This window comes from Scardinius erythrophthalmus (assembly GCF_964197995.2).
Source record: "Scardinius erythrophthalmus genome assembly, chromosome: 2".
In the NCBI taxonomy this organism is placed as follows: domain Eukaryota; kingdom Metazoa; phylum Chordata; class Actinopteri; order Cypriniformes; family Leuciscidae; genus Scardinius; species Scardinius erythrophthalmus.
Window position 1 is genome coordinate 10,615,606 of NC_138222.1, and position 103,143 is coordinate 10,718,748.

A 103,143-nucleotide genomic window follows, 5' to 3' on the forward strand; every position below is an offset into this window, starting at 1 on the left:
ATTTTTTAGTTTGCCATCAATGTTTGTCTGTATTGAACAGTTCACTTTAACCATATTTCACCATAAGAGAATAGAAGTAATTCTGAAAGTATAGACATAAGATGTACTTAAGTAACTGGGTCCTCAACTATAATGCATTTTCTTTTAATTGCACTTAATGCTGTCCGAAAACATTACATTCCGTTTGCACTGAAATATATCCTTGTGAAGTATATTATTAACTCATCATAACTATTAAAGTGCACTTTTTTTCACAAGGGATCACTAAAGCTCATCTTTTTAAGCTGTTTTTGTAATGTAAATCTAGCCTGGCAAGCCAGACCTACATCAAGATGTTAGGTCTGGAAACTCACCATAGTCACGGCTCAATCCGAGGGGCGGGATAAACGGCTGTCTTTCAAATTCCCTCTGCACGCAATAGGACAGCGCTTCAACCAACCAGAGCGTTTTCCCAACAGCGGAGCTTAGTTGATAGATTCAATTTTTGCCATATCTGGCCGGCAAAACGACGAACACATCTTCCTAATGCACCATAATGCTGGTTGCCACCCGCCATTAAACGTTACAAAGAAGAAGAAGAACACATCTTCCTTTTTTTAAGAATGACTTAAGTGCCGTTCTTTGCTCTTTTCTCAAAGAAAAAATTAACTCCAAGTCCTCCAGAGTCGCGCCCAAAGCCGATTCGAAAGACCGTTGTTCTCCATCCGCAGCCGCCATTCTTTGTTTTCAAGTAGCAGCAGCCAGGTAACCGTCGCAACCATAGACATATGGTCGCAACCAAAGAGAATAGAAGTAACAAGAGGCGAAACTCAATAGAACGTTCCATTGCAACAAACTCCCCCATGCGCAGAGCTGCAGCTCCGCCATCTTGGACTGAACGCAACACAGCTGTCATAGAATTGAACGATACCGGGTTTAAATTCAAAATAGGTTAAATGAACTAAAAAGTAGTTTCTAGTTTTTAAAATCTCTAGAGCAGACATCCCATGTCTCCCAGAAGATCCGGGAGTCTCCCGCATATTGATAGCGGCTCCCTGATGCCCGCAAATTAGCTAAAACCACCCGGAATCTAGAGCGAGCGAGCAAGGGCGCGCAGCTCCAAACCGTGTAACGTTAGAGCACACGGCAGAAAGGGTGAGGGAGCGAGATATCAACATATCAACCTAAAATGTGGAACACAACTTGTTCAGATTTTTTGCTTTCATTTTCTTGCAGTTCTAGAGTAAAATATATTTTGTAATATATAAATTTTATATAAAATATAAATAATTATATATTTTAAATTTGTACATTTTAATAAACTCAAACTTATATAACTTTTTTTCTGTTTCACTTTGATAATTTATTTCACTTCAACAATAATCTGACAAATTAAAACAAGACCAACCATAGGTCTAAATTCCAAAGCATTCTTGAATTACAACCATTTAAGTTTGGATAGTGATTTTCATGTTTATGCGAAAAAAAGGTGACAGTTAAAGGGTTAATTTAGTGATGAATTAATAAAGCGGTCATTTGCCAGGTTAGGTGTTCATATATCTCTGAAAGTATGCGATTTAAAAAGCCCATTTCGAGTCTTGACAATTTCGACCAAATACATAACATTAGCAAACTGTTACTGCGTTTATGGGATAGCTTCATAGACTGTAAAAAATATCTATAAAAATAATAAAATATCCGCTTGGATAGCTTACATTAACCAGGGTTTTTCCTGACTCAAAATGAGGCGGAGGTGGTAAAATCCTAATAATGTACTTAATAATAAGATAATTAAATGTGTATTTTTTGTAGATCTTCATATAGCCTAATGTGTTTTCCACAGTATTTTTGTGTGTGGTGCTTGGTACCTCTAGGGGGGTCCGGGGGCATGCCCCCCCGTAAGAAAATTTTGTACATTTTAAAGATAAATTCATTAATCTGGTGCACTTTGAGTCACCCGAATCCACTGTTAAAAATAAATAATCCACCCGCAAACCACCCATATTCTCTGATTTAGATATCTGCATCTGATCACATTAGAATTATTCAAATTCTTAAGGTGATGATACACAGGGAAACTTTTTGAGCAATGTTGTTGGGCAATCTTGCAGAGCGATTGTTTCTTGGGAACTTTGCCATTGAAAATGGGCAATACATTTCTATCTGGATAATTTAGATTGGTCGTGGGCCCTGTGTCTCATCTGGTTGCCCGTTGATGGCAACATTGCTCAAAAACTTGCCCTGTGTATCATCACCTTTAGTGTTAAGCATGATAATATGTTAACATATCACACTGAAGTAGGCTGATTTAAAATGAACATTTATTTAAAATAAAAGTTCTTCTTTTGGCAAAATTACATTTCCTTAATAGCCTAAACAGAGGCTTTACTCCCTTCAAGCTTAAATTGTCAATGTTTTATTACTTCGCTGTTTGAAAACACAAATGTTTTGTACCTTTATAAAGGGCATTTTCCCCTAATTTTATTAAATGTATGCTCCATCTTTCATTTCAAATTCTTAAATTTGATCAATATATTCAATTAAAATAATAAGACACTAGGCTGTTACCAATCCAATTAAATAATTTACAATGAAAAAGTATAACTGTATTAAATTGGATTATTTTAAATATTTTTAAATATACAAATAAGGAATGTTAAAAGGAATGATACTTTATGAAACTAAACCGCCAGTAGGAGGCGGCAGGCGACCGTCTTAATGAGCGAGTCATTGAGTCATTCATTCAAACGATTCGTTCAAACGGCTGATTCATTCAGAATGAGGCAGTTTATGAATGGGTAATTGAATCTTTGACTCAACCGATTCGTTCAAAACGCTGAATCATTCAGTAATGAAACAAGAGTTGCTGTGAGATGCGCTTCTGCTGTGATCTTTGTTTGGAACTATTTTCGCTGCTGAAACAGAACAAAAACAGTCATTGCGTCTCAAATGTAAGTGACTTAATTTTAACTATTTGTTTCTTGAACTGTTATGAAATCAGTCTCGGTTTCAATCTTGATGGCATTCAGGAAAACATCACTCTGATCGTTTGTAGCCTAGGCTATATATTGTTTCTTAACTATAATATGTTATAAATAACTGCGCGAGTCTCAACAGCGCAACTTTGTTACCATCAGTAGGCCTACATTAATTAATGTTTAATTGACGGAGGCGGCCACCTCATAATTCTCTATGCAGGAAAAACCCTGTTAACGTTCCAGCACCTGTTCGTTGACGTTAGCTCACTTTAAAGTTAATAAAACCTTTTTCTACTTTACCTCTCTGGATCTTTGAGGAATCTATGAAATGCTAGTTGATTGGTTGTACACTGGTAGTTGTTGCAGTTGATGGCAGAACACTGTTTTCTTTGTTTCCAATTATTTCCAGACATAATGTTAATGCTGTACTGTGCTAACGGTAAAGTCGTTAGTTCAGTCCAAAATGGCGGCCGCGCTACCGAAGCGCCACCTAGTGGCTGTTGTCAAAACTGCAACGGAGTTTCGCCTCTTGTTACTTCTATACTCTTTGGTCGCAACTCTGTCGTGCATGTTAAGCCCGCCCCCGCCTACTCTATACACAACGTGATTGGCCTGACCCAATCTGTGTTTTTGCAGCGAGAAGGTTTATTGAGAGTTGCTAGACGTACCTGGCTGCGAAATACATTTTGCTGCCGCTAGGGTGCGTCTAGATTTCTAGGCTAATGTAAATCAGTACTATAACCGTGATCTTTTTTCACGGACGGTGGACACTGAGAGACTATTCTAAATACGAGGGACACTCGTGTCTTTTGCATCATAAAAATGTGATCGGCAAGTGAGAGACCTTGTATCGAGGTAAAGGATGTGATGATCAGCTAGTTTTGATAAGTGTTCAATCATTTGAAGTATTCCTATAAACTACCTATGACAAGGTGTGACCTCAAACAGGGGTCAAACACCCTATAGGTGAACATTTTCACAAACAAGGACTTTTTTTTTCTTTGTGTCATGTATTCTCTTCATGTGCTCACTGCAATTTTGCTTCTAAGTGACTGAGACATTCTGAGAGAAAATGTATTCTTGACCTCCATAGGGGCACGTCAAATAGTGTTTGGAACCAAGAGGCGTCTGATGTGTTGGATTCTGTCAGCTGAAAGAGCTCCATGGGGTTGGAGGTCAACAGCAGTGACAAGCCTGTCTCGCTGAGAGGCATTCTGGGACATTTGCCCTTCTGCATAGTGAGAAAGAACCCCTGTTGCCACTGTGGGTAGATACACACTCACAAGTCACACACATCTCAGTCGCAACACAAATTTAATAAAGGTCTCCTTGTCATCTTCATTTCTCCAAAAACTGCACACACATATAGACGATGTACACTTTACCCAATGCAGGCGTTTAAAACATTTACAGTTTACACTCGGAATCTGTAAAATACTGATAATTCAAAAATAATAAGAGGGATCAGAAGTTTCATATTGTTTTTTTTATGTAGGACTTCCCGGAAAAAGCTATTTCACATTACAATTAACATATAACCCACACAACCAAAAATAACTGAATGTACAAAAATTCTTTTCAAACTATTTTTATTGTGTTCTTTTGCTCTTTAATCTGTTTGATATCTGTTATATTGTGTATTGCTTTATTGTATTTAAATGTTCATGGTTATTTGAAAAATGTTTGTGAAAAAGAAGTTGAATGTGCACTTCAAATCCTAATGTACTTAATAATATTAATAAAATATAAGACACAACAAGTGTATTGGTGAGAACACTCGTTTAAACAACACACATTTGACTGCACATCACATTTTTGACATTATTGATACCATATATATACAGTATATATATATATGTATGATTGATACTGCTTTTAATCATAATGAAATGGAACGGTCTACAGGATATTAATATTGCTTGTTGATATTTCAGGAGTTAATTGTTTTATGGTATTATTTTATTCACATTGTGCTATCTTACAACCCTAACTGACATCGAAATGGAAAATATTATCAATTCTTTTAATGAAAAGGGGAAGCAGACACAAAAAGCCTGTCCTCATTAATAAGGGTTATTTCAGGTGGAAGTGTCAAGCAATGGATTTCAGTCATGCATCAATGATTGTGAAGTGTGTGTATTTTCTTCTGCTGTCAATCATGTCGACAGCATATTTATTTATTTGTTTATTTCAATTAAACTTGCAATTCCATGTCCACTTGTCTCCACATCAATTGACAGAATGTCAGGTCTTAGAAACACAAACATTTACTTTTCACTTTCGCATTGCTTTGTTTATTGTTTTTGAGAATATGGGCATGATGGCATTTGCCAACTTACAGGATCCTGCCCTAAAACAATAATTCCACTCTTCTGGATTTATTTAGGTTCATAGAAAAAAAAAAAAAGGACATGTATAGTGACTATAGATAACATTAAGTTACAAATAATTTATTAGCCCAGTGAATTTCTGAAGATGATTTAAAAAGATTTTAATAATGGAAGAGATGCTTGTTAAATATATCATCATGCACGGCTCATGGGGAATGTGGATGAACCTTATGAATGGGCTTTGGTCACAATTCAAAAATGCCCAAAAACAAAATAGGAAAGATAGCGAATGCATTTGTTCCCCTAGTACATTTTTTGTTTCCCCAATATCAAATAAATGATTAGAAACCAATTTAATAAAAAGGTCACTTTCAAAATACGGTGACAAACCTGTACCTTGACTTTTGAGTCATGACAAACTCAAAAAATCAAGAAACGTCATCATTTTATAATATGAAATAGATTGAAATGATTTTGCACATAAAAAAAAAAAAACACTTCAACTGCTTGAAACAAAAACCTTGTCTCTTTCGTTATGTACTGCCTCTATATTTCCATTTAGTTTTAGTTCTTTAATCGTTTTATTCTAAAATTTATTTATAAAATGTAGACTAGTGTCAGTGTAATGTGTACTTTGTAAATTTACCCAGTTTATTTCATTCTCAATTTCAACATAATTTGTTTTTACACTTGACCATTTGTTTTATGCCTATTTTTCTAATATTTAATACCATTTATTTAGGCTGTTTAAAAAAAAAAACGAGAGATTGTAATCAAGGAACCTGCTAAAATAAAAGTGAATTCATTTATCAAAAATATTTATAATTCAATCAAATTTAAGGCATTCTTTACTCTAAAATGTACCATAAAATGTCATAGCCGGTATAACTTAATCAAGACTGGTGTAATAAGACTGAGTACGAAAAGAACTAAATAGTGGAAACAATATTGAAACATCCAGCACAAAAATGATTACATGGTGTTTTCACATAAAGTTTATTGGCAAAGTTTTACAGTTAACATTTTGATCCATAATTTCTGCAACCATCATGAGACAATGAAAGTCAAACAGTTAGCGCATAAAGGGCAGGTCCATTTGTTAAACTCAAAAAACTATTTTTTTTAATATATTTTCTTAAAATACCATAACATTTCTGACACACATACTTAAAAATGTTTCTAAAAACAGACAAATTATTGGAAGGCCAAGTACAATCCCAACTCCTGGCCAGACCAGGCTCGCAGAAAGGAAAAATCCTTATTGTGGAGCCCCATAACGAATTGCTAAAATGTATGTTGTAAAATACTGACAGTACTCTTTGCATACATTTTTATACAAAAATATTGTTGTTTCTGCTTGGTATAAAATACACAATTCAGATGAAAACACAATTGTACTGCATTTTCCATGTATATAATACAAACTTTCTTATACTAGTTTCTTGTATTCTTGTAAAATAAAGTCCATGATCTACTGTGTAAGTGTTTGGGATGTCCTGGCCGGATCCTCGGCCCTCTCTCTGGTAAAATAGCTGCTGTGCTGGAACTTGATGACTTCGTTTCCCCAGCTGGTCCAGTCACACTGGAGACTTCGGGCAAACAACTCTAAACACTTGGGCTTGTGGCTGATGTACGGCTTGAGCACAGCTGTGGTACAAAAGAGAAAGAATTAGCACGAAAGCTTGAAATCAAGGAAGTTTGCAGACCCGGACTCTCAACATCAGCAGGACAAAACATCCCATAGATACGCAGAAGATACACTTGTGTGAAAAAGAAGTGCGCTTAATTGTATTGAATGTGCACTTGTACAATCAAATCTTCAAAGAATATTGTTAAGAAACTGTACTTGCAGATAATATAACAGTAATGAAATAAAAGGCCACTTAAAAGAGTATTTAAAGAGAGTACACTTTCATCACTGATTCACTCTGTTTCTTAAACTTAAGTACACTTAAAACATGCAGTTTGTAAGAATGTCAAATTAAAAGTTAGGTCATGTTTTGATAATCCTTTGTCATGCTTTAAAAAAGAAGTGTTGTCTTACAAAGCCTACTAAAGCGCATGTAAAGTACCTTATTATAATTTCAACTTTAATAAATGTTAATAAATATTATTTTTTGTAAGTGAAAGCGACTTGCACTGACAGATCTTAAAATATGTTAATGTAATTATTTGTCTCAAGATGCACATGTTTATAAAAGCATTTATTTGTCCCAATTGAACTAAAGCCTAATCCTGGCTTAATCTAAGCCCTGTCTGTGAAACAAGGCCTATATGTACTAAAATGCAAGTTCATTACAAAAGTGTAATTACAATTATGTTTAAATACACAACATGTATTTGTACATTCATCAGTATACATATTTAAATAACAATACAATTAATTATAAAATTACATATCAAAATGTACTCAAGTCCTACTTTACTTAAAGGTATAGCGGAGGATCTTTCCAAATTTTAGATAAGACCCGCCCTCTCCACTTTTGAAAAGTTTGATTGATTCACCAGAATGATTGACAATTAGGAGGACCAATAGTTTAGGTTACCCACCAGGAAGTAAAACATCCTCCGCTATACCTTTAAGGTCAAAAAGCACTTTGAAGTTCAGCTAACATTTTATTAATTTGAAATATAATTCATTTCCATTTGATTGCAATTAACATGCAGATCAACTGAGTCTCTAAAAACATTACGTTTTTTAAAGTGCATTATCTTCGTGAGTACAAAAAGTGCTACCTTTTCAAAAGGATAGGCAGGCAGAGACCAAAATGAAGTATAATCTGATATCTGAACCACAAATGAGCTTATATTGCAAAGCACAGATTTGTTTTAAGCGTGTGCACCTGACAACGAAGGCTTGTGTGAGTGCAGCACTGAGGGGACGCTGATCAGAAGCCGTTGCTCTGGAAGCTCATCCACTGCTAAAGACCTGGAACACACAATTTTGGAAGCTTTGGAGATTACAATACAAAGAGATGGAAGGAAAGAAAACTCCAATGTGAAACATACACACATTACCTGACTGTGTGGTCAGTGCAAGAGCGATACCTGCCAAGCACCAGCACTTCATAAGGCTTCTTGTGCTGCGAATCCAGAGGAAACACAAACTCCCCTGTTCGGGTCACCTGGAGATTCAGCCAAAATGTCATCACAAGCTGAGCAGTGTTGGTGTGTTACATTACATTATTGCAGTCCTCCTTAAATCAAGTAATTAATTATGAAGTTTTGTTGTTACTTTATGAAAACCCATTAGTTACTTCAGAAGGCTTTATGAACCTTTTTGAAGCGTCAACATTTTGAATGAACTTTCTATGGATGGATAGAAATCTCTCAGGTTATTAAAAATAACAGATTTGTGTTTTGAAGATGAACAAATGTGATACAGGTTTGGAATAACATGAGAATGAGTAAATTATGACAGAATTTTGGGTGAACTGTCCCTTTAACCATCTGGTGGTCTTCAATCATGTTAAACAAAAAAAAAAGTTTTTTTTTTTTTTTTTACTTCATCAGAATGGTTTGAAACTTTCAGATTTTTTGGCAATTGCTATATGAACGTAGCCTGGTAATACCAGACTCTGCTACTTCGCTTTGCTTCGTAGAGAGAGTCTGGAGTTCCGTAATAGAAAAGCGTTTTCTTTACCGCCTGGGGGCGCTAGTCTGAAGCTTAAAATCATTGGTTACCCGTAAGCCAATCACATAACGTTTGGTTATGGCGTGTGTTATGCGCATGCTCAGCCGCATCTAACTTCCACTGTAAACACATGTATGATGCGAAAACAAAACCATCGAGCGAAATACCGGAGTGAACATGGCTGTGAACGACTTTTGCAGATTATGTGAAGTAAATCTACGCATCCACGGTACAATCAGCGTCTACGTCACGGCTCTCAGCCCGCCCTCTGTTCGTTGATTGGCCGGCTGTTTTCAGACGCGGTCTCAGACTGAGTACAGAAGCGAAATGAAATTGAGCGGAAGTACGAAGTCTGACGTAGTCAGGCTAATATGAACGCGCGTGTGTGTGGAAATGATTAGAAAAGGTGAAATGGTCCACAAAGATGCAAAATCTAATAAAAAATAGTTATGTCTGAAAATACTATTAAAAGCAACAAAGGAATACACATCCCTTTATATATATATATATATATATATATATATATATATATATATATATATATAATATTATATTATATATTAAATATCTATGTTATATTTTTAACTTAATCACTGAATTAATTGAAAATATTGCAACATATTTGTAATATTTATTTTATATAGATATACATTGTGCATCATTTAGGGGTGAATGTTGTCGAGTACAACAAAATTCCCTTCAAAATACAAAATAATTAAAGAAAAAATATTATTGAAACATTCATTTAATTAAAAAAATTCTTTTTCCTAAATATGATTATTGTCTTCAGTCTATTTTGAGCTCAGGGTTATCATAAGTGTGACCCCTAAGTGGGTAATGGTGTTTCTTTCTCCTAATTAGTGTTTTAGGGGACTTTTCCTCTTCTTGTGCAGTTGTGTTCTGTGTGTACCTTGACCCAGAGCCACTCTGCTAGCACTTCAACTGCCCAGAATGGGTAGAGCTCCTCTTTGACGAAACGCAGATGCTTTGCCCGGTTAGTTACCCACGTAACCACCAAACATTCTGGAGCAGCCAGTGCTGGCACAGGAAGCTGCTTGAGCTGAGAAGACGGCAGAGAACTGTATCTGTCAATCATACCATGATATGATTTCAGGCCAGAGCAGTTTCTTATTGCAGGAAGAGAATGAATAATTTCATAACCATATGAACAGATATGCATGCATGTCTATGTGGAGTCACGTTACCTGTTGCTTCTTTTGACAGATTTGTTTTCCCATGGCGGATCAAGGATGATAAGGTCAAACTTGTCTCCACCTGTAGTCAAAATGTAGGAATATGCAAAACTCACTAAACAAAATGATGCAAAATTGGAAGCATCTAAAGTAGTATAACAAAATGACTATTAGATTAATATTTTATGTTCCAATTAGTTACTTTGGTTAATGCATTAAGCAAGGGATAATGAACATCCAGCCGGTGGTTCTCTCAAAATAACCCCTGACAGGGTGATGAGGACCCCGACGTGAAGCGGAGGTAAGCAGGTACTTGCCATGAAATATTGATCTGAGTTGAAATATTTTATTAGGCATTAAACGCAAAGCTTCCGCAGAAAGCAGTTGCTTGCCTGGAAAGTTCAAACTAGACGGACATTTAAGGGATACAATATACAGTCATACCACTTATTACACAGCATTTCACCACATAAATAATTATGGGGATAAGATATATTGATTTCAGATTAAACTGTTTTAAATTCGTAACTGTTAGTATCTCATAATCCAACAGTGTACAAAACAAGTCACAAAATGGCAGCAGCTGTGTTTGTATGAAACGAGAGAGTGAGTCCATAATTAAATAACTGTACACAAAATATTGATTCGACTGAGTTTTAATACTTTATTAACTCACCAAATACAAAACTTCCACAAAGAAAAATCGTTCCTAGCAGGCGTATAGCGCTGCTGACTTCAGTGACCCGGATGAGCCGGTGTTATCTGTTTTGATCGGTTGTTATTTGGGAATAATTTACCGCTGAATGGCACTATTGACCAATCAGAATCAAGTATTCCACAGAGCCATCAGCCATGTAATAACTAAGATTACACCATGGTCTGGGTGAATACTCGATTCTGATTGGCTGCAGGGTGTCCATTAAAAAGTGATAGAGGACACCTAGGAAAGGAGTTCTGGTGAAACTGACTGTTTACCGTTCGAAATTAATAAATAAATGCGCTGGCTACATCAGCTGTGAGTAACCATAGCAACAGGCAGTCAAAGTATCTATACGGACTATAAATCGAGCGGACTATAAATATCTCCGGTTGCTAAATAAACCGTCAGGCGTAACCAGGGAAACCAAGTTATTGTTTGTAAAAACTTTCAATTTTGATTGTAAAACTAATTAAAAAATAAACTAATGTTTTAAAAATGTGTTATTTGGCAAGTGACCATGGTATAAGCGGGTTAATGCCCGACGAGGTGTCCATTGTCAGGTATTAATGGACTTCGCTGCGCGTCGGACGGTTCACGTCTCGCCGTCGTCCATTAATACCTGACAATGGACACCTCGTCGGGCATTAACCCTTACATAAGTAACAATATGTTACAGTATTAAATAATCTTTGTTAATGTTACTTTACAAAAATACAACTGTTTGTCAATTCATGTTAGCTCAGGTCCATTAAATAATAACAACAGATACTTTTGATTCTAGTAATATACTGTGTATTAGTAAATGTTAAATTAAATTTTACCTAAGATTAATAAATGCTTTAGAATTTTTATTTTATTTTATGTTAACTAATGTAATTAACTAACGTTAACCAATGGAACCTTATTTTTACCCTACAATTATTCAAATTAAACCGTAACATAAAAATAAAAACTAATTCAAAATATGAATAAATACTTTTTGCTATCGCGATGGAACCTTTAGCGATAAGTATAAGAAATCATCCGCATATTTCTCCTGTTATGATGGGGGGTGTAAAACACCAGATCTCATTATATGCGGATGATGTTCTTCTTTTTCTTTCAGATCCAGAGAGATCTCTGCCTTTCTTGTTCGACCTAATCAGGGAGTTTGGTACCCTCTCTGGATACACAATTAACTGGCAGAAAAGTGAGTTTATGCCATTATATGAAACAATGGATCCAGTTTTTGTTAATAACCTCCCCTTTAGAACTGTAAGTGAATTAAAATATCTTGGTATCACTGTTCCTAGACATTTCAAAAGTTTATATGAAACAAATCATAAGGTTATGATAGACAAACTGAAGAGTGATGTAGAGACTTGGCGAGTACTTCCTTTAACAATGATTGGTCGCGTCAACGCAATCAAAATGGTTACCTTACCCAGGTTTCTCTATTTGTTTCAAAATGTCCCAATATTTCTAACCCAATCATTCTTTAAGACACTTGATTCGGTGATCATGCCATTTATTTGGGGGTATAAAGCCCATCGTATATCTAAAGCCCATATCTGTAAAGCGAGAGATGTAGGAGGCTTAGGCCTTCCCTGTTTTCAACACTACTATTGGGCAGCCAATTTAAGGGCCTTAATGTATTGGCGTAGTGCATATCCCGGGGTATTGACTACTACCATTCCTGCATGGCTCGTTATTGAGCGGGATATTCAGGACTCCTCCCTCCCTGCTTTACTCTTTGCAGAAAATAAACCTATTAGAAAACTTAAGAACTGTAACCCTATAATTGTAAATTCTTTAAAGGTGTGGTATCAGCTTAGGAAGGTCTTTAAACTCCCTCAAACTTGTTCTCTTACTCCTATAGCCTATAACCATGCATTTCCTCCCTCGCAGACGGATACAACTTTTTTATCATGGAAAGAAAAAGGAATTGTATTGATAGGTGATTTCTACATTAACAATGTATTTGCGTCTTTTGCTCAGCTCAGACAAAAGTTTGAACTACCCCCCTCTCATTTTTTCAGGTATTTACAAGTACGAAACTATGTTAAAAGTAATATACCTAATTTTGAAACCTATAAATCCCCTGAGCATCTTTATTATTGTATGACCTCTGAACTTGACATGAAGGGTCTGGTTTCTAAATTTGTTGAATGCTTAAATAACTCCAGAGTTCCCCGTACACAATATTTAAAGATATCCTGGGAAAAAGACCTGGGTATAGATATCTCAGAAGATTCCTGGGCCGAGGCCCTCCGAGGTGTTAGATCTTGCTCCATCAGCTCTAATTTTCAACTGATACAATATAAAGTTGTACATAGGCTGCATTACTCTCGTACAAAATTACACTCTATATATCCCTCTGTCTCACCTTTGTGTATTAAATGCAAGTCTAATGAAGGTACATTGGCTCATTTATTCTGGTTCTGTCCAAAAATATGTAAATTCTGGTCTGAGGTTTTTTGTTTTTACTCAAAGGTACTTAAAACTGATTTTCCTCATGATCCCCTTGTTGCAATATTAGGCTGGGCCCCTTCTTTAGAGATCTATAACCTCAATCAAATCCAGTTGATACAATATGGGATGACAATAGCGAAGAAGACAATCTTGCTGACGTGGAACAAAGAGTTTGTACCTAAATTTGAGTTGTGGCTTACAGAGTTTAGCAGTGTACTACATATGGAAAAGATCAGATATGAAATTGCTGGTAAACCAAAGAAATTCTTCCAGATTTGGAAGTCCTTTATGGAATTTCTGGAAGGGGATCATGGAATTTAACAGACTGGACATATATTATAATAGGCGTGGTACTGTAGATTATATAGCATCTTGCAGGGTGCAATCATTCTTTTTTTCTTCATAATTGGGTAAACATTTGTATTGGCATTTTCTTTTAAGTATCTTTTAATGTATGTATAGAGGTTTGCAATGTGTGTATGTATGCATGTATGTGTGGATATTGTATGTTTCTGTGTGTATGCACTTTTGACAGGCATTTATCATTATTGATTTTTCCTTTTTTTATTTATTTTTTATTTTTGCTGGCATGGGGTGGGGGGTTGTTCTGTAAAAAATGTGAAAAGCTTTAAATAAAATATGGTAAAAAAAAAAAAATATGAATAAATACTATAATAGTATATAAATAATACTAAAATAACACTGGTCTTGAAAGCTTTAAGCCATTTAGCTGCTCTACATAACATAGAAAATACTCTATTATGTAATAGAATAGAAAATTAAAACTCACTGTTGACAAGTGGATGCATACGTGTGATGTCAGACAACAGGAATCGGCTGCGGGGGGGCAATAGATACTTCTCCCTCATCAACGTGACCTCATAAGCACAGTCGAATGGGTTTTCTGTGATGTATGAGAATAGGTCAAGCGGTGGATCCAGACCATCTCCGTTCAGCGTCTGCACTGGTGCCACAGACTCGTCTGTTAATGGGAGCTGTTTGGCCATGTCACATAAAGCAGCAAGCTGACACTCGTGTGTTGGCAGGGATTCAGAGGGTGGTGTGTTCAAAGCTTCGGTCAAGTATCCACGCTGACGTCCGGCTTCCAGAAGAGCCTGAGAGCCCTCCAGAACCACTGACCTGACCTGAGAAAAAAAAAAATCAAAACAACGCATGCACAAAAAGAGAGTGTGTGTGAGAGAAAATCTGTATGCTAGAACGGCAAGCAAAAACCGAATCCTAAAGGATCCATTTTAGTATGCACTGATAAAAGATTTACAGCATTTATGAAACAAGACAAGCAATATGGCGAAGATGAAAAAATGAGGACCTGATGAGGTGGTTAATATGAGCAAGGAAAACTGAGCAAGGAATCAAATGTCATTTAAATGTTAGTTTCAAAAAGTCACATTTTTAGGTCATTAATGCAGTTGGTTATGAAAGTAAGTGAGGTCGAATGAAATTCTGAAAGCTCACCAAAAACAGAAAAAAAAAAATCTGTCATTAATTACTCACCCTAATGTCATTCCAAACCCATAAGACTTTCGTTCATCTTTGATCTCATAATTTAGCACTTTATTTACAAAATATTAATCTCCAACATGCAAATCACCCGCGTCACTTCATAAAACTGAGGTTTAACCACTTTAGTCTCATTTTAAAGGGTTAGTTCACCCAAAAATGAAAATTATGTCATTAATGACTCACCCTCATGTCTTTCCAAGCCCGTAAGACCTCCGTTCAGCTTCGGGACACAGTTTAAGATATTTTAGATTTAGTCCGAGAGCTTTCTGTTCCTCCATTGAAAGTCAATGGACGGCATACTGTCCATGTCCAGAAAGGCAACACAGACGCGCTACGCAAAAACACTACGTGAACTCACTCGAGGCACAGAGAGAAGGAAATGAATAGTGGAATAAAGTCGTTATTTTTGTTTACTTTTTGCGCACAAAAAGTATTCTCGTCGCTTGATAAACTTAAGATTGAGCCACTGATGTCACATGGACTACTTTGATGATGTCTGTATTGCCTTTCTGGACGTGAACAGTATGCCGTCCATTGACTTTCAATGGAGGAACAGAAAACTCTCGGACTAAATCTAAAATATCTTAAACTGTGTTCCGAAGATGAACGGAGGTCTTACGGGCTTGGAACGACATGAGGGTGAGTCATTAATGACATAATTTTCATTTTTGGGTGAACTAACCCTTTAATGATGCCTTCACTACCTTTCTGGGGCTTGGAAGTGGTAGATGCATAGTTGTCAATGAAGAGACAAAAAGCCCTCAGATTTCATTAAAAAGATATTCGTACAGTGCGTACAGTTTCCGTACATAATAAAATATACTTTTATGGCAAAAAACTTGGAAATAATTTTAAATTTTAATTGTCTACTACATTTATTTGCTAGGTGAGTGTCGTTGTGGGTTTTGGTTATTTTGCAGTTGTTTTAGTCTGGAAGGACCTTTGAAAAAACTGAAATCATTTAGCTAAGTGATATGGAACTGTAATGCGGTCGAAACCTGCCTGCAAACTACTTTAGCTGTGTGTTTAACTAAAAATAATGGCACACAAATATAAGACAGCATCCAAAAGAACTCTTAAAAAATATATAATAAGAAACAAGATTGCCAAATTTGATCTAATTTGTTCCCATTAAGTTTCAAATGATGACCTTTTATGAAAATGATTTTCCTTTTAAGTTTAGTTGACACGGGGTATTTAAGAAATAAATAAAGCATGTCACCTTTCCATGATAAATATGGGCATCTAACTCCCCTGCATTGAGATCACGCTGCTTTCTTTTTCGTTTCTGCAAATAAAAAAACAAACTGTTAAGAGTCATACAGCAATCTCCAAAGACCCTATAATCGAGTACAGTATATCAACTAAAATAATGACAGCAACAATAAATATGCTGCTGTCTTGCTTTTTTCCGTTGTATACCTTTCGTGTTTGAAGATCAATCTTTGCAAGTTCATCACTAGTGCTATTTTTTGCCGTGTGTAACGGACTGCTGCTTGTCAAGATACCTGTGTTTTGTCGAATTTGAACGTGGGGCTTCAAAATATTAAAATATTCCCTCTTGAAAGAGTTTTTGAAGTATGTCGGCTTTTCAAGCCCAGCACTATTATAACAAACACAGCGCTGCAAACCCTCATCTGTGTGAGTGCAAGAGTCCACCAGCCAGCCCCACGAGTTCCCACACACAATAGACATTTACACAATACTAGTATAATGACTGTCAAATTATTCCAACGGTTTCATTCATATACTACAATATATAAAAAAGGTTTCATCTCATTTCAGAATACATAAATGCTGCTGCTGCTTCTTCTTTTAATGTTTAATTGCGGTTGGCAAGCTTGCTTTTGGCGCATTACTGCCACCGACTGGACTAGTGTGGACAATCAACGTCAAGCCAGAATGGGGGAAATCATGCTTTTGTAAATCTCAATTATAAAAAGTAATAATTATGAGATTAAAAGTATGACATATTAAGTCATAATTATGAGATTAAAAAGTCTAAGTTACGACATGCCGAAATTATGAGTCATGACAGACATTTTAAAGTAAAACTATTAGAGTCAAAATTACGATAATAATTTTGACCTTGCATGTCATAATTACAGACATAATTTTCACACAAAAATTTTAAGACATAATAAAAAATTTTATGCCATAATTATGACTTTAAATTTTAATTTCCATCTCATAATTATTAGTGTGTCATAATTATGAGTTTTATATTTTATATTAATTTTATATGTCATAATTATATTTTTAAAAAGCATGATTTTAGGCAACTCCCCAAGTGAACCTCACGAGCAGAAGTCCACAACAGGTCCAGTACATTTGGCCATTATGTTTAATATTGGAAACAAATTCATTAAATATCTTACCTTTACACTTAAGACACATTGGATGCTATATTCCAACTATAAGAGGTCATTTACAAGGATTTTTTCGAACAATCTTAAGACAAAAAAAAAAAAAAACTTTCTTAAAAAATGAATTTTGGGAATGCAAAATATTCTTAACTTTATTCTTAAGTTATAAAATTAGAAGAAAATAGCAATTAAGAATAATTTTATTCGTTATAAGTGTTTGCATATGTATTATTATTATTGTATAAATATAAAATAATTGTGTAAAAATAACATCAACATTCTTCTTTTTCTTCACACTCCATCCCGGTAGGAGGCGGTAATGCATCAAAAGCTTTTTGCTAATCGCCATAATAAAGTGCTAGAGAAGAAGTAACGAAGGATGCTGCACACGAACTAGAGGAATTTGGGTGATGTTCCTGGCGCGAAATCTTTAAGTTTATATCCTCCATCAAATTACCTCGTTCCACGTGAATATTCGCATATATATTAGCCCGGTGAACGACAGAACAAATCTAAACCTCAAGATAAACATGTCAGCGAGGAAGCGATGAGTTTCTGTTTGTTTCTGGATCAGAGGTTGCTGGCTACGCAGTAACGTGTGACGAAACGAACATGACCGAGGCCGGAGCGGAGAGAGACCGGGGGAAAAAGCTCTCGAAATCGGTGTGTGTTTATGACTGTCGCCCGGACAGCAGCGCAGCGCCGGGGAGGACGCTAGACGTCGCGAACAACGATTACAATGGCTTTCTTCAGGCTCTGAGACAGGTAAATCAGCTGCTCTGTTTACCAGGGTAAATTACCCGCACGCAGTGTCATCTCATACATCTTGTTAACACAGGTACATTTAGCAGTGACTGGGTTCTCTTTTCATTTTAGGAGTTTTCACTGTCGACAAACGAGACTTTCGTTATCAGCACGACTGACCGAAAAGAGATTGACGAACAACTTTACAGTAAGAGTCATTGGTTGCAGTTTTTTTATGTATATATTTTTGCGTGTCAAACCGGTAAATAGTGTTGTATTTACATATGTTAACAGTAAGAGCTTTCAACGTTTTTAAATAAATATATTTATTTTCATTTTCATATAATTTCTATTTTATTTCAAAACTGTAAAGTTGACTGTGAGTCAAGAAAATATTTGATGCTTTTAAGTTAAATATTGTATTTTACTCATTTTCAAGGTTTTCAGTGTAGTTTTAGTTTTATTTAAAAAATGTAAAAGTAAATAAAGTGTTTTTTATTTACATATGTACATTTTTTTTAGGGCTGCAACTAACGATTATTTTGATAATCGATTAATCGGACGATTATTTTTTCGATTAATCGGATAGGTTTTTTTAAAAATTCAATTTGATTTTTGTTTATAACTAAATAAAACCCTAAATCAGGGTATTTATGTGTAAAAGTGTACTTTAAAAAGTGCAAAAGCCACACATTGAGTTTTACTAATATAATCTTTAATTTTTACATTTTAAACCCCAAACACAAAAGTTTGTCCAGTTTTTAAACAGTAAAACTTCTTTAAATATCCAAAATATATATAAACAAAATAAAATATTGAGTTGCGCTGCTCATATAAACTTCACATTATGAAATTAGGACACAAACATGTTTGTAATAAGATATTAAGCAGCAGATTTTGAATTCCAATGTAGAATGCGATCTGTTATTTCTTGATAACAGACCGCTGCGAAGTATAACACACCAGAAAAACAGAGCGTTGCTATGGACGCAGGATTCTAACCGTAGAGACGGAACAGACTATTTTCTTTAGCGGAAGCAATACAATCATTTTTAAATCAATAAACTCCTTTTTAAATCAATATTTTGTGTAAAATAATTGATTTATTTGGTGGGTAGCCATGTAATAAGCGGGATTATCCCTTACATAGTAGACAAATGCTATAAAAAAGAGAGCGGAATGGAGGTACGCAGCTGACAACAGGCTTGGTTAAAAGTACAGGAAAAATGATGTATTACTGCACAAGCATTCGCTGAAAACCACAGTGACTAAAAAACAATATTTTACTGCTGCTGTTATTTAACTGCCTTTATATTTAGTGCTTCACTTTGTAAACACCATTTAATTTAACCTATTTCTGCAGTTGCGCTATTTTAATCCATCACTTATGTTGCGAGCGAACTGATTGCGCAACCTGATGCTCGATACAAAATAGATCCAGTGTGACTGTCCCGAAGTTAGTAAACAAAGCTGTTTACACAGTAGCATTGAATTCAACTAGACTATACCATTTTCACATCTTCATATAATGAGAATATACAGTTTTTGCTTGCCGTGCTGATGTTTCTCTCCGATTACTCTCTGCCATTTCGCGTGACTGCGTTGTCATGAAAGTGACGTTATCAGCAACGCTCCCCGTGACGTGAGCAGACCAACTAATCGACAATGACATTCGTTGACAACGATTTTCATAATCGATTATTATCGATTTTATCGATTAGTTGTTGCAGCCCTAATTTTTTAATGTATTTTTTTTAACTATACAGTATATTTTTCAAACATGTATTACAAAAATAAAAATGTACATTTAAAATTATTATTGCATTTTTTAATTTAGTTGTTTTATTTATAAAAATGTAAAAATAGTTGTTTTTAAAAAATGACTTTTTCATGTACTGATATGGATTTGTTTGTGTTTTGATGTAACAGAGCAGCTGGTTGATGGGCAAACCTTGCAACTGTTAAAGTCTGTGAATCAGGAGCTGCCTACGGCGTTTCAAGAGCGGATTGAGTTTCTGCCGCACTACCATACTCTAGTGCAATGTGGCATGTATGAGTACTACGCTAGTGAAGGACAGAAAGCGTTGCGTAAGTTTGCACACTCACCTCTGCCATGCTGGCATACATATACACATATACATCCTCATAGTCATATCATCCTATCGTTAGTGTGTGAGATCGCCGAAACACAATATTATCGTGGGGTGTGTGTGGGGGGGCTTTTTTTACTTTTCTGCTCTTTTATTCTAGCCTTAATTTACTTTTTTATTTATTAATATATTTGATTATTTGCTTTTATTATCACAGGAAATGACACACACAAAATGTGAATAATTTTCCATCAATTTGCGAACTAAAAAAGATAAAGTTGATGATAAAGAAAAATTTCATGTCACAATATTGGAAACATTTCAGTTTTAAACCATGAAGCGAGCCAGTGGATATCACTCAAGCAATGTGCAAATCTATGTGAGAGTTATGCCGGTAAAGAAGTCTCAAACCATAGTCAAGTATTCATTACAGAAGTAAAAGTAACAAATGACTAAGCGTTCGGCTGCTCATGCTGCATTAACCGCACATATTCTCTCAGAGACGACGAGAGATGAATCTATTTTTTAAAGGGGTGGTTGATTATGATTTCACTTTTCTAACTTTAGTTAGTGTGTAATGTTGCTGTTTGAGCCTAAACCACATCTGCAAAGTTACAACGCTCAAAGTTCAAAGCAAAGGAAGATATTTGCTTTTAAAGAAAAGGACTACAGCAAACGGCTGGTAGAGACTGCACGACATTCCTCCCTGGTTAGTGACATCACCAACCCTAAAATTTACATAAAACCCGCCCCCAGGAACATGCAGTCCATGTTGAGAAGAGGAAAAGTTGTTGTATAAGAGTACATTTGTGAGTCAGCTCAAACTTTAGCATCCATCTTTTCACATGCAAATAGAAAGTCACTCTGTGTGCATCTCACAACAGTTCCTATACGAGCGATTTATAGATTACCATGACAGAATATGCTAATTGAAGATAGTTAACTCCACATCAGCAACATAAATTCATCAACTAATCATTCAGAGACGTCCTGTTGCATTCTACATGTTGTCACTTCTTCTTGAGTCTCTCCATCTTTGTCTGACTCAGTTTGAACATTAAAGGCAGAACAGTTTCTGTCATTCTGTCATGAGGTAATTGCAGCTGCTAACACACAGCTCTTGAAACCCCGCCCTCTGCAGCAGCTCATTTGCATTTAAAGGGCCAGGCACAAACCGGTGCAAAACTTTAACATGCTATATAAAAATATCTGTTGGGTATTTTGTGCTAAAACTTCAAACACACTCTCTGGGGACATCAGAGATATATTTTACATCTTGTGAAAAGGGCATTTTGTTTGTTTCCAGTTTTTCAGATCATTTTAATATGGGCATTTAATGTCAACTGTGCATCAAAAATAATGCCTAGATTGTGCACTTGAAACAATTGAGATACTGAATTGAATCAGTTAATAAATTGAAATTAAGTTTATGCAGAGCCATCTGCATTCTAACAAGTAGACTTTCAGTTTTTGACTCATTGAGTTTAAGAGAATTTTCTTGCATCCAAGCTTTTATTTCATCCAAACAATTTGTGAAAAGTGTAATTGTAGAGGTAAGGTCAGGGTGCGTAACTGACATAAATCTGTGTATCGTCAGCATAATGACACCCCAGAATAAACTTTCGAATGAAAATAATCTCATTTAATACAGTTATAATTTTTCAATGTAAATTATTTAATTTGATTGGTAACAGCCTAGTGTCTTATTATTTTAATTGAATATATTGATCAAATTTAAGAAATTGAAATGAAAGATGGAGCATACATTTAATAAAATCAGGGGAAAATGCCCTTTAAAGGTACAAAAAAAATATTTGAAAGTGTTTTCAAACAGTGATGTAATGAAACATTGACAATTTAAGTTTGAAGGGAGTAAAGCCTCTGTTTAGGCTATTAAGGAAAAGTTATTTTGCCAAAAGAAGAACTTTTATTTTAAATAAAAGTTCATTTTAAATCAGCCTACTTCAGTGTGATATGTTACCATATCATCATGCTTAACACTGTGAATTTGAATAATTGTAATGTGATGATCAGATGCAGATATCGAAATCAAAGAATATGGGCGGTTTGCGGGTGGATTATTTATTTTAACAGTGGATTTGGGTGACTCAAAGTGCACCAGATTAATGAATTTATCTTTAAAATGTACAAAATTTTCTTTACCCCCCTAGAGGTACCGAGCTCCACCCACAAAAATAATGTGGGAAACACATTAGGCTATATGATGATCTACGAAAAATACTAATTTAATTACCTCATTATTAAATTAATGGTAAAATTATTAGGATTTTACCACCTCTGCCTCATTTTGAGCCAGGAAAAACCCTGAATCAAACACAACACCGGAGATGCCTATCCACCCACGCATCCACCCACGCAGGATGTAATGACATACAGTATCAAATGCAGCGCTAAAGTCTAACAAAACTAAAATTCTTCAAGCACCTGTGTCAGGCCAGATAAGGTGAGAAGGTCATTCGGACAGGAGCGGTTCTGTGTCCTGATCTAAATCCAGACTGAAATTGCTCTAAAAGATTATTTGTGGACTGATATTTCTGTAACTGACCAACCACAATCTGTTTGAACACCTTTGCCAGAAAAGGTAGATTCGCTTCAGGCCTATAGTTGCGTAAGTATCAGCATCACACCCAGGTTTTTTAGGAACTGGTGTGATTGGCGCTGTCTTAAGGGTCAATGGATCCTGCCCAGTCATTAGAGAATTAATTATGATTACAGTAATGGAAGCTAATCTATCTAAGCTTTTATTATCCTTGCAGAGCGTGTATGCTGTGATTTCCTGTGAAATTATGGCACGACAAATGAATTCTAATAATAATTTTGATAATAATAGTAGCCTAATAATAATAATTTAATACATTAATTGGAAATGCCTAATCCTCTCGATATTGCCTATAGCTGATGCTTTTGATGATATCTCTGGCTGTCGTCGATACACTATATTATTGTCTATATCAGCATGATATGTACACTGTGCCAGTTTAATGTGTGCTGTGTTTCTCTTTTTGTTGTGTTGCAGCCTATGCTTTTGCTGAGCTCATTGATAACGCGCTGTCAGCCACAGGAAAAAACACGGGAATCAGGAGAATTGAAATCAGATTGGTGAGAATTCAACACTGACCCTCACTCTTTATTACAAACCCTAGTGAACTGTCTCAGTGTCAGTGGCATACGTTATAAAGGTGTGACTGGATTCATTTTCAGTAAGACATTTCTGAAAAAAACTAAACAAAACAAACACACCCGTAACCAACAGAAACACACCCTTCCCTTCATTTTTCATTTATGGATGAATCCGCTGTTATTCAACAACAGCATATCTTGGTTCTGTGAAACTAGCAAAACTAATGTTACTCACATATCGAACAGAAACAAAGCAACCTCGGCATCCATTTTCAGACCTTTCTATCATCTTATTAATATATTTATTTTTTTGTGCTGGAAAGAATTTAGAATTTCTTTTTTTAGCCAAAACAAACAAGACCTCTTATAAAGGAGTGTAACTTTTCTGCCTGTTGTTTAGAATTTTTTTTTTTTTGCTATTTATATTAAATATTTATTTTAAAACAGCCATGCTGATGGTCATGCTAATACATTTGCCTGCATTTCTCTGCAGTACCACATTCAAATATCAGATATTACACATTTTATTGTTATCTGAGAAAAATAGTATTCAGTTCATTCAGTGAATTATGCAGTAATCTACTTTTTGTGGCACTTATTGCACATTGACCTACTATTAGTTTCCATGATCCAGATGTTTTGTTCTCTGTGTGTTTTTCAGCTTTTCGATGAGTCTCAGGGAGGACCTGCTGTTGTGGTGATAGATAATGGATGTGGAATGACATCTAAACAGCTGAACAACTGGGCCGTTTACCGTCTGTCAAAGTTTATACGAGAAAATGATATGTGAGCTACTCCAAAACTACTCATAATTCTATTCATGCTGGTACTTATAATGTTAAAACAAGGATATTTGCATCCAAAATGCCCTCTTCATATTTTTGAAATAATATCCAGCTGACCTGTGATCATTGTATGACGCCTATTAAAGGCCACATTTACACTGCAGGTCTTAAAGCCCAATTCCGATTTTTTGACTAAATCATTTTTTTTTTGATTACCAGCTTACATGTTCTTTTAAAAGTGACCCAAATTCGATATCTGCATTTACACTATTCACTTGGCTAAACAACCAAAGCTAGGCGAATGAAGCAATGATCACTGCTGTAATCGCCGTGGTTTGCGTCCACCTGAATTGACGTCATTCGCCACCATTGGTTATCCGATCTGTCCGCTTACATGGCAGACGCAAATCCGTGTATCCGATTCAGATCAGATTTATTTCCCCATATGAATAAGGCCTGAAACCAATCTGAGAATCTCGGAATCCATGTGCTTTTTTTCCTGCTTACATGTTCATGGGTCATATCCGATCTATGCCACAGTGGCGGAAAAAATCGGAATTGGGTCACTGAGCCATGCAATGTAAATGCAGACATAGATTCAATTACTAATTGTCATATAAAGCTTGCCTTGATAACCATCAGCGTTTTTTCTCTTTGTTGTGGACATAGCGAAAAACCTGGTTATGTGCGACCAAGTCCAGTTCCACGCAGTCTGAACAGTGACATCTCATATTTTGGAGTCGGAGGCAAACAGGCTGTGTTTTACATCGGCCAGTCTGTCAGAGTATGTTTGCATGCATTTTTTTCAACAAGTATCATACTTTCAAACTAATACAGTAGATTTGTTACATCCCTTTTCAATAAAGCAGAACAGATGTGTCCATTAAGGAATGGCAAATTAAAGACTTTTGTTAAAATGATCCATAAACCAGGTTGGATCAAGCGGTCTGATCCACATATGTGTGTCATGTTTTCAAGTTTTGTTTAGCTCAAGCCCACTGACTGTCCACGCTTGAGTTTTGCATTATCGTGAATGCTTCAGTTAAAATCAACCAGACAAAGTTACAGTGAAAAATAAGAGTTTTATTTTGCAGTGTTTGTGAGAGTTTGCATGGACAGTCAGTAAGCTCACACTGAACTTGGACAAACCATGGGGTGTTTAAGGTAGTGATTTTACAAATGATTGGTTAATTGTTTTTTTATAGTTTACATGGTTTATTTAAGGAATAGTTGACCTCATTATTTACCCGCCCTCATATTAGTCTCTAAGCACTTATGCATTTCTTTACATAAAAAAAAAAATGTTCACAGTGCCTCCTATGGCTGTCAACCTCCAAAAAGGGGAGAAACACCAAAAAAGGGCTCTATAAAAGTTGCATAGTAGTTTTAAGTAGACTCGTCATTGATTTCCAGGCCTTTGTAAACCATACAATGGCTTTGTGGCAGAGGTAAAGATTTTGAGTTAATAACCCTTTTTAAAAAATTTTAAAGATATATTCTTGTAATGTGTGTTTCAGATGATCAGTAAACCTGCAGGCTCTCCAGATGTTCATGAATTTGTCATGTCTAAAGACGACTTTGAGCGCAAGGAGTTAAAAAAGGAAGATATTTACTCTGGCTTCATTAGAAACAGGAAGGTGAGGGAAATACAAGTCATCTCATGTCATTGTTGGCTCCTGGATTTTGTTTTTAAATGTATGTGTGTGTGTGTGTGTGTTTTGTTTTCTTTTGCAGCCTGGGGATTGCTCGCATGTGAATGTCAGCAATGAGCAGTTTCTGCAGTCTATTGTGATTGAAGAAGATGGAAAGGAGAGTTTCACTGCAGTTGTCATCACTGGAATCCTTCCAGAACACGTCACCTACCTCAAACAGTATTTCACTCTGTGGACCAGAGAGTTAGCGTACGTCCCAAAAACTCATACACAAACTCCTCCTTTAGGGGGCATTTAAACCACATCATTATCAATTAAAAACTTTAAACTTTTTATCCGTTCTGGCCATTCATTTACACGAGAGTGGTGTTTTGGGGGCCTGAAAATGCAAGTTTTTAAAAATGACTCTCTTGGAATCTGCAAACAAATAACTGTTCTGAGCCAATTATTTTTAATGAATTAGTCTCAAACTCATTCATTTGTGTGCAAAAAACTAACGACTACTATATTAATAATAATAGTACATAGTTGATGTGTCCTTAAGAACTGTGAGATGTGCATCAGTTCTGTATTAAAAGTGATGTACACATAACAGTATGCACTACTCAGTCGTCTGCAGATGGCAATACATGGTGCTTCTATAGCTAGCATTTATTTTTATTTATTTCGTAACACTTTACAACAAGGTCCAATTAGTTAATGTTAGTTAAGGCATTAGTTAACGTTATCTAGCAATGAGTAATGCATTTGTTACTCTTTGTTAAGATTAGTTAATTAAAATACAGCTGTTCATGTTAGTTCAAGATACAACTTTTGATTTTATTAATGTATTAGTAAATGTTGAAATTTAAATAATATTCAATTGAAATTGAGCTAATATTAATACAGTGTTTTCATTGTTAGTTCATGTAATTTATGTAGTTAACTAATGTCAACAAATGGAACCATATTGTAAATTAACAATTTTTGATTTTTTTTGTTTTGTTCATTTTGTGCTTTGGGATTTCTGTGTCTGTTGTTGTTTGATTAACATTAAAACAGACTGTAGCTGGTTTATTAGGCAGCTGTCACTTTAAGAGCTGCACGGATCCAGTATACTGTTACACAACTCTTTTTATTTCTCAACTGTTTACGCTCATTTAGGACATACATTTACAAGGATACTTGGCAATATGGCCATTTTGACATTATTTTGTGTGAAAATGTCCTTTTAAGTGCAACAAGATTTGAAAGAGAACTCGAGTCCTCTTGCTCTTTAAAACCAATGCAAATGATAAACTTTCATGACGATGCACAGCACTGGCCCGATCGGGCAAGTGAAAATTCCGTCAACTGTCCCTAGCGTCGTTTATGCGGGCCCCTGGGCTTCAGGCAGTCATTATTGTCAAGCCCTGATAAAAGCTACAATTTATTTTGAAGGCAAGCCATGGGCCATTTAATACTGTTTGTTTTATTTCAGGCATACTTACCATTATTATATACACGGAGCTGATGGAAATGACACGAGAGAAAATAGTAAAACTGACCATTCCTCCAACATTGACATTCAGGTATAGATGCTTATGTATTTCTGGCACCAAATGCATTGATCATTCAGTTTTTGAGTTCCTTTTATGCATCAGAAAGCTCTTTTTTCTGAAGCTCTCTCTTTCTGTTTTCTCAGATCAGTTTGTTTGAGCGTTCCACTCGAGTTCCCCGTGTGGTGAATCTGAGGGAGGTTAATAATGACATGCAGACTCTGTATGTCAGCTCCAGTGCTTCTACTTTTGAGTTTAAAGCCACCGGCGCTAGAGATTCCTTAGTGGAGGGATTGATCCGATATCACCCGTTCCTCTACGATCAAGAAACATACCCAATGGATCCATATGCTGCCTCAGCAGGTATTGTAAATCAGTGACATTAATTAAATTTAAAGGGTTAGTTCACCAAAATGTTTACTTCAGTCATTAATTACTCACCCTCAGGTCGTTCCAAACCCGAAAGACCTTCGTTCATCTTCGGACCACAAATTAAGATATTTTTAATGAAATCCGAGAGCTTTCTGATCCCTCCATAGACAATAATTTAATTATCACTTTCAAGCCCCAGAAAGGTACTAAAGACATTGTTAAAGTAGTCCATGTTACTCCAGTGGGTCAACCTTAATTTTTTGAAGCGGCGAGAATACTTTTTGTGCGCAAAATCAAAACAAAATAACAACTTTATTCAACAATTTCTTCTCTTCCATGCTTGTCTCCTACTCTACTCACGTAGTTTTAGTTTCTGCAAGTCCCACCCACTGATCTGTAATAGGTCTGTAGCGTGAGTGTTTGTAGTCTCAACCCCTCTACAAAGATATGGGACTTCCTGCTCAGATTGACGCAAAATGACGATTTTTACATCATTATAAGCAGGAACTGCAACACTGAAATCCGTATTTCTCCCGTCTCAGGGGAAAATGAGGGAATAATACACGACCATTCAAAAATATGACTGGGTTTCAAACGATACAAAGCTTGATGCAAATGCATTTTTTTTTTTACTAAAGAATAGTTTGCAGATTCATCAGCAAAAGTCAGCTTTAACACTCAGCAAGGAGTTCGTAGGCTGCTCTGCGTACACACTCAGTACAGCAGCAATTATACTCTTAACACAGACCACTAAACTATGTCATCGCTTCAGGTTGAATGATTGTGATTGGTTAAGAAATAGATCAACTTAGAAAATATCCACATATGGGCTTATAGAAAGCATATGCTTCATGTCAGAAGCATATCCTTTGATTTTCCGGATGACAACCAAGTTCCCGGTTTAGACACAAAGTGGCCCACTGAGGTCATGAATCTGAGTTTCTAGGCTCCAGTTTGTCTGTCACATTGTGTCTGTACTCGCACGCACACACAGACACAGATACACAGCGTCTTCAGTTGGAGTTGGTCGAGCTTTAGCCCTGATCAGGAAACTTTACAAAAACATATTGACAAGATATACTTTCTCTCAGTTAGAGGTTCAGACAGTTTTAGTTATTTATTCTCTAGTGATTAAAGTTGAGAAGTAAAGTAAGAATTGGTCACGTAGGAGACAGGGCTGAGTGACCCCAGTGACCTAGGCTGTCAGGGCCAGCTGGAAGAGTAAATATATGTTTTAACATGTGTTGGGTGCTTCTCCCACAAAAAAAGAGCGAGCACGCTGTTTCAGTGAATAGACATGTAATATATTTCAGAATCCACCCCTTCAAAACCTATTCTAATAGACCCCAAAAACAAAATCAAGTCTTTGTAAAAGGGCATAATATGGCCTCTTTAAATAGTTTCTGGTTATTTGGGACAGCAAGTTTTCATTTACACTTTCAATGTCTAGATTAATAGAGGAACAGCCATAAAAATGTGCGGTCATTGTAATGTTGGAGTAACATACGCATAAACATTTTGTCTTTGTTTAAATTGTAACTCCTGTTGTTTCAAAAAGTATTAGCACACCTCTTCAATGAACAGTTTACTGGTGCGCTTATATAGACTTACTCTGTAATGCGTACCATAGAAAAATGACAATAATAATGCAGTAATTATAAACTGTCTATTTATTCCACACTAATGGCAGTGATGAAAGAGATGATATAATAATAGCTGATTCCAGTTTGACTGCTAAGATAGTGTGCATACCAAGATATTTCTTTCTATATCGGTCTGTGTGGTTGTATTTTAGGTCCTTCAGAGGATGAAGATGAAGATTGTGTAGTTTTGAATCCCGAAGGCCGTGGCAAACGACCAATCTTTGAGTGCTTTTGGAATGGTCGGCTCATTCCCTACACTTCTGTCTCGGAGTAAGTTTTTTTTCTTTCTTTCTTATTCTTTAATCTTAAATTCAATGGTCACATTTTAACTTAAATTTCTGGATTGCTAAATACTTCTTATGGCCGTTTCATAATTTTTGTGTCAGTTTCATCTCTCTCTTTTTGGCCCATTTTACTTATAATTATGCACATCTGAATATAAGGCATTTTTCACTTTGGTTTGGAATTGGTCAAATGTGCATGGGAAAAATATAGATAAAATTAAGGATCATGTAATAAAAAAAGATTTGCCATGACAAGAATAAATTACATTTTTTATAATATATTCATTCAAATAGAAAAGTTATTTTAAATTGTAAAGAAATTGCACAATATTACTGTTTTTACTATGTTTTTGATCAATTAAATGCAGCCTAGGTGAGCATACAGTATGAGATTTATGGATGTAAGGGGCACTTATTGATGGGGCTTTTGGAGTGATTGGGAAATGCTGCTTTACGGTACATTCACACAGGACATGTTCTTATGTTCAAAAACAGTTGGATGGGGTGGAATGTAACAGAGCAGAGCATTTAACTTGAACATCTTTGTACATATAGACCAATAATAATAAAAAAAATAGTGCTGAAGGCAAACAAGAACACGTTCTTTACAGAAATATCTGACATCGAAATGCTAGAAAAAAGCTATCAGAAAGATAACAATATTTTGAACAATTATCCTTTTTTATGTTCAATTTCACCTAACATGAATAACAATTTGTATGTGTGTCAGGTTTGAGTGGTGTAAAAGGCCTAAGAAAACAGGTGCGGTGCCTTTTGAGTGTTATAACCGGATTTCAGGAGTTCTCTTCGCCAATGACCGATTCCAAGTCAGCACCAACAAACTTACCTTTATGGACCTGGAGCTTCAACTCCGTGACAAAGAGACCATTTTTACCAGAGTGAACAATGGCCAGGTACAGACACACACTCCTGAACTCTGAAAGACACATGGTTTAACACTACTTGTATGCACATGATTATACACATTCTGTATCTGTTTTATCCAGGAGCAGCGAGTGAAGATTGAGAGGGAGTTTACTCTCTGGTTAAAAGATTGTCATGAGCGTTTTGATAAGCAGGTATGTGTCTGCTAGTGTGAGGCCAAGTATGAAAAGTATGCAAAGAAAAAGCAGATGTAACTGCTCGATCAGTGCTTTATGTATGGTTCCATTGAACATGCTTAAAGGGTTAGTTCACCCAAAAATGAAAATTATGTCATTAATGACTCACCCTCATGTCGTTCCAAGCCCGTAAGACCTCCGTTCATCTTCGGAACACAGTTTAAGATATTTTAGATTTTGTTCGAGAGTTTTCTGTTCCTCCATTGAAAGTCAATGGACATGTCACTGTTCACGTCCAGAAAGGCAATACAGACATCATCAAAGTAGTCCACGTGACATCAGTGGCTCAATCTTAAGTTTATCAAGCGACGAGAATACTTTTTGTGCGCAAAAAGTAAACAAAAATAACGACTTTATGCCACTATTCATTTCCTTCTCTCTGTGCCTCGAGTGAGTTCGCGTAGTGTAATAGTGTAGCGCGTCTGTGTTGTACGTCACACGCATCACACATGATCAGCGTCGGCCAATAGTGAACCTACGTGTGACGTACAACACAGACGCGCTGCGCTATTACACTACGCGATCTCACTCGAGGCACAGAGAGAAGGAAATGAATAGTGGCATAAAGTCGTTATTTTTGTTTACTTTTTGCGCACAAAAAGTATTCTCGTCGCTTGATAAACTTAAGATTGAGCCACTGATGTCACATGGACTACTTTGATGATGTCTGTATTGCCTTTCTGGACGTGAACAGTGACATGTCCATTGACTTTCAATGGAGGAACAGAAAGCTCTCGAACAAAATCTAAAATATCTTAAACTGTGTTCCGAAGATGAACGGAGGTCTTACGGGCTTGGAACGACATGAGGGTGAGTCATTAATGACATAATTTTCATTTTTGGGTGAACTAACCCTTTAATGTGCTTTTGCATTATAAATATTAAATATTTGGTGAGAAAATCACCCAAATCAAAGGCATTATATTTATTGTGACAGATGAAATCTTTAAATACAAGACATTTAAAAAAGTGGTTTTAGAAGTCATTTTATATTGTTTTTTATTATTGTTATTATCATATGGAACATAAGCCTATGTTCTCAGTAAATACAGATACAATTTTTTTTAAGTTTCCATAGTTGTAACAAAAAATAATTATACTCACTTACTCCCTTCATGTGTTTAATTTAACTTTAGTAATTATAATAATATTCAGTGTGAAAATATAAAATTTAAGCCCAAATACAAGGTTTGTGTCACTGTTTTGTCCTCACATTTAGATGGCAACAATTGATTGTCTCTTTGTGTGTCTGTGTTTTTGTGTGTCTTTGTTTCTGTGTGTGTGTGTGTGTGTGTGTGCGCAGGTGATGTTTCAAGGATTTCAGGGTGTGATGACACGTGAGGATGTCCCGAAACGGCTTCAGTCACCCTGGGCTCAATTCAAAGCCATTAAATGGGACGGCAAGACTTACAAAAAAGGACAATTAGTGAGATCTAGTAGTTTTTACATTTTCACACAGTCATATACAACACCAGTGTAGGGGAGTGACACTTTTAAAAAGTAATATGTTACAATGTTACATTACTCCCTAAAAAGTAAAGTTATGTCACATTACTTTTAGGGCTGGGGTGAAAGTATTGATTTCTGGAAATCGATTCTCATTTTTATTCTTAAATCCCAAGAATCGATGCGTGATTCCATGTTGTGTGTTAATTTAATTTAAAGTCCCCCTGTGGTGAAAATCACTTTTAAATGTTGTTTATATGTCTATGTGGTGTTTTTAATATGATTTAAGACAAACCATGTGCAAATTCATAAGTCAACAACTGTAGTGAATCAAAGACAGTTTGAAAAAAATCACAGTTTGAAATTGCTGGTGTTTCACGTCTTGATTGGTTGATTTTGGGCTTTAGCATGTAATTAACTATGTTACGAAGCAGGTGAGTCGCAAAGGTTATCCCGGTATATTTTTGATATGAAAAATCGGGTAGGCTACATTTAGCAATATAGCGGGTGAATTATATATATGATGTATACTTGAGTGTTATGATGAACTATATGCCTTTCTCCACTGACGTTCTGAGTTGTTCAAAGCGTTTCTAAGGATGCTGATTTTTTGAAGGCAGCTGTCTGACTCTCGGAAAGCCAGATTGTTCAGCTACTTAAAAAAGCGTTTTGTGTCATTTCTGTTATGTTTATTCGCTATGAAGTAAAAAAGCTGAATGAACACCCTTTAAGAGTCAGGGCTTGTAAGACATCATACTGTTTATAAGTGTGTAGTTACTATCTTTGGTAACGCTTTACAATTAGGATTCATTTGTTAACAACATTAGTTAACTACTTTAGTTAACATGAACTATCAATGAACAACACTTCTAAGGCATTTATTAATCTTAGTTAATGTTAAATTCAACTTTTACTGATACATTATTAAAATCAAAAATTGTATTTGTTAACATTAGTTAATGCACTGTGTACTAAAATAATGAACAAACAATGAAGTACTGTATTTTTATTAACTAACATTAACACAGATTAATAAAAACTAACAAATGTATTGCTCATTATTAGTACATGTTAGTTATAATACATTAACTAATGTTAACAAATGAGACCTTTTTGTAAAGTGTTACCGCAGCTTTAGTAGTGTCAGTAAACAATAAATAACATGAAAATATATGTATTAGTCAGGCCATTTTTTTTATTTTTATGAATCAGGTTGTATTTCTAGTGTTCTCAAATGTGTTACTTTCTCATTTTCAGGTGAAATCAGTGAAAACTCAGCCCATCTTCTATGGCTCTATAGTTCAGTTCTTGCTTCATGGACACGTTGAAGGTGATGTGTACGCCACTGGAGGACATGCCCAAATTGCACTGGTGAGGAAGGATATTAATTAATTTATTCACTTTTAGGAAGATTTCGTTCATTCATCCATTCACCCTCATGTCCATTCAAACCTGTATTTTTTTTCTTCCTTGGACCACAAAAGCAGATGTTAGGCAGAATCTCTCATTTGTAAAGGAGAATTGTAACCCCAACATTAACAAAGTACCATTTATTAATCCTCAGGAGTGAATTGAGTAAAACAGATTTCATAGGCCATCATTTTGTTTCGTCTGTCCAATGGATGTCTCATCCAGAACTTCACTTGCTTGTATCGGTCACAGGAACATCAAGCAATTTGGATATGGTCTTGTAAATGGTTGACGGTGCTTTGGTAACCTTCATTCTTAGATCCTGTGATCAGCATTTTAATAATAATTTTTGCAGTTAAAAGACATCCTAAAATGGCCTAGACAATATTATTGCAGTTCTTGTCAATTTTGATTTTTGTTTCCGATTCCGAATGAATGTATGAGAAAAGAGTTAGTCGTGACTCATGACTAAACACTGCAGGACAGAGTTGTTCTCATTTGGTGTATACTGTATGCATCCGTTTCTCCAGTTGGACAATTATTCAAAGCTGCACATAGCCAGCAAAGTTTAGACCCTTGTTTTAGCGCAGTGGTTAATTGACAGGTGAGTAGGAGATCCTTCAATGCTGTTCAAACTCATCCGTCCACATGAATGTTTGTACTATGTGTTTTGTACTTGTAAACAAGCTCAGAACATCTTTTGTGGCTTTTTTGCTTTTGTATAAGTCTCTGTGATGTGTTTCTGTAGGAACCGAAGGAGTTGTATGATGAGCAAAGAATCATTCCCATCTTTAAGATCGACAGACAGGCTGAAGCAGCAGACATTAAGAAACACATTGATAATGAGCTCACAAAGTAAGACTCGCCATTTATTCTGTATTTCACCTTAACAGTAAAGAAGAATAAATTATTAGTTATAGAATATAGAATAGAATTATTGTTGAATAAATTATAATAATATATATTTTTTTTACCATAAATTATTTGGTGTTATTCATAGTTATTAATTATTTATAGTTTTTACTTCCAAAAACAATTAATTGGACAGGTTTTTACAGAAAAATTACATAAAATGCAATGTTAAATCATTTACAATTTTTTTTTTTCCACCACATATGGTAAGGTAACAGGAAACGCTTAATGCTTCAAAAGCGTGGACACCGTTATTTTTGCGGCTGACCTTTTTGCATATGCATTTGTAGGAGTTTCCCTTTCAGATGCAAAATTCAGGAGAGAGTATTTAAATAAATCACCCAACATCAATTTACTGGTATTTGCACCTTTATTTAACGCCCCAAAAAAGCATGTCTTAACCGATTTTGCGCTTGTCATGCTACGATAGTTGCTGTCGGAGGAATCGCAGAGAACAGAGAGTGTTCGAGAAGGGAGAGAATTTCTCCTCTTGTGTTCGTTTATTTGGAATGCTAGAGGAAGACGTTATTTGGAGATATCGTTTGCCAAGCCATGTTATTTTTAATTTGCTGCGCCTGTGGTGTTTGTAGATCACCCGCATTTTCATAGGCTCTGCTTGTTTGCGACCCTACGCTAATTTGCGCTGCTCTTGATAGATTGCCCTGTTTAGTAAATCTGGCTCTTTGTTTGTGATTTAATTACTTTTTCTTATCATCAGACTTCCAGACCAGTTGAGGGTTACATGGCCTGAGGGAAACGCTTGGGCTGAGAAAGATGCTCGTCCAGCTGGGACACCCATGGGTAAACAAACTCACACACATGCAAACACTTTGCAGTGCTAAACTTACATTATATACTGTAGATTAGCCACAGGTAATAACCTTTACTTCATAAAACTCAAAATATACTCTCACAAGCCCATGCCCTTATCTTTTACCAACAAAGTTTTTAGTATAAATCTGTTCTTGTCCAGGTCCAATTAAAGTGGAGATATTGAACAAAAATGGAGAATCGATGTCTCGACTGCCTGTGGCCGGCAATTCTAAGAAACTGAAAGTTGAACTGAAAGTCATCTGGCACTGTGAGTCACATTTATTATTTTTTATTATTGTTAGGAAACTGCAGGAAAAGTAATAGAGTGCCGATATATGATCTCCATCTGCTGTTAGTCGGCTGACCAGCAGGTGGAGCAAGCGCATGTTGACGAAGACTAGAGCAACGGGTAGAGATTCATTCATTCATAAAAATGGATTTACTGAAATGGAGCAAGCAATAAGTATTTGTGATGATTATCAGGGCCTGTATATATGGAAAAGCTGATAAAGACACAAAAGCTGTGTTTACATTTAAAGGTGCTCTAAGCGATGTCACACGTTTTTTTAGGCCGAAACATTTTTGTCACATACAGTAAACATCTCCTCACTTTCTGCTAGCTGCCTGTCCCCTGAACACACTGTAAAAAAAACGTGGTCTCTGTAGACAGCCCAGGCTCCACAAACAGCAACAAAAACAAACTGGCCCAGCCTGGACCACGAAACATAACAAACAGTGTTCCAGCCAATAACCGCCAAGAATGATTTGGGGGTGGGGGTTGGGGGGTTAGTGCCACATGAAGTGGGGTGTGGGGAGTGGAGGAGAGAGAAGCATGAAGAGGGAAGTTAGCTAAAGGAGAGATGTCCTAGACAACGATTAACGTTAGAATTATATTCTCTTAAATTTTGATATGGCCGACACACGACCAAAGAGACGTTCCGATGAACAAATAGCAAAGAAGAGGGAAAAGGAGAAGGAATGTGCAAATCCCAAATTTACATCGGAAAAGCCTGTTTCAGGAAGGAGGGAGAGGGAGGGAGAGGGAGGGGGAGGGAGGGGGAGGGAGGGGGAGGGGACGGTATACACCATCCAGTACGCAATTGAAATCACCCCCTAAAAATCCCATACTCTTACGAAGTTGGTTAAACTTTAGGACCACATGTGACAAAATTAGGACAGTCATTATTAGGAGCATATACATTCCCAATAGTAATGTTTCTACCAAGGATGAAGCCAGAGATCAGCACAAATCTTCCTTCAGAATCATACACAGCGTGCTCGAGAATGAATGGGGTGTTTTTATTAATAAGAATTGCAGTTCCCCTACTATTTGATGTAAAAGAAGAAAAGTAAATTGGTCAGACAGTCTCTTTTTAGCTTATTGTGTTCTGTATTGGACAGATGAGCTGCTTGTAATAGTGCTATAGATATATGCTCTTTTTTTGAGAAATGTTAGAATTTTCTTTGTCTTAATTACAAGACCTATGCCCTTCACATTTCAAGTTACTAATTTAAGAGCATTATGCATAGAAGAAATCAAGATGATGTCAAATCAAAAGAATAAAAGCATACAGAAAAATACAAGTTGTGCCAATATTAGATACCAAATACAAACAGAGAAGTACCACAAATAAAACATACAACGAACCTAAAATACAGACCACGAGATTCTAGAGCTTTGCTCACTTCCCCGAACTCACAACATTTCTGCAACAAGCCAGCTGACAAATCCGAATAGAAACGAAGCTCTGTACCGTTATGAGTAATCATCATCTTCAGGGCCGCTTTTAGGATTGCTTTTTTGTCAGCGAACCGTAGAAAACGAACTAAAAGAGTATTTTTTTACATCTGGATACAGGTCACATGTTAATGCCGCTTGTAAACGCAGCCATAGTCTCATAGCGTACCTGCAGAATGCCGCTTAATTGATCACATAAAAGCACATTAATTTTTAAATTTTTTTAAGACTGCATCATTATATTTTATATAACTATGGGAATCCAATGAAATGTAAATTGTTGTTATTCTTTTGTATTGTTCATGTAGAATATGCTACTGAAAAAAAAAATAATAATAATGGGCTTGCATCCTTTTCTTCCTTTAGCTCCTAAAGGAGATGTCGAGACTAACACGTACACTGGTGTGCATTCACCCAAATGGGAATACTGGTTCAAGACCATGGGTAAAAATCTGTGAATCATCGCATGTTCAGTCACGTGACTTTTTCCACTCCTCTAAATTTATGACCATGTGCATGTTATTGTATTTTTACTAAGAAAGATGAATAAATATGGCAACAAATGAATTCCTCATTGTCAGTTAATATTAGTTAATGCATTAAGGGAGTGTTTTTTTCTTCCAGAGAATCTCAGTAAGCTTGGGATGTACACACTGCATCTGCAGACTATTCTGAGTGACAGCCAATCCGAAGAATGGGCTGGAAAAAGACTACCCAATTACACCCTGAATTTCTCGATTAAAGGTAAAACACACATTGGCCCTGTTTACACTTGGTTTTAAAATCGGTCCTGGGTTTAAAGAGGGATCATTTTTTGTTGTTAGGAGAAATTTATATAAATGAAAATTTTCCGAAGATTTTTTTGTTTATCATGAGGACTATGAACTGTTGTTTTATGGAAAATAGCTGTTTTTAAAAAAAATTATGAAAAGAAAAGTTCTTAATGATGTGGTTAACGATAAATGAATTTTCATTTTTGATCATTATTTAAATAGCTAAATTATAAAATATTCTGTTATATGAGTGAAGCATGGTTATTGTAGTTAACTACAACGTAAAATCATAAAAACATTTTTGTTTCTAGTAATAAAATAAACATGAACTGAATAAAATAAAATGTAAAAAGACTTTTTTTCAGTTAGTTATCAAGGAAACATTTCTCATTTTCATTTGAACTTGATGTACTAAAATAACAAACTCAAACTGAAGGAAAATTTTATAAAAACTATATAGACATTTTTTTTGTTAAATATTTTGAATGAAAATACAATAGTATCCAAATTATAATTAAAATAACACTGGAATGAAGTAAAAAAAAAAAAATTCCTGTCAGATTCCATGTTTAATCTTTGTCTCTTGTCTCTGTGTTTCTCCAACAGAAGGTGAAGCAGTATCTTTTAAGCTAGGCATCGTTTCTTCTCCTGTCCACGTAGGAGTTCCCTTCAGTATTCCTCTAGACTTTAAGGATGAGTTTGAATATCCCACTCAGCCACCCTGTAACATTAAACCCCAGCTGGAATGTAGGTAGGTCAAAGTAGATACACACGTGCTAGAGTACATACTTTAGAAATGTCCTTGTAACAATGTTCATAGTTCAGGAAAAGAGGAGGCGGGAACCGACAAATGATCAATGGAACTTTAATTCACAAAATTATAGGGGTGTAGCGATACATACTCGCGATACAGAGTTAGTTTTAAGAATCAGCTTATTGTATTTAAAAAGTATACTTCACCCAAAAATGTAAATTGTCATTATGTACTCACCCTCATGTAATTTCAAAATTTTCGTTTATCTTCCAAACACAAGTGAAGGCATTTTTTATGAAATCTGAGAGATTTCTGTCCCTCCGTTTTAAGTCAATTCTCCTAAATCTTAAAAGATCTAAAACAAGATCATAAAGGCATCGTAAAAATAATCAATCGAGTGGTCTAATCTAACCCTACCTAACCCTAACCCAAACATGGATGTTCAAATGCGTGCATAATGCGCAAAAACAACATGAGAGGGAGTAAATGAAGAGAGAATTGTAATTTTTAGATGAACTAACCATTTATTTTACAGTTTTGAAATAGGTATTTTGACACGCTTTCTTGCGATTAGAACTGTCATTGATCATCTGAAGCTAATACGCGCTGGAGCGGAGTAAAAGCAAACCCCGAACATTTCCTCCTGCATAATCTGTTTTTCTTTTTCTCCTTTTTGCTGCAAATCAGCGCACAGACAATTTGGATCGCAATCATTTTGAATGACAATTCAGCGAGAACTCCTGTCTCACGCACGCGTGATTTTGCGTTATTTCCTTATCACTTCTCGCGTGTGTTTGGTTGTGAAACGTAGTTTGTGGACCAGACAGAAGTTGTCGGCGATTCTTCTCATTGTAAATTCACGCAGTGTGAAACCTCCTGTCGTCGAACCATCGTGCAGTGAGCACACACCAGCAACTGAATGCTACCCCAGATAGTCGTGCAGTGTGAAAATATCTGTGACTTGACTACTTTGAACTCGGCATTAGGAGAAGTCACACTGCAGGACTGTGAGTCAAATCTTATGACACTGCCAGAATTTCGTCTTATCCCAACGGTCAGTAATCGGCTGTCTGTGAACATGTCAAACTAACGCTCAAAAACTTTAGATTTTAGGATCAGAGGATTCTTCTAGGATTTGCTAAATTTGTCTCAGATGGCCAAATCGCGGCCAAAATCGCACAGTGTGCACCCGGCTTAAATGTGTGTTTGTAGGTGGCTACAGATCATTTTCGGTCTTGAAATTGACATTTCCCTGTGTTTTTCTGATGATAAAATGTCTCTTTCTGTTTAGTTCACTAAACTTGAGTTATGAAGGGATCGCATTCGGGACCACTTCTGTCATAAAAAATGTGAGGGTCATGGGAAAGATCAGTTGTCAAAGCAAGGTAAGCAGTGTTTTACATAATTTTATCAGTCTGGGTAAAGTTTACTCTGTTAGAGATTCACGACCAATTTGGCATTGAAATATTGACTCAACCAATATTATCTGTTTGTATGAAGTGTTTTAGTTAAAGTGAGTTTGCTATTTTTAGCCTGCATTGTAACATTTGCAATGTTGGTAGTATATGTAAATGAACAATATTTACTCTTTCTTTGTGTTACCTGGACCGAGAAATTCAAGTTTAAGTGCATAGGTGCACGCATAGGTGGTCGACACATGACGTTGTTCTGGCAGCTTGGTTTCAATAAATACTGTTGTACTAACTAGGAAGTTTTAAGTTTTGAAACTTACAGGATATTTTTTCTCAGAGTAGCCCTTCTCTGAGTCCAGACAGCTCGGTTCCAGCTTAACACTTGTATATTAGGCTGCTGTTTCTGTCAAGTAAGCCATAAGTGACTGTTTACGAGGATACTCACCAAGACGTGACATTTTGACATAATTTTGCATGTGTCCATTCAAGTACAAATAGTTGAGAAAGAGAACAGAATTCAGTGTTCGCGTGCTGTCTGTGCTGCTCTCTGTGTGTGCACAGAAAACAGCGTACGAGTTCAGAATTGAGTTCTCTATCGTGTCTTCATGTGCTCAAATGGTTTAAAATCGCTTGAATGTTTAAACTGACAGGACCTAAATCAAGCATAGTCAATGTGAATATAGCCTTTTATGTTAAGTTATTCTACTATTGTGTCATGTAATTGACTGTGTGTGTTTGAAAAGACTTGTAAGAGAAAGAAATGTGCACACATATGGTGACCTGCTAAAATGTATGGTGAGCTGAGGCCTTTATTATAAATAGGTTGAGGCCTAAACAGACTAAAAAGTAGTGGCATGTATGAAATGTGCGCCTTGGGGGAGAGCTTATGGAAAACCATATGAAAGAGAAGACAGACTTTATAATTGCTCTGCAGACCAAGTTGGCTTTGTATGTTTGATAATGAAATCTGTCCTCTGGCATCAAATCCGCAGTAGACGCCACAACAAAAGAAGGTATCTATGTTTGTTAATCAAGCATCATTACTGCAGTCTTCAGTGCCAGTGGCACATGATCCTTCAGAAATCAATCTAATGTGCCAAATTTGTTGCTCAAGAAACAGTTCTTATTATCAATGTTAAATATTAAGCAACAAAAATGGTTTTCAATATAGAAAATAATATGAAAATTGAGTACTGTACCTGAAAGAGTTTAAGTTTAAAAATCTTATTTGGGTGATTTTAGCTAGACTTGTGTATATGTAATAGTCAAGTGAAAAAGAAAGTACACCCTTTTGAATTCTATGGTTTTATGTATCAGTACATAATAAAAAAACATCTGGTCTTATATTTAGGTAAATACAACACATGACATATTAAACCAGGGTTCACCAATCTCGGTCCTGCAGGGCCGCTGTCCTGCAGAGTTTAGCTCCAACCCCAATTAAACACACCTAAACCAGCTAATCAAGGTCTCACTAGGCATACTAGAAACTTTCAAACAGGTGTGTTGGAGCTGGTTGGAGCTAAACTCTGCAGGACAGCGGCCCTCCAGGACCGAGATTGGTGAACCCTGTATTAAACAGTGTTGTCATTTATTTAACAAAAATAAAGCCAAATTGCAGAAGCCATGTGTGACAAACTAAGTACACCTTGAGATTTCGATAGCTTGTAGAACCACCTTTAGCAGCAATAACTTGAAGTAATCCTTTTCTATAGGACTTAGTCTGTCTTTCACATTGTTGTGGAGAAATTTTGGCCCGCTCTTCTTTACAACGTTGCTTCAGTTCAGTTGTTTTTTTGCTGCTTCTCTGAGCCCTGCAAGGTCTGACCTTGGGGTGAATCTCCCTAGCATTGTGTTAAACAAGAACAAATGTTTCTAACTTGAGGTACATGTAGTCTGACCTACATTAAAAACTATTTTGACAGTATGCAAAACAGCTCTTCTGTGGAAGTTTCACAGTACAAATTAGTATTAGTATGATTTCTGAAGGATCAGTGGAGACTGAAGAGTTGGAGTAATGATGCTGAAAATACAGCTTGGCATCACAGGAGTAAATTACATGTAAATAAATTAAAATCGAAAACTTCTTTTAAATTGTAGTATTTCACAATATTACTGTTTTTATTGTATTTTTTATCAAATAAATGCAGCCTTACGGGAATTATTTTATTCAAAAATCAATATGGGCTGCATAAAATAATGTTACACCAGACTATCTCTGCTTTAGTACATTAAAGGACAATATTTTACACTTAAAGCCATGTTTTCAGATCGTTTCTGATGAAATAAAACGGTTAAGATTGAAATTTGGACACATGCTGCTGGCCCAAGAATTTTCGGTTTCTGTGGTAGCACCCTAAAACGCATTAAACTTTCGTTTACAAAGACGTGAAACTCACCGAGTGGTCAGGGGTGTTCACTGATATGCTCACACAAAAATCGCTACAAAAGATGCTTTCCAACAGGTGTTTTACCATTCGTTTTAAAACTGTGGACCTATTTTTCCAAACGTCTCTACCACAGAAACCGAAAATTCTTGGGCCAGCAGCATGTGTCCAAATTTCAATCTTAACCGTTCTATTTAATCAGAAACGATCTGAAAACAGGGCTTTAAGTGTAAAATACACTTTTATCTGTTTTTTAGCCTCAAAAGCCAGAGACTGAGAGGGTTTTATCACATAAAGGTGATGGACGAGTGTTCGGAAAACCTCTTTAATAACTAATTATTTTTGCAGTGACACTATAAGCACAGAACTTGGATTTGCATGTGATGTTTGTGTGTTGTTAACAGATGTACACAGTGAAGGTGCACATCCCAGGACTGAAGGAGAACAACCAGTCTCTTCAAATTCTTCTGCAACCCGGTATGACCAAAAACACAGAAACAGGAAGAGAAAGAAGACCTGTAAATCAGAATGTAAAATCCAGATGAAATTTATCTTCCAGGCCCGCCGCACACTCTGGTAGTGTTTCCGGATGAAGATGTGCTCTCTGTCGAGAATAGGACTCCAGCAAACTTAAGAGTGGAAGTTCACGATGAGTACCAAAATATCACCACTCATCCTAAACTCGTGGTCCGCTGCCAGGTAGAACTCATGAACAAACATAAAATAAATTATACTATCAAATTAATACAGACTCATGGTAATTATAGCTAAAAATCTACCCTCCAACCCTAAAACTAACCCTAAACATACCCTTTTCATAAAATTTCATTGTTAAAATTCTTTAAAAAAACTGAGGAAAACAAACAGGATGACTCTGGTGAGCTGTATGCATTATCACTAGATGGAGATAGTGAAGCTTAAAAAGTGAGGAAAGTGAAGTAGAAGAAGAGCAGTACTAGTGAGACATCAGCGATTTCAGAGGGAGGGGATCTGATGACATCCCGAATGACTGTTTCATTGTAGGGGGTGTAATTAATAGGGGCTAGTACTGCGGGATGCAGTCTGACACATTTGGAAAGTTCTGTCAATGGTGGGGAAGAGTTAATATAAACTTCTTGTTTATTGAACATTTATAAAAAAATCAATATCACATTTGCAATCAAGTCAGTCTCCATTTATATAGCGCTATCATGCTTATATTTATGAAAACAGCTCTCTTGCTCTTGTGATATTGCTTAATTACATGTATATGTTATTATAAAAAACAAATCTCATAAAAGTACTGGTTTTCAATCATATCTTGAATTTTTTGGGCATTTGTATTAATTTTGGTGACTTTTTGACACAATCCCCCTTTAATTTCTGACCATTTTGGAACAAGATCACATGAGTGTTTGAATCGAGATAGTGATCTTTTAATGATAATTCAAGCAGCTTTAATGATTGTATAATTTTTAAAAATTTAATTAAAATGATTAAATTACTTTGAATCAGAGTTAACTTGGCACAGGATTAAAGTTCATCTTCTGATTGGTGCAATGTGTGTTTGTAGTTGCTGGGAGCCCCTGATCTGCCTGCGGATTTGGTGGACTGCAGTAACACTGGCTCTGGACTCATGCTGACCAAACCACTATTGCTGAAGACCGTAAACACTGAACAAATCCTCACTGCTAAGTTCAACATTCCTGTAAGTTGTTTTTCATGCAAGTCTATAAATATTCAGCTTACTAAATGAATAAAATAAAACACGGCATAGCCTGCACTATAAGAATTAAATTTGCCTTGATTCTTATTAAAGCTACTAAAGTCATTCAATCAAGAGCAGTGAGTGATTTTCTTATTTTCTTTTTGTTGAATTAACATTTATGGACTAAGACGGCAGCAGGCTTATTAGGCCGCTGTCACTTTAAGACTGGATGCACAGATCCAATATACTGTTACACATTCTTTTTTCTCTCAGCTGTTTATGTTCAACTTAAGACATAACCAACTGGGTTTTCGCGAACACTCGCCAAACCCTGCATTTTGACATTGCGCAACCGAAGCTCAAAATTCACTTTGCTTATCCATGTTCCGCTTGCGCGTGCACAGAAAGCCACTTGAGGAACAGCGCAAGTACTCTTTTATGCATTTAATAATAAGCATGTCCCATTTTATGAAACTCACCTTACATGATTTTACTGATTTGCACATTGAGTTTGGGCTTTTAAGGAGGAACGGAATTGAGCACAATATTCGTTTTATCTCTATCTTCGTTTATGTCGTATTTTCATTTGTTGGAAGCTAAAATCGAATCTCATTTTCAATTAATCACAGAGCTCTATTATAAACATCATGTGATGATGCTTGCCCCTTTTTGTGTCAGTTTAAAAAAAAAAATCGACAATGTCAATAAATTATTTTGTTTATTTTTTTGGTGAATAGTGTATATTGTTCAAAATAAGTTTTCAATTAATTCTTATAATTGTTTTCCATCTCCTTTGCTCATAGTAAAGTATATTAACTGTTTAATCTGCTTAAACCGTTTAACTTGATATCCACATGATTATATTTATGTGCACATAGAACCATAGAACAGTGGCGTGTGTGGAACGTCAACTGCGCATCTTGCCCAGTACACAAATATTTCGTTTGGAGGTCTACAGACAGGAAGAGGGCTCTGATGATGTCATGGTGCTGCAAAATTCAGAGCGCATTGATTGGACAGCAGGAGACACACTGGGAAACCTGCACTTCAGACTGTACGATGAGGGCAATAGACTGGTTCCTCTTCTGCCAAAACTTACCAGCAAAATTAAGGTGTGCGTTTGATTACAGTACAGGTCAAAAGTTTGGAAACATTACGTTTTTTTATATTTTTGAAAGAAGTCTCTAATGCTTATCAAGGCTGCGTTTATTTGATCAAAAATACAGAAAAAATAGAGTAATATTGTGAAATATTATTACAACTTAAAATAATAGTTTTCTATTTGAATATACTTTAAAAAATAATTTATTCCTGTGATGCAAAGCTGAATTTTCAGCATCATTACTCCAGTCTTCAGTGTCACATGTGACATCCAGTCAATCACACGATCCTTTAGAAATGATTCTAATATTCTGATTTATTATGAGTGTTGGAAACAGTTCTGCTGCCTAATATATTTGATGAATAAAAGGTTAAAAAGAACTGCATTTATTCAAAATAAAAAAATATTTTCTAATAATATAAATCTTCTTTACTATCACTTTTTATCAATTTAACACATCCTTGCTGAATAAAAGTATTGATTTATTTCAAAAAAAGAAAGAAAAAAAATTACTGACCCCAAATTACTGACCAGTGTATGTGTGTGAAATGCAGTGTATATTGTTGTTACAAAAGATTTCTATTTTTAAAAAAATTGCTTCTTTTTTTTTATTATTATTATTATTATTTTTTTTTTCATTCATCAAAGTATCCTAGAAAAGTATCACAGGTTATGAAAAAATATTAAGCAGCAGAACTGTTTCCAACTTTGATAATGAATCATCATATTAGAATGATTTCTAAAGGATCAACTGGAGTAATGATCCTGAAAATTCAGCTTTGCATCACAGAAATAAATGATAATTTAAAGTATAATCAATTGAAAACCAATTATTTTAAATTGTAATAATATATCACAATATTACAATTTTTTCTGTATTTATGATCAAATAAATGCAGGCTTGATGAGCAGAAGAAACTTATTTCAAAAACATTAAAAATAGTAATGTTTCCAAACTTTTGACCTGTACTGTATATATGTGATTTGTTTTTGTATTTTGTTTCATTCAAGTTTATTTATAGAGACTGAATCTGTTTGCACTAACATACTATTGTACTCAGTTGTGTGTAGATGTGTGTGTCTTTGTGCTTGTCTTGCAGGTGAATTGGACCGCAAAGTTAAATGCAGAAGAACTTTCTCAGGGAAAACTGCCACAGTTATGTGTCCCATCTCAAGCACAGAGAGAGCATTACTGCAATGTGTCTTTCCAGGACCAGCACATGGTCAACATGTCATTCTTTATTGTGTAAGCTACACACATGTGCTGTTTATGTCTGTTTTTCATTATATACCTAAATATTCTCGCAGAACCATATCTCTATACTGTATTTGTGTCTCTCCAAAGGCCTCGTCCAGATGAGCCTGAGCGTTTGCGGGTCAACCTCAGTGAGTCGTCTGTCAAAATGGGCGAAATTCTGTCAGGAAACATATGTAAGTACCATCTATAGGTTTCATCATAATTAATACAAATCAAATTATTATTATTATTGACCGCCGCAAGAACCTCCATTGCCTGGTAGAAACATGTAATATAAAAAACTACTTTCAAATACATTAACAAATCTTACTGACTTGTTTGTCACACAGTTTGTCACACAAATCTATTGAATGACTTCAGGCAACTTGTGATATAGCACTCAAGTTGTATGGTGGTCTACTGTTATGAAACTCTCCTGAAACTTTGTTGCTTTTGCTAAAGCATCAGATTAATTGCTTGGTTACAATTATTGATTAATTGTAATGGAATGGAGAAGAGTACATTGGTCAAAACTTCTATGATCCACCGATGAAAGAAATTCATGTGTTTGGAAAGCCTTGTAAAAAAGAAGTAAACTTTAGCATACTTCATACAAAAGAGTGCATATCACGAAAATAATATATTTTACATTCAGTTTACACTTAAGCATATTCTTAATTATAAAATGGTTTGTTCCAGTCCTTGATTCTGATTCTGGTCAATAGCCAATATGTCAATAATGTTTTCAGACACTTGATTGCATGTTAATTGCACTTAAATGAAAATGTATTATAGTTTAAATTTATATTTAATACAATAAGTTGAACTTTAGAGTGCCTTTTGACCCACTTAAGTTGTTAAGTACTTCTTTATACTATGTAATTTCATAATTCTATTCTTGTTTACTGCCGAATGTACTGACATGCATTTATAATAAAATAAAGTGTACTTTAATGTAATTTCTATTAAAACTAAATGTGTGTCGCTTAACAGACACTTCATGTGTAGATCACTCAGCAGTTTTGTGATTGTTAAAGAAGATTAAACTTCTATTTCCCTCCCAGATGTAGAAGTGATTGATCAGTACGGGAATAAAACAGACTGTCTAAATGCTGAAAGTGTGAAGACTTTGAGTGTGTCTGCGGATGACCTGGATAAAGAAGCTCTGGTCGTAGAATGGAAGGTAAACACAACCACAGGCACAAACAAATGGATATTTTTATCACTAAAAATTACATTAAAACAAATCAGACTGCTTCAAATGCAAAATTGTTGTTTGTATGTGTAATAAAGGGTTTGAAATTAGCACCAACCAAATGCGGGTACATTTTCTATTTGGCCAGTGAATTTCTCAGTGTCATGAGTCACTTTGCCTGATGATTGTTTTATTACATCTTAATTATTTTAATAATTATTATTTTTGAATTGTAAAATTGTATTAATTATTTGTGTTTGTATGCTGTGGCACAGAGAACCTCAGTGTTACGTCACGTACAGTAATGAAACTGTAAACACTTTTTAGCAGAGGTCACCTTTGTTTATAGTTTTAAAATTAATTATATATTTGACTTGTAGTTTAGTCATAGAAACTTCTATGTGACATAAATTGTTCTTGATTTGCATTCTGCCAGCCAATCACTTATTAGCACCATTTGTGACGATACATTTGTAGAAATGTAGAAACAAATAAAACCGACAACAGAATTTTTGAAAAAATTTAAACATTAGACCATTAGGCCTAATGTAAAAAAAAAAAAAAAAAAAAACATGTACATACTTTTTGATTATTAAAATTTAGTTAAATCATTAAAACAGAATTCAGTAATATTAAAACGGAAAACACAGAAGTTGGGGGGAAAAATAAAACCCAATTTATGTAACGTACATGAAATTTATTTTTTGTAACATTTTTAATGCATTAATCCAGAATAAACAAACTTTCCCTTTTAAGGAAAGTCTGTTCACTCGGCGGCTTTATTTGCAACACCTCCGGGCATCTATTTCAGGCATCCAAGACCAAGTCCTATCTATTTGAATAGAGGAATCCTGAAATTTTAAAAACTGTTTGCTGAATTCACAATTAAAGGGGAAATTGGCTAAAAACTATTTCAACTTAATAAAACCGTTTAGAAATCATTTTGATGGTTAAATAACCTTTTCTGGTGAAAATGGTGACTTTCCCCACTCCCCCGGCGTTCCCAGGCGGAAAACCAACCTTGCAACATGGGGACTAACGTCCCGGTAAGTTGGAAATGGGAAGTCTCGTGAGAGCGAGAAACACAAACTGCTTTACGGCAATTCGACAAACACACACGCCACATGATACTGTGTATGTATTACCCACCTCGGTAGACATAGCTCCACACGATAAAGTTGGCCGGCTCCGATAATAACAAATGCACATGAGGGTGCCGCAAGTGAGTTTTTTTACAACAGTGTTGTGAAATATACGCCCCACAGCTGTAGGGGGAGCTCGTTGAGAAAACATGCGACAACAAAAGTGAAAACTATAGAGCAGCGGGTGAGAGACTCATTCATTCGTTGAATTACAGAAATGGAGCAAGCAGTAGGCTATTTGTGATTATTATCAGGGCGATGAATTGTGATGGTTATCATATGGAACAGCTGATAAAGACACAAAAGCTGTGTTTACATTGAAGTTCTCACTGTTACTTTTGTACATGTAAGTTTTGCACAGCTTTCTCTGTCGTGACTGAGATTATGTTATTACCCGATGCTTATGTACAGATCAAACGTTAAATCTGAGGTAGTAGACATATATTTCTCTCGATTGTTTAGTTTTCTACATTCTACATTTGAAAACATTTGTCATTATTTTACTTCCATACAAGTTCCCCTTTAAATAACTTATTTCTAATCAGCAATTGAATCTAACATGAATCTGTATGCTCAGGTAGTGTTAAAAAGCTTATTTTAGCCAGTACGCACGTGCAGTCCTAAACACAAGTTTCAAAACACTGACTGTTTCTATAGCAACCGGAAGCTTCTAACGGCAGCTGCAGTGACCAATCGGCGATTGGCTCTTTTATATAGAAAGCAAGACTTATTCCTCCATGTTGTCTGCTGCACTTTCTCCCATTCATAAGTAATATGAGTGCACTGTATTTCTATCTTTAAGTCTTAAAAAATCAAAAACTGATTTGCAAAAATGGGCGTCTTTATTTTTTTATTTTAGCATTTCATCTTTTATTTTTTTATTTTAGCATTTCATTTGTATGCCTTTTTTTCAGGCCAGTATTGGAAAATTGTCCGTATGCGGTGTCCGGTTCAGGACAGGATCTCTTGGCCCAAAAAAGTTGTACTTTAAATATCAGGACATGGAGGAATTTGTGCGACTGGAAGTTACTGCGGGACATCCGGCAAAGATAATTCTTCTGGAGAAGCCAGAGATAGTATGTCACACATTTGAAATGCAATAAAATAAATTCATGAATTTAGAAAATTCATGAATTCAGAATATTTATATAATATAAAACTTGTCTCTTTAGCCTTTCCAGGTCATGAATGGCCATGGCTTGGACACACCATTGGTCATGCAGCTGTGTGACAAATGGGGAAATCCTTCACCAGATCAGCGGGTTGAGATTGAGATGAAGACTCTGTACTCAGAGTTAAAGGTACAGTTGAGGGAAGGGAGGCTGGTGGATTTGTGTTGACAAACATTTATTTTTGACTGTTCTTGCAAAGTACTTTTTTTCTGTACATACAGTATACAACAGAGGTGAGTAAACCCCTGTGCAATATCACTAAAATGCCAAAAGATACAAAATTGTATCACCTCTGTTGACAACTAGAGTATTTTCTCTAATTAACAATCAAAAATCAAATGCTTTAGAAAGACTATGTTGAAAATACAGGCCCCAAAGAAAAAACTCAATGCAAAAAAAAAGAAAAAGTGTGTGATTTGTTATATCTGACATACAATTCACTATGTCTGATCACTGAAACCTTTGATTTCCTCATTGCATGAACGTGAAACATAAAATTACCATCACTTTCTCATTTTTGGACTTATAGTCTGTCTATTTGCATTTCTGCATCATGAAAATCTAAACTGTGAGTTTGTATCTTAACATAAGAGCTCATTCCCTACATTCCCTACTTGGATGTAATGCAATTACTGTATTTAGGTGATACAATTTTTTAATCATTTTTATTTTTCTCTTTCAGATAAAATCCTCAGTGATGAGTCAGCCTGTAGATTCAGAAGGAAAAGCTTGCTTCATACTAGAAAGCATAAGTGGTCCAAAGTAAGTACATATTTAGCTCTATGAATTCAACTTGATCAACATGATGATAACCTGAAAAGCCAGTTCAACACATCATTTACTGAACACAAGCAACTTTTACTTTATTATTTCTACTTAAAAAAAATAAAAAATCATTAGTATTAAATATACATCAGGCTTTTGAGGCACATTTGTTCATCTCTTAATCTCATTGCTATACTGATCTCACTGATTTTCATTACAATCTATAAGGATTTCATCTTACTTTTTGGTCATATAAATAGCATTTGCACCAAATTGTTTTCTTCAGTTTTGGCCTTTTTTGGAAATTGAAGGTTTTTTTCCTTTGATTATGAGCTCCCTTTTCTTCTATATCAGTGTTCCGACTTTTGGGTTTGCGACCCACTGGTTGAGAAACAATATCCCATATGGTACTCTATGAGCCATAAAAGCCTGATGTATCAAAACTCAAAAAAAAAAAAAAAAAAAAAAAATGCACCACACATGCAAACTTTTTGTGTTTTTTTTTTTTACAGTTTGTCTAAAGGCTCAATAAACTATTCCATTTTATTTATTTATTTATTTATTTTTACATGCTATTTTAAATACTGCAAATGGTAAAAAATAAAATAAAAAATACACTGTTGTCCTTCTCTCTTTCACTGTCTCTCATTCTCTTTTTCTTTTATAGAGGGGAGCATCATTTAGATTTCAAGGGAAGTTTTGGCAGGAAAGATATTCCAGGGCCAGTAATAAAACTAAATGTGATTCCTGATCCCAACAAACCTGTTGAACTCTGCATTAGTTATGACAGCGCTGCCACCTTATGTGCAGGAGACGTCTTTCCAGGTGTGTGTGGATGCATTGTAAAGCCTTTATTGTAAAACTAGTATAGGGTACTATGTGAATCAAATTTTTCTACTGTCTAAAGTGTTTACAGTGGTTGTGATGCCTGAAGAGGGTGGGCCAGTGAGAAACATCTGCCCAGCAAACCTGTCAATGCTGCTCTGGAAAGGCATTGCATCAGAGTTCTGTCCACCCGCTGAAGTGAGTGACTCTGTTTTGTCTTTATTTTGACACTTTACTGAAACTATAAGGGTGAATTTAAAAAAAAAACTAATTCACAATATTTTTCATAACCCTCCAACGCTTTTTGAAAATTGGTCACACCTTGGCTGTTCGCGGGTTTTGACCAGGACATTAAGTTTGTAAAATTAGAAATTATACAATCAGATATATATATTTAGACATATTCTAATTGTTTTGTCATTGTTAAGTATCTTAATCATTTTGAAGTGTCATTTTTGCAATAATGCAATGCAGTATAACATCTGTAATAGTGTGTAAATCTTTTCCACTCTGGATGTTTTAATGACTATTTCATTCCTATGTAATTGCTGATACATAGATTTTATTCAGCACATATTTAAAAACAATTGCTCTGAGTTAAGAGACTTACCCATTAATTTCCTATGGTCGGTCAGTTTTGACAGTGAACCACAAAGGTCTGACTTTTTTTCTTTTTCTTTTGACCTTTTCTTTTTTTTAAATCACAAAATGTAACCTTTAAGTGAAGTAAAACAATTCATTATTAAATGTTTCTCTAATACACATTGGGCACTATAATGGCACCCTTTTATTCAATACTTTTTGCAACCTCATTTTGCCAAGATAACAGCTCTGAGTTTTCTCCTATAATGCCTAATGAGTTTGGAGAATACATGACAAGAGGTCAGAGACCATTCCTCCATACAGAATCTCTCTAGATCCTTCAGATTCAAAGTCCATGTTGATGCACTCTCCTCCTCAGTTTTCTATAGGATCCAGGTCAGAGGACTGGGATGCCCATGGAATTTTGTGTTTGTTTTGGATTATTGTCCTGATGGAAGATCCAACCACGGCCCATTATAAGATTTCTAGCAGATTATTTGTCTGTTGATTTGATAGAATCCATGATGCTATGAATCTGAACAAGATGTCCAGGACCTCCAGTAGAAACATAGAAATACAATGTTTATTTTGTGAAGCTCAACAATCTTTTGACCATATGTTTGTTCAAATTGCATATCTTAGTCACCAAGGTCTGAACCATTTAGATTGAGGAAACCATTTTTAAAAAGATGCTACATTATATTCAGTCAAATATACAAACTATATTAAATATACTATTATCAACATTGAAGTACTGTTTACATGCCTGACAGTATAAAGCCACTGGCATTTTTGATCAGGCATTATAGTTAGGATGCACTGAAATTTTGGCTTCCAAATAAACTACAACAGTTAAGTGTGTCAGCTGTGTGGACTAGGTTGACAATATTGATTACTTAATTTTTATCGATACTGATATGGATTCTTAAATATCAAGATTTATCTTTTAGTTCACTTTACTAAACATAGCATGCCTGCCATCCAATAATCGCAATAAGCTTTGTTACTTTTAATACTCTTAACTTTCAAATTTTGTTGGTTTTATCATCAAATTCAAACCGACTAAATTGTAATAGCATGCCTAGAAGGAGAATGCATCATAAGAAATGAGATTTTGAAAGTTTGAGTAAATCGAAGTGTTTTATGTTTTAACTTAGGCCTCTGCTCTGAAGTGTAGTAAACGCAAGGGCACTGAAAAGGACGAGTGCTTCTGCTTCAGGTAATATATACAACTGAGCACATTACATCTCAATAAAAGCCTGAAATAAGAACTTCAAAGTATTGTATGTCTTTTATTTCTTAAAAACATTGAAACCGGTTTGTTTTTAATCATTAGTAATAATATTTGAAAAACCTTTAGATAGACAGACATGATGGATGGATGATTGGAGAGATATAGATGATAGATAGAGTGACGGTGAGACGGATTGATACGATGGATGGATGGATGGATGGATAGATGGGTGGATGAGTGTATACAAAATTGTAAATTACATAATTTTTGTGTGTTTTTATTTCCTTTTTTTTTTTTTTTCAGGGATAAGCTGATTCCAGAACTTGCAGGAAAGTATGTCGTCCAATTTGTTCTGGCTTTCGACAAAACCAAACATCTTTGGAGCAAACAGGTGGGAACATAACATTTATTTCATCCAGTTTGTTGTAAATGCTACTTTGCTGTTTCTTGCTGTAGGATACTCATTTGTGTTTCTGTCTTAGATTGAACTAAACGTTGTTCCCAATAAAGCAATGAAATTAGCCCCTGAGACTCCACCTTCAACTCCTGTTGTCTCCAATAGTAACATTCGGGCCAATCGCACACTGGTGGACAGCTTGAAACTAAAGATCATGGTGAGTTTCAGTCTCTTCTAGAGCTAGTGTTTGCATGTGTTAACAGATGATGTTGAACTTCATGTGATGCCTAACACCACCTATTGCCTGTAGGAACCCAAAGCCCCTTGTTCCTTATTGCTTTCAAATCAAATGCAAATCTGAAAATTCTGACTTCTTAATGTGTTATGATTTTTTTTTTGCGTCATTTTTACTTTATTACTCCTTTATTCTGAGCATTCATGCAATGCATATCTGCAATTTATGTATTCTGGCATTTCTGTATTCTCAAATAATAACAATTAGATCCAAATAAATTAGGGATGTCCCGAGCTGACCTCAAGGACCAGTGTCAGGGCCGATTAAGTTTTTAAATTTTTTTTTTTTTACTTATCATCCTTTTCTGTAATGAATCAATTTTAACCTTTACACAAAACATCTTGCGAGTTCCAGTTTTCTTGCGCTTGATGTTTAAACTGACAGGACTTAAAAACTTTAACTCTATGATGATTAAACTTTGCAATCAATCCACGAATCACATGCGTTCCGAACCGGGGGGGCTGCTGGCACATATGGATCAACTACGATCCCTATACTTGACATCGCACATCATGCAATGTGATTATCGCGTACATCGCAATATTGATGCTAAAACTATATATTGTGCAGCCCTAATCTTATTTTCTCTATACTCTTTACATTCATTTAACACTTTTTAACTCATTTAAGTCTGTGCTTACAAGGATACTCGACAAAGCGGGAATTTTGACATAATTTCGTATGTTTTCGTTTTGTGTTTGAGAACTCAATGTGGCGCTACCGTGGTATTTGATGCCTTCTGTGCTTACCTTTCGGGTGTTTGTTCATAGACAGCTGCTTCACAGAGAACACTTCAGTACAGACTTGAGTTCTTTTTTTTTTGCGTCTTATTGCGTCAAATGGTTTAATAGCACTTTACTCTGTAGTAATTGTTATATTGGAATTAGTCCGTACTGATAAATGCCCCTTTTTTACATGTTACCCTCAAAGAATCTCTCTACACATCCCTGTATACATTGGATTGATTTTAATAACTTTTTTGTACTTGAAGTGTGCACAAAGCACTAGTAAGAAATAGTGGATCGGGACTAGGGTTGAACGATACATCGAATATTCATCGTCATCGCGATATGAACTCGCGCGATGAACACATCGCAACAGACAGCCTGACACGATGAATAACGCCTGGTTCAGATTACAAGATTTTTGTGTCTGTTACGATAGTCACGGTGTCAGATTACATGATTGTGACTCCTAAAATCTTGTCAGACTACACGTTGCTTTCCGACCAGTCATCGCGTGCCGTCACACGCACACATTCACTTGCGCGCGCACACACACACACACACACACACACACACACACACACACACACACACTCACTGTCCCTCGCTCACTCACTTGCGCACACACACACACACACACACACACACACACACTCTCACTGTCCCTCGCTCACTCACTCACCCACACTCTCGCTCACTCGCGCACACACTCACTGTCCCTCGCTCACTCACTCGCGCTAAATCGCGTAATCTGAACCAGGCAGGTAATAAACGTTTGACCTATCACGCAAATAACCTATTAAAGCACTAAGACATGGGAACAGTATAGCTAACATTCACATTTGAATATTTATCGCAAGTCATATCGTCATCGCAATATTAAACAATGTTATCGCACATCGCAGCTTTTCCTCATATCGTGCAGCCCTAATCGGGACTCTGTATTGGCAGATACTCAGTATTCAATGACTCGGATCGGATGGGGCACAAAAACTTGATCGGGACATCCCTAAAATGTGCAACAGGCCTACAATTGTGTGTTTTCTTCTTACTTTGCAGGACCAGTATGATAACGCTGCTGGTGAAGGTATAGATGGAAAAGTGGTGGTTACAGTTAATGGCACTGGAGACATGGTGGTTCCTTTGTTTGAGAATGGAGAAAAAAGTTTGTCATACAGCCTTACTAACGGGGAGACTCTCATTACTGTGAGTGTTTACTGTATATACTGTATTGAATTAGCTTTTTTATTTTATACAAATTTCGTTTTTTCAGTTCATTTCCATGGCAATATTTCAAAAGTTTGTTCTATGTTTTGTAAGCAAGTTTTTTTTTTTTTTTTTCAAAATGTATTTTCTTTTTTATTTTATTTCAGCTTTATTTTAATTAACTAAAACACTCAAAGTTTTCGGTAACCCTGTATCAATGGTGATAAATTCACAATTTGACTTGATTTAAGGAAAAAAAAACGAAAAAAAAAAAGAAAAAAAAAAATATATATAAGTATAAATATATATATATATATATATATATATATATATATATATATATATATATATATATATATATATATATATATATATATATATATATATATATATATATATATATGGTTAATTTTTGTTCAAAACATTTGGAAAGACTTTATTATTGTGATTTTATTGTAACATTTGATTTTTAAATACAGCAGGACAGATAAAGTCTTTTAATTTTATTTTGCATGTTATAGCTCACATCCTAAAGTGATAGACCCTTTTAAATAATGTTTGCACATACACACAAATTTACACTTATCAGATTTCTTCTTTTTCCTAAAACTGGTTATTAAAGCAGCCTAAAGATGATTATGGACATTCAAACTCTGGTTTGAAAGAAAAACCTATCCTGTTCACTGGTCATTGTTAGTAAATGGGTGTTATTGTTTGTGTCCTGTAGGATTTGGTTCTTTTGGAGAACAGTCCGGGTGAGGATGGAGCTGAGTACATTCTCCAGTTCCATCCTGAGTTTCAGCAGTCTAGCGTTACCATCACTCCATACAGCCTGCCTTTCAGATTCTGCAATGGTTAGTCAGCAGACAAAGAGCCCAATATTTGTTACATTACTAATGAATATGACAGTTAAGAGCTAGACATTATAATTGTAATATTTCTGTAACCGATCAAATTTAGTCCATATCATTAGCCTGGCTAACGTCAGACCTCTTTCTCATTGAGACGTGGTCTGGGAACCACGTTCATTTTCTCGTATTTGAGGCGTGGTTTACGAATGCCCAGAGCCGTTTATTGGGCAATACGAATGTCTATCAAATGCGCCTGTACGTAGCTCATAGCCAATCGTTTCAATTATACCAGATGACGTATGTAGAGCGGCAGAAATTCGACGAGGAAGAAGACGAAATAAACTTGCGCTCTTAACTACTTACTGTAGAACACTATCTAAGGCTGCATCGAAAGGTAACTTCGCGTCTGATGCCATGTTGGATCCATAGATATAAACAAACTGCTTCTGTGTGTCGCATAGACGTCGTCATCGTCTTGCTGCTCCCTCCCCGTTCTGTGATTGGTCCCCTCGCTGAGGCGAAAATCTGGTCCATGGTGTCCAGGCTGCCTAGCAGCGTGAATAAAATCGCGCTGCGCTCAAGGCAGCATGGGGAATCCCAGGCTACCATATCATAATAAAATCAATATTACATTTTTTTTTTATTATTATTATTATCTAAATCCATAATCAAAGAGTGCAACAGGTTTCTTACGACAAGTAACATTTCTGTTTAATATGTAGCTGTGTAGAATTATTATTAATATTATTGCACTGCTTTATGTGTAGAGTTGGATATAAAAGGAAGTATATCTATTTTTATTTGCATACATTCAGTATATTTGCTTATATTTGCTAATATTATATTATATTATATTATATTATATTATATTATATTATATTATATTATATTATATTATATTATATTATATTATATTATATACACACATATAGCAGGGGTGTCCAATCCTTCTCCTGGAGGGCCGCTGTCCTGCAGAGTTTAACGCCAACACCAATTAAACACCTGAACCCGATGATCAAGATCTTACTAGGCATACTAGAAACTTCCAGGCAGGAGTGTTGAGGCAAGCTCGAGCCAAACTCTGCAGGACAGTGGCCCTCCAGGAGCAGATTTGGACACCCCAGCTTTATTGTAAATCTCAACGTCTTGATCGTTTATCATTGCAAAATGTGAATTGTATAATTGTAGTTACAGTACCTGCTAAATGCGAAGGCAGAAAGATATAGGGGTTGCACGACTACTGATTTCTGCTAGTCGATTTCTTATCAAAACAATATTCGAGTTACTCGATTACTCGTGGTTCATGCGACTGTAAATGAAAAGACAAGAAATAGTTATTATCAATAAATTTTTATTAGCCCAATTCATAGCCTAATGCAACAATTACATATGTAAACTCTTAAAACATAATTATTATGAGTATGACATTACATATTTTAATTTTAATGTAACACAGAGTAGGCTAAAGCCAAATAAATAACCATTTTTGCCTTTCATTTCAGACGCAATGTTCGCTTTTAGGGGCGGTTCACATACAGTGCTATGCATAAGTTTAGACACCCATGCTAAAGTTGACTAAAAAGACGGAATAAAAAATCATCTTTTGGAAATTTAACTTAATGCCTTAATTAAAAAAATTAGGAAAAATCCAACCTTTAAGGACACCAATTTTCTTTGTGAATGAATAATGTATCATAAATAAATAAATGTTCTTCCTTAAAATACAGGGTGCATAAGTCTGGACACCCCTATGTTAAATTCCCATAGAGGCAGGCAGATTTTTATTTTTAAAGGCCAGTTACTTCATGGATCCAGGATACTATGCATCCTGATAAAGTTCCCTTGGCCTTTGGAATTAAAATAGCCCCACATCATCACATAGCCTTCACCATACCTAGAGATCGGCATGGAGTACTTTCCATAAGATCATCTCTCAAATCAAATCAAACCAGCTATTAGGCTAACTGAAATAAAACCATGCCAATCTCTAGGTATGGTGAAGGCTATGTGATGATGTGGGGCTATTTTAATTCCAGAGGCCAAGGGAACTTTATCAGGATGCATAGTATCCTGGATCCATGAAGTAACTGGCCTTTAAAAATAAAAATCTGCCTGCCTCTATGGGAATTTAACATAGGGGTGTCCAAACTTATGCACCCTGTATTTTAAGGAAGAATATTTATTTATTTACGATACATTATTCATTCACAAAGAAAATTGGTGTCCTTAAAGGTTGGATTTTTCCTAATTTTTTTAAATTAAGGCATTAAGTTCAGTTTCTAAAAGATGATTTTTTTATTCCTCTTTTTAGTCAACTTTAGTATGGGTGATGTGTTCTTTACATCTGATGTGTGGTGTCTGTTGGTGACGTTCCCCATTTTGAATTCATTTATGGTTAATGGGCGCTCGTAGACGATTGTTTCCGACAGCGCCGAATAGTGGTTGAAGTAGTCGATCTCTCGACTACTCACTAGTCTGTGCAAGCCCTAGAAGATAATATTAAGATTTTATAAACGCAAGCTTCATGATTTTCTGTAAAGCTGCTTTGAAACAATGTGTATTGTTAAAAGCGGTGTGCAAATAAATTGGACTTGAATTTCATACCAATGAGATTTTACTATGTGCTGTGCTACCCATTATGATGTGAAGTCTTGTTGGAGTGATTGGATTTACGAGTTGAACACCTGTAAATGCCACCATAAAGTCACAATTTTGGGAAACTACAACTGTTAAATTCTTACTACAAATTATATTTTGATCTATTCCAGATGCAGAATATCAGGAAGTCATTGCGAATCTCAGCAAGAAGAAAGATCACCTTTCCAAAACCGTTTTGATGTTCCGGGACTTCTTTGAGACCAATGAACAACTGAAATCTGAACTTGAGTGTAGGCAATTCATTCATTCATTCGTTCATTCATTCATTCATTCATTCATTCATTCATTCATGCTGTTATGCATTTATTTTATTCATATTCTCTTTTTTATATATATATATATATATATATATATATATATATATATATATATATATACACACACACACACACACACACACACACACACACACACACACACACACACACACACACACACACACACACACACACACACATATACATAAAAACACGTATATAAATATGTAAAAAATATATATACACACACATATATATACGTGTGTGTGTGTTTGTTTTTTAATGTATTAATGCATTTATTTATTCATTTATGCATTAATTAATTGATTTATTTTATTAATTCATTAATTTAGGATCAAGATCATGTGTGACTCTCATATATATATATATATAATTTATTAATTTTTTTTTTTTTTTTTTTACAGGTCAGGTGCGAGATGCATCCCACAAACTACATGAACTTAAACCAGAGCTTATGAAAAGTGGCTTAGACATCTCAGAACTAACCACTGTGAGTCTGGACATGCACACACATGAACACTAACATAAATACTGTTTCAATTTTGTTTGGTCTGTGTAGAAGCATGCATTTTATTCCAATCATCATAGATGATTTTTGTTTACGTATCTGTCTAGGTATCAGCAATAAACAATGTAATAAATGCCAAGAAAGCAATTTTGATCGAGATGGCGAATCAACCTAGACGGAAATGTAGCATTTCTGACCCTTTCAAAGGCAGTCCGCACGTTCTGGGAAAGGTATGTGTTTGATTTTTGTATCATGTGATCCCGTCACAAGTGCACATCCAGGAGTCAGCAGGGTGAAATGAGTCTTGGAAAAGTTTCATGCTTATTGAAACATCAACACTGGCCTGTTAACATATGTTAAGCATAATTATAACATAAAAAAATTAATTACGACGTACTAAGTCATTACTGACGTAAAAAGTTGAAATAAGACATAAGTCATAATTATAACAAAGTCAAAATTATGACAAAACATCAATCTGTATGTGGTGGAAATGAGCTTCCATACTTGTGTGTAGCAATGACACATTTTTCTCAAGCACTTTATTCCGTTGTCCGTTCTCTTGGTTACTGGCGATTATTCTCCATTTATTTATACACCTCTTCTTAATATGAGGGTTTTTATCTTATTTTCACTTAATAAATAAAATAATAAATGCTACCTTTTTTTATTTTTTTTTTATTTTTTTTATAGTTTTACAGTATCAAAACTGTGGTACAGGTGTCTCATAGCGGCATATACAATCATCCATCAACTGGTAGTTCAAGGAGGGGACCAAATATGCTAGAAATCATTAGACCTCCGATAGGAAAAAAGCAATTTGATTCAACCACATATTAACAGAAGAATAAATGTTCTCGCTAAGTAGGTCCTCTGAACAATTTTATGTCTCTCTTTCCAGTACAACTTGATCATGTCACAGCTCCAGAACACATGCATCACAGTAGCAGTATTTTAGACTTAGACTAGGGCAGGGGTGAACTTAGAATTTAGGCACAGATATGTTGTTCTGTTTTTTACGATTTGTGATTTTATTCAAATCTGAGGTGGGCTGTGTGTTGATGAAGGGCTGTAAAATGCACCACCAAGTCAAAAACTAACATCAGAAAATTTAGTTATAGAAAATAAGAAGTATTTTACTTTTATTAGCTACAAGTAATGGCTCGACGTGTTATACACTCACAACGGCTTCATTCTGCAGTGGAAAAGCAGAGGCTGACAATCACAAGAGCAAAAATGGGCAGAAATATTTGCGTGCTATCAAGGTATGAATTACGGGGAGTTTAATGAATCTTCATGTTTACTTAGAAATGATAGCAATTTCAATATCGAGTCACGAGCAAAACATAAAAAATATAATTAATTAAAAAGTTAATTTACAGGACTTTAACACCGGTTCGTCTCCATAAGATTTTTTTTCTAATGTTTCCCAATAAATCTGGCCCCAGACATTCATCCAAAAAAGTTGAGAGCCACTGGATCAACCTGTCAAAGACATTTTAGTTCATGTGATGATGTTTGTGTAATTATTTTGTAGGTAGCTCATCTGGCACAGGTGGAGGATGATGATGCAGCGAAGGTGATCTCTTGGCATATCCTTGGTGACATGGACTGTGTGGTTACTGAAACAACATCTGCTGCCAAGAAAATCTATGATGATACACAAGGACGACAACAAGTCTTACCCCTCGAGACCGTCTTCTGGAGACCAAATGACAGGTATGCATACATACAATACTGTACATTTTCAAATATCCAAATATTTCCAGATACTTAGTGTTTTTTAGTAGGGCTGAGAAGGAATTTTAATGCACTGACAAAAGTAATGATTATAAATGTGTTGGAAGGCACTATGGAGCTGAGAAGAGAGTAGACGTGTTTAAGAAAGGCTCCACGAAATAACCAATTTTTTTATTATAAAAATGAATGTGTTGGAAAAAACAGCTAGGAAACTGACTGAATATTTTAACAATTCATTAATAAACTTGAGTTTTCTGAGTAAATGTCGGCTGCAAAGATGAAGTTGACGATGCCGACTCGTCATCTCCACAGTATAGTGGATGTGCCTTTAGAGAGGAAGGCTCATTAAGTTAGGCATGAAGCAAGCGCAGTACTAATTTAGCTTCCACACTCCACACGAACACTCAGATATGTGCTAAATAATGGCACACATTTATCTAGGTTAAAGTTAATGTTTGAGCGAACGGCCATGTAAAGTTAATAATGTTAGGCTAATACTTGCATGCCTCAAATGATATGCCATATTTAAGGTTGATGAATGATAGGTGAACGTTTGGATTTCCTGCCCTACATAATTACCATATGGACCAGCTGTGTTAACGATCTGTCCGTCAAGGACTGCGTGGCTTCGCCAATTCCTGTGGAAGTTTTATTTCTGCGACTAACCGAACCGACTAACCGGCAACCCTAGTTTTGAATGATAGAAGTGATTCATTACATATACATTACTGGTCAAAAGTTTGGAATATTTATAAAATGCTGATTTGCTGCTCTGAAATTTAAACAACCAATGCTAGGGCTGGATTAACAATATCGATTTGCTTTTTGTATGCTTTTTTTTTTTTCATGTGTCTTAGGCAATTGCCTCACATCAGGAATGGCTCGTCTCTCTTCCGTCCAATTGGAAATCCTGTGTTTGTCAAAGATCTGCTAATTTTTCCTGAGCATGTAGAAAGCTGCAATAAAGGCAAGTCATTCACACTCACTGACAACAGCATACAACACAATGCTAGATTTAGAGTCAAAAATGAACTTTCCGTTCCTGCCAGATTCAGACATAAAATGGCAGATTATATGCGGCTGCTGATATATGAATGAATAAAAAATAACAGTTAAGTACCTTATGATTCTACAATAAAAGCAGTTAGTTTAAAAAAAAAACATAAAATGAATAAATACACCAATAAAAAACTGCACAATGTCTTTGATCCCCACTTTTACTTGAGTTTTTAATGTTGTTCTAAAGCCATATGACCTGTCTTTTTCAGAAAACAAAAGAAATTTTGAAAAATGCGCTGCTCATCCATTTAATGGCAGTGAATGATGACCTTCAAGCTTAAAAATAGAATGACAAAAAATAATGTCATGCAACTCATGCTGTATATGGCAAATGTTTTGAATGCACATTATAGGGTTTGTTCAGAAACGCACCGTAAAGTGTTATTTAGCAAAAATCTTGACCTTAGCCTCTGATCTCCTGTTTACAATTATGTAGAGTTTATGATTGCCGCAGTGTGCGGAAGAGAGCACAAAAAGTACACATGAGAAAATAAGATTAAAAAACACACAACACAAGCCCTATAAATTCTCCAGAAAGTATTTGTGTACTGTTATCTGTGTTGTGCCCTGGTTGATAGTTGACAGCCAGAATGACAGTTCACACGTGAACTAGTTATTAATAGTTGTTATAGGCTTTTTAACTCAATATATTGTTCTTTATTTACTTCTGTTAATAATTAAAATGATTTAATTCACAACTAATGTAATCATTTAAAACATAATTCTCTTATTTATAATCAATATTTTGGCATTTACTTGGCAACCAAAGTATGGTAACTGTCATACCCTGACACCCCTGCTGCACTTCCAAAACAATTCCATCTGTCTTATTTACTAACCAAAGCCCATTTTCACTCTCATTTAGTGCTCACTAGGTATTAATTTGGGATCCTGGTTATACTGATGAAAAATATCATGATGAATTTTCACTACAGGGATGCAAAACAGATTTTCCAGAAAATAACCCATGATTAACAAATTAATAGATTCATTCACATTTGAGGGAAAATAATGAGAGCATGAATGACCTGGTTGAATGGGTATTTGGAGTTTGAGAGCATGAATACGAGTTTGAGTATGAAAACATACTCTAACACCTCCCTCTCCCAGCATGCATTCTATTTGGTGTCTTAACTTAGTTTGTATAGTTTTGTATGCATGAACATTGCACTTTCTTAAATCTTTCCAGAATACTGCCATATTAATGTCATAGAATGATGTAATGGAATTTTCTTATTTGCAATCTTTCTTCACAGCTAAGTGTCTTGGCGTAGAGGCTATATTGGCAGTATCAAATGATCTAATGGTGTGCGCATGTGTGTGTATTGTGGATTGAGCAATCATATTTGCCTAAAATATTTGGCAGCCTGTAAATGTTGGCATGCATTATTTTTAAAACTTGTAAATATGATCAGGCAAACATAATCAAATAATGAAGCTATTGATGTGTTCTGACTCTTTTCAGTTTTTACAACCTTTCTTGGAGACACCATATTGATTGATGATTTGGATTCTGCTAATCACTATCGTCGGGGGGTAAGAGACTGAGTGTATGTGTTTGTGTTGAAGAATCTTCAAATATTTACCACAGTGTGTATAAACGTGAATATGTGGTAGGTGGTTCAAAATAAGATGCAGTGCCCCACGCTCCTAACGCGTCAAGGGGAGCGGATACGCAGCAACGGGAAGTTTGGTGGTGTGCAGAACAAGGCTCCACCCATCGAGAAACTTCGAGGGCAAGTCTTCGGAGCACCATTTCCCAAAGAGTACAACCATACATGCCTTCAGATAGGTAACTAACATACTTTCTCTTTTGGTGCAGTGGAAGAAATTAGATTTTGTTTTACTGTACTTAGTATATTTCTCACTCATATTGAACGTAACAGTTAACCAAAAACAAAAGTTGTGTTAATCATTATTGTATTGCTTCAGTATAATGTTGGAATGCATATATTATTCTTATGGTACTTAAGGCAAGACACTATAGGCAAAACCACAGTTTTTTCATTAACTGGTCAGTTTAGAGATTTGGGGCTATTTTGCTTCCATAATACATCTTATTTCAGACTAGTGGAAAGAAAATATCCGAAATGCATATTTAAAGGAATAGTTCACTTAAAAATGAAAATTCTGTCATCATTTACTCGCCCTCAAGTTGTTTGATGTGCTAAAATTTCCATAATTGATAAAGAGAGATATTCAAAATCCCCTGTGTGAAAACCTTTATCTCTAATATGACAAGAAAATGAAAATAATTATTCTATGTTCAGATTTTAGTTCTGGATTTTAATTTAATTAGATGATGCATACTTTACTCATTTAAACATAACATTTCAGAAAATCATAATAGCCTATTCACCTGTGGTGTCTTGTCATAAAAAATGCTAATGTGAGAGAAGATGATGTGTCTCCTCATATAAATGGATGAAAACTGTATGTAATCTCTGTCTCTTATATTTGAATGTTCATTTACAGAGTTATTACAGCAGTACAGTGGTGCAATGCAGAAGGCCTCTGATGTTCAGTGCGAATATAACAATCATTTTAAGTACCTGCAGAGTCCTCAGATGAAACAGAAACGACAAAAGCTCAAGCAGCAAGAGGAAGACTTAAGAGAACTTGAGCAAACCCTTGGTATGTGTTTTTACCATTGTAGATTGGTATTTCTCATGCACAGCATGCTTGTAATGCAGTACTGTATACTTAAGTATTGAGAGTTTTAGAGCTGTCACTTTTGTGAAAAAATCCTGTTCGATTTTTGAGACATAAGTGTTTATTGAATCGATTGTTAAATCGATTTTCCATGTCTAAAGACGTTTCCATTTTAAACGCCAAATATGGGCAAATCCACGGACAACTAACAGGCATTAGGACGAACGTAAAGAGGGCGCTTGAGACGCGCACAAGCAATATTCCTGTTGATTTATTGCCGTGAAGTTTCGAGCACAATGACAAACAGGAGTGCAACATTCTCGAAAAACAATAAGAAGAGTGGACTGCCATAACATCAATGAAAAACATTACTGCAGTCTTCAACATGCCTGTGTTTACAGTTAGAAATGTCAAACAAATTTCGCCTACGTAGGCGATTGTTGACCGTAGCCCGAATCTGTATCTGTATGTATGAGACTGTCTGAATACTGGCAGAATTCACATTTTTGTAGTAAAAAGAGACACATTATGCAGAAGTATAGTTTGCTGTTATGTGTGTTTGTCAGAGTTGCTGTGTGACGCGCGTTCGCTGCGGGCGTATCGTGACGAGCTGGACGCGCTCCGAGAAAAGACCATTAAAATCGATTCCCTATTTTCGTTTCCGAAACTTGTCTTGGTTGGTCCGATCGATTGTGCAATCGATTTTCGAACGTAAAGTGACAGCCCTAGAGAGTTTACATGAAGAAACTACAGCCTTAGTACAACAGTCTATTATTATATGAAATAATTTAATTCAGGTTTAAGAAAAAGTCTGACTCTGCAAACTTGGGGTTAAGTTTATTGGCCAATATCACAGTGATTTGGAAGGGGATCTCAACATTAGCCCAGACCCTTAACTGGATGTGGCTGGATGGACATTTCTACTTTTGTTGACTAGATAAGGCTGCAACATGCCAAAATGTAAAAACAAATGAAGGGATCTGAATACTTTACTGAACGCAAAACCAGACTTTTGATGATTTGCTTTTGTTTTTTTGTGTTGTATAAAATAGATTAAAAGTGTGAAAAATGTGTTGTTCATGTGTATTTTAGCATAAGGCTGCAAATTTCAAACTGAAAAAATTTAGGGGTCTGAATACTTTCTGAATGCAATGTATTTGTAAGTGTGTGAACTTTCAGCTAATTTGATGCTTTTTGTGCCTTAGCAATGGCAAAACATATTCCTTCAAATGGGGATAGGAATGATTCCTTTAACTTCTACGTACTCAATAATTTCTATAATTGGTGAATTCTGACAAATGTTGACTGAAATGTGTATGTATGTGTGTTTGCAGCCAGAACTCCTCAAAAAAGAGTGAAACGAAGCCTTGAGCCTGAAACGGCTGAGTCCTCAGTCCCTCCTAAACGGACCCGTCGCAAACCTTGCAAGCTGGGTAAATCAATGGTCATCTGAAGTGTTTGCTCTCCTGTTTCACACATGATGTGTTTGCAGTACTTTGTGGTGCAGAAGCTGCACGCTCATTGTGCTTTTTACATAAGATGCGTTTGCAGTGTGCAGTTGATCCACGGCTTCTATATAATGTTTTTTTCCTCGTGAAATACAATACACTATTTATTCCCTAAGAAACAAGGCGACATGAATGACACTAGTCTGAATCTGGAAGTGGAATTTTTTTAAAATTTATGACCTGCAGTATTTCTTTTACAAAAATTTGTCAAGAAAAAAGCATGGGAGGCAGTTTGCCTGGTTGGTAAGTTTTAATTTAAAAAGTTTGTGATACTACATTTTCACGTAAGAGAAGAACCATGTTTGAATGTTTTGCCACTTGCCTGAGCAACTTAATATATAAATCTATATAAAATTAATGAATGGAACATTTTAGGAATGGAGTTATTTTCTTTTAAAGAAATTGCTTTTTAAGGACTACAACAAATGGCTGGTTGGGACTACAACAAGCTTCTTCCCGTGTTAGTGACATCACAAACCCTAAAATTGAAATAAACCTCTCCCCTGGGAAAACGCAACACTGTTCTATCTTCATGGAGCGATTTATAGATTATCATGACAGAATATGCTAATCAATGACTTGAAGATAGTTAACTACACATCAGCTACAGTACAAAAAATCATCAACTATCCGTTCAGAAACGTCCTGTTGCATTCTACATGTCACATCTTCTTGAATCTCTCCATCTTTGTCCGAAAAGGCTAAAAGTGTGTGAGGTAATTGGAGCTGCTACCACACGCGATCTTGAATCTCCGCCCTCTGTGCCGGGAGCAGCAGCTAATTTGCATTTAAAGGGACACTCACAAAAACGGCACGTTGGGGTATTTTGAGCTAAAACTTAACACACACACTCAGGGGAAATTAGAGACTTATTTTACATGTTGTAAAAAGGGGCATTATAGGACCCCTTTAAATTCCTTCCACCCTTCACCATGTCATTTTCTGAATATATATGTTTATACACTGCCACCAAGCTATAAAGACTGCAGCCACAGTGGTCCTGGAAGCAAAAAAAAAAAAGGATTCAGAGGAGCCATGGAGAAGGAGTTTTGGTTGGCCTCAAAAAGGCCCACAAATGCCGAAATCGGAGGCAAATCCGTGCATTATCAAATCTGAGTTCTGAGAGAATTGACAATGCGTTGCTGATGCCCGTGAGATATTTGGCACGCTAAATAATCTGGACCTGTCTGTGATTCAAAATTCTGCTGTGGGAAATGTGTTCTGAATGAAAATTACATCGGCGATGACCTACAGCCAATAAGAAAGCAATACAGGGTAGCGGGAAGTTCGGGGAGGAGTTATAGACCAGAATATCAGAATTAATTAGCATACACAGTTTTACAATTATATCAAACAGAAAAATGTACAAACATTTATTTGACCAGCAGCACATTGCAAAATTATTTATTTACCTCCAACTCTCTGTGTAGAACACACAATCCTTGCTCCCTGCGTCTCCCCAACCATTTCCTCCTCAATAATCCTTTTTCCTTTTTCTCCTTTTCGCTGAAAATCAGCTCACAGACAATTTGGATCGCAATCATTTTGGTTGTGAAACCTAGTTTGCGGACCAGACAGAGTTGTTGGCGATTCTTCCTATTGTAAAGTCATGCAGTGTGTAACCTCCTGTCGACGTTGCAAGTTGGATCGTGCACACAGCAACTGAATGCTACCCCAGATAGTCTTGCAGTGTGAAAACAACAGTGATCTGATGACTTTGAAAAAGGTGCAATGTGAACTCAGCATAAGGGTAGGCAAAAACTGGACTAGAAAGTGGACTAGATTTGTTCTGAGATACTGAATGACCTGGATGTGGTCAGGTTGTCTTGGCTGACATGCCTGTTTAACATTGCATGGGAATCATGGACAGCACCTGGCTATTGGCAGATGGGTGTGGTGGTTCCCATATTTATTTAAAAAATTGGACTGGAGGGTGTTCCAATTATCAAGAGATCACACTTCTCAGCCTACCAAGGGTAGGAAAACCTATGCCAGAATACTGGAAAGAAGAATCCGTCCAGTTGTCAAACCTCGCCTGGAGGAGTAACAAATCAGATTCCCTCCTGTATGTGAAACAGTGGACTAGCTTTTTACCCTGGCAAACATCCTGGAGTGGGCATGGGAGTTTGCTTATCTAGACTACATGTGTTTTGTGGATTTGAAAAAGGCTTATGACAATGTTCCTAGGGGTGTTTTGTTTTGTGTGGGACACTATTGGTTTATGGGGTACCAGGACACTATTAGTTTATGGGGTACCAGGACACTATTAGTTTATGGGGTACCGGTGCCGCTTATGCATGTCATTCCAGTCCCTATACAACCAGTGCAAGAGCTGTATCAACATTCTCGGTAGAAAGTTAAGCATGTTCCCAGTGAGTGTTGGACTCCACCATGGCTGTCCCTTGTCTGTGATATTCCAGGTGTAGGTGTTCTGGGCAAGTCCATCTAGCAAGAGACCCAGAGGCAGATTTAGAATGTGCTGGAGGGATTATATATCTCGGCTGGCTTGGGAACTCCTTGGGATCCTTCAGGGGGAGCTGGGGGAAGTTGCCAGGGAAAAGGGCATGTGGGGGGTACTTAGCCTGCTGACACCACAACCCAGTCCTGGAAGTGGCAGGGGAATGGAAGAATGATACAAGAAGTGATTCAATTAGGCTGTGTTTATTCTCTTTGTAAGATTTTCCACAGATACATTTTTTTTTTTTTTTTTTTTTACAACAAAGCAAAGCTATTTACAATTCAAAAAGTCCTGTAGATTCAACATTGTTTTATGGTAGTTGGTAGTAAGTAGTATAGTAGGTTGGTAGTAAGTCTTAGACCATGTGGTCTTGCCTGGACACTCGCCCTTCAGGGGAGCTGAAAATGTGCAAAGCATCTTTCGCACATCATACTGTAGGCCTCTTTGCATCACATGTGGTAGGACTCTTCCTCTTTCTTTCTTCCATCTCATCCAGACACTTTTGGTTCTCAGAAGGATTTAGGATGTTATTGTGATTATAGGATGCATACTGCAGTGACCACAGAGACAGCATTCAGTACTCAACAACACTCTCCATCTGGATGGTTGAATGCCAAAGGTCCACTCGACAACCATCTTTGCCCAAGACAGTCTATGATCAAAAATGTCATCTCTATTGTGGAATTTAAATATATATACACTACCGGTCAAAAGTTTTAGATCGGTAAGATTTTTTATGTTTTTAAAAGAAATATCTTCTGCTCACCAATGCTGCATTTATTTGATTAAAAATACAAACAAAAACAGTAATATTGTGAAATATTATTACAATTTTAAACAGGTGTTTTCTATGTGAATATATAGTAAAGTGTAATTTATTCCTGTTATCAAAGCTGAATTTTCAGCATCATTTATCCAGTCTTCAGTGTCGCATGATCCTTCAGAAATCATTCTAATATGATGATTTGATGCTCAAGAAACATTTATGATTATTATCAACGTTGAAAACAGTTTTTTACATTTTTATTTCATGATGCTATGATGAATAGAAAGTTTCATCTGAGGAATAAATTACGTTTTAAAATATATTAAAATAGAAAACAGTCAGTTTAAATTGTCATAATATTTCACAATATTACTTTTTTTTATTGTTTTTTTTATCAAATAAATGCAGCCTTGGTGAGCAGAAGAGACTTCTTTTAAAAACATAAAAAAAAACGTACAGATCTAAAACTTTTGACCAGTAGTGTATGTATGTTGTATATATATAGAGAGAGAGAGAGAGAGACCGACCACTGGACATGAGAACGACTCCATGATGTGGAACCAGAATTATGCCATTTAAGTTGACCATACAGTCCCCTTACTGTTGTAAAGAAGCATGCAACACTAACACCAGAAGGTCAAATATCTTCTACTCCCACACCACCTCCATTCCTCCATTATCTGCACAAATAGCAGATACCCCCATCAAACATCCCAGAGCGCCGGCACTAATGTCTAAAGGTTGACAGAGACAGAAAAGGAGCAGAGTTATATCACCAAGTCCAGCAGACAAACAGCTACTATAACCCACGCCACAACCGCAACTTAACCACGTGTACCGGGACGAGACGATGGGATTTACTATTTTGCCCTCAGTTTAGTGCCTAAAGTTAATAGGCTTAGGAACCAGAACTGGGCACACATTTATATCCTCAGTTACCTTCAGATCTGGAGTTAGCGGATACAAATCAGCGACATCAAGCCACACGCACCCAGCCCCCATAAACAACAGGATTTCTGGCATTCCACCCCATCAGCTCCTCCCATGAAGTCCAGAGCCATCATCCTCATCATCTAACACCTCCTCTAACTATATCCTACCATCAGCATTGATCAGAACAGGATTCCTCTCCTGCGCAGCGCTAATTACTATAGTTTTACATGGTTCTATAACACTAAATACTATTAATTTATTGTTAATTCATTTTTGGTCCCTTTTTTTTTTTTTTTTTTTTTTTTTTTTTTGTGTATTTAGGTACTATTGTCGCAAAAAAAGGGGTTAAAAAAACACATCCACACTGCTATAATGTAAATATGTGCTGCATGCTCTCCTCTCAAAAACAAAATAAAAACACAAAAATGTCAGCAGTGAGAAAATGGCAGTTGAGAAAGCATCTGATCATAGTGATGTGGATATCAAGTCATGTCACATTTATTTATATAGCACTTTATACAATGGATTGTTTAAGGCAAGCAGCTTTACAGTTTTAAACATGGGGAAAAAAAAGTCAGTATCACTTTCAATAAGAATTAGAGCTTAATTCTATACTACAATGCAGCTCTCCAGTGTGTTCAGGTTTTTACTTCTGTCTAAACTTGACCTTGACTGAACAGAAGAAATTAATCAAAGATTTCTATGTCAAAGAAGGCGGAGCTTCAGAGCCACACCTACTTATTATGTAATTATCATGGGCAAATTGTAGTTTGAAGGGGTTTACCAGCCAAACTTTTCCACAAAGTTTGCTTTGTCAAGTTGTTTCTAACTCCAACCGAATTTCGTTTTGACCCAATTTTCTTTTTATTGTTTCAGAAGCCGAAATAAATTAGTTACTGCAAACTCTTCTTGTGTGAAAGCACAATGGTTGCTTCCGTACCTCATGTACTACAAACGAATTGTGTGAAATTGGTGTAATATTTATTTATTTTTTTGTCTTGTCTGTTGCTTTTTCACTGAAGTTAATAGTTTGTTGTTGTTTTCCCCCTGCAGATTCATGATGCAACGAGCTGACAGCTGAAGCAATGCTTTTTGAGTTTATTCAGAGTATCAAAGATTGTTTAGTGTTCTTTGTAAATCCTTTTTTTTTTTACTTTACACTCTTTACACATTGTTTTAAATTCAGGATTTAAGCAGAAAGCAAAAAAATGTTAATATATTTTGTATCATTCTTTGAGAAAAAAAAAAGATTTTTCAGTAACATCAGGTCCTGTCATCCTTTTTTTATTCAACAGACCTTCCAGCAATCACACTTTTACTAAAGCCATCTCTTTCCTGTGACTGTAAAGCCCAATGTATACTTTGGTTTTTGCACACACACACACACACACACACAGTGTACACTAGCATTTCAATGTATGCTCTATTTAATTTAAATTATTATTTTTTTGACATGGACATTACAATTATATTGGACGAACCATATGTATTTGCTTGGGTGTTTTAGCACACATGCTAATTTTCAACACCTGTCCACGGGAGGCTTTTAGAAAGAAAATACAATAATAATACTGATAACAAAAGTAATAATAACAATACTAACAAAAAAGGATAAAGAAATTATGCCATTTGATTACAGATGCAAAAAAATAAATAAAAATAACATATTCAAATTATTTACATACATAAGTTATAAAGCAAAAGCTGGACATCATAATCAGAAAATATCTTCATGCGAGCGCTGTTGTTTTGTTTTTAGCCATTGTTTAAATCCTCTGTTAAAAGCATTGCTGTCGGTCTCTAGTTTTAAATTAGTAGGTAAAGCATTCCAGAGTTTTGGCCCCTTTGCAGAGAAAGCAGACTGACCAAAAGAGGTCTTGTACTTTGGGACAAGACAGTCACCTCTGATAGTGGCTCGTGTGTTCGCCCTGTGAGAACTTTGACGCCTACTGACTAATTTAGAAAACAGTGGAGAAACATGATTATTTAGACATTTAAAAAACAGTTTGAGATAATTAAAATCAATAAAACTGTCAAAGCCAGTTTTTTTTTTATTTTTTTTATTATTAATCCGGTCCATAATTTTTATTGCCTGTTTGTAAATTTGAGAAAATAGGTTTTAATTTAGTTGGACAGGCTTGTGACCATGATGTGACGCAATATGTTAGATGTGAAAATATCATTGCATGCATGTATAGTTTTGCAGAGTGACATGAAAAATCCCGAAAACAATTTATGTTTGGTTTGACCTTCTTGCAGATGTACTTGAGATGATTATCAAATTTGAAATTTTTATCCAGAATAATCCCAAGGTACTTCATTCACTGCTTCTATTACTTCGTTTTCGATCTGCACCTCAAATATATACAGGCCTATTTCATGGAGAAACGCATGGAAACTGTTTTCTTAACATTAAGAGATAAATGAGATAACTCGAGCCATTTAGAGATATTCTGTAATGCCTTTTGTCAAGTTGTCAGGTTGTTTTAGTGGAAACCTGGACCACAGTGTCATTAGCATACATCTGACAGTTGACAACCAGACAGCATTTTGATAGGTCATTTATGTACCTAGATAATTGTCAACAAGAAAAAGAAGATTCTTCAGTTCATTGTAGAAATTTACATCGTGACATGGAGGATTATAAAGCACAACTATGTTAAATTTCATGTTTGGAGAAAGAATTACATTCAATCCCAAGCACTCCATGTTCACGTTCAATTCAAGTTCTAAACATTTAAAATGCTCCCTACTATAAATTAAAACACCCCCTCCCCTTCCTTTGGCCCTATCTCTCCTATAGCAAGTAAATTCTGGTATGTTAATTAAGTCAGTAGGAACATTATGATTCAACCAAGTCTCAGATATCCACAAAAAAAATCCAAATTTAATAAGCAAATTCTGTATCTGGCCTATTTTTGGCAATATGCTACTTATATGTCCTCCCAATATTCCTTTGGGTTTAGTTTCAGAGTTCCAGATGATTCTAGCATGATTAACAGTTTGAAAGAGTCTTGACTTCCTCTGTTTCAACATTGCGTGATTTATTGCAAGTCTTTTGGCTGTCACGGTAGGCTACTCTGTCTTTGTTGACTTTCGTCCGCTATCACTGACGGGCCACCACAAAAACGACAGTTTATAGCTGGTATACTACATGGATCAATATGAGGCACAGAACTCACCCTAGTGTCCATGCCAGTGGTCCCAGACTGATCAAACACTACTGCCGCTGTTGCTACTCCTGCTAGACACTCTGAGCCCGGAGTTTGTAACCTTAACCGCTGTTCGAGTCCATCCTGTTCTCCCAGAGCTCCTGTGGATTCCCAGCCATGTCTATAATGTCTATAGAGTGTTGTAGGGATGATGAGTTCTTATAGGCCAACCCAGCATTGGGTTGGTTCCCTTGGTAAAAAAAACAATAGGATTTTTTATTGGCTTCTGTAGCTTTTTCTATTGGCTTTGATCAACAGACGTTTGATTCTCAAAGAAGCTAAATGTAGGCTTTACTGCAGTCGCATGACTCTTCCGACAACTCTTTCAGTATTTATAAAACATTTTCCCTGGAAGCATGAGTTAGGCCTAGTACAATATTAAGAGCCCCGCAATCACAAACACAATGAGGCTGTGAAAGTGAACCAGTAAGTAGACGAGTTTACTTGTTCAGTGTGATGTTTAATGTCCCCGACAACATCTTTAGTCCCATTTAGCCACTTATTAGCAACTGCCTTATTCTGTACTAGTAAAAGTGGACTGATGCTGTGTCAGAATATGCCTACTTCCATACTATATGTGACCATGGACCACAAAACCAGTCACATGGGTAAAGAAACATTTAAATTGAGATTTATACATCATCTGAAAGCTGAATAAAAACAACTATTTGAAAATCTGAGGGTGCAAAAAAACTGAAACATTGAGAAAATCGCCTTTAAAAATTGTCCAATTATGTTCGCGATTGTGCTTTATTCACTCACAAAAATAAATGTTTTGTATATTTACGGTAGGAAATGTACAAAATATGTACATGGAACATGATCTTTACTTTTTTTGGCATAAAAGAAAAATCTATAATTTTGACTCATACAATGTATTTTTGGCTATTGCCACAAATATACCCGTGCTACTTGTGACTGTTTTTGCGATCCAGGGTCACATATGACCTACTACTTCAGGTGAGATTCTGAAATGTGCTTTCGATGGACACTTTACTATCCCACGGGAGAGGGTTTGTGAATGGAAGTGAAGCAACGCAACTGATGCCATAGGTCACATGACAATGACAAAATGGCGGATGTAGTATGTCTGAATTTCATGCATATAGTACACACATTTATAATAGGTAGAACATTTTTAATAGTCGCAAAGTACAAACCACATTTGAATTAAACCTACAATACAGTATGCAATTTTGGACGCAGTATACAAACAGTACCTCACGAAAGTGAGTACAACCCTAACATTTCAGTAAACATTTTAGTATATCTTCTCAAGGGACAACACTATAGAAATAAAAATTGGATATATTTTAGAGTAGTCAGTGTGCTGCTTGTATAGCAATATTTACTGTCCTCTAAAAATAACTCAACATACAGCCATTATTGTCAAAATAGCTGGCAACAAAAGTGAGTACACCCTGAGTGATAAAAGCTGTACGTCGTTTAACCATGCAAAGCCACATGTCCTATTCATCATGTTCATGTTTTTGTCTGCTTGACAGGACCATACAAATTTGTGTATCTTGTATTAGAGCAGTTAAAATTTGTGCTTTGAGTACAATTCTCTCATACTGACCGCCGGATGTTCAATATGGCACCTCATGGCAAAGAACTCTCTAAGGATTTGAGAATTAGACTTGTTGCTCTCCACAAAGTTGACCTAGGCTATAAGAAGATTGGTAACACCCTGAAACTGAGTTACAGTACAGGCCAGGGTCATACAGAGGTTTTCCAAGACGAGTTCCACTTGGAACAGGCCTCGCGAGGGTCGATCAAAGAAGTTGAGTCCTCAGAAGCTGTCTTCAAAAAACAGACGCATGATCGTGCCAGCATTGCTCCAGAGGTTACAGAAGCGGAAGGTCAGCTTGTCAGTGCTCAGACCATACACTGCACACTGCAACAATTCGGTTTACATGACCGTCGTCCCAGAAGGACGCCTATCTGAAGCTGGCTCACAAGACAGCCGGCAAACACTTTTCTGAAAGCAACCTGTCCAAGAGCATGAACCACTGGAACCATGTCCTGTGGTCTGATGAGACTAAGATGAACTTGTTTGGCTCAGATGGTGTCCAGAATGTGTGGCGACGCCCTGGTAAGGAGTACCAAGAAGACTGTGTCTTGCCTAAAGTCAAGCATGGTGGTGGTAGCATCATGGTCTGGGGCTGCATGAGTGCTGCTGGTACTGGAGAGCTGCGCTTCATTGAGGGAAACATGGATTCCAACATGTACTACGACATTCAGAAGCAGAACATGATGCCCTCGGCATGATAACGACCCCAAACACACCGCCAAGATGACAACTGCCTTGCTGAGGAAGGTGATGGAGTGGCCAAGTATTTCTCCAGACCTGAACCCTATTGAGCACCTGTGGGGAATCCTCAAGCGGAAAGTGGAGAAGTGCCACGTGTCTAACATCCAGCGCCTTCATGATGTCATTATGGAGGAGTGGAAGAGGATCCCAGCAACAACCTGTGCAGCTCTGGTGAACTCCATGCCTAGGAGGATTAAGGCAGTGCTAGATAACAATGGTGCTCACACAAAATATTGACACTTTCGACATAGTGTTCACTTAGAGTGCACTCACTTTTGTTGCCAGCTATTTTGACAATAATGGCTGTATGTTGAGTTATTTTCAGAGGACAGTAAATATTGCTATACAAGCAGCACACTGACTACTCTAAAATCTATCCAAGTTTCATTTCTATATTGTCCCTTGAGAAGATACTAAAATGTGTGTTGAAATGTGAGGGGTGCTCACTTTTGTGAGATACTGTGTGTGTGTGTGTGTGTGTGTGTGTGTGTGTGTGTGTTTGTATATGTGTGTGTATATATATATATATATATATATATATATATATATATATATATATATATATATATATATATATATATATATATATATATATATATATATATAGGACATAATGAATGAAGGGGGCCAAACTTATCAACACGTCAGCCATCAATGACCTACTTTAATTTTTTCTTTTACTTGTTAGTCCAAAAACATTTCCCCCCTCATGTAAATAAACCACCAATTCGTTTAGAGTGCTATTCCAAAATCTGAAATAAACGTTTTGGTTTTCAGGTAACTTGCTTTACAGGAAAGCTCAGTCTCTACATACTTTTTGTAATGCTTATTATGTATTATAATAGTTGCCTATGTGCTGTAAAGAGTGTTGTATAATAACCTACACAAACACACGTGATCCACACCAAAAGGCTATAAATAGCAAATAGGTAGGCCTAAGCTACAGAGCCTATTATTGCCATTTAAATAGTATGAATTAAATAGTCATGTGGTGTCAAATTAACTTTTAAAGTTACTTAAGATTACAGGTTTCCAATTAATATCACAAATATGCTAAATAATGATACAAACAAAGATTGTAGATAGAGTAAACTGCGTGTCAGCAACCCAAACAACTGTTTTCACGGCTAAGATTTTTTGACTAGGGTTTCCTGAGAGAAAGGCCTAGGTTTAAAAGAAATGGCATAAACAACGTAACCACGTAAAAAGCAGCGTCTAATAAGTATGCTTTGTACATTTTATTGGGAGAACAGTAATGAAGTTGGGAACCTGATACCGCGCTTTGTAGCATCCAGTAGAAAGCTGCGCGCGCTCTGTGGGGCGGGAGGAAGCTCGAGCGAACTCGCAACACTGTCACATTTCACTGCCATCCTTCTGTCAAGAAACTTTAAAAACATTTTTAGTTGAGCTTATATTAAATACTCGAATAAGGTGGATGCTGACTCTGGTTGAATGATTTGAAATGAAGTGCATCCTTGGGTGTTACGTGCACTTCTGTGCAGGGGTTATTATTAGTCTAATTACCTTTCCTTTGGCGCACGGGACTCCGTCGAGGTATAGTCTGTTCCAGGGCAGTGCTTATTCCAGCTCTGTTTCAAGACAACGAAACAAGTAAGTAACCCTTCTGTTCTTACCCCGGGGTTTAGTTATCTCAGATGAAATGTTTTGAGAATAAATATAGGCCTATTATATGGGATTCAAACTTTAAAACAGGATAGTCATGCAACTGAACTTGGTTGTAAATCAGCATATTTATGCAAAAATATGTCATTAATTAAAAAAGGCAGGAACTAATGAGTAGCCTACAGTATTACCCTTTTTTAACTAGCAAGATTAACGAACTAGAAATAGCATGCCTCTGGAGAACTAATAAGAAACTTGATATAGTTTCGTAATTAATGTGAAACTGCAGAACAAATGACTAGCGCTACATTAACATTTTAACCTGTTAACGAATAGCTTGACAATATTGTTTAAGTCATCAACAGGTAATAGCAGACCTTTGATTTGGGTAAACTGTTAATAATTAGTTGATTTCCTACTGTATATAGAACTAGCTATGGATAATTTCTAAATGAGTTGGTTTTTCCCCTTCTGAACTTCATCCCTATTTGTCGGCCTATCCATTTTCTCCTCACATTATTATGATGCTATATGCCCCACTTAAAAAGAAGACAGCTTAGGTCCTTTTCTCACTGAATCCCTAGTCTTAGAGACTGCTCTGTAACATTTCGAGTCATCAGCCATAACCTTAAATGCCAAAAAATGGTAACCTATGCAGTGATTTATTGATTTAAGGGGAGACCTGGTATAGTAGCATGGGGAGAGTCGTAACACCACCAAATCAGGATTACTCACTTCCTCACAGATCCCATATGAATGCTTGTCAATGCTATAAATAGGCACATGCAGATTTTACAAAGAAAAAAATATATTTTGAGTTAAGAATGTACATTTTTTTTTGACCAACACTATATTTTGTTTACTTAAACTTTTGCAGATAAAATAATTTAACTTATATTAGATTTAATTGTAGTTTATCAGGCAAAATATGATGCATTTTATCCTGCTAATTTCCAACCATTATGCTAATATGGCTAGCTAGACACTGGCTGACAGGGGTGGGGTGGGGTGTAACACATCTTTAAAAAAGTGTTACAACCACCCCCTTATATATGAAGCTAAGAACAGTTTCTTATATAAATAATTGTACAGAATGCCAAGTCAGTGGAAAAGAAAGATAGATAGAGGTGTGCCTGCCAGTGTTATTAAAAACAAAAAAACTGATGAGGTTTCAAAGAAGGGCAGGTCAGTCAGATCAGTTGCAAAGACAAAGTTGAAAGCCAGTGTTGAGGATTCTGAGACCTTGGACAACAAACACTTTTGTGTTATCTATGGAAGTGTGGGTAAATGTGCCTTATGCAATCTCTGGGCCCACCAAGCCTACACTTCAGGGTTAACAACATTCATTTTTCACCATTGATTGAGAATATTCAGTCACACACTGACACACAAACTCAAAACACTTTTATTTGAGCCGAGTGTTCAATAAGCATACAGTAAATACTGTTAAGGAAGTTTGTTCTAGTTGACTAAATTACACACACATGCACACACTCTTGAGTCAAACAGTAAGTGTATTTGAGCTGTGATCAATCACAGAAACAAAGGCATTGTTTTGGATTGTTTGACTAAACCTGTTTTTGAAGGATGTTGCATGGTGTGGCCACTGCTTTTGCTTAATTGTTACTTACCCCGATCGTGGGGTAGATTGTAACAGAGGCACACCATAAATGTGATATTCTTGCAGAGGTTTGAATTGGTGATTTGAGGGTATTTTGTATAAAAGTTTGAGCTTAGCACTCGAGTTACAGATGCTGAAGCAAGAAGTGTTACGACCATACCCGGTTTCCCCTATTCCTCACAGACATATGGTTTCTTCAGTCTTGCTTCAATTATGCTTTTCACTTCAATTCTGTTCCAAATAATTAGTAATTTCTTCTAAAGGATTTGGTAATGGGTGCTACCCAGCTAATAAAATATGGTCTAAGAACATTCTGTTAACATTCCCATTAAGCTGTGAAGTTTTTTCTGAATGCTATCTGAACGTTCAAAACGTCCAGTTTTTAAAAGGTTTTAAAAGCTTTTTCTCTTGGTTCTACAAATATTAAATGAGCATTTTATCATTGTGCGAATATTATGGGAATGTTACTTTTGAATGTTCTGAAACAAGTATGTTCTGCAGCGAATATCCAACTAAAGAAAAAAGTGGAACGATTTAATGTTTTTGCCTTACGTTTTGAGAACATTATTAAAAACCAGATGACTTTGAACAAATGTATTAGTGTTTGTTCATAACTTAAAGAGAAACTTTTGCCAGAAATTTCTGAGAATGTTCCCGGTTAGTTGGGTGTTTTCTTGGGTGTACCGTATTTGTTTTGATTGTTCTTTACTCTTTTGCAGAAACTGGTGTGCATTTGTAGTGCATAAAAACGTGACATGCACTGTGTTGGCGGTGAACGAAAACGTCATGGAGCCGCAGCTCTTGCCCTGTCCGCCGCATCATCCTGACTGCACGCAAGGGGTGATGTAAGTGTCTCTGGAGAGCGTGCAGTAGGCGGGGGGTTTGCATAGACACTTTTATTGCTGGAAGTGACCAGAGATCAGATTAGATGAGATCAGAATGGATTGAAGTGGAATTGCTCCTAGTAGAAGAAGCAATGCAGTTAAATTGGACCCATCGACTGGCAGGTCATTACTGTTTTATCAGTATCCAAATTATTTATGACCGCTGAAGTGCTAGGGGCCGCACTAAACAGTTTTAGCTTGTGTACATTTTCCTGAGAACCTTTAAGAAATGTTGCAATTAGAATGTCCCGCATGTTCATGCACATCTTGCTTTTAAAGCTGCACTCCAGATGTGTGTCACTGTTGGAGTAAATCATAATAAATTATGTATGTAATTCTGCAGTTTGTTTATGTTTGCATGGCTCGTGAAAAAAAGGAATGCCTCCTTTTGCGGACAGAGTGGTTAGACAGCGAATTAGTAAGATTTTTCAAGTCTCACTGGACTAATGTTGTCACTTTGCTCTCTCTGAAACATGCAGCACACATTCAGGAGATGTGCTACATAGTGGTCGGTCGTATAGTAGTATAACTTGTGGTAGACAAATGTCAAGTGTGAATTTTTTGTTTGTTTGTTTGTTTAAATACTTTCTCCATCCCCAGTTTGATGTGCAGGGACAACTATAATGAGTAAAGACATAGTTCTGCTGATGATTATACATTTTTATAAACTAAATTGTTCAGGTTAAATGTCATTTTGTTGAAAAATCAATATAAAAACGTTTAAAAAAAAGATTAAAATCTGTACACTTAAGTGTATTCAAGGTGTAAGGAAAATGTCATTACTTGATCATAAGGCAGGAAATTTCATGAAAATGGTATAAAGGTTTTTCAAAACAATATGAAACCAAGATGACCTTTGTGAAGAAGTACTACTTAGCACACTTTTAAAAAGAGCACTTATTAAGGAAATAATATACTTTAAAACAATATACATAAGTGTGAACTGAATGTTATGTTTTAAGACACTTAATTGCATGTTAATAGCAATTAAATGAAAATATATTATAGTTTAAATTTATATTAAATGCCATTAGCTGAATTTTAGAGTGTTTTTGACCCGCTTAAAAACATCTTTATGTACAAAGTGTATTGCCAAATGTACTGACAAGCATTTATGATGAATAGAAATATACGTAATATGTAATTTCTATTGAAACTGGTATGTTAGTACACTTTTTAAAGTGTACATAAGTGTGTTAAAAACAGTCAGGAAAGTGGACTGTTGCAAGTCCATTTTTACAAATTTGTTTGAAGTAAAGTGAACACATTGTAAAGTGCACATTCAATATAATTAAGTACACTTCTTTTTCACAATAAGAGTACAAAAAGTGCATTTCTTAAAACTCAAAACATGTGTAACTAGATTTTAAAAGATTATTTTCTCAACCTGGACACTTATGTCAATTTATGGCATGACTTTAGGATAGCACTAGTGTCCCTCAATGTGGTACTGTATGTTGAAAATAATGAGCAAAAGGTGCCCAGTTGGTATACGTTCAAAGTGTGCATCTGTGAATGCTTTCTGGCTAATGTTCCCCTCAACCCTTGTGCAGTGGGAGAGATTTTTAAACAGAAAAGTCCAAAACAGTGTATTGTATTACAGGTACCTGTGAAGTGCATATACTTTTAGTTCATAGTTCAAATTTAATCGTAAATATATGCTTTTAACATCACAATTCATAACTGTCTTTCTAGGTATCATACTCCCCTGAGACCCATGTACAAAATAGGCTACAAACAAGTGACTGAACTGGAATGGAGGTGTTGCCCAGGATATCAAGGTCATGACTGTACAGAGCTGAAAGTTACCCCAGAGAAACCCAAAGTTGTTGAGGAGCCACGTCCAGATGCCCCTTCCGCCAACAGTCAACAACAAAGTATACTGGGTACGTATTTTTAATTACTTTTGATTTGGAAAAAATGAAATGAGCAATATCTAAAGCTGCAGTCCATAACTTTTGGCACTGTAGCGGTTAATAAAGAAAACTGCATGCGTCTTGCGGAAGAACATTGTAGCCCGAGCTACTTCTCTCTGTTTATGTCTATGACGAGTCACGCAGGTACTGGGCTACTCCACAGTGGGACGACCCGTCCCAGTCTAAAATAGTCCCAATATTTATATTATATTCTGTTTATTAACCGCATAAGACATGTAGATTTAAGCTGCAGTCCATTTATAAACACTTGTTATAGGTGTACCGTTTTGATTCAGGATAAGACAAAAACACGGTTTGGAATATGGATTCATGATGTCTTCGCTTATATAAATTTAGTACATTTTTAATACAAATAAAGTTACGGACTGCAGCTTTAATCCATATTAGTACACTCATGAAAAGTAATTTAGGTGTCCAATTACCACAACTTCAATTAATCCATGGTTGCAAGCAATTTAATTAGACCAAAAATTTATTTTTTTGAAACTAAACGTTATTTTGATGAGTTCTGTTGACATAATAATGTTGATTATTAAATAGGGTTGGGAATCATTTGAATAATAATGATTTCGATTCTGCTTATCGATTCCTATTCTTATTGATTCATAATTTCGATTCCATTACGGTAAAAAATAACTTGGATATCTTTCACATTTATTCTAAGTCTTACTGAAATACATTTCATTGTAGCTGAATACCATGAACAAAAATCAACAGGCTAAATAACACACAAGGAACTTTTGCCTGGTTTAAAAATACAATAGCAAAAACAACTAGCCTAATTAGTTAAATACTTAACGACGCATCAAAAACGCTCACTGACACATCGCCGACACGTCGCCGACGCCAGACAAAATTTAGCATGCCAGATATCTGGAGCTGTCGGACGACTCGATAGCCTGTGGTGTCACGTGTCGCGACGAGCAACAGCCAATGATCAGCTTGACATTACAAAAGCCTTTTGTATTTGTAACCATCGTTGCCAAACCACAACAGGCAGCTGCTTTTTCATTATAATGTTTTACTCACCTCCAACTCTCTCTGACAGACAATCCCTGCTGCCCGCGTGTGCTTATCCATCCTTTCACCCATATTCTTTTTTTTTTTTCAGGGTTCTAAACAGATCATTGCACAAACAATATATGTTTTTATTTTTTTTTTTTTACGCCAATTTTGTCCCGCCGTCCATTTTCAAATAGACAATGCGCCATTGGAATGCGCCATTTCCCATTCCACTTCTTGCGCATGTTTTCGTGACAAAATGTGGTTTTGGGACTGGATAGAGTCGTTGGGTGACAGACTTGTTGTCATTTACGTAGTGTCACATAGTGTGAACACCACAACGACTTCAAGACTCCAGAGCAAGTCATGTAGTCTAAACAGCACAGCGATCTGCCGACGTTTAAAGTTGTGTAGTGTGAACTAGGCATAAGCTGTTCTAAATTCACTGTAAAACACGGCTTCGCTGGGCTTATTGCTTTAATAATTTAGCAATCGCACAAATAAATACAACTAAACAAATATATGATTGAAATAAACAGTGTTTTTAAGATTTTCAGGTATTCAGATACATAAAATGTAATAAAATGTAAAATAACACTGCACTACATACAGTAAATAAAATATACTTTACGAATATAGTTACAAAAGTTATTTAGTAAAGAACAGCTTGTGAATTTTCTTTGTCTTTTGTTGTTTGATTAACGTTATTATAGAGACGGCAGGAGGAATATCAGGCTACTGTCACTTTAAGAGCTGCACGGATCCAATAAACTGTTTACATTCATTTAAGACATAACTGACTGTGTTTTTACGAGAATATTTTGACATATTTTTGTGTGTATTTGTCCGTTCAAGTGCAAAAAGATTCGGAAGAGAACTCAGTTCCGTATCGCGCACTATTCAGTATGAGAGGCGGCTTTCCACCCAGCAAAGAAAACAGCGCGAAATTCTTCTTGAGCTAGAATGGTTTTAAATTACATTTTCTTTTTAAAATTACTTTTTCTGTGCTGCGCACACATCCAAAGCATGTGCACAGAGAAAGTTATTAACAGCTCGCGGGTCTTCTTGTCATATTAGAATGCACACAAAGGAATTGGTAATTAATTGGTCATTTTATAACAAGTATTCGATTCCTGACCTTAAGTAATTCTGGTATCAATTTTCAATTCCCAGCCCCATTATTACATCAACATATTGTGTGTCATATAAACTGAAATTTCTCTGCTAATTGGTTTAAATAGAACTTAAAGGAACTTCCGTTTTTCTCAAACAGCGACCCCTAGAGTTGCTGTGGAGTACTTGTATTTAACGTTACTGTTGTAAATACCACTCACGCAGAGCCGTCTACTCAGGACATGCTAGCTGGCAACAAAGGATTCCATTCATTATGCTAAGCTAAGCTAGCGCAGACTCTGTCAAACTAAAACAATGCATGCACTGAGACAAAAATGCATTTGCCCACCTATCTAAATGTAGGAAAGAAAGTGAATAAGCCCTATTTCAAAAAACGGTGGAGTGTTCCTTTAAGTATCGTGATAATATTGTATCATGGGGCCTCAGGTGATTTCCACCCCTAATAAGTGCATGTAATTTTGGTTTGTTCTAGGACCAGAAGTGTTCTCTGAGACACATCCATGGTCTCAACCTGGGAGGAAAGAGCATCACAACACTCAACTGGGAGGTTATGGAGATCGCCAACAGGAGAGTCGCAGAGTTCAGGTATTAGAAGAAGAGGTGGAGCGTCTTTCTCAGACAGTACTAGACCTGCAAGCTATGACGTCAGCCAATGCAAACTTGCGGTCAGATTTACAGGAAGATGTTACCAAATTCATTCTAAACACGTTGGGGAATTTGCAACAGCCACAGGGTGTCAAGGCAGGTGAAATTGAGACCATTGTGTTGCCATCAGACCTCCGTTTATCATCAGATACTGATGAACTGCAAAACCATATTACCCAGCTCTCCAACACAATCAGTTCCAATACTGATAGTATCCAAGATCTGCAGATTAGGATCCAGAACATTGATGGACAGATGCACCGACTAACAGAATCAGCCAGTACTGGACCACTTCAACCCTCCTCAACCGCTGCAACCAATGAGTGTCCATGTCAGGCATATATCAATGAGAAGCTTTCTGCCCTTCGTGAGGAGCTTCTTCAAGGAATGGACATCAAAATAGCAGACATGAAGAATGCATGTGACTACAAAGTGCTGTCTGTTCAGGAGCAGTGTGAGGAACAAGAAACCTCTTACTTGAGCTTGGCTGAGCTCCTTGATTCTAAAGAGACTGAACTCCGCAAAGAGATCCAAGATTTGCGTCTCCAACTTCCCAATGGAAAAGACCCAGGGGTGGACAGTCATGAGGTCCAGAATCTCAAGGACACCCAGCAGATATTGAAAGATGCCATTAGGCAACAGAATGCCACCCTTGCACAGATTGATGCACAAGGGCATATTCTGGAGGCAAGGGTTAGTCTTGCGGAAAAGAGTGCAGAGGTACATTGCCTCTATCTTGAGGAGAAACTAAGAAGGGAAAGACTTCAGGAAAATGAAGATCAAAGCATAGCCTTGGAAGAGAAATTAAATGCTGTTCAACATGAAAACATCACTTCACAGCTACTGACCACAGTTTTAGGTAATGATCAACGCCTAGATGTCTTGGAGAAGCATGCACAGCAACTGCAGGCCAAGGTTGGCTCTCTTGCACAGCAGATTAAGACTGAGATCTCTGTACCAGACCTCAATCAATCCATAACTTTTGAAATTCTGCTGCATCGGGTGGAAAATCTAGACGTGGATTTTGGGCGAAGCCAAGAGCAAGTGAGGACAATGAATGGCTTGCTTAATGGTCTTGATGGACGGGTGGCTGGCATTGAAGGCATTTGCGGACGGTTTGAGCCAATGTCTGAAAGTCTCAAACGAATTAAAGACGGACTGAACAAACACGTTACCGCCTTGTGGACTTGCGTCCGTCAACTGAACAATACAGTTCTAACACATACAAGAGACATCAATGTGTTTAAAGCAAATTCACACCTTTTAAAAGACAGGCAGGATGGGATCACTAATGCACCTACAGGTAAGCAATGCTCCTCTGGGGACAACATTTATATTTATACATTTAGCAGATGATTTTGTTGAAAGTGACTTACATTGCATTCAAGGTACACATTTGTTTAGCTCTTGCTTTCCCTGGGAATTGAACCCATGATCTTGACATTGCTAGCGCCATGTTCTGCTTAGCGAGCTTCAGGAAGAAAATTACAAAATTGTAATTTTGCAGACTAGTTTATCCAAAGAAGCAGTGCAGTATTTGCATGGGCAATCGTACTTGAAGGACTTGGAGTTTAAGGAGCCTATTTCTATTGGAAAATTGATGGAGGGTGTTTATTTAAAATGAGACAAAGACATCACTGCGCTCTTCACACGAACTGCGCTCGTTAAAATCACAAATGATTTACTTTTAGCTTCTGACCAAGGCTGTATCTCAATACTAGTTTTACTTGATCTTAGTGCTGCGTTCGATACTATAGATCATACAATACTCTTAGATCGACTACAAAATTATACTGGTGTTCAAGGACAAGCATTAAGCTGGTTCAGATCATACTTATCAGACCGCTACCATTTTGTCTATTTAAATGGAGAAAAATCGATCTTAACTTCAGTAAACTATGGAGTGCTGCAGGGATCTGTGTTGGGCCCTCTATTATTCTCAATATATATGATGCCACTTGGAAATATTATAAGGAAACATGGAATTAGTTTCCATTGTTATGCTGATGACACTCAAATCTATATTTCATCACGGCCAGATGAAAACGCTAAATTATCCAAATTGACAGAGTGTGTTAAAGATATAAAAGATTGGATGACGCGTAATTTTCTTTTATTAAATCCAGACAAGACAGAGGTACTAATCATCGGTTCAAAAAACCGCCCACAAAACCTCTCACACTACAACTTTAACATCGTAGGATGTCCTGTTACTTTATCCTCTACAGTAAAAGACCTGGGTGTTATATTAGATTGCAACCTGTCTTTTGAAAATCATATTTCATATGTTACAAAAACAGCCTTTTTCCACCTTAGAAACATTGCTAAGCTACGTAATATCCTATCAGTTTCTGATGCAGAAAAGCTAGTTCATGCATTTATGATCTCGAGACTAGATTACTGTAATGCTTTATTAGCTGGTTGTCCTGCATCCTCAATAAACAAGCTACAGTTAGTCCAAAATGCAGCTGCTAGAGTTCTTACTAGATCAAGAAAATATGATCATATAACACCGATTTTATCATCACTGCATTGGTTACCTATAAAGTTCCGTATTAATTACAAGGTATTGCTACTGACTTATAAAGTCCTAAACGGCTTAGCTCCAGTCTATTTAACGGATCTTCTATCGCCCTATAATCCATCGCGCTCTTTAAGATCAATAAATTCGAGGCTTTTGGTCATACCTAGGATATCCAGATCCACCAAAGGAGGGAGAGCATTTTCACATTTAGCTCCAAAACTCTGGAATAGCCTTCCTGATACTGTTCGTTGCTCAGACTCGCTCTCCCAGTTTAAAACTAGATTAAAGATGCATCTTTTCGGCCAGGCATTCATATAATATTTTTAATCTTACAGTTCAAACTACAATCCGGCCTCTAGTTCATAAATGCCAGAGGAGAACTGGCCCCCGACTGAGCCTGGGGCCTCCCAAGGTTTTTTTTTCTCCATAAGGTCACCGGATGGAGTTTTAGGACACCATTAGGTCACTTGATGGAGTTTTTCGGTTCCTTGCCACTGTTGCCTTTGGCTTGCTCAGTTGGGGATATTTTGGGGATATTTTATTTTATCAATCAATAAATTCCACTAGAAACAAACCTTGTTGTATTATTTTAATTTAATACTGTGAAGCTGCTTTGATACAATCTGTATTGTGAAAAGCGCTATACAAATATACTTGACTTGACTTGACTTGACATCAGTAGAGAATTGAGATTGTCCTTCTCCACCATAATATTTAAGACCGAAGGGCTGAACAACTAGCCTAGTTTACATGATCAATTCAGATGCAGCATTTCACAAGACAAGTTAACGTAGACCATGTAAATATTGAATGTAAAAGTCCTTAATGAAATGGACAGTACAAAAAGCCACAAAAGGCACATTTTTGGAAACACAACTAACAAAAGATTGTAAATCCTAAAACTATAAGTCTTCAATCATGGAGAAAAGCAAAGACAGTGGTGAGATGCAACAGACAGACACAGCAGTGTCAAGTCGGAAGTCACTCCTACTTGTGTGATCAAGTCAGAGGTTAAGCAAGTATTAGAAATTGATGTGAACCCAACTATTTTTTTTATTTTAAATGAAGAGAGGACTGTTTTTGTTTTTATGTACCATTTTCCATCATGTATCTACGCCATATTCCTACAGTAATTCTTAATGTTAGTACTCACTTTTTCAGGTAAATCCATCTAACATTATTCAAGAAAACCTGTCTATATGCATCTGATTTTCTTGCATTAAACTTGCTTGTTGATGCATTGGCAACAAAGTTGAGTTTTTTACACTGTTAAAGAGTTGGATTCCCATGCTAAACATGGACAAAGTTTCAAAAATTAAATTGTACGTTTGAAGGAGTATTTCTGTGCCAAAAATGCTCCTTCCAGTTTGTCACAAGTTTCGGAAAGTTTTTTTCGAGTATGGGCATGTGTGATGTCAGATGGGGCGGAATTTCCTTATATGGGTCCTAAGGGCACTTCTATCGGAAGAGCGCGGGCGCGCGCGCAACTGTAGACCAGAGCAAGAGAGCGAAAGCAGTTCGCCCATCATCACAGCGCTGTGCTCGGCTTTAGGGAAGTCAGTGTCACCAAAGAAGTGGGTTTTTAGTTGCCAGGGCAAGACATCCCTGCACAGATTCCCAAAGAACCCGGCGTTAAGGGACCAGTGGATGGAGTTTGTTTTTTCAGAGCATCAACGGAGTTGTGCAAGACTGTTTGTTCCCTGCATTTCGACGATGATTGTTTTATAAACAAAGCCCAGTTCGATGCCGGATTTGCAGATCATCTAATACTTAAGGATGGAGCAGTCCCAATGATAAAGGTTCACGGTCGTGCGTTAGAACCGCAGGCGGTGAGTAAAAATGCTTGTCTGCTTCAAATGTCTGTGTTGTTAGCTATCGGCGCGTAAGTACAGCCCACACGGCACGCCTCCAGCCGCTCGTTTTTTCCGGAAAGACTCGGAACTGCCTATCTTTCTTTTAGAAATATAATTAAACTAAAGACTTTTTGGAGATATGAAGGATGCAGTACTACTCTATAGGTACTCAAGATTAACATGAGATTGACTGAAAATGAGTGTTTCACCCCCCCCAAACCATTATTTTTTTTATAGCATTTTAACTGCCCCTTGATTATAAATATTAATTTGGTCTTTCAGAGCTGCAGTGCAATGTATATTTGCTCTTGACATGCTACAGCCAAAATCCGATTTGACTCAATAAATCATAGTAAATTAGTGTAAAATTTCCAGATTCTCTTTTTCGGTAACTACACCACATCTTTTGTTCACGCAAGCAACAGCATTCAGTCTTTTTGCTGTTAAGATCTAATTCACATATAATCAGCACCAAAATATCAGTAAACTGTGTTGTCAATCATTGGAAATGACCTTTAAACACACTGCGCCCTTTTCTTCATCTGCACAAATGAGAAGCACTTTTGTTTCACTATCTCTCCAATTTAACAACTTTTGTTGACTTTTGAGTGACAGATGTTACTGTAAACAGTGTAAAGTATTCACATCATATCCATCATATGATTGGCCAAAGCAGACTTCTTATACACCAACGCATCCTGACCTCGGACTTGCTCATACTGGTAATCTTGTGTTTTGTTCACACACAGCATCAAAACAGTAATTTACTAGTAATGTTAAAACTTCTCATCCCTGAAAATTGGCCCCATTATCTAATAAAGAGGCAAAAAGTATATGATGTCATAACACTATGATGTAATATGCAACTGTGGCCAGTTGCATAAACTGCTTAGACTAGTCTTACCAGAAAGTCATGTAGTTTTTTTTGTTTTTTTAATTAAGACTGGTCATCATTTATGAAACTGATCAATTACATAAACAGTAGATCAATAGATTGATCTATTTTGATTTCCCCTTGGATAACAGCTAGTTGTTCAGACTAGTTCTTAAGACACAAAAAAGTAGCTATATGTTGATGCAACTGGCCCCTGGTTTGTTGTTGTCAGTACTACTAGTCAAAACTATATATCTCGCTGGTCTGCTTTTGGTCTTTGGAAGCTTCTGCTGTTTGAACCCCACACTACAAATGTAGCCTAAAGTGTACATAAGGTAGTGTTTTAGAGGGATTTCCTTTAAATGCAGAAGAATGTTTATGTATTGTGAGCAGGTAACTCCCAGGGGAAGTAGTATTTCCCCTTTACTTTTTAATTGTACACACATGTTTCAACTGGACAGGCTTCAGAGCAATGTCTGGACTTTTATGGGATTATATTGTGTGTCTGTGCTTGTGTGAGCATGAATGTGGGCATCTGCTTCTCATTTGGTGATTTTGTGTTCGTAATTTACAAGATGTTCTGGACACATTAGTTATCTTGCAGCTTTACCTAGAAGCGTTCACAATAATGTAGAAAAATCCAATGGCATAAGACATAGCCACTAAGTGATTTTTAAACTTAGCTTTGTTTGAAGTAAATCCAAAGGACAAACCCAAGTGCTCTATAAAGAAATCCAATGCATCATGAGCCGGAATATAAGGCAATTTGTAGTACACTTTTACAGAACAAAAAACTCTAAAAAAGAGTAAAAAAAAAAAAGAAAAAAGCTAAAGTTTATTTTTTTAAGTGGATCAAATTGATTCAGTCCCTGTTGTTGAGTGAATAATATTGTCTGCTGCCTACATACAACTAAAACATTTCTTATTATCTTATGTTTACTTATGGAACAGAGACAGACCCTACATTTTATCCTCTGTGAGCAGCTGTACTAGTTATAGTAATGCACTCTTCCTTTTCAGTCACTTATTCTTCTTGACCTTTGACATTTGACCTGTGAGATGGTAGTTTCCTTTCAGCATCTCTCAAAGCTCACACATGTATTTATATAGATTTTATCTGGAGGTCTATTTGTGGGACTCCATTCTGGGAGAGTGGACGTTGATATAACCACTGCATCATTTGGTGTCCCATAATGTTTTACGTTCTCTCCCTGTATTTTTCCTTTTGTTAAGGTGATTTCTATTATATTCTGATATCAAAGGGTGTTTAAAAAAATCTCTCTCTCTTTCTCTCTCTCTCTCTCTCTCTCTCTCTCTCTCTCTCTCTCTCTCTCTCTCTCTCTCTCTCTCTCTCTCTCTCTCTCTCTCTCTCTTCTCTCTCTCTCTCTCTCTCTCTCTCTCTCTCTCTGTCTCTCTCTCTCTCTCTCTCTCTCTCTCTCTCCCACATAGAATGCAATCTTAAAATTGCCTTCATGTATTAATTGCCTCCGAATGTTGTTTTAGAACATTACAAGTTGCCAAGAAATTCCAGTGAGGAAAAGAAACAACAGAACTATATAAAGGCTATTCACATGAGCATGTTTCAATTAAAGGATTTTTACTTTCATTAATTTGATACTTTACTCCACATAGGAAGAACAGACATGCCAACTAGTTACTAACCTGATGCAGACACAGCTGAAGCGGATTGATATTGTTATTAGATTTACGTAAGGTAACGTGAAAATAAGTGGGCAGTCTAAAAATCTGCCCCAATGGCTCTCAATTAGAGCGTGCTGCAGTTCCTTTTTTCACCACAGATTTACATTGGATAAAAGTGGGGCGCTATAGACCTGGGGAGGGCTGTCCCACTCAGTATCATAATACATCCATGTAGAAGTCATGCGTTATATTTTAACATATCCTGCTCACTTTATGACTATTTATTTTCTATGTAATAGTCTAGAAAATCCGAAAAATATTTGTTTCAGAATGCTGAACACATTTAAAATGTATTATTGATTCAGTTTATATGGAGGTCTTTGTTTTGGGAGAATATTTTGGTGAGGCACAGCCCCAAGTGCCCTTACATATGGGACATTTACATTTAATCATTTAGCAGACACTTTTATCCAAAGCAACTTATGAGGAGAACAATAGAAGCAATCAAACCAGCAACAATATGGAAGTGATGTGTGACTAGTTCCAGTTAGTCTACCACAGAGTGTTTTTTTAAATAGATATAAAGAATAGTAAGTGTTCGAATTAATGGGTCAAGTGTTGATGAAAAAGATGCGTCTTCAGTCGTTTCTTGAAAATGGCTAAAGACTCAGCAGCTCGGAGTTTAGTTCGGCAGGTCATCTGCATGTAACAGTCCATCTCAAGGGATTTTGTGCCTATTTGGGTTGGCACTACAAGTCGACCTTCACTTGCATAACGCAAGCTTCTGGAGGGCGCATAGGTCTGAAGTAGTGAGTTTAGGTATGGGGTGCAGAGCCAGTGGTTGTTCTGTTAGACTAACACCAGTGCCTTGAATTTGAAGCAGCCGGCAATTGGCAACCAGTGCAATTTTATGAGGAGAGGTGTGCCGTGCACTCTCTTCGGCTTTCTTACATTTTCTTTAAGGGTTATGTTTAGGGGTGTTGTTAGGGAACAGAAAATATGATTAGCTCAGTCTAAAAACCATTACGCATATGGAAAGTCCTTGAAATAAAAGGAGTACCAACGTGTGTGTGTGTGTGTGTGTGTGTGTGTGTGTGTGTGTGTGTGTGTGTGTGTGTGTGTGTGTGTGTGTGTGTGTGTGTGTGTGTGTGTGTGTGTTTCAGCACAGAGGTTTTTTTTGTGTATAAGTCACTGCTATGAAGTTGATGTGTCAGAGATCTGTCACTGGATGAGATCATGTGAACAAGCGGGTGTGACATGTAAAGCTGCTCCCTTTCTATTTCTCTCATTGTTAGGGAGCAACTAACTGGAAGCAGTGTATAGCTTTACACTGCAACTTGTTGGAAACAACATGGAAGAGTTACATTAAAATTACTTTATTTAAATCACGCTGCTTTACGTACAACCAAGCTACTTCAAGGCAGCGCTTCAGTGGTTCAATAAAGCTTACCTTCCAAAGTAGCTGTTCACATGAGCTGTAAAATAACCAAAAATGACAACAGGAATAACATTTTACCCATTTAATTCATAGTAATTCACAGTATCAGTGCAGTAATTCTCAAAATGTCTTGTGCGTCATATCAATTTTTGTTCACTGTTAACCAGTTAGCTCTCAGCTGAACTTATTTCAGGGCTTCTAACAATGCGGTCTAGTGGCTGAACGTTGATACTATTAGTTCATTCTTAGCCAAATGATATGTTGTTTCATACATTTCCATTCTTATGTTGATTGTTGCTCCAGCACCTTATCTTTAGAAAAGTTTCTCAAAAGACCCTTTTTTTTTTTACTGTGCCCTTCAGGACTTTTCTACGTTAAACATCTGTGTGCATAAAGGTACACAAGCAGTAGCTGAAGAGACCTTAACTAGACACACTGAGCACAATGTTGGACTAATTACGGGTTTTTGAACATAAAGTATTTGGTGGGAAATACACAAAAAAACACCTGGACTCTGAGGCAGTTACACCAAAGTACCTTTAAGGTAAATCAGTTTACTTAACAGCTATCTTGGTAACACCTCCACCAGCTGTTTTTAAAGTAGGCTAAATAACAGACATACAGCTCCTATCTTCTTAAATGGGGAAAGACATAAATCTCCGAAACTATTTGTCAGAAATTCAGTTGGGCCTTTCGAAACAGTGGTGTAATTTTGTTTCTTTCACTCAAATCAAATATTAATAATAATGAGCAGTCCTCACCACCATACAAACCATCATATACATTGACATTTATAATTATTTTATTATTAAGATTACACAGAACTTTTTAAGTTTATGAAGATGTAAAACTTTTTTTAAATGGGTAGAAGCATTTTTTATTATATATATGACAGTCACACCTGCTTTACTTGTTATTCTGTCCTCTCATAAGCATTCTTCTACCTTTATCCAGGTGTTCATTAGGATTTTTTTCCCCAACCCTCCAAGTTCAGAATATGACTAAATTTGCCGTACATCTTCAGGTTTCAAGTTTTTTTATGTTCAGTCTTGTTAACATACAGTATTGAATCAAATAGTCAAAATAGGCCACACCTTTTCACCAATGCATTGTAATTCTTTCTCAAACAATTCTGGGAACCAATTTATTTGAGCTGTTTTTAAGGTTGCACTTTATTTTACAGTACTGTTCTTACCTAAGAAAGTACTGGGTGATATAAGGTAACTACATGGGTTAAAATTATGTTCAGGGATAGGTTCAGGATTAGTACCTGGTTATTACCCAGTTATTGTAATTGCTATAATAAGTACATAATATGTACATGGGGAACAGGACTGTAAAATAAAGTGCTACCATTTTTAACTACTACTTGCATCAGACATACAATGTACTTATTGTGTTCATGTTGCATTGCAAAACACTTGTGCTTCTATTGAGGCAGGATATGGGCAAGGTTAGATTAGGGACAGGTTTAAGTGAGGGTCAACAGAAGTATTCTTAACGTAATTACTGAAATTAATTACAGCGGTAATTATATGCAGGTATTTTTAAATCAGTGGTCGGCAACCAATTGCATGTGAGGAGGGATAATCATTGGCTAAAGAGGTGTATGCATTTAATTTAAATAAAGATCATTTGTATGGACATACATTTTTAGGTAATTCCTCATTCACACAGCCTGTTTTATTTTAGGTGCTATAAATACTATTAAAGTGTGAGATTTTAACCTGATCTGACAATCCATTCGCTTGAATGAAGGAGCGAGCTTCTGTGATTATTAAATTTAAGATTTCTCTGATGCAGCTTTTCATTTGCACAGAGCGAAATCCACAGAGTCATCTCTGATATTAGATTATAAAGCTGCTTCTTCTGTTTCTATTGGCTTTTATGCAAATTTTAGCACAGAATTTAACATCAAGTCACTTTTACTTTCCTAGTTCATTTGTGTCTTTACACAGCTGAGATGCATTGAGAATCATTTTGGAGTCAGATTGTTTCACTGAATTAAAAGAATTCTAAAGAGAACCAGATGTTGATTACACTGGTCTACAGCCAAAATGCTTCTGAAATAAATATAGTCAAACTGTTCTAATTCTGGGTCGCTGAGAACGAAAAATGATGCTTAAAATTGTTGATTGGTTTTTAAGATATGCAATTGGTCAAGGCCTCACGGGATCTCAATTTAAACCAGAAACTACTAAAATACATCTTTGACTGGATCTCGGAATAAATCAATGAATGGATTTGGAATGATGCAATTTGAATCTAATTGCGTCATACATGAAATTAATTGCATCATGTTATTCTCTGAAGACATGGATGATGCAGACTAAACGAAGCTTACATCACTCTGCTGAACAAATTGCCCTATATCAGCTCTAGAAATCATACAGCGGGGTGCAAAACTCAATTCCTGGAGGGCCACAGCCCTGCTACAACACACATACCTGAAGTTTTCAAATAAGGCTACGTCTACATTAATCCGGATATTTGAAAACTGAGTTTTCATTTCAAAATGCTCTCCGTCCACACTAGCGTTTTCAAGTGTTTTCCAAAGGATTCTCATCCACCCGAAACATAGGAAAATGCTAAATGGACCGTACAGCACATGCATACCACCTTATAAAAGCTCACTGAGATGATACAGACAGAACAAACATCATAAAGTTATCATGCTATTCTTCTGGCAGGATCATTTTATGTAGCAAAATATCTCACCATACATGCGTCCAGGTCGCACTCACTCACCATTATATGGTCTGAAACGCTGCTGCTCTCATGTTTTGCAGCAGCAATTGCGAGTAAATTTCATGCTGGCTGGACTGTGATATAAAGAGTGTACAAAGTAACATGTCTTTAGAAACAGTGTGAAAGTGAATAGCACATAACAGGAACAAAACGGGTATAAACATATATCTATTGGTTCAATATGCGTCACATGACTAAACATGCATCATCGCTTTCAAATACCTCAGTTTTTACAATCCACACGGCAATGTGAAAACGCTGTTTTCAAATTTATCCACTTTGGAGAGCTTTTTCAAAAAGCGTAATTTTCACTGACAAAAACGCAGTCTCAGTGTGGACGGAAGACCAAAATGGAGAGAAAAAGATGCTTTTTCAAACGAAAATGTATTAGTGTGGACAAGGCCTAAGCCTTAAGGACTTGATGAGCTGGATCAGGTGTGTTTAATTACTCTGCAGAGCTGTGGCCAGAGATGGTTTTATTATTGGGAGATACAAGGGTCTGTGGCTCTACCATTGGAGAAAGCGTAATGGCTAATTTGGATCACATGTGCCTTGAAAACCAATCACATTACAGCCTGGACGTCATTTGAATTTCAGGCAACAGTCAATCACTATTTTTGGGATACCACAGAAATGAATGAGAAGTGCCGTTCATACCTGAATCATACCTGTCACACAATTGTCCGTGACTTCTCTTCTAAAACAATTTTGTCTTTTCTTTTTTTTTTTGCTAACCTTGCAGGCTTGCTTCCAAATGGCTTTGCTTGTGGCCCTTCAGGAACTGAGTTTTGCACCCCCGTCATACAGTGTCGTGCCCTCTCATTTGTCTGTTTGATTTTGCAAAGGGACACATTTCTGTTTAACCAAAGTGAGCAGAGATGTTTCTTACTTGTGTGAAGAGTGCAGATAACTTCAAATGGAGCCCATCTATGCTTGCAGACTATTGCTGGACAGTGACAAGAGATGCTCCATTTAATGAATACAAGAGACAGACCAAGAAGTGCCGAGTAGACACTGAATAGGACTTAACTATGTACATAACAGTTTTTTGCCTTTTGTTTACAAGGACAGGCGACAGGTACTATCTGCACAATAAACATAGACATAAAATGTAAATATATTGGAAACAGTAGCCAGTTTATTTTATATTTTTAATTGTCATATTTGAATTCAGAGCATCAAAGTACATAATAAATAGCACATTTGATCTCTAAAGCAGACGACTTAAAAAAAAAAAAAAAAAAAATTGTTGTCCTGTCACACCTGTTAACTGTCAGGCCATCACTCTTCTACCTCTCTCCAGGTGTTTCTGAAGGTACAGCAGCTGTAAAAGTTTCCATAGAGGGATCTCAACCACTCCCATCACTGTCTGCCATGGCGTCTGGGGAAGAAGGGCCTCGAGTGACCAAAATCTCATCTCGCACCCCTCAGGGGATCAATGGGAGCGGGTCATCCATTACTGGATATGCCGGAGCACCAGGTAAATGTGTTCAGATATGTGTGTGTTTATGTATTGCAAATGTTTGAGTTCTATTACGAAGCTGTTAACAGAAAACTGCTGTCTCACAGTCTTTGTTGTATTGTTCTTGACAGGTTATCCTCCGATTCCCGCTGCTGCCCTCAGTCCTGATTCTGTTTCTGGTAGTCAACACTCTGTTATAGCTGAACACAGTCATGGGGAATTACTAACTAAATGAAATAGCTGCAATTGCCAATTATCACAGTTTGAGCTTTTTGATACACGGGTAACACTTTACATTAAGGTTTCATTTGTTATCATTTGTTTACTACGTTAGTAAACTTACAAGGAATAATACTTCTGCAGCATCTATTAAGCTTAGTTAATTTCTATATTTACTAATCTTTTTTTTTTTATTAAAAGTTGTATCTGTTAACATTAGTTAATTGCACTTGGAAATAACATGACGAGACAATGGACACTTTTAATTTTACTACCTAATATTAACAAAGTCCGATAAATGCTGTAAAAAATATTTAATGCATTAACTAACGCTAACAAACAAGACCTTGTTGTGTAGATTGTAAATATAAAATTTTGTGCAATTTTTTTTTTTTTATATTCCTCACAGAAATGGATACATTTGATTCTGGGGAAATAGTATCATGATATCAATGAGTGATAAAAAAAAGAGAGTTGAAATGACTTGTTCTGCCAATTTGATTATATTTAAGCCAGCAACTCAACTTAAGTTTTTCAGTTGAAGTAGGTGAACTTTCTTTTCTGCGATCCACTGGTCCTTAAGCTCATGAAATCACCAGATCCCGGGGGATTCCATGTGTGTGGTCAGTTTTTGGGGTGTATATTTATTGGTTATTCAATGCTATCATCCTAAATGAGATTTGTCTTTGTTCTTTTGAAAACAGTCATTGATTTTGAGACAATTAGCTCTAATAATTACATTTTATTGTCAAATAGTTTTATTTTGAAAAATAAATTCTTGAGAAATTCTTGCTACATTTGCAACTTGCAGTGTTGCAAGCTAACTGGTAGTTACTTTTTCAATACAGTAGCTTGTACAGTAGCTTGCCATAATTTAAAGCAGCTTCCCCAACACTAGATGAACATTCAAAATATGTTGTTATAAAACTGAACAGGATTTTTACAGGATATTTACAATATGCCGTATTTCCATATCTACAGCACAGATTCCACTGAAGACCATTCAAATGGCCACAGGTAACTAAACCTCACATATATTTTACAGTGCTGTATTGTCACTGAGTGAGGGGAAAGTGAGTGTGTGTGTTTGTGTTTATGCAGGAGAAGGGCGTGTTATGACCTATGTGTCGTTTTCGGCTGGTCTGACACTTGTGCCATTTCCTGGAGAAATCGGTATCATCAGATTCAACAATGTTCTGTTAAATGATGGAAAACACTACGATCCACAAACAGGTACACAGTTTTAAAATCATGCTTTTTTTCATCCATTTATGGTGTTTGCTATCGCTCTTGCGAATAAAAGCACTTAATTGTTTTGAATGTGCACTTGTAATAAAGTAAGAGTACGGTACTTATAAAAATAAAAGTAAATAAAAGTTTAATTTCATGACTATCTTTCTTAACACACTTAAGTACACTCTTAAGAGTGCACTTTGTAATAATGCCAAATTAATAGTTTTATTTTAAAAGACATTTTAAATAACTAATCTTTTGTTGCGCTTTGAAGTATACTCATTTTGATTTGTTGACTAGCATACTAAAGCACAAGTACTTTATTATAATTTTAACTGTTCATCTAAAGTTTATATATTTTAAATGTACTAAATTGACATTTCCTCATTACAAATGTGTAATTACAAAAATATTTAAATACATGACATGCAGTTTTTAAAAGAAATGACATGATAAAGTGTATTTTAGCTTATCACAAATGCTTGTCAGTATATTCGGCAGTTCACAAACTCTATTTCAAAGACAATAGAATTAATAAATGAAATGACATTTAAAGATGTACTTAAGTCCTACTTAAGTGGGTTAAAAAGCACTCTGAGGTTCAGCTAGCTGCATGTAATATAAATGTTAACTAACATGCAATTAAGTGAATGAAAACATTACATTTAATTTACACTTAGATATATTATTTTAAAGCTTGTTATTTGTACTCTTTTTAAAAGTATGCTATACTTGTCTTTAGAAAATGTACAAATGTAGATTGACTTCACACACAACTTACAGCCTTTGCTGTAATCTGAATCTTTCTTTTCACAGGTGTGTTCACTGCACCCATGGACGGACGGTATCTTCTCAGCGCTGTCTTGACTGCTCCAGCAGGAGAAAGAGTCGAGGCCTTTCTCTCAGTAGCCAATCGCAACGTCCAGAAGCTTCACACTGCTGGGACGGGGAGCAGAGGCTCTGAGGACTGTGTCTGTGGTGGGTCGGTCACTGCAAGTCTTGCTCTTCATTTGAAGCGGGGCCAGAGGACGGGACTTGTGCTCACATCAGGAAGGCTGGCGATTTCAGCATCCAGTGAAATTCTGTCTTCGTTCAGCGGAGTTCTGCTTTACCCAACGGTAGCCAAGCGATAGTCGACAGGCAACAGCAAACATTAAAGGGGTCATGAACTTAATTGTTTTATAATGTTTCATGTGGTGCATTTATAATGTTAGTATGATTTTTACATCAAAAATTGTCATAATTTAGAAATAAAAGGCATTTTAACTACCCTGATTTCAGCCTCTGGTTTGAACGCTCTGTTTGAAGGGGCGTGTCTGTGTGAGACTTCAGTGTAAACGCCCACTGCTGTGATTGGCTTACAGCTTGTAAATGAAATAAGTATTACAAGTGGAACTCTCTCGGAAACTTTTAGCACGCTTTTACTATTACAGCTCTCAAGGTTAACTAATCATATAAAATGTTTTTTTTAATAGTTTTATATTTAGATCTATGGCATTATATTTATATCGTGGCATGAAAGGTTGCAGTGTTGAGCATTGTAGCCGATGAATGCCATGAATGTGATCTTGTCATTGCAATTCGATTTCTGCACACTAACAAATGCTTTCATCATAACTAGTGCAAACACAATGTAAATAAGAGATTCATTGATTATCCAGAGCTCAGTCACTGAAAAGCACGCGCTGTTTGATTGACAGCTACAGCGATTGCAAAGATAGCGTTCTTTGATCGCATTCTATATCTAATTTAATCACAGTTTAAAAAACAGATTATTTTCATCCTACTAAGAGAAACATTGTGAAGTAGAGCATTGAGTCACTCACTGGTTTGATTTACTGGCACATAGACAAAGATCATCTGACTGAACATGTATCATTACCTATCAGAAATTATGAATTAGAATCAACAGTTACTTACATGTTGTGGCATTACTGACGAGTCCATATCGAAAAAGTCTGTTTGCAAAGCCTGTGCCAAAATTGCGACTGTTTTACCAAAGAATCCACTGTGAAATTTGTGTACAGTGTACCGCATACAAATAAATAATGCTCAAGTGAGACATTCACATTGTTGAAAATAAATAAAATAACCACATTCCTAGTATTAGGATCTTTTAGAAGTTAATGTTATTTGTGGTCCATCCTGTTAGCTCTCTGTAGATTTGAAAATTAAGCTTTTCCCCGTTATGGTTGAATCACGGAAGCTACACCAGTTATTTCACCAAGAGATTTCTCATTTATTATTTTTATATGCATGTGTCAGACATACGAGAGAAACGGTCATAGAAGAAGAGGAAGGTTACAGGCGATGTGGTCTTCATTCCAGATTTCTCTGTTCCCCATGTCTCTTTCCTCTCACCCCCTCATGCCAGCTATAATGTTTCTCTGGGGTTTCTCTTCCCTCATGCCTCTGTTTATTTGGGTGCTATACTATAAGGATATTGAGCTTATATACACCACTGAGGGACCTTCAACTTCCTTGTAAGGTAGAACATCATGTTGCTTATGTATACCTCATGCTTACACATGGCACAATCCACTTTCCATAGTAAGAAACTATCCCTCAGTGTAAACATTTGTGGTACAATTCCATCAGTGGAACATTCTTTTCCTTGTAAAGAATTTGCCTGTACACATTTGATGGATCATTATCAGTGGAACATGGTACATTGCACACATACTTCTATGCAAAATATAACTCATATCTCTCCTCAGCACACATGTACAACATACTCTGACTTCACAAAATACATTATACAAATTATTATGAACATTAATAAAGAAAAATAATACTGTAAAATAACATTAAACAGTAAAAATTTTAAGTCTTCTCTCTCCTCTCGATATGAAGTTGCGACGATATGAAGTAGGCATGATTTTCTTCTGGTCTTTCACTACTCTATTACGTCATAAAGAGGCACATTCCAGGACAAGTCGTTCGCTGGGCTTGGTAACAAAAGTTGTTTTTGGAATAACAAGGAAGTTTTCCGAAAGAAAGAAAGATATTCTTATATGATGAACGAGCTTTTATATGTCAAAAGCTCAAGGAAAATGTTATTTCTCAGATCATGACCCCTTTAAAGCTAGGCTTGATTTAAATTCTGGTAATAAGCTCCTCAAAGATCATTTGGTTACTCTCTACTTGAAGACTTTATGTATAATGCATTATAAAAGAATCTATAATGTACGTTGCAGTGCATTATATCTTTTCATTAATAATTGTGAAAAAAATCTTTTCTCTTAGAAATTAGTATAATAATAATTATATATATAGTCTATGGTATATTATAGCAACCTTCACCCCAAAACAGATGTTTTTTAACATACACATGACTTCAACAATAACACTATTCACCACTTTTCAATTACATCACCAGGCATAAAAAAGAATCCGTCTCACCCAATGACTGAATGAAAACTTTCTCACTGTTGTTCAAATCCAGAAATTACACCCTTTCCACCCACAGTTTTTGACCCGAGACTACATTCAGTTCTAAGATAACTGATCTACAATAGAACCTTTTTTGAATAAATTTTATATACATTTTCTTTATGGAAGATATGTTTTGTGTGAAGAACATGTTCATGCACACACAAGACTTTTGTCTTGGTGACAGGAGCTTTCGGTTGGATATTTTATCAATGGCATAATC

General features: G+C 36.2%; 3 protein-coding genes across 5 annotated transcripts; 2 read left to right on the forward strand and 1 right to left on the reverse strand.

Annotated features, from left to right (window-relative positions):
- Positions 1–6,257: 6,257 nt before the first annotated feature.
- Positions 6,258–16,655, reverse strand: mettl4 (methyltransferase 4, N6-adenosine). 3 transcript variants are annotated; one of them, XM_081355286.1, is made up of 8 exons: positions 16,212–16,619; positions 16,012–16,077; positions 14,056–14,410; positions 10,127–10,196; positions 9,832–10,000; positions 8,306–8,412; positions 8,131–8,216; positions 6,258–6,934 (listed from the first exon to the last, which is right to left on the reverse strand). In XM_081355286.1, exons 1-8 carry the CDS (start codon positions 16,482–16,484, stop codon positions 6,759–6,761), a joined length of 1,302 nt encoding a protein of 433 aa, XP_081211412.1. In that variant the 5' UTR covers positions 16,485–16,619; the 3' UTR covers positions 6,258–6,758. The 3 variants fall into 3 exon arrangements, with proteins under 3 accessions (XP_081211412.1, XP_081211411.1, XP_081211410.1); XM_081355285.1 differs by having other exon boundaries at positions 6,262–6,934; positions 9,832–10,006; positions 16,212–16,655; XM_081355284.1 differs by having other exon boundaries at positions 6,262–6,934; positions 9,832–10,048.
- An 857-nt stretch (positions 16,656–17,512) lies between these two features.
- On the forward strand, positions 17,513–73,165 carry smchd1 (structural maintenance of chromosomes flexible hinge domain containing 1). Its single transcript, XM_081393853.1, has 49 exons — positions 17,513–17,920; positions 18,032–18,107; positions 19,829–19,987; positions 23,027–23,109; positions 23,792–23,916; positions 24,585–24,699; positions 25,433–25,552; positions 25,650–25,816; positions 27,027–27,117; positions 27,231–27,447; positions 29,252–29,369; positions 30,114–30,297; positions 30,391–30,462; positions 31,808–31,930; positions 33,208–33,321; positions 34,109–34,215; positions 34,991–35,073; positions 35,246–35,353; positions 37,190–37,267; positions 37,448–37,567; positions 38,203–38,347; positions 39,642–39,735; positions 42,554–42,626; positions 42,709–42,848; positions 43,702–43,836; positions 44,715–44,948; positions 46,039–46,184; positions 46,284–46,369; positions 47,240–47,358; positions 49,427–49,588; positions 49,685–49,813; positions 50,367–50,446; positions 51,117–51,274; positions 51,357–51,472; positions 53,014–53,075; positions 53,394–53,481; positions 53,573–53,704; positions 55,567–55,713; positions 56,441–56,567; positions 59,333–59,452; positions 59,905–59,990; positions 60,116–60,238; positions 61,546–61,727; positions 62,606–62,715; positions 64,273–64,343; positions 64,425–64,599; positions 65,283–65,441; positions 66,794–66,892; positions 72,178–73,165. Exons 1-49 carry the CDS (start codon positions 17,768–17,770, stop codon positions 72,183–72,185), a joined length of 5,919 nt encoding a protein of 1,972 aa, XP_081249979.1. The 5' UTR covers positions 17,513–17,767; the 3' UTR covers positions 72,186–73,165.
- A 4,837-nt stretch (positions 73,166–78,002) lies between these two features.
- Positions 78,003–100,763, forward strand: emilin2b (elastin microfibril interfacer 2b). The gene is made up of 9 exons (XM_081356721.1): positions 78,003–78,261; positions 80,614–80,739; positions 82,474–82,664; positions 85,324–86,799; positions 97,878–98,054; positions 98,168–98,215; positions 99,237–99,272; positions 99,357–99,488; positions 100,305–100,763. Exons 1-9 carry the CDS (start codon positions 78,113–78,115, stop codon positions 100,619–100,621), a joined length of 2,652 nt encoding a protein of 883 aa, XP_081212847.1. The 5' UTR covers positions 78,003–78,112; the 3' UTR covers positions 100,622–100,763.
- Positions 100,764–103,143: the final 2,380 nt, after the last annotated feature.

What these genes read in the sequence shown, in the direction of transcription:
- mettl4 (XM_081355284.1), bottom strand. Translation starts at nt 16,484, where the DNA reads ATGTCTATTGTGTGTGGGAACTCGTGGGGCTGGCTGGTGGACTCTTGC. An exon ending in TCTGTCAAAAGAAGCAACAG is followed by an intron (nt 10,049 to 10,126) that starts GTAACGTGACTC and finishes TCCTGCAATAAG; the next exon opens with AAACTGCTCTGGCCTGAAAT. An exon ending in CAGAGTGGCTCTGGGTCAAG is followed by an intron (nt 8,413 to 9,831) that starts GTACACACAGAA and finishes CTGAATCTCCAG; the next exon opens with GTGACCCGAACAGGGGAGTT.
- emilin2b (XM_081356721.1), top strand. Translation starts at nt 78,113, where the DNA reads ATGAAGTGCATCCTTGGGTGTTACGTGCACTTCTGTGCAGGGGTTATT. An exon ending in GTTTCAAGACAACGAAACAA is followed by an intron (nt 78,262 to 80,613) that starts GTAAGTAACCCT and finishes ACTCTTTTGCAG; the next exon opens with AAACTGGTGTGCATTTGTAG. An exon ending in GATCACTAATGCACCTACAG is followed by an intron (nt 86,800 to 97,877) that starts GTAAGCAATGCT and finishes ACCTCTCTCCAG; the next exon opens with GTGTTTCTGAAGGTACAGCA.
- smchd1 (XM_081393853.1), top strand. Translation starts at nt 17,768, where the DNA reads ATGACCGAGGCCGGAGCGGAGAGAGACCGGGGGAAAAAGCTCTCGAAA. An exon ending in ATTGATAATGAGCTCACAAA is followed by an intron (nt 34,216 to 34,990) that starts GTAAGACTCGCC and finishes TCTTATCATCAG; the next exon opens with ACTTCCAGACCAGTTGAGGG. An exon ending in AACTCGTGGTCCGCTGCCAG is followed by an intron (nt 42,849 to 43,701) that starts GTAGAACTCATG and finishes GTGTGTTTGTAG; the next exon opens with TTGCTGGGAGCCCCTGATCT.